The sequence below is a fragment of the Arachis stenosperma genome, chromosome 8 (assembly GCF_014773155.1).
Source record: "Arachis stenosperma cultivar V10309 chromosome 8, arast.V10309.gnm1.PFL2, whole genome shotgun sequence".
Classification (NCBI taxonomy): Eukaryota; Viridiplantae; Streptophyta; class Magnoliopsida; order Fabales; family Fabaceae; genus Arachis; species Arachis stenosperma.
In genome coordinates, this window is record NC_080384.1 from 34,126,721 (window position 1) to 34,270,899 (window position 144,179).

At 32.6% G+C, this 144,179-nt stretch overlaps 10 protein-coding genes and 1 non-coding gene across 19 annotated transcripts; 7 read left to right on the plus strand and 4 right to left on the minus strand.

Moving 5' to 3' along the window:
• Positions 1 to 6,529: 6,529 nt before the first annotated feature.
• Positions 6,530 to 8,863, plus strand: LOC130943631 (ethylene-responsive transcription factor ERF054-like). Of its 2 annotated transcripts, none has more exons than XM_057871596.1 (2): positions 6,530 to 6,670; positions 6,833 to 8,863. In XM_057871596.1, the coding sequence occupies exon 2, from the start codon at positions 6,857 to 6,859 to the stop codon at positions 8,102 to 8,104; it is 1,248 nt and encodes a 415-aa protein (XP_057727579.1). In that variant the 5' UTR covers positions 6,530 to 6,670; positions 6,833 to 6,856; the 3' UTR covers positions 8,105 to 8,863. The 2 variants fall into 2 exon arrangements, with proteins under 2 accessions (XP_057727579.1, XP_057727578.1); XM_057871595.1 differs by having other exon boundaries at positions 6,536 to 6,663.
• A 20,736-nt stretch (positions 8,864 to 29,599) lies between these two features.
• Positions 29,600 to 31,647, plus strand: LOC130944904 (probable polyol transporter 4). Its single transcript, XM_057873490.1, has 2 exons — positions 29,600 to 29,971; positions 30,128 to 31,647. The coding sequence occupies exons 1-2, from the start codon at positions 29,755 to 29,757 to the stop codon at positions 31,501 to 31,503; spliced, it is 1,593 nt and encodes a 530-aa protein (XP_057729473.1). The 5' UTR covers positions 29,600 to 29,754; the 3' UTR covers positions 31,504 to 31,647.
• Positions 31,648 to 32,003: 356 nt separating this feature from the next.
• LOC130945854 (clathrin light chain 1-like) lies at positions 32,004 to 33,327 on the plus strand. The gene is made up of 3 exons (XM_057874551.1): positions 32,004 to 32,335; positions 32,621 to 32,774; positions 32,860 to 33,327. The coding sequence occupies exons 1-3, from the start codon at positions 32,004 to 32,006 to the stop codon at positions 33,325 to 33,327; spliced, it is 954 nt and encodes a 317-aa protein (XP_057730534.1).
• A 1,962-nt stretch (positions 33,328 to 35,289) lies between these two features.
• LOC130946345 (expansin-B3-like) lies at positions 35,290 to 37,847 on the minus strand. Its single transcript, XM_057875043.1, has 4 exons — positions 37,582 to 37,847; positions 37,166 to 37,466; positions 36,749 to 36,878; positions 35,290 to 35,860 (listed from the first exon to the last, which is right to left on the minus strand). Exons 1-4 carry the CDS (start codon positions 37,745 to 37,747, stop codon positions 35,666 to 35,668), a joined length of 792 nt encoding a protein of 263 aa, XP_057731026.1. The 5' UTR covers positions 37,748 to 37,847; the 3' UTR covers positions 35,290 to 35,665.
• An 8,123-nt stretch (positions 37,848 to 45,970) lies between these two features.
• Positions 45,971 to 50,277, minus strand: LOC130943853 (pentatricopeptide repeat-containing protein At2g20710, mitochondrial-like). 6 transcript variants are annotated; one of them, XM_057871900.1, is made up of 4 exons: positions 49,930 to 50,277; positions 48,349 to 49,445; positions 47,468 to 47,676; positions 45,971 to 46,727 (listed from the first exon to the last, which is right to left on the minus strand). In XM_057871900.1, the coding sequence occupies exons 1-2, from the start codon at positions 50,191 to 50,193 to the stop codon at positions 48,447 to 48,449; spliced, it is 1,263 nt and encodes a 420-aa protein (XP_057727883.1). In that variant the 5' UTR covers positions 50,194 to 50,277; the 3' UTR covers positions 45,971 to 46,727; positions 47,468 to 47,676; positions 48,349 to 48,446. The 6 variants fall into 6 exon arrangements, with proteins under 6 accessions (XP_057727883.1, XP_057727881.1, XP_057727880.1 ...); XM_057871898.1 differs by having other exon boundaries at positions 47,468 to 48,278; XM_057871897.1 differs by having other exon boundaries at positions 48,233 to 49,445.
• A 10,509-nt stretch (positions 50,278 to 60,786) lies between these two features.
• Positions 60,787 to 63,204, minus strand: LOC130943812 (pentatricopeptide repeat-containing protein At2g20710, mitochondrial-like). 2 transcript variants are annotated; one of them, XM_057871840.1, is made up of 2 exons: positions 62,829 to 63,204; positions 60,787 to 62,286 (listed from the first exon to the last, which is right to left on the minus strand). In XM_057871840.1, exons 1-2 carry the CDS (start codon positions 62,920 to 62,922, stop codon positions 61,067 to 61,069), a joined length of 1,314 nt encoding a protein of 437 aa, XP_057727823.1. In that variant the 5' UTR covers positions 62,923 to 63,204; the 3' UTR covers positions 60,787 to 61,066. The 2 variants fall into 2 exon arrangements, with proteins under 2 accessions (XP_057727823.1, XP_057727822.1); XM_057871839.1 differs by having other exon boundaries at positions 60,789 to 62,293.
• A 7,350-nt stretch (positions 63,205 to 70,554) lies between these two features.
• TRNAV-UAC (transfer RNA valine (anticodon UAC)) lies at positions 70,555 to 70,627 on the plus strand. The gene has a single exon. It is a non-coding gene; the product is annotated as a tRNA-Val (tRNA).
• A 20,131-nt stretch (positions 70,628 to 90,758) lies between these two features.
• Positions 90,759 to 93,989, plus strand: LOC130945081 (uncharacterized). The gene is made up of 5 exons (XM_057873748.1): positions 90,759 to 91,109; positions 91,372 to 92,658; positions 92,813 to 93,073; positions 93,236 to 93,352; positions 93,449 to 93,989. The coding sequence occupies exons 2-5, from the start codon at positions 91,546 to 91,548 to the stop codon at positions 93,527 to 93,529; spliced, it is 1,572 nt and encodes a 523-aa protein (XP_057729731.1). The 5' UTR covers positions 90,759 to 91,109; positions 91,372 to 91,545; the 3' UTR covers positions 93,530 to 93,989.
• A 2,936-nt stretch (positions 93,990 to 96,925) lies between these two features.
• Positions 96,926 to 99,486, plus strand: LOC130943996 (pentatricopeptide repeat-containing protein At2g20710, mitochondrial-like). Of its 2 annotated transcripts, none has more exons than XM_057872108.1 (2): positions 96,926 to 97,287; positions 98,020 to 99,486. In XM_057872108.1, exons 1-2 carry the CDS (start codon positions 96,994 to 96,996, stop codon positions 99,244 to 99,246), a joined length of 1,521 nt encoding a protein of 506 aa, XP_057728091.1. In that variant the 5' UTR covers positions 96,926 to 96,993; the 3' UTR covers positions 99,247 to 99,486. The 2 variants fall into 2 exon arrangements, with proteins under 2 accessions (XP_057728091.1, XP_057728092.1); XM_057872109.1 differs by having other exon boundaries at positions 96,951 to 97,287; positions 98,027 to 99,486.
• A 10,859-nt stretch (positions 99,487 to 110,345) lies between these two features.
• Positions 110,346 to 112,210, plus strand: LOC130946782 (pentatricopeptide repeat-containing protein At2g20710, mitochondrial-like). Its single transcript, XM_057875627.1, has 2 exons — positions 110,346 to 110,658; positions 111,175 to 112,210. Exons 1-2 carry the CDS (start codon positions 110,395 to 110,397, stop codon positions 112,141 to 112,143), a joined length of 1,233 nt encoding a protein of 410 aa, XP_057731610.1. The 5' UTR covers positions 110,346 to 110,394; the 3' UTR covers positions 112,144 to 112,210.
• Positions 112,211 to 117,086: 4,876 nt separating this feature from the next.
• LOC130946748 (E3 ubiquitin-protein ligase RMA1H1-like) lies at positions 117,087 to 119,602 on the minus strand. Its single transcript, XM_057875592.1, has 2 exons — positions 119,397 to 119,602; positions 117,087 to 118,209 (listed from the first exon to the last, which is right to left on the minus strand). Exon 2 carries the CDS (start codon positions 118,165 to 118,167, stop codon positions 117,424 to 117,426), a length of 744 nt encoding a protein of 247 aa, XP_057731575.1. The 5' UTR covers positions 118,168 to 118,209; positions 119,397 to 119,602; the 3' UTR covers positions 117,087 to 117,423.
• Between the last annotated feature and the right edge of the window lie 24,577 nt (positions 119,603 to 144,179).

Consider the following 144,179-nt stretch of genomic DNA (forward strand, 5'->3'; position numbering starts at 1 on the left):
CAGAGACGTAGAGATGACGACAAAATGGTGCGGCGATGAGTCAATGATGGACAGACAGAGTGGTAAGAGACGATCACTATAAGAAAAACGTTGAGTATCGTCGGATTTACAAAAATAAAATCTGCCGGTAATATGTTTACTGTTACTCCAACAGTATAAACCTCGCTGGTGATTGTTTACTGGCATATTTTTCTCCTGATAAATCAAATGGTAATATATTATTAATTAATAATTAAATTAGTAACTATCGGCGGATTTAACTGACGGTTAATCCGACGGTCCACTTAAATTTTAATTTTTTTAAAAACCTTATTTAAAAATTAATATATAATTCATGCATATTAAAAGCTGACTTCGAAACTTAAAGGTAAAATGTTTAATGATAAAATACAAACATAATTCATACATATTATCTGTAGTAAGTAGGATATTGATATTGCTCTGTATTTTATCAGTTTAGGAACCTCTTTTTTCCAAAACCTCAGTTTAGGAACTTTTTTGGTTTGTGCTCAGTCGCAAATGAATTCAATCTAGCTTCCTAGTATCTATAATTTCTAGCCACATAACATTATTTAGTGGTAGTATAATAGAAAAGAATGAAATTATCAATTTCATATATGTTAGACATGACTTCGTAATAAAATATATTCATGAAACACATACTAAGATTTGGATTCACAACTAATAAATATGACTTTGGGTAGCAATGTTTGCATTGCATGCTATACTTGAGAATAATATATATCATCTTCATCAGTTCTCTGAATTGCAGCCTCATATCAAACCATCTCAAATAAATCACATTCAAAACTTACTTCCAAAAGTCCAGTGATAACTACTTAGAACTTATATAAAAACTCGCAAAGCAATACGAAGTTTTTGAATTTAAAATTCAGGATGAGAAAGAGGTCAATATAATGGAATCAGTCTTTTTATGAAGAACACCCTGCCCCTTTGAATTTACATGGTTTATTACCGTTGGTTGTTATCGTGCATAAAATAGTACAGTCTTATATAATTTCTTAGAAAATATTTGGACATGAACCACTTCAAAATGATAGCATGAAATGCCATCGAAAATTTGAACAATTTAGAAAAACACTTGAACATGAACTACTTCAAATGATAGCATATACATCATCAGTCCTAAACTGAAGCTAAACAGAAACAATAATAACCAAAAAGCACCACCTAGGTTTTGAAAAAGTAAAGAAATACTAATAACTAATGGCATTTCTAACTCTTCCTGATATGATCCTCATAATTTTCAAACTGAAAATTCAATTATACAAAGAAACCAACCACACCAACCTCAACCCTAGTCAGAATTCTCAAAACCCCAAAAAATGACTTATACTTTTCAAACATTCAATACATCAGCAACGTTTTTAATGCAAACTCAAGTAATAAACCCTTAATAATACAGAAACAATCACTTTTATTCTTCATGATATGAGAACAATAAACATAAAATCATAATAATAAACACAAAATCATCAAAACAAAATTCAAAATCAGAATTATAAACAAAATTTCAAATACAGAATCATCAAAACAAAATAAAAAAAACCTAAATCAAAATATAATTAAAAAAATTCTAAATCTAAACTAATACATAAACTAAATATGAAAAAATATATAATAGGAAGAAGGAGGAGGACAACATAACATGGAGGGAGGAAGGAGACAGCTCCGACAAAATGGTGGCAACAGAGACGGCAAAGTGGTGGCAGCAGAGACAACAAAGTGGTAGCGACGGTGACCAACCAGCAGGACTGCATTATTAGGATTTTTTAAAAATAAATTAAAAATTAATAGAAAGAAGGACGATGACAACATACCTGAAGGGAGGAAAGAGGCATCTCCGGCACACAAGGAGCAGCAGCGAGAGCGGTGTAGCAGTGGCAGCGGCAACAGTGGCGGGAGCCACGAAATCGGTAGTGATAGAGCAACCAACGTGACGCAAGGAGTCCATGCAGTCTTTGAACGTTGTTGGTGGTGGGCGACGTTGGTGGAGGTGCTTTGTGGGAGAGAGAGAGGGGGGGGAGGAGTAGATTGAAAATGGGGGGAAGAGGGTTCACGGTTCGAATTTAGGGTAAGATTACCGTCGGTTTTACCGACTGATAAATCTTACGGTAATGCTTTGCGAATGACCAAACGCAGCGTTGCACTAATTTGGATTACCAAATCCGCCGGTAAATATGACGATAATAATCGCACTATTTTTTTTCTTTCCAATTATTACCGGCGAATTTACCGTCAAAAAATCAAATCCGACGGTAATCTTTTTATTCGACAAATTTATTGTCAAATCTGCCGGTAAATCCGCTAATAATGTCCGACACTAAATACGATGGTATTCAACATTTTTCTTGTAGTGGTTGATGGAGTGGGCCGTGAGCGAATGGCGAGACTACGAGACTGCGAGAGACGATGAAGGAGTGGTGACAGTATCAGAGTCAACTCAGAGACGATGACGGAGTGGCGACTGACAAGAGATAAAGTGGAACGCAGAAACAAGGAGCAGGCGAGTAGCAGGTTAGGAGACAGCAAGCGAACTATGTTGGTGACACCGCGATATTGACGCGGGGCAGGTCAGAAGGTGGGCGGCGAGCCGACAGCAATAACGCTGGGCTGGAGAGCAGAAACAAAAATTGAATAGGGAGAGAAGGAAAAAGGTTATGGAATAGGGATTTCAGATTTGGGAGTAGGGTCAAAATTATTTTGGGAGTGGGGATAACTAGTAATATATCATATTTAACATTAAGTAGCTATAAATAAATGTATGACATGCATATTTATAATGATGATGTATATATACTACAACAAAAATTATTTTTAGTGACAATAATATAATGATTATTATATATTTTATTTAACTTATATTTTTACAGTAATTATATATTTGTCATTAGTATTATATGTTATAATGGTAATTATATATTTTTTGCGGCCATTAAAATTTTTTTGTCGATAATTGTATGTATAATTGTCGTTAAATTTTTTTAACGATAAAGTATAAAATGACTAATATATAATTATCAGTAAATATATTAGCGGTAATTTTTATTGTTGCTAAAAACAAAATAAATAATTACTAAAAATAATTTTTTTTTAATAATAATATATTCTGGCCTGACCAAAAAAAGGTAAAGAACCCAACTTTATCCGACCCAATCAACAAATTCAGTGTGTTCACCTGTCTAGCTAGCTAGCATTATGATCCTTGCAAAATGCAACTAATACATAATGATACAAACGTAGCAAGAAAAGTAGGAAAGATATGCATGGATGTGTTAACTTGTAGCATATCCCACGTTTTCAGAACGAAGGCAATAATAAAATTATAAAGATAGAGTAGTAGACAACAAGACAAAGACACATTTTCCTTTGTGTTGTAACTAATAAGGGGCATAAGCTGGGGAGAGAGCAAAGTAGAAGTAGCACGCCTCATGCAACTAGTAATATCACTAACCAAATAAATGCTACTAACATAAAAATATCTTTATGTGAATATAATATTTAAGACGTTAATACATATTATATTAAATTTATAAATTTGTTAAACATATTAAATTATTTAATAATTTTTAATTAACATCTTCATATATATAAAATATCTTTATGTGAGTAGACATTACCTTAATTTATTTATTAATGTAATTATTATTATGTTTTATGTACGTAGTTCTTAAATCGATTTTTATAAGTACGGGTTAATACTTAAAATAGTTTTTAAAATTTGATTTTTATTTAATTTAGTCTTCTAATTTTCAATTAGCTCAAATTGTATTTTAAAATTTTAAGTCGTGACTTAAGTTGGCTTCCATCAATTTCCGTCACTGAAAAAATAATATAGCACGATTAAATAATGTCATTTTGCTATTTATACCTAAACGACGTCATTTTATTCCTCCCTTCTGCTTCTTCTTCTTTCTCAATGTGTGAATCTGCCACCACTCCGCTACCGCCACCTTCAATCATACCTTCCCAATCCCACATGGCTCTTTCTCAATGTCTGAGCTTCACATGGCTCATCAAAAACTTATGTATCAGACATTCGATCAATTCATATTATCATAATACATTGCAATCACTAATTAGTTGTTATTTGCAAGCTGTTTAAGTTAGTCATAATAAATTTTGCAGTATATGCAAAGAAACTAGTAACAGGTAAGTTTCTATACATGAAACGATCCTAAATGAATAGCAACATTTCTCATTCAAATCAATTTATGGATGCTTCAACACACGATGAAAATGAGAGATCCCTTCCTACACTACCACAAGTCAAGAACATTCTGCTCCCTCTCTCTTTCCACTTTACATCGAATTTTCCGTTTCCTTCGTCTTTTACAATTGAGAGATTTGATAAGATTTCTTCAAAGACCTGCAGCATCGACTTTCAGAGCTGTTCTTCACTGAAATACGACCGGACTAGGCGAAGTTTCTAAAAAATCATTCGATCTCAACATCACGAACTGCTCTAATTGTACCGATTCGACTATCTACTGCCACAAACACATAGGTAGAGTTTTAATGAAGATAAATAAAGTGAAAATTTTATATTAATCAAGAAATTTGTTATTTGATTTTGCTATACATCTAATTTCAAGCTTCTTGAATTGAGGTTGTTGTATTCGGGTTTTAAGTTCGTTCAATTGAGTTGAATGTTTGACCATTTTTTTTATTGAGGATGGTGGAGTTAGAAAGATATAATTGAAGGTGGTAGCAATGGGATGACAAAAAGTTTAGACATTGAGAAAAAGAAAAAAGAAAAGAAAGAGGAGTAAAACGACGTCGTAGACGCAAACAACAAAACTACATCATTTAATTGTGCCATATTATCTTTTTTAGTGATAAAAATAGATGAAAGAATCAATTTAAATTATATCTTAAAATTTTAAGATATAACTAGATCAATTACAAATTAAAAAATTAAATTAAATAAAAAATTAAATTTTAAGAACCATTTTGAATATTAACGATTATAAATACTTTGTTATATTTTTTTAATAATCTTCTTGATAAAGGCGGAAAGATTAAACAAAGAATTGCTGTGTTCTATTAATATATATATAGCGTACCGATTTCTTTTTTATTAGATATACTTTCCCCAATGAATGAATACTCTATTTGCTACCTTAAGATAATATGTATGGAGAAACAAAATACAACTTGATAGAATATTATCATCACTTTTGCTTATCCTATGAATTTAATTTAATAGGATTCGGTAAGACTAGTAGTTTAATTATTATTGTATGTAACTTTGAGGTTAAGTAGGAGCAAGCCATGATTCAGACGAAATTTCTGTTAACGGCATGCTACTACTAGAATCATCTTTATGATGTGTCCTTCCCTGAAATAAATAAACTTCAGCACATACATGTGCCTTTTCGTTTTTTTTTTTCATTATTCAGATAAAAAAAATCTTAATACAAAAATGATAATTAAAAATTATTTGATAAATTAATATATTTTACTAAAATATTTAACATAATTATCCATATCCTAAATATCATATTTATATAAAAATATTTTTACGTGAATAATTATTTATCATTTTTATTAATGTGCTTAGATGCACATAAAAAATAAATAAATAAAATAGGCACAAGCTTTTCCAAAAATCCTTTTACATTTTATTGTCTTGGGAAAGGCATGAACCGCCACATGGTGTTTTAATGAGAGAAAAGAAAAATGCAAACCTAGTAGTCGAGTAGTGCCTGCATTTCACCAAACCCATGTTGACTACTATTATTCCACATAAGAGAGTTAATTGAGAACCTTAGAAAAATATCTTATCAAACATGATGCCACCCAAAAAAAAATGTTTAATATGTTAAATACTTAAATATGAATTTGAGTATCCAAATACTAATTTTTGTTGATTGTACGGACAGAAGAAAAAGAGAATCGCATTAAGTTGTTTAGGTTCTGACCTCTGAGATTGTAGCATTGACATTAACACATGGCAAGGTTACATGAACCTCAAAGTGAGTGTGAGACCAAAACCGAAGGTGGCTGAGCTTGAAAGAAAGGTAATTGGTAATCAAGCAAAGATCACAACCGTGTGGGCCCCTTCTAGCCTACCAATTAAGAGACTTTCCAATAAGGTTTCTTTTTTCTTTTTATATATAAATTTCTTCAACTTAAGATGAGATAGTGATAGTGACTATTTATTATTATTATTATTGGATTCAATTATGAATTTTATCATCTATTATTTCTGTATTTCCTCAATGTTTTTCTTATTTTTTGCATTTAAAAAATGTTTGAAATGTAAACTAAAAAAATACAAATAATATTATTTTGGATTTCATTTAATTATTTTTTATAGTAAATATAAAAGAATTTAAATTTTAAAAATATTTATTATGTATTTATTAAAATAAAAAATTAAAAAATTCTTACACTTAGAATTAAAGATACATGATAGCCAAAACCCCAAAAAAGAAAAAGAAAAAGATTTATGGTGTGATATAAAAGGTGTTTGCCCCCAACCCCTCCTTGTTTCTCCTCAGCACTGCTTTCAGAATTCACCACCCCAAGTTTCTGACTCAGAAGAAGCCATCTTCATTCTTCACTATTATTCTCCTGCCTCTTATTCCCGCTCGCTCTCTACTCTCTAGATTTTTTTCCAATTCAATCCAGATATGGGTATTGGGTACTTTCAAAGATTATAGCTTTGGTATCCGATCTTGTTTTTGATTTCGATCGGATTCACCTCCCCACACTCCTAAATCTGAATCTCCCTTTTTTTATTTGCTTTTTGCTTCGTTGTGATTTTGATTCCAATTCTTTTTTTTCCTTTTTCTTCTTTTAAAAGAGAGAGCGGAGGGATTAATTGGCCATGGATGAAGCTAGTAATAATAATAATAAGAACAGCAACAGTGGCAGCAGGTTCAGGAACATGGGTGTGGATGATGACAGTGATGCACACAAGGTTTTTGATGAAATGAATGATCCAACCTTCTTTCAGAGGGCTCAATGGAAGCCAGTTTTTGATGAAGCTTCCGTCTTACATAACAGACCTCTCAAGAAGATTCGAAGCCCTCAACGTTCTTCTTCCCTTCAACAACCTCTTCCTTCTCCTTCTCCTTCTTCTTCTTCCTCCTCTGTTCCTCCATCTTCACAATCATCAAGAATAGTGTTTCCTTTTGCGTTTGATCCCTCACAACAGAACCCCATGCAAATGCAGTTCCCTTACCAATACGGAACAAGAACAGATACCCCTTTCATGCACCCACCAATGCAACCAACAACGCACACCAACCAAATGATTTCTTTCGGTTCTCAATCTCATCATCCGCAACAGCAACATAACATGAACATGATGAACACAGTGTATCAACCGCAAATGCTACAACAACAGAATCAGCAGCAGATTCTTCAGTATTGGAGCGAAGCACTGAACCTAAGTCCAAGAGGGAGAATGATGATGATGAACAACAGGTTGAGGCCACCGTCACAGCCGTTGAACACGACGAAGCTTTATAGAGGTGTGAGGCAACGCCATTGGGGGAAATGGGTAGCTGAGATTCGTCTACCTCGAAACAGAACTCGACTCTGGCTCGGCACCTTCGACACTGCAGAAGATGCTGCCATGGCCTATGATCGCGAGGCCTTCAAGCTTAGAGGTGAGAATGCACGCCTCAACTTCCCTGAACTCTTCCTCAACAAAAAGGATGATGATAATAATGATAAGAATCAAGAAGAAGCACCTTCTGATGCTCCTACTACTTCATCTCCTTCCTCTTCTATTACAACAACAAAGCAAGTTGAAGAGGTTTCTGAAGGTGGGAATGCGAATGTGGAGAAGAGTCCAATAGAAGAGGGTAATGATAATTCAAGAAGTGTGAATGAAGGGGTATCTCAAGAACTGGTGTGGGGAGAGATGTCTGCATGGTTCAATGCTATTCCTTCAGGTTGGGGTCCAGGTAGTCCTGTTTGGGATGATTTGGACACTTCCAACAATAGTTTCCTTTTGCAACCTCAGGTTCCTTTTGGTCTCAACAACTCAAATCAGCACCAACAACAAGAACAAGATGGATTCAATGATAATCATGATGCTGCTGATGTTCATATACAACAAGATTGAGGCCTTTCTTCTGGAAGGATCAGGATTCAGAACTCACTTTTTCCCTTTCTCTCCTTCTAAAACTCCTAATTTGCGTGCTTGGAATTTCCATTTCAGTCATTTGTACATTAAAAGTGAACCGTCAAGAGTGGACACTGCTACTGATACAAAAGCAGATTAGGCTTTGTACGTATCAGTAACAACATCCTAATCTTGATGGTACTTTTTGATGTATAAAATCATGGTTTTAAATATTATTATCTCCACTGCTAGCTCAACAAAACTTAGTTTTTGTCCTCTCCCAGGTTGCAGATATTTTCACCAAAACAACCTGTGAACCTTCTTTGATTATTATTCTTGATCATCATTCTTATATACCATAAACTCATCCCTTCTATGAACTTGAAACTCTCAATCATCTGTGATGTAAGGCTCCATGTTTTTCTGGGCCTTCCACCGCCATTTCTGATGATATTATCAATTTTACATATTTTACTTTGATGATACACACACTCTTAGCTTGATTGTTGGTTTCATTATTAATTATATGTTAGAGTGTAGGTTAATTAGGGAAAGAAGAAGGAGACGGTTTTGTGATTTCCTTCTCATGAGTAGGTCCATGCGTTTTATGAGCCATGTTTTTCAGCTCCAACGCTGATGGATTCATCATATGTATTTCATTTCTTTCTATCTTAGTTTATATTTTTGTACATTGTGGGGTTTGTTATATGTATGTATCCTCTCTAGTTGTTCTAGTAATATATCCACCACTTTGTAGTATGCTACGCACTTTCCAATTTCCATATCATATTTTCCTTTTGGACCACCTTTCTATCGTTTTGTCCTTAGTATTCATATTGGTACACCTGCTTTTGACAAAAAAATCACAACAAAAACATATATATTCCATCCACCAATTTGGTGTAATTTTTAATCAATATATTTCAACAGAAAAAAAAAATATATGTATGTGAAATTCATGAGTGGTGAATTATACACTAACAATTGCATATATAGCATCTTTTGCTTTTTGTTTTTTTTACTGTATCTTCTAATCAAAGTTGATTTAGGATCTGTTAGACTGTTACTGGTTAATAATTTGTTATATATGTAATATGAAATTTGAATTTCTGACAGTTACTTAAACAAACGAGAAAACTAACTAATCGACTAGTTTAAAATTAGTTGTATGTTTTGGAGACGTTGTACTTGCTCACATCCTTTATGGAACCAGTGAATTTTCTAATTATCTGAAAAAAAATAAATATAAGCTCAAAATGGAAGATCTGCATTGGTATGTGATTCAATATGAAAGTAAGAGAGAAGTAGGATCTGGTTCTTGTGATATTCAAAGGAGAAAATGTTGACTAAAAGGGAATCTACTATGACAAGGTCACCACTCTCAGCACCGTCCTTGCGAAACACTATGAATTTCTAGTTCCCATATGTTTGACCACGCCCAGCATCATATCTAATGTGTAAACCACGCAATGATTTGTGTTACATATTAAATATATTAAAATATTATTTTTTATCCTTTTAATCAATGCTTTTAGAAACTTTTAGCTAAACTCTCTTCAAGATTAGGCTTATTGAAAAAGATTAGCATAGTTAGAGTGGATATTAAGTTATTAACACTCCATTTTTGTGTCAGAATTTTGTATTATCTAAATGTGAGAAGGATATTGGTGTGAATAAACACGTGATTTATACATATTTATGTTGATATAGTTTATCGTGTAACGTAAATGATCCCTAATTCCCTTCAATATATAAAAAGATTAGCATAAGTTTAATATATCCCAAATTTCACATAGTACAGACTAGAGAGAATTATTATGCTATTGCTATTTAGCCAATAATACAAGAGAAGTGCGTCATTAGGACTTGGTTTAGAAGATAAAAGTGTATTACTTAATTTATAGATGCCATAAAAATTAAAAAATTTCCAAACATGTTAAGAAGAGTATTCTAAATGGAATGTATTTTCTCATACTTATATATTTCAAATAAGTATTCCTTGTTCACCTTTCACTTAGAGCTAGATACATGTAATAATTAACTAAAAACAAGATCAACTAACACTACATCCATTATGAACTCTTGAAAAAAATAAAGCAGCATTAAATACAACAGTTTCTAAGAAAAATAATTAATATCACTTTGAAAAACTATTGAAAATAACATTCAATATATACTAAAATATGAAAATAATATTTCATTGAAAATGGTCCATCCACCATCTATAAGATTCTTAAGTACTTAACAAAACCGCGAAATTATTGAGGCTAATCATGATGAGTTGTGTTGTACTTTTCATGCTTTGGATTAAGAATGCCACCAAAAATATGGTTAGCCTGGAATTGTCTCTTGTTATCTCTAAATACAAATGAAGACAAAGGTAAACACGCCTTTTCCACGTTAATTATTTCACTTAAATATTTTATTTTCAAAGAGTGCTTAACTATGATGGCCCACTTGTGGGCCCACTCACCGGCCCATGAGATCATCTCTCAAATATCTTACTCGTGACGGCACGATAACGATGAGGCTTTACCATTATTATCATTATGATTATCAATCACGATTTTAGTTCATAATCATGCATTATGGTGCTAATTAAAAAAATACTATTCCTACACTAAATACTCTTGATATTCGTGTATAAAATTACGATTGTTTTTAATTAATCGTACATTTAATTTATTTTTTAATTAATAAAACAAAGAGAATCTATGTATAATTATTAAAAAAATACATATTAATGTTAAAACAGTATTTATTATAAAAAATGTAAATATAACGAAATTAATTAAAAAATATGATTATCAATAGCAAGTATCATGAGTTTTTTTAGGACTAATACCTGAAAAAAAGTAAATCAAAAGATTAACACCTGAAAAATGTTTTATAAAACCTTGAATTATTCCACTATAATTGTTAATTGGTTTAATTATACTATCGGTCTTTATAATTTATTAAATTTATAATTAAATTTTTATATTTTAAAAATTTTTAATTGAATTTTTATATTATTTTTAATTTTGTAATTATATTTTTGTTAATATAAAAATTATTAGAGTTAATAGAATATTTTTTATAAATTAAAAAAATTTATAATTAAAGACTTAATTAGACCTTTAATTACATATTTTTGATGATTATATATTTTTAAAGAGGAATATTTTGTTAACTTTAATATTTTTGACATGCGAATTGAATGATCTAAGTACAAAAATAAAAACAATATAAAAATTCAATAAAAATCTTAAAATTTAAAAATTTAATTATAAATTTAGTAAAATTATTAAAATTAATAGAATAATTAACCCTTTGTTAATTTTTATAGGGATGATTTTCTTAAAGTTTTGTAATGCAGTACATTAGGCTTTTTTTTTTAATTTAAAAAAATATTTATCAATATATATCAAAATACAAAAGTTTATCAATTTGTATATTTAATGATATCTTCATAAACATAAAATACGAAAACTAAATTTATAATATTTTATTGGGACTATATCAGTCAAAATATGAAAAATTGAAACTCATATTTTCGCTAATAATATCAGCGAAAATGACATAGCAATTAGGGACTTAGTTACCAAAAAAAATTAGGGACTTAAAATTCAAATCGATTCAAATTAAACCGTTCATTCAATTCAATTCAAACTAAAAATTGATTAAAATCGTATTAATTCGAAATTAATTTGGATTTTATTTTTTTTGCAAACCGTTGGATTGAATTGGATTCCAATCTAAATCGCACAATGTATTATAATATTATTATTTTATTATTATGTTTAAATATACTTATAACATATTCAATTTATTATACATTTTTATATTTTTCATGTATTATTATTATTTAATAGATGTTTTATATTCAAAATGTGATTTATTTATTTATTTTAACTAACCTATAATTTTATTTCTATTATTATGTTATCGTTGATTTTTTAAAGACTTACTATATTATTGTTGGTTATTTGAAATTTAATGTTGAGACTTGTTATATATATTTAATTTTTTTTTAATTTACAAAACTACAAATCCAATCCAATCCAAACGGTTCGAAATTAAATCGGATCAGATCGAATTTTGTAAAAAAATTATCCAATCCAAACCGCACTGCAAGTAAACATAATGTTCGAATCGAATGGATTTTTGACTCAAAACCGATTCAAACTGCACCGTGAATACTCTGATAGCAATTACCAGAAGCTCCAAGCGAAAATGTAAGGGTAATGAGGCTGGGTTTGGTAAAGCTTTTTCAGGAGGTGCTTGTGCTTTTAAAAAGCACAAGCACGTCATTTTGCGTTTGGTAAATTAAAAAGCTCAAGTGCTTGTGCTTGCGGCTTTTAAAAGTTAGGGGTGCTTTTGAAAGCACCTAGGAGGGAGCTTTTCAAAGCTGGCTTATGCTTACCAAATTTTTTTCATTTTTCCGCACATATTTCCCGCTATTATATTGCCATTAAAATCTTCATATATTTCTAACTTCTCTTCCTAACCTTCATAAAATCTAACACAATCTTCATATATTTTTTATTTTTCAACCTAATCTTCACAAATTTCAACACAAATACATCTCTATCACATATTAGGTATGAACTTCTATCTATTTATATTATTTTTTTTGCGTTAATTTTGTATTTTTTCAGTAGATCTATTATCTTTGTTTGTTTTTTTCTGTTCTTTGAAACGGGAAGAGGTTGATGAAAATCAATCATAAAATTTTTTTTGCATGAGCATTAGTCCAAATTATAATAACAACATGTATATACATATGTAAATATAGATATATAAGAGTAGTTTATTTGAGATATGTGTCCCATTTTTTATGATCTGTAAAGGTGAGCCAATATACATAGGTGGGTAATGGACGTACCCAGTACTAACATTGGATTATATACAAATTTTATGATACTTATATAAAATTTTAAAGTTAAAAAATAGAAGAATTTATTTATTATATTTATGTTTATTATGAATTTTTTATTTTAACATTATTTTATTTTAAAATATTATATAAAATTTTAAAGAATTTGAAAAAAAAATTATTTTTTTGTTATGAACATGTTTATTATAATTTTTTCAACTTTTAAAAGCTGTTTTACCAAACACAATTATGGTGCTTGTACTTATTAAAAGCCATTTTTAATTTAATTTTACCAAACGTAAGTGCTGCAGTTTTTAAAAAACTGTCTTTTAAAAGACAGCTTTCATAAACTACTTTTAAAAAGCAAAAGCTTTACCAAACTAAGCCTGAGATTTACCAAATCACAAATGTTCAACCATTTCCAACACTAGTGTTGCTTTCATTCATTTCTATGCAAGATAATAGGATTTTCCTTCAAGTATTTTTTGGAAAGAAATCACCTTTCTTTCCTCTCCGATTAAAAAGAAAAAAAATGCTTAAACGAAGATTTAAGCATTAATTAATCATTACTATATTTGCTTAAAAATAATTCTTTATTTTTAAATATTTACACGATTGAATAATCTGTACTAAAATGAAAATTTTGAACTGAAAAAATTAATAATATCAGTCAAATTAGACTCCTACATGGCCAGTTTCAAACATTTCTAGGAAGTTGTATTTTCAAAAATAAAATTCCATTTCCCTTGCATTTCAACTTTCAGCTTCTGCGTAAATGTTATTGCATTTTCGCTGGTATTATTAGTAAAAATAGAACTTCATATTTTTACTGGTATAGTCATAAAAAATATTATAAATTTGCTTTTCGCATTTTATACTTGCTGCTAAATACACAAATTGATAAATTTTTATATTCTAATATACACTCATAAATAAGAGAATTTTATTTAAATTAAAAAAAAAACAGTACACTAAGCATGTCCAGTAATAGTCAAAATTGTCCCCTTTTTTTAAAGTGATTTCGAGTTTAATTCAGGGAAATTAAAAATACGTGCTAAAAAGTTGGTTATAACAAACCACGATTACGATGATAAATATGTTAAAGGTAATAATTAACGATGAACAAAATATCTGGCACGATGCTAGATTACTAATGACGTAGCCATATAGTTAAGTATGATGCTGATCCTTCTCTAAACCAAACCCAATAATTTTTATGTCACTGTTGAGACTCTGGCTGCTATCAACATTTTCTTCATTTAATTAAAACAAAGTTTGAACCAAACAGGAAATTTGCGTGCAATTTTTCTTCCTAGAACAGTAGATTTGGTAAGCTCTTCTTAATGAATTCCATAACCTTCTTAATTAATTAAGCCGCTACTTCAGCTCAAAGAATTCATAAAAAGCATCTAGATTTAGAAAGAAGAGGGTTCCGTTAATAGTTTATAGTTTATACACGTAATCATTTAATAAAAGAAATACACACGTAATAATTAATGAAAACTGTACATGATATGAACTAGGTATATAAAGTGTTCAACAACATTTATATTAAGGTTGGGAAAATTCTATTGATCTTCTTTTAAAGGGTTTATAAAATTCATCATAATCCTCTCTGTTTTTATTCACAACATAAGTTAGGAGGGGTTAGTATTATCATTTAGTGTGTTTAATATCACATGTAGAAAATATAAAAGTACCAAGGGTATTATTACATAGATTTCATGAAAGGTCAATATATATTTGTGGAGATTAAAAAAATCAAATTAAATTTTATTAATTTTAAAAAAAATATTATAATTTTTGAAAAATAACCAACTGGTGGTCTAAGTTAAGGAGTGGATCTTCCCATATATATATATATTTTTTAAATTATTTGGTAAGGTGTGATCTTTTATTATTTAATATTTTTTTCATATATATTTTTTTGTCCCACTTAAAAAATGTAAAGTGAGAGATCACATTTTACCAAATAATTAAATAAAAAAATTGAGAGGATCTATTTCTTTTAAGATATGATATTATAAGAATTGAATTCAAGCTTGTGAATTAATTAATACCGAGTTCGAATTTTTTTAGTTTATTTGATATTTTTGGTGTAATTTTTAAAATGGATTATCTATAAATATCTCATATAATGCATGATAGGACATAGGAATGTTGTTGTGTAGTTGTGTAGTTGACTCTATCTAATAGAAAAAAAAATTGTTGTTGATCATTAGAAAAGTGTATAAGGATGTAACCCACAAGATTAATGCAAATACATCCCAAAAGGAGGAATGCATTATAATTTATAAGTGTTTATTGAACTTTTAGAAAAATGTCTTGAATATTAGTGGATTATATGATACTGATTACTGAATTTGGCAAAACTTTTTAGTCTTTACAACAAACAAAAGAGGCTGAAGCCGAAGCAAATTTATTATGTTTGTGACATGGCCACATTGATTTGGGTATTCTTTTTGGTCAAGTATTTGGGTTTTTTTTGTTGCTCAGGCTATTTCTTAATCCAATAGGATAATGACTAATTTGTTATGGATTTGAGTTCTATTTAAAGGTCTGTTGTTAATCAATAGGTTGCTGCATGCACAAAGTGAGATTTGAACTCTCGACACTTACTTAAGTGGATGAGTAAGTTAGACCACTCAACTAATTCAAGTTTTGGTAAATTGGATTTTTACTTTTTAGTGAGACAGATGACACCCAACATGGGATATACTAGAAATTGGGTAATGGGCCTCCAATGTGTGTTAGTTAACCATTTATCTTAAGCCCATTCTATTAGCACTAGTTCTACTAAAAGCGCACAAGTCTTTTTAAGACAAAACAAAATGCACATATGCTAGAGACCCAGAGTGCTATTTTATGTTTAGGGTGGCTTTTACTATGTTGTTTATATAATGTGTCCTTTTATATATTTACCAAAAAAAAAGTCTTTATATATATATATATATATATAAGAAAATATAAAATAATTTACATTGTTTATATCATCATATATCATTATTTGTATAACTTTTAAAGCAAGTATTACTAAAGTCAGATATTTTATCCGTGTGACATTACAAAACTGAATAATTGAGAAAACTTATGTGGTGTAAGAGTTGGAAAAAGTGAACGCCCAAGCATGAGTGCACAGTGCACAGTGCACAGTGCACAGTGCACAATGCACAGTGCAGATGAAGAAAAGCAATATGCACAAAAATCTAAACTCTTGCTTCTGAATTTCTCATACCTAGCAAATGAGAAACTACCATACCATATATAAATCGACCATATTAGGTATGTATCAATTAATAAATTAAATAATAAAAATATTATTTATATATTAAAATTAATTATTATATATTTTATATTTTAATATATATTTTATTTTAATAACTGATTTTAATATATAATTTTAATATATATTTAATATAATTATTATATAATATATATTTTGTTCGTATCCTGACCCAACATTAAGGCCTAGATCCAAATAAGCCAAAAAGGCTCAATCCAATGATTGGCCTTCGCTACTCATTGACCTTCACAGAAGAAATCGGACTCAACACAAACTCCACTTTAAGGAAGTCGGGATGAAGGTTAGCTGGCAGATAATCCTTATTCAAATAAGTAACTGCCCCTAAAATCTCTCAACCCACTTCCAGGAGCTATATCTCAACTTTCCTAAGATAAATGGACGGTTATCCACCTTAAAAGGTGGAACTATTTCAACGGTGGTTATTGGTTTACCACTATAAATACACTGACACCCATCAGGTATCTCTAAGGTCCAATACTCTCTAAACTCTAAACCTGTAAAACCATTTGCTAACTTAGGTATCAAAGTGTCTTTGTAGGCACCACCCCCATCCCATCACACATACAAGTTAGACGGCAGCTTCCAGACGCAAGCCAAGTCGGAGACCCTCTCCTCCTGATGCTTGGGCCATCCTTACCAGCCCAATCCATTAATCTCCGGTTACCCTTCGTAACATTGGCGCCGTTGCCAGGGACCCGAGAGATCAACCAGTAATGGTGGACGACTTCAACGAGGATGGAAACACAGTTTCTGATTTGGAGAAAGAGAATTAGGACGCTGATAATAACGATAGAGCGATAGTCACTCACCAAGGGATGACTAACTAGCACAAAGAAGGCACCTCAGGAGTGAAAGACCCAAAGGAAAACTTCTCTGAGGGACGTGAATCAGGAAAGGAGGGGCAACCCCATGCAGCTGACTTCATGGGATTGTTCCACAGCCACCAAGGGGGCCTGGAGCAGTTGGAACAAGAGCTGGAACGACAGCGAGAAGCAAAAAGAAATTTGAGAAGCGAGATTGAGCGACGAAAGGAGCTTGAAGAAAAGCTCCTAAGACTAGAGTCCGCTCTCCAGGTCGAAACTCTCGCAGTGACCGAGAAGACTCTCTCTTGGGAGGAGAAGACCCGTTCAGCGAGGACATAATGCAGGCAAAAGTTCCAAGAAACTTAAAAAGCTCTGATATGGACCTCTACGATGGAATTACTGACCCAAAGCATCATTTAAGCAATTTTAAAAGCCGGATGTATTTGGCCGACGCTTCTGATGCTACTCGCTGCAAGGCTTTCCTGACGACCTTGACGAAAGCAGCGATGAAGTGGTTCGATAGCCTTCCCCCAAGGTCGGTCACCAGCTTCGACGATCTCTCGCGGAAGTTCCTAATGCAATTCTCTATTCAAAATGACAAAGTAAAGCACGCACCGAGCCTCCTGAGAGTAAAACAGGAGGTCGAAAAACCTTTGAGAGACTACATGAAAAAGTTCAACAAAGCGTGTTTGAAAATTCAAGACCTACCCACAAAGGCGGTGATTATGGGCCTAGTAAATGGACTCCGAGAATGCCCCTTCTCCCGGTCCATCTCGAAAAGGCATCCGACCTCTCTAAGTGATGTACAGAAGAGAGCTGAAAAGTACATCAACATGGAGAAAAATGCAGACTACGAAAGCCGAGCTGGCGACCTGGGCACTCTCACTCATCAAAAGAGAAAGAGTGGGAGCCCAAGAAAAAGGAGGAAATCGACCCCGAAAGACCTAGGAGGTATCACTCCTATACTCCTCTACGTGTTTCCCTAGTTGATGTCTACAGGAAAATTTGCCATACTGAAAGATTACCTCCCCCTAGGCCCATCAAAAATAAAAAGGGGGGAAGTCGTGGCGACTATTGTGAGTACCATAAACTATATGGACACTCAACAAATGATTGTTATGACCTGAAAAATGTGATAGAAAAGATGGCCAGAGAAGGTCGGCTCGACAGATATCTCATGGAAAGGTTGGACCATCATGGCAAGAGAAAGCGAGATGACGAGGATTGAAGAGACCCGCCACCACAGACCCCGGAAAGACATATACATATGATCTCATGAGGGTTTGCTGGAGGTGGTATCACAAAGTCATCTCGCAAAAGGCACCTGAAGGAAGTCTACCAAGTCGGGGGTGAGGTCCCCGACCTCCCTACTATCTCTTTTACCAAAGAGATGGGCAAGGCATCATTCCTGGACATGACGATCCAGTGGTGATAACCATGATCCTAGCCAATGTCCATCTACATAGAACCCTGGTGGATCAGGGAAGCTCGGCCGATATCTTGTTCAAACCAACGTTTGATAAATTGGGATTAGATGAAAAGGAGTTAAGAGCTTACCCCGATACCCTATATGGGTTAGGGGATACACCAATAAAGCCACTAGGATTCATACCACTACACACAACTTTTGAAAAGGGGGAAAAATCTAAAACTCTGAGCATCGACTTCATAATCGTCGATGTGGGTTCAGCCTACAATGCCCTAATAGGCAGAACAACCCTAAATCGGCTCGGAGCAGTGGTGTCCACCCCCCATCTCTGCATGAAATTTCCAACGCCAGAGGGAATCGCAACTATCAGGGGAGATCAGAAGTTGGCAAGAAAATGCTACATGAAAGCCTAAACCTGAGAGAAAAAGGCAAGGAGGTTCACATAATTGAGCTCGGAGGGGTCAGAGCTAAAGAAGAGTTGCCACCACAACCTGGAGAAAAAAATGAAGAGGTACAGGTCGAAAAAGAGGAAGAAAAAATACCAACATAGGAGCCAATCTGAAAGAAGATATGAAGTAAAAGCTTATAAGGCTCCTGCAAGAGAATTCCGACCTCTTTGCTTGAAAAGCCTCCGACATGCCAGGGATAGATCTCGAACTCATGTCGCATAAGTTTTCAGTATACCTCGGATCACGACGTGTTCAGCAAAGAAGACGGAAGCTCAAACCTGAACAGGAACAAGTGGTGGAAGAGCAAGTACAAGTCCTCCTGGAAGCCGGCTTCATCAAAGAGGTCAAATATTCGGTGTGGCTGGCAAATGTGGTGCTAGTCAAAAAGCAAAATGGTAAGTGGAGGATGTGCGTCGACTACACTGACCTGAACAGGGCCTGTCTTAAAGACCCATATCCACTTCCAAACATTGATACTTTAGTAGACTCCAGCTCAGGGTATCAATACCTATTGTTCATGGACGCGTACTCGAGATATAATCAAATTCCAATGTACAAGCCGGATCAAGAAAACATATCTTTCATCATGCCAAGAGCAAACTATTGCTATGTGGTCATGCCTTTTGGGTTAAAAAATGCAGGAGTCACATATCAAAGGCTGATGAATAAGGTGTTTGCACCCCACCTTAGAAGACTAATGGAAGTCTATGTAGGCGACATGTTAGTAAAAACCAAGGATGAGGCCGACCTCTTAACTGACCTCTCGCAAGTCTTCAACGCCATTAGGATGCATGGGATGAGATTGAATCTCGCAAAGTGCACCTTCGCAGTGGAGGCAGAAAATTTTTTAGGATTTATGCTAACACAAAGGGGGATTGAAGCCAACCCCGACAAGTGCAAAGCAGTCCTATAAATGAAAAGCCCGGCTTGCTTAAGGAAAATCCAGTAGTTGAATGGCCAACTTGCAACCCTCTCCAGGTTCTTGGCAGGATCAGCGTTAAGATCCCTCCCACTCTTCTCCTTACTAAGGAAAGGATGCCAGTTCGAATGGACTCCTGAGTGCGAAGAAGCATTCCAGGAGTTCAAAAGGTTTTTAAGCCAACCTCCCATCCTGACCCGACCTAAAGATGGGGAAGAACTCGTCCTGTATTTATTTGTAGCCGACAAAGCTGTAACATCAGCTCTAATATGGGAAGACGAGGTCGGGCAGCATCCTGTGTACTTCACCAGTAAAGTCCTACAAGGCCCTTAATTAAGGTATCAAAAACTTGAGAAGTTTGTGTATGCCTTAATAGTAGCCTTTCGAAGACTACGGCCTTATTTTCAATCTCACACCATAAGAGTTCGAACGAACCAGCCCATGAAGCAAATCCTTTAGAAGACGGATATTGTAAGGAGAATGGTTCAATGGGCCATAGAGCTATCCGAGTTCGACCTTAAGTACGAAACTCGAACAGCAATTAAAGCCCAATGCCTCACCGACTTCGTGGCAGAATATGCAGGGGGTCAAGAGGAAGCCTTCTCTACATGGGAGTTATACGTGGATGGATCCTCCAACAAAGTCGGAAGCGGTGCGGGCATAATATTAGTCAATCAAGAGGGAACCCAAGTAGAAGTCCCACTCAAATTTGAATTTTCAGCTTCCAACAATCAGGCAGAATATGAAGCCTTGATTGCAGGATTAAAATTGGCTGAGGAAGTCAGAGCAATAAAAGTAGTCGTATTCAGTGACTCTCAGGTGGTGACTTCTCAAATAAATGGGGAGTATCAGACCAAAGACCCCAATATGAAAAGGTACTTAGATAAAACCTTGGAGTACCTTAGACATTTTGCAGAAACTGAGGTCAAACACATAACTCGGGACCTCAACAGCAGAGCAGATGCCCTCTCCAAACTATGAAGTATCAAGCCAGGAGGGAATAATAGAAGACTGATCCAAGAAACTCTCTAAGATCCCTCAGTCACAAAGACAGAGGGCAGACAAGACGTCCTTGAAATATCCGGATTGGACCTCGGATGGATGAACCCACTAATCGAATACATTAAGTTCGACATCCTACCAAAAGAGAAAAAAGGGGCCAAGAAAATTTGGAGGAAAGCACAAAACTACACTTTGGTAAAAAAACATCCTCTATAAAAGAGGGATATCTGCACCATTGTTAAAATGCATCCCGACTTCAAATACAACAGAAGTCTTGGAAGAGGTCCATAATGGTATCTGTGGAAACCATCTCGTAGCAAGGTCCTTGGCTAGAAAAGTCGTATGAGCTGGGTTCTACTGGCCGACCTTGCAAAAAGATGCCACCGAATTCGTAAAGAAGTGTCAGCCATGCCAAATGCATGCCAACTTCCATGTCACTCCCCCCGAGGAGCTCATTAGCATAACTTCTCCATGGCCCTTTGCAAAATGGGGATTGGACCTATTGAGACCCTTTTCCCAAGCGCCTGGACAAGTAAAGTACCTAATAGTGGGAGTAGACTACTTCACAAAGTGGATAGAAGCAGAACCACTAGCCACCATTACAGCTCAGAGAAGTTGGAGATTCCTCTACAAAAACATCATCACAAGGTATGGAGTCCCCTACTCCATCACGACTGATAATAGCACTCAGTTCACCGACCCTACCTTTAGAAACCTGGTAGCCAGTATGAAGATCAAGCATCAGTTCACCTCGGTAGAGCACCCACATGTAAAAGGGAATGCTGGGGCAACTAACAAAGTCATACTGGCTGGGTTGAAGAAAAAGTTACAAGATGCAAAGGGAGCATGGGCTGAAGAACTCCCTCAAGTACTTTGGGCTTATCGAACTACACCTTAGTCTGCCACAGGAGAAACACCCTTTCCGACTTGCTTATGGCATAAAAGCCATGATACCAGTTGAAATCAACAAGCAAAGTCCAAGGGTAAGCTTCTACGACGAGGATGGCAATATACAGGGGTACAAAGAGGAGCTCGAGTTACTCCCTGATGTCCGGGAACGAGCCCAGATAAGAGAAGCAGCGATGAAGTAAAGGATGACAAACAGATACAAGAAAGTCATTCAAAGAAGCTTCATTATAGACGACTTAGTCTTGATAAGAAATTACATTGGAGTCAACAAGTCTGGGAATGGAAAGCTCGCTAATAATTGGAAAGAGCCATATAGGATAAGTGAAGTCTTAGGAAAGGGATACTATAAGGTAACCAACTTGCTCGATACCGAGCTACCTAGGTCGTGGCATGCTTGTAATATGAAAAGGTACTATAGTTAAAAGCGAACTCCACTCCCTGGTGTACTCTTTTTCCCGACTTCATAGTTTTTTCCCAAAAGAAGGGTTTTCTTGAAGGGAGTTTTAACGAGGCATCAAAGTGGAGGCTAAGGGGGAATAATTTTTTAATCCCTTAGTAGCAAAAGAGTACCTTCATCAATAAATAAAGATCTTTTTCTACATCTCTTTAAATTCCGTTAGTTATCATTTTCTTACGAAACACACCGACTTAAGTTTGACAAAACGTAAAAATTTCATGATCGATCTAAGTGGTTGTCAGGATAAAATGACGAGGTACAAGTCGGGGTAAAGAGGTTATAAAAGCAGATTATGATAACTCGGGAATGTCACAACCAACAAGTCAGAAAAACTGAGAAAGAATTGAAATGCATCGCGAAAATAACCTAAGTTATGAACAATTCAAATAAGAAAATTTGAATTTAGAGGAATACAGAAAAGAGATGAAGGAAATCAATAAAAAAGGAAGGCAGAGACTATTTTCAAGTCTTTTGAAAATAACCTATACAAAAACACAGCCTGCCAAGACAGAAGGTTTTTCCAAAACAAAAAGATCAAAAAGGTTTTTTCTATAAAAAACCTAAGGAAAAATGGCAGAAAGCATGCACGCACCAAATATATCTTAAAAATCCTTATCCAAAAAAGGACAATTTTGATAAAGCAAAAATTAAATTTTTTGTTTACGGCCAGAAGGCCAGAAGAGTCAGCAGCAAACCACAACAACAATAGAAAAATTATTCAAAGGGGCCCACAAGCCGGTCCCCAAAGAGCTCAAATCAAACAGAAAAAGGATTGACATCACCAGAAGGAAGAGAGTTCGAATCATCGGCAGGACGGGATGGAGCAGTGTCTTCAGCGGCAGGAGTCGGAGCATTTGAAGATGTCGCTGGGATCCCTCTTGTTGATCCTCGCGAGGAGGAGATTCTACAATTCTTTGGCCATGGGTCTTCAGCTCAGAATCCGTCTCAAGTCAGGGGGAGAAACAATAGTACCATTTACAACGATCTTATCAGGATCAAGAGGGAAAAGGTCTAGGTCAGGAGCGATAACTCCGACCTGATCCTTAAAGATCCTCCAAGCCTCCTCCGAGCTCTCCGCCACAGAGTCCTCCAGATCCTGATAAGTCTCCCGACCTTTCTCCAACTCCCGCTGAAGGTCAATATTTTTGGTGAAGACCCTAACGTAATTCTGCTCCGCCTTCTCCTTCAGGCCCTCCGCCATGGCACATTGGGCCATCAACTTCTTCTCCCTCTCCTAAAGTCGGGGCCTCTCCTCCTTCAACCATATAACTTCCTCCTGGAGCCTCTTCTCTTCCCCTTAATAGAGGAAAATTCTCCCTTCCAACTCCTCAACCTTTTGGGTAGAGCCCAAAGAGGTAAGGGGAGTATTGTCCAAAATATCAAGAAGTCTTGTGCACACCTCAGCAGTCCGAACACTTCCCTGAACCATGAAATTAAGATGGTTTTGAACGGAAGCATCATCCATATTAATTCGAGTATATGGGAAGATGTGATTCCGAACGAACTTGGGACCATCAAAATTAGCCTCCCCAGAAAAAGAAGAACCAGACTCTGAAGTCTTGCTCTTCTTCTTCTCGGGTTCAAGGGAAGGTCAGGTGGGGGGAGGAAGAGAAGAAGCAGGGGCAGAAGTTACCATAATGGGGTGAGAAGAGGTCCCCAGATCACAAGGAGGAGGAACACTGGCAGCCTTCACGGCATCAACCCGAGCCCGCGACCTTCTCTTGGCATCCTGGACCTTCTGGTAGGAGGCGTGACGGAGTGCCGAAGTGGGTTTAGGAATTTTCCTAAAAATAGAATTGGCGTTGCAAGTATAGTCCCAAACCCACAATCAACTCTCAATCAAAGTTTGAATTCGAAAGATGTCACTATTCAAAACTAATTCAATTCCGGGAGTGTTTAGTTTCCGGGTCGTCTCCCGAGGACACTTGAGACCAATGAGTGTACAATTCCAGTTGTGATGATCAATGGGTTTTCAATGAAGAGATAAACATATAAAGAAATAAAAGAACATTCAAAATTGCAATAAATGAACTAATAAAGGAATTAAAGAACTAACTATATAATATAGACAAGTAAGGTATAAATAAAAAAGACTAATATAAATGTGTGTGAAAGATTTAAAGCATAAAAAGCATCTTGGCTTGGAATGAGCTAAGGGTCCTTTCTTTGTTGGAACCACAACTATGATAATTAAAATGGATTAATCTCACTTGATTAACCCTCACGTCAGAGCGTATGTTAAACGAGTATAAGTGTTCTTAACCCACAAATCCTAAATTGCTTGCTAATTGCCTTAGCAACAAATTAGCGTTAGTGGGAACAAGAACAATTAACAATCCAAGAATTGACATTAAATGTTGGACATTCCAACTCTAGGAACCCAATGACTCACTTTTCTCAAGTCAAGAGATAGAAAACTAGCCCAAAATCATAATTGACATTTTGTCAAACACTTGGTGGGCAAAAACATTAAACATGGGAGAAATGAGAAAATACTTGAGACTAAAAGTAACAAATGATCTCAATCAATAATAATAACTCAAGAAAGCATATAACAAACATCAACCATCAAATTCATCAACAAGAAATTAAATTTGAAAAAGAGAAGTAAAATTGAACTATAACTTGAAATATAAGAAAGAGTAAGAACAATGTAGCTATAAAGAGTAGTAACAAAGAGATACTTACAATGGAAGCAAGCAAAATCCAAGATAAAAAATGGAAATGGAACTTGAATGTAAAACCCTAGTATAAACCCTAATGGAGGTGATGAAAAACTTAGAGAAAAACTATACTAAAGCTTCCTACTACTACTCCTAAGCTACCCTAATGTTATTCTATGCTATCGTCTTCCTTTTCCCTTTATTATGAGCTAAATGACTTCAGAAATGGGCCTCCAATCCACTAAAATTGCAGGTCACGTGCAATTTTAATGAAGGCATGTGCGGGCACCTGTGTGTACGCACAGACGTGTGCGCACACACACTCTGCTAAAATATCTTCCTGTACGTACGCACAAGTAGCTGTGTGCAAGCACACTACCCGATACTCTGAATGGATGCGCGACGCGTACGATGCAGCTCACACGCACGCGTGGCTCTGTTTTGATGTCTGTGCATACGCATGCAGGTCTGTGCGTACGCACACATCGCTGTGATCTTCTCCTTTGATTCTTCATGCTTCCTCCTCTTTGCATGCTCTTCTTCTATTCTCTCTAAGCCATTCCTACCTTATACATCTGAAATCACTCACCAACAGCATCAAGGCATCAAATGGAAGGCAAATGGAATAAAATAGGCTAATTTAGGCACAAAAGAGCATATTTTCATAATCAAGCACAAATTAGGAGGAAAGTTCAAAAGCATGCTATTTAAGAGAGTAAGTGCGAGTTTATATGATGAAATCCATTCAATTTCAACCAAAAATCATCATCAAATATGGATTCATCAAGGCGCTGGAACCTTTCTTCACCATCTCTGAAAAAAGGAAAACATAAAGATTAAACCACAAGTCGGAAGACTACAAGTCGGAAAATTACCAAAATCAACACAAAGAAAAAACGAAAAGCTACCTAATTGGGTCCGTACAAATCTCGGAGATCTCAAAAGGAATTTCTTGGTATCCAAGTATGTGGCCCTCCCCCAAACATCTCGGAAAAATCCCACGATAGCCTCCTCTACTTCATCTAAATCCTCCAGGTCATTTTTCTCCACTGGAGAGGCCTCTAGCCAATAAAGAGAAAATCGGAGGTTGGAGTTCTCAACGAGAAAAAATGGATGGTATCCCTCTACAGTTTGGACTTTGAAAAAGAAATTCTTGAAATCGTGAAAAGATTCGTCAAACATAGAAAAGACTTTCCGACCTTTAATGGCCCAGAAAGAAATCCACTGTTACTTGTTGTTTTGCCCACTAAAGGGCTTGGTCATATGGAAAAGATAGAAAAAGATCCTTAAAGAAGTTGAAAAATCCAGCTCTCTACTAACCAACTGATAAATTTTCATGAAACCCCAAGAGTTGGGGTGAAGTTGGGTAGGAGTAACTCGGCAATGACATAGCACGCTTAGTTCGAAGTCGGAGAAAGGCAGGAGGACCCCTAGGCGGGTAAAAAAGGTAGTCATACATAAAGAAAAAATGGGGATTAGAACCAGAAATTCTCCCAAAATAAACCCGATCTTTATGACCCGGGGCAACCAACTCATACTTGGGCTCATCATCATCAGAATCACAGATCTTATGGTGAGTGCGGAGGTCGGTGATGTAGTCTGTGTCTACTAAAGGTTTCTCCCCAAGAACAGTGTCATCTACCCATTCAGACACATGAGAAGACATCTTTTTTGGTAAAAAGAAAGGGGTGGAAAGACGACGAGACCTACAAAGAAAAACAAAAAAAGATAAAAAAAAGGGGTCCTTAAACGCAATGGCAAAACCGAATTACTAGGCCTACTAATTGCGAGCGCGTAAAAACTCTTCCAAACATACAAAATAAAACATTCAATAATGACAGGGAGAAAGAAAAAGCTAACCTTTGTTGACATGGGAAGCAGAGGCAATAGCAATCGCAGCGCTCCAAGAGGGAAGGTAAAAAAGCTTTCTCTTTTTTGAAAGGTAAGGATTGCAAGTAAGAGAATTCAGAAGATGAAAGAAAATAGAAGAAAGAGAGGAAAAAGTATTTATAAACACACCAAGGGTAAAATTGACGAGATCATTAAAAACGCGCCGTTACCAATGTAACTGCTTTCACGTGTAAATGCGAAACTCCTAAATGGACGCGACGTTTAATTAGACGCGGCTGTTGGAAAATTTGAATCACGTCGATATCAAAAAATCACGTCGGTTTTCACATCACATCGGCTACAAGCCTGAGTTTAAATACTCGAGCCCAACTTATAAGTGAAAGAGATCGGACTCGAGTAAGGGCACTGTTCATACCCTGACCCAACATTAAGGCCCAGGTCCAAATAAGCCAAAAAGGCTCAATCCAATGATTGGCCTTCGCTACTCACCGACCTCCTCAAAAGAGGTCGGACTCGACACAAACTTCACTTTAAGGAAGTCGGGATCGAAGGTTAGCTGGCAGATAACCCTTATTCAAATAAGTAACTGCCCCTAAAATCTCTCAACCCACTTCCAAGAGCCATATCTCAACTTTTCTAAGATAAAGGGACGGTTATCCACCTTAAAAGGTGGAACTACTCCAACGGTGGTTATTGGTTCACCACTATAAATACATTGACACCCCTCAGGTATCTCTAAAGTCCAATACTCTCTAAACCTGTAAAACCCTTTGCTAACTTAGGTATCGGAGTGTCTTTGCAGGTACCACCTCCATCCCATCACACATACAAGTCGGACGGCAGCTTCCAGGTGCAAGCCAAGTCGGAGACCCTCTCCTCCTGACGCTTAAACTATTTTTACCAGCTCAGTTCATTAATCTTTGGTTATTCTTCGTAACATATTTATACATAATAATTAATTTTGATAATTAATTTTACTTTATACATATCATTTTTATATATAAATATGGCAACATTACAGGTGCAAATAGTGCGAATGATATTTGTAATTAACAGCAATCCATGTGCTACTGTCAAAATAATTGAAATCAATAGTTCAATACTGATATTTGTACATGTGTGGTTGTGATGGGTAATAGATTTTTTCCCCTTAAAAAGTTATATTAAAACAAGTAAACGATCACGTTTGTCAGAAATTAGTTTTAATTTTTTTTTGACTAAATTAGTTTTAATATGGAAATAAAGATGATGTTCTGATTGAATATTAATATTTAAAATGTATTACAGTATAATGAAAGTATAAAAAAAGTATTCAACACGCACTCTGTGTATTGTCAAAATGATGACACATGTCTAACAGGCATCCTGTGTGTCGCTAGAATAATGATACGTGTCTGACACACATTTTACATGTTGCCAGAATAATGATATGTGTCCAACACGAATCTTGCATATTGCAACACACATCCTATGTGTTAGGAGTGGATTCTCTCCAATGAAAAAAAAAATAGATGGTGTCTAATGTTTAATCTCACCTTTTATTTCTCTCTCTCCTATTTAATTTTAATTCCACTTATAGAATTAAAGGTGAAAGATCACACTTTATTCTCTCAAGTGTTAGAAAAAATATAGAAGATTCATTTTCTTATTTTTAACTCTCTATCTATAAAATCTACTTACATGTAATTATATTAAATAATCTTATTTTAAAAAAAATACCAATATATTTTACATATAAAAAAAATTAGCCCACGTTTGTTGTTAATATTATATTTCAAAAGAGAAAAAAAAAATACACAAAGGCCTAGGTACAAGCCAAAAAGTTCCGTCGGTTCCTATTGATGCCTAAGGAATATTATGTGATCTACGAAAGATCAGAAATTGCAAAAACGAGAAAAAAATAAATAATAAATAAAAAGATTCCATGACCATAGATTATCATCAAAATATATAAACAACAAAAACACACAAACTAGCATCAATTAAGATTAATTTACTTAGAACCAAGCAAGAATAAAAATGTTTACTATGTGATAAGGTAGAATTCACAGTAGCATATTATCACAAATTGGTCAAAGCTTGAAGCCAAAATTAAAACCTAGTATAAAAGCCATGTTATTCATGATGATATTTTGCCCCACCGTAGTTGTTGTCATGAAAGCAACATTTAAGCATGATGATAATAAGTGAGAGTTCAAACTTCAAATCTCTCCAATGCTTCCCCACATACTACTTACATGCATCTTTGCAGGCACGTATTATACGAGTAATAAACTAATAATGTAATCCAAAACAAAAATATTACATGTTAAAATTTTCTCTTTTTGAAATTAATAAAGATCAAATTAAACTTTGTAATTGTAAAAATTCTAATGTTATATTATACAACAATATTAAATATATATCAAAATCAGTTATCGAAATTAATTATTATATATTTATTTATAAATATATATATTATTTAATTTATTTTAAATATTTATTTTATATTAATAACTAAATTTGATAATTAATTTTAATATACAAATAATATTTTTATATATTATAAAATTATTTATTTTTTAAAAATTTAAATCAATAAAAAAGATACAAGTAATTATTTTTCAATCCTCTCCATATATGTATATTATATGTTATAATAATAAATATTCATAAACAGTTGTCTTTATCTAAAATTAATAGTTAAAAATAATTAGATGATAATTTATTTAAATTTATTAAATTATTTAACTATTCTCAAATATGAATTTAAAAAAAAAAATTCCAGGTGAGTTTTCACCTACAACATATCACAAGATTAGAATTAATATAAAATTATACAAATGGGGCAGCAAGTTGGCGATGAGTGTTGTCCATGTACAACAGTACAAGATCTTCATTCTCTTGAGATCTAATAGCAAAAGCACAAACCGTATATGAACTTAGTAGTCTCGATCATAACTGTCATAGGAGTGTCTCCAACCAGAGACACAGAAGGGTTACTACTACAACTCAAAGTAGTGAAACATGGGGTTCCAACAACATGGGGATAATGGAGATATGGGGTTGTCTGGAATCCCATTGGGATCAAAGAACAAGTACAAGAGAATGAATTCAGAGCTTGCAGAAGACTTTGATGATGCCTTGAACCAACAACACATAGAAGAAAGGAGGAACAGTACTAGGAAATATGTTCTAGCCTGTGCCATCTTTGCTTCCCTCAACAATGTTCTTCTTGGCTATGGTATATATTATCATCTAATCTCTTTTACTTTCTGTGATTCTTGATTTATGTTTCTTTACATTCCTAAGAGAAGAATAAATTCCAAAATCTGGTAGAGGCTATCAACCTTGGTGCTATTTTAGAATGATTAAAAACGTTGACTTTTTGTTTCCCCAGATGTTGGTGTAATGAGTGGAGCAGTTATATTCATCAAAGAGGATCTAAAGATATCTGAGGTGAAGGAAGAGTTTCTGGTTGGCATTCTGAGCGTTGTTTCTCTATTGGGAAGTTTAGGAGGTGGAAGAACATCAGATATGATTGGTAGAAAATGGACTATGGCTGTAGCAGCAGTGGTGTTCCAATCTGGTGCACTCACAATGACTCTTGCTCCTTCATTTTCAGTTCTAATGATTGGAAGACTCTTAGCAGGTGTTGGAATAGGATTTGGAGTTGTCATAGCTCCTATTTACATTGCAGAGATTTCACCAAACATCTCTAGAGGCACCCTCACTTCCTTCCCTGAGATTTTCATAAACATTGGAATCTTACTTGGCTATGTATCAAACTATGCCTTCTCAGGCTTCTCAGCACACATTAATTGGAGGATAATGCTCGCTGTGGGAATTCTTCCTTCTGTTTTCATTGGTTTCGCCCTTTTCGTTATCCCTGAGTCCCCGAGGTGGTTAGTAATGCAGAACAGAATTGAAGAAGCCAGACAAGTTCTCTTGAAAACAATTGAGAATGAGAAAGAAGTAGATGAGAGACTGGCAGAAATTCAGCAGGCTGCTGGAGTTCCTTCCAAGGAGGACAAACCGGTGTGGCGCGAATTGATCTTCCCTTCTCCTTCGCTTCGCCGGATGCTAATCACAGGATGTGGTATCCAATGTTTTCAGCAGATTACTGGAATTGATGCAACAGTGTATTACAGTCCTGAGATATTCAAAGCTGCTGGGATCAAGGACAATTCAAAGCTTCTAGCAGCAACAGTTGCTGTTGGAATATCAAAAACTATTTTCATATTGGTTGCCATAGTTCTTGTTGATAAACTAGGTAGGAAGCCTCTTCTTTACATAAGCACAATTGGGATGACTATTTGTTTGTTCAGCATAGGAGCTACTCTTTCTATATTTGGACAAGGATCCTTTGTGATTGCATTGGCTATTCTCTTTGTCTGTGGCAATGTTGCATTCTTTTCGGTAGGACTAGGACCGATTTGCTGGGTTGTTACATCTGAAATCTTCCCTTTAAGGCTTCGAGCTCAGGCCTCGTCGCTTGGATTCGTTGGCAATAGACTCTGCAGTGGCCTTGTTGCCATGTCTTTTCTTTCTGTTGGTCGTGCAATCACAGTTGCTGGAACATTCTTTGTGTTTGCTGCTATTTCTGGTCTTGCTGTTTTGTTTGTCTACTTTCTGGTTCCTGAGACCAAAGGGAAGTCATTGGAGCAGATAGAGATGGTTTTTCAGAATGAACTTGCTATGCAAGGAAGCCAAATAGAGCTTGGAGATGTTGAAGTTGAACAACTTGTGCAGAACAAAACCATTTTAACAAATTGATTCTAGCATTATTCTTTCTCTTTTGGTTTTACCTTTAAGAATTCATTAGCAGAGTTTTAGGCAGAGAGCTGGTCTGATAAAAAATTTTATTAACTAGCATGTATGATAGTTGAGAATTGCTAAATGAATTGATATGTTTGACTAAATCGCTTAATTAAACACTTGTTAATATCTTATCTTTTTTTAGAGTGGTGCCACCTTTCATTATAGGACTAAAAATTTTATTCAAATTAACTATATGTTAGTTAAATGATAGTTTATTTCTTAAAATATTTAAAACTTTGATACGTATTAAGAATATAAGCTATAACAAACCATGCATTTCAATCTCCAAAATTGTCTCACTTTGATGCTCTTTCATCGGTGAGGTGAGAGAGAAGAAACTAACACACATTCTCGTGATCCGAACGCAACGTAGCAGATCCATCCAACAAGCTTAGAGAGACACACACACACAAAAAACCAAGAAGAAGAAGAAAGGAGTGGTAGTATAGTTAATAATGGCGTCGTCGTTCGACTCGTTTGAGGATGACCAGCCACGTACTCATCCATCGCCCGGTCCGGGGGTGGAAACGGGTGGTTTCTTCGACGACGATGACACCAACGACATCGATAACGATTCCCAATACGGCAACAACCTCACCGTTGATACAAACACCAATCCTCAATCTCCTGATGTTTATGGCTTTGGAGTTTCAACACCCTTCAATGGCAACCATGATGATGATGATGACGACGACGGAACCTTCGCTTCCGCCGGCGGAGGAGGACCCTTGCTCCCTGATCACACCCAAATGCAGGAGGAAGGTTTTGCCAGGCGCGAATGGCGACGGTTAGATTCATATATATCATTTTTTTTCACGTGTTTTAATGCAAGTTATGCGTTCCGTACGATAGTTCTTATACTTCCTCTTTCTTATATGCTGCATTGATTTTGTTATGAACTGATGAAGTTATGATAATTTTTGAATTGGATTGATTGAAAGAGTGGATGTAAATGTTAGAGTGATTTGTTTTCCAATTAAGGCAATGTTTATGTATTTTTAGTGTCTAATGATGATGAAACATTACTCGTTTGCTATTTCTTCTGATTGCATAATAATTTCCATGGCTTCAGTCAAAACGCAATCCATCTTGAGGAAAAGGAGAAAAAGGAGAAGGAGATGCGTAATCAAATCATAAAGGAAGCTGAAGAGTACAAGAAAGCTTTCTATGAGAAGAGGAAACTCAGTTGTGAAACAACCAAAGCTAACAACAGAGACAAAGAAAAGGTATATATATATATATACATATACATGCCATGCCTTATAACTTGTAATATGAAGGGAATGAGTATGTATGTATGAATATGTGCAGCTGTTCTTGTCTAACCAAGAGAAATTCCACAAAGAAGCTGACAAACATTACTGGAAAGCAATAGCTGAGATCATCCCTCGGGAGGTTCCGAACATTGAGAAGAGGAGAGGGAAGAAGGAAGCTGAGAATAAGCAGCCTGCAGTGCATGTAATTCAGGGTCCAAAGCCAGGGAAGCCTACTGATCTTTCAAGAATGCGCCAAATGATCTTGAAGCTCAAACAGAACCCTCCATCTCACATGATGCCACCAAAAGAAGACAAGGATTCCAAAGCCAAAGAAGGCAAAGATGGTAAGGATGCTAAGGAAGGGAAGGATGATAAGAGTGAAAAGAACAAAACACCAACATCGGCTGCAGCAAACAAACCTGCTACCCCAGCAAAAGGTGCTCCTGCTAGTGGGGAACCAAAATCCCCTGCTGTAGTTGAGGGTGACAAAGTGGTTAGTTCTGAACCAGCAGCTGCTAAGTGATGAAGACAATTTTGTGTTATGTTAGTAATCATGTTTTTTTTTTCATATACACACACATAATTCTTTGTATTCTTTTTGGTCTTGCTATATTCTGTTCTAACATTCATGGAGAATAAGTGATGCCTCTATGAAGATACTTTAGGCTTTGCAGTATGGACTGTGTGGAGAGAATCAGTCCAAACTACTGTCCTAGACTTTTTAGGCTTTAGATGCAATTTTTTTTAATATCCTCTTATTTTTGAATTTCTTGTCAAACTATATTTTTTTGCACTATTATATTTGAATGAAGCCTTCATCTTAGTTAAAAAGATATTTTGTTAGTTCAGAACATATCCAATACATCTAAGATACCCTATTCTACTTAATTCTCTTTCTGTGTATGATAGTTTCAGCCATTGAGTTGCAGTCTTCAATTCACAGATGTAAAATATTTAGCTAAAAGTGCCATTTGATTCAATTAGTGGAATTTTTGGTTCAAAGCAGGGACATGAGATCAGTAACTGATTGACTGGGAAAAAGATAATTTACACTGGTAATCAGAACTGCAAAGTGATAATTTACTGATTATGAATTGTAGGCCACCACTTACTTTTACATTTTAGTGGTTATTGGATTGAGTTATGTTTTGATAAACAATGCAGAACAAAAAAGCAACCAGAAGCATTTTTCTTACAATGCAAAAGACCCTTTTTTTATCTCTTTGCCAAAGAAGAGAGAAACAACTTTGACATTTTCAACGCATGTATCCTTAGGGTCAAATTTATAGTTCAAGAAAGGTATCCAAAATCCAAACAAATGCTTCAGAGGATGAAAATCATGTAGTTTGTGTCACAAAGGGCTAGCCCACTTGGCCAAACTAATTTCAGCATTTACCATATATAAAAGAAAAACTATAGTGCAACAAAAAGAAATCATTAATAATAGTTAATAATAATAAAAAGCCAGAGGTTACTATACACATTTAGGAATTGAATATGTGAAAAGAAAATAATGATTTTGCTGAACTCTACACATATCAGCATTTTTATTGCTACAAAAAAACATTGTTTAAGAATTCTACAAGATTCAATTAACCTACACAAACAATTTCTGACTCCTTTTTCTGATAGAATGTGTGGTGCATTAACATATATACCCAATGTGTTAGAAGATTAACCAGAGTATGGTTTCTCATGTGATAGTAACAATATATACAACTATCTCCAAAGTGACAAGAATCAAACATGCATGGCCACCGCACACGGCATACCCTATCCCCACATGTGAATTACTCAGATCACACAACCTTTCATTTCACCAGTCACAAGTCACACCAGAATCACCAACTTGATTCCCTTGTGATATTCTCAAAACCTCACCATGTGCTTGATCTTGATGATGATGTGGTCAACACTCTTAACAGTTCTCTGAGCCTGTAAAGCCATCATCAGTTCATCATGCACTCACTCATTCACAGTCTGTACCTAACATTAACTAACTTACTCAAAGGGAACTCAAGAACAACACTCATAAATTCCCCAATAAAGTTGTCTCCATTCATATCTCATATATAGGATACCCCTACCAACTTAATTTTCCACTTTTTGTTTGCCTTAACCTATAACTAAGGTATTGTAGCTAGGGAGCCCATTGGCTTTGATCTTCTTTCATCACATCAACTAGATTTGCCAGTAATAATTACGAAAATTGATGTGTCATTAATGTTCTATTTAGTTGGAAGTATCAATTATTTTTCTATAGAAAGTTAGACAAATGCTTATAATTATGCCATCGAATTAATGGTTTTCCCTAGACTCAGCATCAAATGCAGTTCATCAGTTTTGGTTTATAAAGATCAGACTGGACATAGTTTATTGTCCATATGAAAATAAAATTTATCAAAATGGTCAGGACCACAATACATTCATATCAAAATTATGCATTTATTTAATAACTTTATTTAATAATGCCAAAGGGGGCCAGTACAAACAATGAAGGACACTATACACTACAAGCTCTCTCTCCTCTTTGGAGATGGCTACATAACACAACATCTGTTACAATTAAACAATATGCACACCACAAAAGGATGTATACAAAAACAAAAGGAAAAATGCATATAAAAATGCCATTGTGCATTCAACGGCTACTTAATTTCTATCAAGAAAACAGAGAGACAAAGGGTAAGGGTAAGGGTAACACTGTCAACATATCTATCTATATATCTATATATAGTATAATAACCCACGGAAGTTTTCCCTTGTGGAACTTGACCAACTTTAACTGGGAAAAAAAAGGCATTCTTTAATGTTACTAGTCCCTTTGGTCTTGTAAAGTTGCAAATGAAGCATGCATGAACCTAAGGAATGAAATTCAAGCGAGAGGTATAAGTGGCTTTTGGTGACCAGTTGCTTGGAATAACATCCCTGGCAGTGAGGCTTCTCCCTGACGATGTGCTTAGTTTAACAGAGAAAGGTCCTCTTAAAGGACCCGCAATGATGCACCAATTTGCACCCCACAGATGTTTCATTTCCAGCCACTCACTTGACCCTACCTGCCAATATATGATCAATCACAACACATAGTATAAGAAAATTAGTATCATTATTTAATCTTGTGGATTTGCCATAGACTAATGTTATATTCTCCTACAAAATTTGGTAAAGGAACAATAAATTTACTTTGCCCCCTCCCCTCCCCTCGTAATTTTCACTTCTTCAGCCTTATTAATAGTATAACGAACTCATGAAATTTCGTAGGGTCATGTAACTATTAATATAACTCAGAAATTCAGTTTGAGCTATATAAAGCATAATTCTTCTTGAAAAGATCTAGTTAAAGAGTTAAGAATTATTTTTTGCTACTTTTTTGCTATATAAGAAACTCGAGTTAAGTGATCTTGGACCCCATATATAAGATATTTTATATAGTGGGGGAGAAGTGAGGAATGAAGTTTGGTTAGAGAGGTCCCATATATCACATGCTTAGAAAACAGAATATAGAGGGAAAAGGGCACCACCGAGAATTAACAACACTATGGATAGCAATTTTTAATAGGATAGAAAGAGGGTCCAATCTAAAGTACCAAAAAAGATGGAAGTGGTGGCATTAGGCTAGCACGTGATCTAGGGAGACACATCCACAACATTTGGAACCTAGCCATGCTGTTTTGCTTTTTAATTGGTACCCTAAAAATAATTAATGACCCTAAAAGCTTTAGCGCACGTTTAGCCGGTTGCTTTCAACTCCAATTGGCACTTTTCACATAACATTGTTCAAACAACAGACGTAAAGTATAATGGTAAATTAAATATGTGTTAAATCAATATAACACATTAATAAGAATCACATCACTTTCTTATATATTCATATCAATTAAAGATTTGGTAATTCGGTAAAAGATTATGCAAACAAATATTAAGAGGAGAAGCAAAATGCATACTTCTTGTATTTGCATGGAGCTGATGTCTCCATCTCCATCCTCCCACTCTGCCAAGAGTGATAGCCAAAAGGGTGTAGAACCTTCATTGACACGGAAGGCAATGTTTTTGCCTGGATATGTACAAGGTGTTCTGCAAATATTGCAATCACATAGAACAAAATATAGGTCATTCATTCAGTAGTATATAATATGTTTTTTTCCTTTTAATCCACAAAACTAAGGATAGCTTCAACATGTTTTTTCAAGTTTCTAGTTTCAACCCAAATATAGAAACACAGTAAGGCCTTGGAGGGGACCACGGCCTCTGGCAAGAATCTCGTTCAGTTTCTATCTACCAGTGCAATTAAAAGGTCAAATTAAAAAACAAAACAGAAAGAGTCTTCTGCATGTACATATATGATGCATATTCGTGCGTACCTTTGGTATATGACTGGGATTTCACCTCGGTTCCTGAGCTGACCATTCTCGCCGGAAACCGCCATTCGGCCAAATGCGGCACCGCTGAGGTCAAAGTGGGTTCGATCAGAGGGACAACCAGGGCACTCGTCCGTGATGATAACCGTCACCGCTCGCTTGGAGCATATGGTTGGGTCCAAGCACTTCACCTTGTAGCATTCTCCGCACCCTTCCCCGTTCTTGTACAGCACCGGCCCCACCGCACCCACCCTCGCCTTCAACGGCTTCACATCCACCATCGTTCCATATCCACACGCCCCTCCTACAATTCACAACCATCACTAACAAATTTAAATTCATGCCGCTAAAATATTTAAGCCGTTAGTTAGTTATTAGTACACTCAAGGAGTGAACATGGAGAATGAGCCTTTAATTACCGGTGCTACCGTCTCCTTCGGGATCGCCGTACCACGTGGCGGTGCCAGCATGCCAATGTGGATCGAGGATGCGGTGCTGTGGCCGTTGTTTCTGGCCGCAAACTAACATCATTCCGAAGCAAAATATCAAAACTGACACGGCGGTGACACGGTGGTAGAGCTGCATTGTGGTGACTGACTACGAAATGAAAGCTCCGGCGAGCTCGGATCCCGAGGGAAAAAATGCGGCGGAAGTGAAGTGTCGCCGGCGGAAGTTTTTTCGGGGTTTGGTGTGGTATGTATGAATGAAGACCGTTGGGGAGGTTTTGGGTCTTCTTTATAGTGCAACAGAATGGTGGGGTCAACCTCCAACGGAATCAGTATTTTGACCTTATTACCCTTATTGTCTCTAGTTTATTTACTGAAGATGCCATTGGGATGGGTCCTAGCGGGTCCCACCGGCGGTTAAGGCGTTAATTCCGCATGTGCGTGCGAAATGAATAAGTTCTTGCAATAAAGTCTTTAAAAAATGTTCAGTTTTTAGTAAATTTTTTAATTTAAAGAATATTATTTAATTAATTTAAATATTTATTTTTTATGAAAAGTTATTTGCTTTTTAATTTCTCTTTCTTCTAAATAATATATAATAAACAATTTTTAAACAATACATAGTTGCATCGAAAGTCTTATGGGTTTACTAGTCATTTTTAGTAAGAACAATGTATTCTGTTACTTGATTAGTGATTCGCTGATTCTAGTTTATTATGTACTTGTTGCCGTTAATCCGTTTGTTCGTTTGAGCTACAAGCTTCAGCTAACCAAAACGGTCGAATGATGGAGAAAGTTAGGTCGTAAATGCTCCATGAAAACGACGTTATTTTGGCTACTCAAGCTGCCGTTTGGTCAAAACGGGGTCTATGAGAATCATTTTGTGCTCTCTTCTCTCACCTTTGTCGGTGTGAAATCGTGAGTGGATAATCTTGACTTATTTGTGAGGTAATGTGGTTAGTTATTTTTGGTTCGATTAAATAATACTGACTTTACATTACATGATAATAATAATCAATAATAATTCATTGGCATTTGCATTATTGCCTGTTTTTTATTTTTGCAATAGACAATTATGAAAAGAAAACATGCAGAAATTAAAAGTGGTCATACACAATTAGATGTATTAACGTCTCTTGTATCATTTTTGAAAAAATATGGTCCCTTCTTTTTAATAATTCCTCCAATTTCGGGTGAGTAGTTCTAAATAGTTATAAGTATGACAAAATAGAAAAGGTTTGGTTGGTATATTTCAGATCTGATAGAGTGGAAACCACGTATATATCCACGGTTTAGAAAATCGCGAGTAGATTTAATTTTAGATTTGAGAATGATAATTGTTATTTGTGGGCCTTGTGGATCATATCAATGCAATTATTATATTGTTATTATTGCCTTTGGTTTTGTTATATACGTGAGAAATCTTTTACTCCATGAAAAGAAAATAAGAAAAAAATATTATTATTTCTCCAAATTATATATATGCAGCTTAGCTTATGCATAATTCAGGTTGAAATATGACACTGGAGTCAGTTAAAACTTAATATAAAGCAACATAATGAAAACTATATCAATTTGTTACAGCTGCTTGGAACACCAGAGCAACTTCATTTTCCTTGATTCTTGAAGGTAACGTAATGGACTTAGGAGAAGTTTTTAAGTAGTTAGTTAGCACTAATTAATTACCACTGATGTCAATTATGTTTCCTTTTGCGTTAACTTAAATCGTTGGACATCACTAATTGACATTCAAAAAAACTGATGAAAATCAGATCAGAATGTTCTTATAATTATGCTGCTTTGAGCGGATAAATCCATGAATGTTTTCTATACATATACGTTGTGATTGGTCGTCCAATTAATGTCAGCAATTCTGGATGCTGGTGCCGACTAGCAAGGTAGCAAGATTAATTAAATGATGAATTATAATTGATCAGTAGCACTACAAATTAAAATATATGATACTCACGTATAGTTGTTTTTATGTGAAGTTAATATTTGAGAACTCTCAGATAATTTGATAAATTTGAGGAAGAAGAAAGCAAGATTTCTGAGAAAAACTGCACCTTAATTACGATTTAAATTTAAGAAAAAGATAAACTGCATAACAAAATTTTGACTGAGTTGGAGGGAATGACCAAATTAAGCGCGGAATTGAAAGTGAATATCGTTTAATTTTTGTCACGGTAATAATTGGGTCTGTGGCAAATTTTAAAATTCATCACAAATTGGTCACAGACAAACGAAAACGTGAAAAAATTCCGTAAAATTTGGCCACAGACATATAATACATTGCCATTACATACCATGGTCCATAAACTTTGCCACTGATTATCGTTAGTGAGTTCCTTTCCGTTGGTAACTCCCGTGTTTTTGGTAGTGTAAGACATAAGCATATTTCCGCATTTCTCAACAAATTAAAAGCTTGAATATATAGAACCACACATGGGACAACTTGGCGGCAGGTTCACACCTTACGAATCAACAGTTTCAATGGTGGTTGTTATTTCGCTCTAACCGCTACTAATAATAATATCGCTCAATACTCGTGTATTCAATATCTTCATGATAAATTAAAGTTGAATAATTGCATACTATCAATTATATTATCTAGTTTAATGTTGAATCATTTTAAATTATATCATCTTCATTTCGACATCTTCAAATAATTTTAAGTTTGAATCTAGTGAATGAAAAGTAAAGAAAAAAAAATGTATTAAGGAGAAACAATTAAAGTCTGAATCAAATTCTTAATTGATAATAACCAATATGCAAATTAGTTCGGACAAGTAATTTCAACCAGCAGTGACAGTTATATATATAGGTTCCCTTAATAATCGGAGTATGAGTATCAATTATATAATAAATGCAACGATCAACTAATCCAGTTGGTTAATTAATTTAGATAGATTGGTTGAGTAGTTATTTACTCATCTATTAAAGCAAATGTTGAGTTAGAATTCTGTCTTAATATATATTATCATGCAATTATAAACTTTTAAATAAAACTTAAATTTACAATAAATTAATCTTTGATCTACGTACTGAATCAGGAGTTACTGTTAAAAAAAAAAAAAAACTAATCAAGTTAGTGTCCTGAGTGGGAATTATTTTAATCTTAGAAACAAAGTATCAAATCAAGGAAATATATGGGGGAGAAAGCTTCTAGAAAAGGATTTCATAAGAAAATAATCGGAGTAGTAGTTAAGCTTTTTTGGTTTTTTCAATCCATTTAGTTAAGCTAAATAAACACAATCACAAAATGGATTGAAAAACAATGTTTTGACAGTCTTCCTGCTTGGACAAAATCAAAGGGTTCTCACTTGTAATCTTGAAAATTGAGATTGAATAAACGACAAATAATAATAAAAAAATAACAATAAAAAGTCATACCCATGAATCACGATGTCTCTCCAAAATACTATCCTAAATCCTAATACAACAAGATGGTTCTGGCCACGTTTAATAAAGTATACGAGTTTGATTAATTGGTAGTTAAAGACTTAAAGCACCCCTAAATTTAGGGCTTCATATGATGTATGTATACCATTTAGTACAGCAATAATGCACATCCTTTAAATTTCTGATATCATTAGTTATTAATGTCACACTATATTATGCATAATTAATGATGTCTTAAGTAACATATAAGACTAATTGATTATTAACTAAGCACAATATATACAGACCAAGGTAACATGATTAGTTCCTGAGAATTGATGAGTACTTGAACAAGTTAAGAACCATGCTTTGAGAAAAAGCAAAATCAGAAGACAAAAAGGGAAAAAGAGGTATATTTACATATGCATGGTGCAAATGAGCAAATGCTTATGACCCTTTTTTCCATGTTTCTGATCCAATAATATTTGATAGAGTACGGCATCAGAAGCTGTATCAATAGACTTTACGGGTTGTCCAAACTTCATTCCACGTGCATGGTAGGATGTATGTCACATTATCTTAGCTTCATTCTCGATCTAATGGTTGGTTATATTACTAAAATGGATTCTCTATACATTTTGTAATTAAAAATGTGAGTGTACATATAAAAAAAATAAGTTATTCTATATGTGTGTATATTTATATAAATAATTTACATAATTTTTTAATTAAATAATTAATTATTAGAATAATTAAATTTAAAATAATTAAATAATTAAATCTTTTTGTAGTAAATATAATAAAAAAATTTATAAAATATCAAATACGTATTTATATACGTGGTAATTTATTAGTAATTATATACACACGTAAGATGATTAACCATATAATCATCATTTATATAATTTCTTTCAATTCTCTTAATAAGAGGAACAACATGCACTTGAATATATATAACTTATTATAGGATAATATAATGCTACTTGCATTTCTTAAAATATAAATAGTAGCTAGATAGTCTACTAGTTCATCACATATTCACATGCATGCTATAGTAGTCTATTAAATCATCATCCATATTATATATGATATATTAATGATGATGATAACAATATTTCGAAATTTGTCAACATAACTAAAAATATTTAATAATAATTTCATCTCGTATTCTCCATATGCATATGTACAATGAGATTGATGGAGATTGAATTTATATATTTTTTTAAATTTTAACATGAATTTTATCATATTTTGTCGTTTTTAATTTTAATATAGATTTAATTTTATATTTTATGTTTTATTAGTATGTTTATAAAATAATTAAATATTATGTTTGATTAAAAAGATAATTTATTGCGAGTAATGTCAGATAGGATCGAATAATAAATTTTAAAGTGCAAATAAGATTAGTATTGAGAGATTTTTAACCAAGAATAAGGTAGGATTTATTTTTAGAAAAAATTTAAATCCACGGATAGGGTTAAAGTGGAGTTTAAAGTTTAAACCTTACTTTGTCCTATGCATTATTGTCCTCCTAATTTTAGAATTTGGATCTTTTAAAGTGAAAAAGTTGGTAAAATAATAAAGTAAAAGGTTAATCACAATGGATTTTGTAATTTTTATGAAATGTATATTCTACTATTTTAATTTAAGAGTGATTAATTTTTCACTTTACTACTTTACCAACTTTGTTACTTTAGCGGATCTTGATCCTAATTTTGATAACGTGGACGGTTGAAAAATTAAAGCTTTTAATAGGTATAAATTGAATTAAATTTCAATTCATTATCATCTTTTATATTTATTCGTTGTTATATCTATTATATAAATTAATATTCACATTACACATTTTCTTTATCTTTTTTACATAATAATCTCATATCTCTTTTTATTTATGCGATGGAGGACGGCGACGTAAGGGAACACGCGAGGGTTGAAGTGCGGTGTGATGGAGGACGACGACATGAGGGAGGAACGACGGAAAGGAAGACAACGATTGCAAACAGGATGACCGACAACGACGTCTTTGACGATGCTACGTATACCATGGACGGCGCGAGCGTGAACAGCGAGAGCGACGACGTGCTCGACGACATTGGTGTGGATGGGAAGGGTATGGACGCCGCTAGTTGTTCTCTCGCGGACTAGCATCAATGGAATGTCGAATGGTGAGCGGCGGCAAGGTGGTGGTTGTCTTCTGTCATGAGCTCTCTTGCGATGAATGACGATGTGGACATGCGGCGACTGGTTCAAGGACAAGGCACAAAGTTGCAATGGAAGACGCGCAGTGGAGAGTTGGCGAGTGGGAAAGCTGACCGCACACGAGAAATGGTGACTGATGGTGGCGCACCAAAGATAAGATAGTGGCGCAACGTGTGGGAGGAGAACGGAAGGTGGATATACGGAGTGGTTTGTGGCTTAGGGTTGTATGACGAGCATATAAAAAAGGGACAAAACTAAATTTTTCAAATCAATTCCCTAAATAACCAATAGGGGTCTAGCTAACAACAAGCCAACAAGTATTTTTTAAATTGCACTTCATATATACTAATTAATTGTCATTAATTAATGATTATTTAAATTTTATTTTTAAAAAAATACAAAATTAATTATTATTAATTATAGTTGTTTAAGGTGGGTTGGCTAAAAGTTATTTATCTATACTTCTCCTTTTCGAATTTCAAATTTAGAATTAAGATGGAGTTGGCTAAGTTGGCTTATATCATATAGTTAGTTTTCTATATTTTTTCTTTCTATTTTTGTAATAGAAAAATTGAATCTTTTTCTTCGCAACAAAACAGTTTCTATATATATGATATTGTATCATGAAAAAAACTCAATTATCTATTTCGGTGACAGATCCAAAAAATTTATGTACTAATGAAGGCAAAAATAGTATAAAAAAATAATTAAAAAAATTAACATAAAAATATGTACATCTCTATAACTTAATGTATATTAATAAAATTTTTAATAATCAAATTAACACATCAAAAGTATATTAATTTAATTTTTTTTGTTTTAATGTTTGACAATATTACACAATATATTTATTATTAATACTGGTACTTTATCAAAGACTGTGTCATCAAATCACATTTTATTAAATTTTTTATATAATACAAAAAAATATTATAGCACAAGAATAAAAGAATTTATTAAAAAAACTGAATAGATCAACTTCTATTCTTGATTATAATTACATAAGAAAGAAAAAAAGTGAGAAAGAAATATTTTTAAATTAATCCGTTATAATTCTCTTTATATATAAGTATAAATAATATTTTTTATTAAAAATTATTCAATAATTTTTTACTATTTAATTACAAAATTGACACATTCGGTAAAAATTTTTTATGAAAATAATTATTATTATCTGCAAAATCAAAACTAAATTAAATAAAATAATAATCAAATTTTTAAAAAAATTACTAAATACTAAGTCTTATTTATATTAAAAAGTTGTGATTGATTTTGAAATTATTTGTTTATTTTTTGTTTGAGCAGACTTTATTTTTTTTAATTTCAATAAATTAAAATTATATAATACAATAACTCTTATCATTGTATTAATATATAATAAGATAATTTTTTATCATGTATAAATAATTTTTTTAAGAATTTAGCTAATATGTATTTTAAAGATATATAAAAAAATTATTATTAATAAGATATTTTAAATATTTTTATTTAATAAATAAAAAATAAATTTTTTTAAATTTAATTTATTAGCTTAACGCATGTTCTTACAATACAAATTAGATAAACTCTCTTTTATGAATATGAAAGCAATGTATTATTATAATAGGAGCATTATATACAGATATATATATATGGTAAATTATAGAATAAAGATGTAAGTTTATAGATTTTTTTTAAGGGATGAAAGAGAAATAAAAAAAATGGAACTCACATTTTGAATAGTAATAAAATAATTAAAAATAACTATAAAAGAAATTTATTCTCTCTCTATACTACTTCGATCTGTACAATAGAGTGTTGCATATAATTATCTTTTTTCAAAATCCAACGGGGCACATGCCCCAACACCTTACTAAGCAGGAGCGTCCCTGCTGGTAAGAAATTGATCCTCTCCATTTTTTTGTCATTGGAGAGAATAAAGTGTAATCTCCCACCTTTAATTCTACAAGTGGAACTAAAAATAAATAAGAGAGAGAATGCAATCAAGGATGAGATCTTTCATTGGATACCATCCAGTTTTTTTTCTACTGGAGAGGATCCACTCCCCTGCTGGTATCAACTGTTATGCATCAAAGATCAAACCATCAATGCCAGTATATCACCAATGGGATAGCCACATAGAAAGAATTTCTTCTTAATTGCAATTAAAGAGTGATATAGTAATCCATTTAGTTTAAAAACAATTATTCTAATAAAGATGTTAAAAATATCTTTTTATGATGATCTTAATTTAAAAAAATGTGACTTATTGTTGGTTTTGTCATTTTAAATAAAGATAAATTTTTTATAACATATAAAAATTAAACCTTAAAATTTAGGTTTAATTATTCTGCAGGTCCCTATAATTTTACTAAATTTTTAATTAGGTTCTTATATTTTTTTCTTTTTAATTGGTTCCTTATACATTATTTTTTTTTCAATATAATCCCTGTTAACGTTAAACGTTAAAAAATTGTTAGTGAATTATGAAATTACTTGTATACCCTTAAGGACCCAATTGAAAAAAAAAATATAAGGATCTAATTGAAAATTCGATGAAATTATAAATATTCAATGAAATATATTTCTATAATCCTTATTCAATGATTCTACGACATAATCCTTATTTATATACAAATTGTACCAAAAATACCTTTTTTTTACTTTCAAAATACTTTATCTTAAGAACGTACAAAAAAATGGATAAAATGAAACAAAAATAATAGTAATAAGTATATATAAAATTCAATTTCCATCATTCAAGTATTTATTATGATTATATAACATTTTACATGTGAATTCATGAAATATAATTTGTGTCTTTATCATATTATAGTACACCAATAAAATTTGAAATCTAAAAATGAAAACTATAGAAAATATAATCTCAGTATAATACAGTTAATCTCGAATTTCAGTTCTTGTGTTGGAGTCTCTCAATTTCTGAACCAGCATAGGATCAACAATAAAGAGCAGACTTGAGTTTATCAATTTCCATATTGTCTTGGTCAGGATTTCCAGTATTCAAATCTTCACAAACAACAGATTGTTCAGTGACGGAGCCAGGACAATTAGCTTCCTTGTAACCATCCTCAGGAAAACAAGGCAAATCCATTTCAAACTCATTTGGTCAAGTTTTACATCATTATCCAAATTTTCTTTTCCATTTGTTGTGGAAACATTTGGTTCATCAAAATGTCCAGAAATTGGATCAGCACTTGAAGGGTTTACTAGATCATCAACTTCATCACTTTCTGACTCTTCTCTTTCAACATCATCAGCATCTTCACCAGCTGGAAACCCATTTTCAAATATCTGAATTTTCTTTCTTGGTGCGGAAAGGATGGACTCAGCATCAGCAGGATCCTTTTTAAATGCAGTACGCACTCGAAAAATTCTCCTTTTTCTCCTTAATCCATTGACTCCCCAGGGACATCCTCATGCTTAGAAGGCTTCTCCTTCCCACCCACCAACCTCCACGGGTTCCCAACTGCGGTAGTCCGTGGTGGCAATCACTGCAGTCTCTCCAACCACCAAATTTGAACACAAGCAGAAAACTGGAATATAAATATATATACCAAATTTGAATAATTGATGATAAAAATGGAAAACTCTAAAAGAAAAGCAGAAATGAAGAACAAATTCACAATTTGAGAAACAAACAGAAGTTACAAACAATTAAGCAAAACTGAACTACAAATTCACACAACTTAAGAATTCACAACTTGAGAGACAGGAGCTGAAAACAACTAAAAAAAACTGAAAAAACAACACAATACGAATAGAACACCCCTTAAACATTCAGCTTCCCCTTATTCCCAATCTCAGTCAATCAATTCTCCCTCAAATTCAACTCTCTTCATCACAAGTTCAACTCTCTTCATCACATTCTGTTTTATGTTTTTCTTGGAGTAAATAAATTTGCCAAAGTTTATTTTGTCACAACAAGCTCATGGATAAGATGGATGTTATAGAAACTAGTGGTTCAAAAAGTTCAATACGTTCAATAATGGTAAGATTAAAATGTTTAGCAGAAAAAGCTCAAAACTATATATGCATGCAAAATTGACATATAAACTCATTTCGCACAACCTCACAAACTGTCCCCTTTCAAAAACCAAATGGGACGCCAAGATGAAGAAGCAAGGTTGGAATATCATCATATCTAGAATATCATTAACTATGTTGATCAATTAACTGGCCACACAAAAGATAAGAAAATATAACAAGCACCACAAGTAATCAGCAATTACAGCTAATTCTTAAATACTTGATATTAGTCCTTTGAAGATCTCACCTGTTCTCTGACCCATTAGCCAAATAAGCTTCATAGCTCCCCACTAAACCTGAGATTATAATAGGGCGTTTTTCTTGAAGATTCTACCATCAGCATCGATACAAGAAGAGCAGAAGAGCAAGGTGAGGTGTGGCCAGGCGAGGCGATCCACGGCGAGGGAACGCGACGGAAGCGATGGCTAGGGACGACAACAAGCGCGGGCTAGGGTTCTTCAATTTTGGGACAAAATGCTAAGGGTTAGTTTTGGTATTTTAAAAAAATGGGGGTGGATTTAATTAGTAATTCTAATATAATTAGGAGAATATTCGATTTTTAAACAGAATATTCTGTTATCTCAAACGTTTTTGTCACGGCAGGGACTAAATTGAAAAAAAAAATTAACGTTTAAGGACCCAATTGAAAAGAAAAAAAGTATAGGGACCTAATTAAAAATTCGATGAAATTATAGGGACCTACAGAGTAATTAAACCTAAAATTTATTATCCAATAATTAAAATGAGATATCTTTACATGATGATAATTATGAAATTTTCATTGGAGTATCCACCTAGATTAAATGTTAACATATATGATAGTGAAAAAATTAGATCGATGATTTAATGGCACATAATGATGAAAAACTTCAACTTTAGTCTCTACTTAATTAAACAAAGGTGGACAAAAAGAAATCACTTATCTGTCAGCTATGACTACAGAATCTACTCTTTCTTGGCCACATTTTGAGACAGGCTTCACATGTAACTTAGTTCTGCAACTAAAATTTACCTTCAAATATCATTTGTATCCTCATCAAGATGTTCAGTGCCTTCATCTAATTGATTTTCCACTCTAATCAGATCAATGGCTTTTGCATCAGGGATTTCAACATGAACATAACTTACTAGTTTATCATAGGTTGCAACAGAGAGATAACCGCCATCACTATAGAACTTGAGAATCTGAAGCACTGATTCCAAATCTCCTTTTTCCTTCAGGTACTCTAAAGATTCAGCCAAAATCCAAAAACAAAGGGTTTATGCATCCAACTAGTTCTTTCTGCAGAGGGCACAGTGTTCATTGCTTGAACTGCTTTCTCCATATTATTATCCGCGCAGTCGTGTTCTGCCGCATGCAATTGCTGGCCGCTATCCAAAAGGCTCTTGATATAAGCCTCAGCCTTATCCAACATACCCAATTTACAATAAATATGGATCATAGGATGTGGAATTCTGATGTCGAAAACTTTGTAATTGGACTCCCATTCTTCCAAGATCTTCTCAGCTCCAACAATGTCACCTAGCTTCACCAAAGACCTTAACATTAAGAAGTGACCTTGGTTGTAAAATCGCTTACTGAGTTTGCACTTCCCCCAAATTCGATAAACCTCATCCTTATTACCGATACCAGCGTATATAGTTAGAATAGATAAATAGGCAACAGGGTTGCCTAAAGCTAGCTGCTCTGATTTCTTCAGTGCTGACAAGGCCTTCTGGACATTGCCACCTTTCAGATAACCATTTGCTGCGATAGCATAAGTATGCCAACGAACAGTTGCAAGAGGATCAACTTCCATCCTGATTAGTAACTTGTCTATCCCTTGTATGTCTGCAGCAACAACATATGCATTCAAGAGAATAGTATATGTACCAGGGTCGCGTATGTCCTTCTCCATCATTTCTTGCATTAGGCTATCCAATTTGTCATATTTGCCTAACTCTGCATATAGTTTCAACATCTTATTGTAACGCATGGGGGAGTTCATGGGATAAATCTTCCTCATTTTCTTCAGCAGAGCCTCCGCTTTCTCCAAAGATTTATGCTCTGCATAGCATTCCGCGAGCGCAACATTTATCTTGAATTTCATTCGGGAATTAGGAATGTATTCGTAGAAGTTCTCAGTTTGTTCAAGGCCACGAACTATCGATAGCAATTTGAGATGTTTAGCAATATCTGCTGGGGTCAAGTCATATTTTTTTGACTCACGCATCCATTCTGATAACTAACAAAAGCAATGTTCCATCAACTCTCGATGTTAGGAGGCATTAGTCAAGCACAGCAATACTATAAAGCATCGTTCAAAAAATTGAACTAACTAGTAAAACATCGCTATCAATTATCATGATTCAATTGACTTACCCGGTTGAAATTATAATCGAATCAATGGTTAGGCAATACAAAAATATCAAAACACAACTATAAGTAAACCTTATCCTTGTCCCGTTAGATGTGAATAGATTAATAAAACAAACACCACCATAGTATCTTGTCGTATACCATAAACTAACTAAACAAACTAGCATCAAAGTAACATAGAACAGAACATTGCACAAACTTTGCCTAAATAAATGAAACAAAACAATGATCCGATTATAACTTATATTGTCAGTCACTAAAAGACGAACATGAATCCCAATCAGAAACCAGCTGCATTTAGTGTTGTAGATGAAACTATGAAAGGGTATATCGTAAAAGAAAAGTAAAACCTCAAGGGCGTGCGTATAGCAACGTCTCCGACAGAGGCATGCGATGAGATATTGGATGTTTAAGTGAGTGATGGATCCGCCATCTTGAACCCATTGGTTGAGAATGGGGGTCACCGGGGTTGTCGGGTCCCGATTATCCCAGACTATTTTAGCTTCGAGTTCATCGAAAGAATGAAAAGAAGAAATCAGAGGTTTTGTTGAGTAAAATTGATAGGCAGAAACACGGGAGGTATTGAAAAGTTTGCAAATTGATCGAAACAACATCGTCACTTCCACTCTCAACTCTCGAATCTGCGTTTCTCTCCTTCCTCAGAAGAAGTGCGAATATACGATTACGAATGAAAGAACGTGAACATGCCCAACTACAAATCCAAATGAAGTAACGGGCCCGTATAGTGGCAACATTTTTTTTTTTCACACGCTGTCCTCTAGTCCGGCAGATTTGAGATTTATTTAAAAATTTGTCAATAAAAAATAATTTTTTGTTTTATCCAAAAAATATAATTTAATTAGTATATTTATCTATAATAATATTATGAATTATAAATTTTTTAAAATAAATTAAATTTCAATATTTACTTTTTTTTATATATTCTTAAAAATTAATAATAACAAATATGAAAGATTTTATCAATGAAAAAAAAAGAAATATAAAATTTGTATTCTGCTTTGACACCTCAACTAAAAATATTTGATAACAAAAAAATATTAGTAAAAAATAATCAAAATTTGTTTTATTTGATATTTGTTAATTATTGTAATAATTAATAAATATTAAATAAAACAAATTTTGATTGTTATTTTTTATCTTCCTAACATTATCGATAGTAGACAATGTATAGGTTAGCATTTTTTTGTTAGAAACACTCATTTAATAAACGTTTTTGAAAAAAAATATATACTATGGTGAAAAAATGACTGAATAAATAATTTAAAAAGAGTGATATTTTAGCAATAAATTTTAGAAATTATGGTATTCTAAGTAAAAAAGTTAAGAGAAATAGGCCGAATGGAGAAAAGAGAAAAAATTCTTTAAAAAAAAATTATTTCAATTGCAATGAGACAGACTAAAAGAGTATTATGTGGCATATTTTTATTATTAATTTGATAATATTAATAGATTTTAATTTCAGTTACAATAAAAAATATTAAGTGATACATTTTAGTTGTCTAATTAGTAATTAGTGATAATATAAGAAAGACGGAGTGGGTAAAGGTGAAACATAAAAAACGAAGAGAAGAAAAGAAAGACCGCTTTGATTTTGAAAGGAAATATTTCAATTCAATTATGTTCGGTTCCTCGGGGTTCATTTGGGTGAAAGGTTATGTAGGATGGAGATCGGATCCTAAACGTAAGCTCTGAACAGTGAAAAGTTGGTGGTCTCGTTGGTGGATCGGCAGGTGTAGCCACTTGCAAGGACACTTTGATACTAAAGTTAAAAGGACAACTAATTAGGGTAAGTATGTGACATATCTGGAAGAGGGTAAGTCCCTCCCTTTTATCCGTGCTTATCTGGTGGGCCATTTCATTTGGGCCCCTATGTTTGGAAGTTTCTACCAATTGTCTATACCTTCACTTAAAGTGTAAAACCTGAAGAAAAGTGCTTCTATTGACTATAATTAATAGAAGCTTCTTATATGAAAAAAGTATATTTTAGTGCTTTATAGACCAAAATTCCTTATAAATTATAGCCATTGAAAATTTGAATTGATGGCTAAAATTTAATACATTTTAAAATTATATAATAATTAATATTTATATATAAATATTTCAAACACAGTTGCATTATGAAATTTTATTTTTGTCCTCCTCTCTTTCCTTTTTTTTCTTCCCTCTCATACAACCACTACCACCACCATTAAAATACCTTCCTTGTTCATCAACATTCTTCACTATATCACTGTTGCTAATCACCAACAACTCATTATATACGAGGAATGCTTAAAGAACCACGTTGTCGCTATCAACGCCACGCTCTCGACAGTTGCGGAGAGATCATGTCAACGCCCATCACTAATGCCAGAGACCATGAACCCATCAAGCGTCGCCTGTTGCTATCACCATAACTTCCACTGACGCGCCAGAAGACCCACTCATCTCTGCCTTCGAGTTTCATTCTCAAAATTGACCACCCTCCTCCACGCCTAACCGGAGCCATAACTCGGCGTCTCCAGTGGCGGTCTCTCCTGCTTGCTATCACCACCCTCAGCAGCATCTCACATGCTTCTTGACCTCTCCAACTCTAACATTGCGATATTGCCGGGGATCAGAGCATCGCGACATCAATTTCTGCCGCCGTCGCAACTTAAGATTCTCCAAGAAAGAAGATACAGAAGAGAGATGATGATTTGGTAATTTTGTAGTGAGGTTGGTGTTGATAATGGTGTTCTTAAAATTTGGATGCATAACAATAAGAGAGTAATGATAGTGATGGTGCTGCCATTAATGGTATTTTTGGTGTAGTGGTTGTAGAAGTATTATCATAGAAAAAAGGATAAAAAATAATTTTTCTATAAGATTATTTTATATTTTTTTATATTGAGTTATAGACCATTAAGATCTGACATTCTATTTGGTGTATTTAAAACATTTTCTGATGAACAATATATAAGTTAGGAAATGTTTCAGGTACTCCAGTATACTTTATTGGAGTATTGGTATGTCATATACTTTTAGATTTTCAGTTATATATTTGTCTTGTAGTGAAGCGTTAAAAGACTATATTAACCTCTCAAATTGATTTAAAATTACCCAATTGATCAGCTAAAAATTTTTCAGAGCTTGCTTCTTGAATTTAAATCTTTGCAGCTTAGAAAGCAAGATGCCAAGAAACTTTATTGGCTTATAATGTTGCCTGAGTTGGAAGAATGAACTCCCTAACCATTTTCGTGAGAACTCTATCTCCTCACCTCTCCTCTGCTGCCCGCCATTGATACAGCGAAATCGATGAGAGTTGTTCTGATCTACTGCTACAACTGTTTGGGGTTCTTGGCCTTTTCGACATTCTCGTTACTATCTGATTCGTTGTTCTGCACTTGGGATTTTTCTCTGTAGTTGCGAGAAAAGGTGAAAAGCGCGATTCAGCAGTCGGTAATGTGCGGGTTGCATAAGTTTTTGCCATTGAATGGCTTATCAAAAGGTATGTTCCTTATTTTTTGCATTAATTTTTGTAGCAGGTGAATTTTTTAGGGCTAGATTTAAGGTATTGGAGCTGACCCAGGGAGATTAAATGTGTTGGCAGTGTTATATTAGATTATTGACATGGTGTGTATCCGAAAAAATTGAGTATGATCCTTTTAGATACATTAATTGACTCACGTTAAAGAATTATACTGGTGTGCAGTGGAGGATAGACTTTGGCATTTAGTTAGAGTAGTCATGTTCTGTAGAAAAGCAATGGTAGAAATTTTTTAGTTATTCAACAAATAAATGTAATTTTTTTAATTTTTTATAATTGTTTTATTTTTATAAACTTAATTAAAGTGTTAGTTAATTTATTTATTCAGCACATCACTCTTTTTTAATTGCTAGGTTGAAAAGATTAAGAATAGCTGCATGTGATTTTAATGGCATCAAGTTATTTACCATCCATCCAGTCACCACTTTAAAAAGAAAAAGTGTTAACTTTTATCTTTCCAAATTTCAATCCCAATTGGTTGGTTAATATGCTTTACCGGTCTTCTGGTCTATGTGTTATTGGAAAATAGAATTGTCTTGTTTTACATTTGTTTTGGAATTGGCTACATTTCTATTTCTCAAGCCTTCATGCCAGTTTAGTTGTTTAAACTTACAAAAAATTTTGGTTTCACAATTACTATCAGTGAAGTTGAAGCACTTTTTGAGCTATTTAAGTGCATAAGCAATTTGGTTGTTGATAAAGGACTAATAAGCAATGAATTATATAGCAAATTCGTTTTCCTCCTACTATCAAACATAGTTGTATTTATGACATTTATTTTGTGATCTTCATTTTATTAAGATATATTAGACGTGCCTTTTTATTTGTTGATATGAATGATCAAGGTGGGGTAGTTGTTTGTATAGGATGGATTTTTTCGATGATGATGTAGTGAGTGTAAAGTATTCCTGGAAGTATTGAAATTGGGGTAGAAGCTCTGCGTTTCCTATGTTAACATGTTACAATAAGTTGCTTTGTTAATAGGGTTGCATCAATTGGCCAGATTGTGACAGCGAGACTGGATATTATTGTTGGCTATGCAATTGTTGAAGTTCCTAGGAACCACAAGTGAGGCGATCCTCTAGAATAAGCAGCTGCTACCTATTCGGAAACATATGAACAACATAAATCAGGAGCCGATATCGACATCAACCAATCATGAATCAGCGATGTCAGACCCGGAGGACGGGCTTTTGAATGAGGTATATGATAGGGGAGAACTTGCATATTCGGATTATATTAGTTTTTTGTCATTCTGAAGATGAATAGTATAAGTTAATGTAAAATTAGGTGATCATAGCATTGTTAATTGTTGTGCAGGAGACACTTTTTGACATGAGCATCTTACGGGACTTCAACTACTTGAAAGCAAAGATGCTAGAGAGGGCCAACAATGCACTTTCTGAAGAGGTTCAACGCCTTGAGGATAAATATCGTCTTTGTAAGGTCCCATATCGATTGGGGAGGGGAACAAAGCATGCCTTATAAGGGTGTAGATACCTCTCCCTAGCATGACGCGTTTTGACGAGTGAGTGTGGGGGACTTCGGCTATCATCCCTATCGTCAAAGGCAAAACCGTGAGGCCTTATATGCCAAAGTGGACAATATCGTGCTAGCGGGTGGTCTGGGCTGTTACAGATGGTATCAGAGCCGGAGCCCGGATCGATGTGTCAGCGAGGGTGCTGGGCTCCCTTAGGGGGTAGATTGTAAGGTCCCACATCAGTTGGGGAGGGGAACGAAACATGCCTTATAAGGGTGTGGATACCTCTCCCTAGCATGACGCGTTATGACGAGTGAGTGTGGAGGGTTTCGGCTATCATCCCTATCGTCAAAGACAAAACCGTGAGGCCTTGTGTGCCAAAGCGGACAATATCGTGCTAGCGGGCGTTTTGACGAGTGAGTGTGGAGGGTTTCGGCTATCATCCCTATCGTCAAAGACAAAACCGTGAGACCTTGTGTGCCAAAGCGGACAATATCGTGCTAGCGGGTGGTCTGGACTGTTACAGACTCCACGGCTACGACAGCAGTCTGGACAATGTATCGTAGTAACGTTACCTGAAATATATTTCTATATTGCATACTGATGTCACTAATTGTTATGCTAAGCTTCCATGATCAATCCAACTTGTGTAATCTACTTTGTTGTGAATGAATTCTATTATGATCTAAACACTAATTTGCTCAACACTCAAAATCAAGTTATAAAAATTCCACCCCACATGATACATCGATAATGACCTATGCCGAAGTTCATGTCTCAATTCGCTACACAACCAAAAACTTTTATTTACAATTCCAACTTTTAACATCTTCTGTATTGAGCTATCACCTGTAATTTCAACCACTAAATCTCATGCTATCTTTTATTTTAATTTTACAACTATTTTTAGTATGAAATTGGCACAACCCCAAACCGCGAATCGAAAACTTTGAGGTAAAAAAATAACACAATAACGTTTATTCATTTATTTAAAAAATATCACTTTACATTTTTTCAAATTACCTTAAGTTCAATTAACAACGAAAAAGCCATAACAGAAATTCAAAACGAACCAATTTGTATCAAACTTTTTTTTTTTTGAAACAATTACATTAATGAATAAATCTTTTTATAGTATTTATAATATTTAAAAAAAATCAAATCTTTTTATAAAGAGAGAAATATATTTTTAATTATTTTTTTATATTTTTTATTTCGTCTAAAATTTTAATAATTTTAATTAATTATTTATTTTTTTATTTATTCTTAATTTTTGTGATCTTTTATCTTTTTTTTGTCAACGGATAAACATCACAAAAATAAAAAAAATAAATGAAATTAAACAAATAATAAAAAATTCCTAAAATTTTAGAAAAAATATAAATTATCAACATCAAGATTATAAAATATAAATAAAAGATAAGTAAGGATATTTCGTTTTTACTAATATTTTTGATATTACTTAAATATTCTTTTTAATAATTAATTCTTTTTAACCTTCTTTTAGAATTTTTTTTGGCCATACATCAAACTCTACTTAAATATGTTCACCCACAATAATAAAAATAGTATTCTTTAATTGTGTTTTTTCATATGTACCTACTCTTCTTTTAATTGGCATTTAAATAAATTCTCAGTTCACCTCCATCACTCCAAAAAAATACACAGTTTAAGCGAAAATTTGGATGAACTAAATTTCACTCATGAACATAAGTTTTGTTTTTCTTTTTCATTCATACAGATAATTTTTTTTTCTGCTACTCATGGTCATAGGGTTGGAAGTGAGTCAAGCCAGCTCATGAGTTAGCTCAAACTCGACTCGTTAATAGCTTGATAAGCTAAGATCGTGAGCTAGTGAGCCAAGCTTGAGCTTGGATAAGCTCAGCTCATTAGCTCGTGAGCTGACTCGATATATATATATATATATATATATATATATATATATATATATAATTATTAATACACATATCTTATATGTATTTAATCTATATTTTTAATATTATATATATACATAGGAAATAGTACTATATAATTATATATATTAATGATCTTAATTATTTAAAATTTAATATTTATTTTTTATATATAATTTTGATGTAGAACATAAATAAAAAATTTATAATTTTTTTATAGATAACAATATATAAAATTGATCTTTTTAAATATTTTTTAAAATATATAAATTATAATTTATTGATATAGAATTATAGATTATGTATTTATGTTTCTATTATTTGAGCCAGCTCGTGAGCTTTCGGCGAATCAATCTTGAGCTTAAGAAATAGGCTCGATTGTTAACGAGTCAAGTCGTGAGCCAAGCTTAATTTTTATGAGCCAAGCTTGAGCTTGGTTTAGCTCGACTCAGCTCGACTCACTTCCAACCCTACTCATGGACATAATTAATTAGCCCATTTCTTACGGTTTCAACCCAAAACTTTACACATGGCCATTGACTCGGCTTGGCTCCCCCTCTCTTCGTTCAACCACGCTCGAAGCCATTGTGCAATGTCCCTTCTTTTTCCATTGTTACCCACAATGGGTATTTTCACAATACATTTACTCTGCAATGTCCTAGCCGGTGGAAGATGCAACATGCACCCTCCTACTTTAATATTCACAACAACCACCTTACTTAGGATCTGAACCCTTCAAATATTTAACAATAAATCTCCATGTTGAAAGCCACCGGAGAACTGAAATGCCAATAAAGTACACAGACATACCTGAAATGCTTCCTATAAGTTAATGTTTTCTTTTAAAAGTACTTTCCTCATAAATACTTTTGAAAAAAATAATATGTACTACAATGAAAAAACGTCAACATCTGAATAAATAATTTGAAAAAAAGGGATATTATGATAATAAGTTTTAGAAATCATGGTATCTTAGGTAAAAAGGTAAGAGAGATAAAGTGAGTAAAAAAAAGAATTTTTTAATTTTAGAGAAAAAAAAATTTAGTTTTAAATTTTAATTGCGATAAGAAAATATTAAGTGATACATTTTAGTTGTTAAAGTGGAGTTTAAACCCTACTTTGTTCTATGTATTTCCGCCCTAATTCTAGAATTCGGATCTTTTAAATTGAGAAAATTGGTAGAGTGGTAAAATAAAATGCTAATTACTATTGATTTTGTACATAAAATTTATATCCCACTATTTTAATTTAAGAGTGATTAATTCTTTACTTTATCACTTTACCAACATTTTCATTTTAGAGAATCTTGGTCTTAATTCGTGGACGGTTGAAAAATGAAAGCTTTTAATAAGTATAAATTGAATTAAATTCTAATTTATTATCACCTTTTATATTTATTCGTTGTTATATCTATTATATAAATTAACATTTACCTTGCACATTTTTTTTATCCTCTTTTATATAATCTCATATCTCTCTTTTTATTTACATGATGGAGGACGACGACGTAAGGGTACAAGGACAAGGCGCGCAACTGCAACGGAGGATACGCGGTGGAAAGTTGGAGAGTAAAAGTGCAGAAAGCTTACTGCATGCGAGGAAGGGTGACTAATGGTGGCGCACCAGAGATAAGACAGTGGCGCGACGAGTGGGAGGAAGAGCGTGAGAGAGAGGACCGAAGGTGGATATACGGAGTGGTTTGTGGATTGGGACGGAAATGGATCCTCTCCATTTTTTTGGTCACTGGAGAGAATAAAGTGTAATCTCCCACCTTTAATTCTACAAGTGGGACCAGAAATAAATAAGAGAGAGAATACAATGAAGGGTGAGATCTTCCACTGGATACCATCCAGTTTTTTTTCCACTGGAGAGGATCCACTCCCGAATTGGGACTGTATGACGCATATATAAAAAGGGGACAAAACTAAATTTTTTGAATCAATCCCGCTAGATAACCAACAAAAGTCTAGTTAACAACAAACTAACAAGTATTTTTGAATTGCTTTTCGTACTAATTAATTGTCATTAATTAGTGATTATTTAAATTTTATTTTTAAAAAATACAAAATTAATTATTCTTAATTATAGTTATTTAAAGTTAGCCCACTAGAAGTTATTTATCTATACTTCTCCTTTTCGAATTTCAAATTTAGGATTAAAATGGAGTTGGTTGAGTTGGCTTATATCATAATTGGTTTTCTATACCTTTTTTTTTATTTTTGTAATAGAAAAATTAAATCTTTTTCTTCGTAAAAAACAATTTCTATATATATGATTTTGTATTTTGAGAGAAACTCAATTACCTAATTCAGTGACGGATCCAAAAATTTTATATAATAAAAATAAAAATAATACAAAAAAATAATAAAAATTTTAATAATCAAATTAACACATCAAAGATTAACACATTTTTAATATGTAGATATTTATAATTCAATGAATATTAATAAAATTTTTAATAATCAAATTAACACATCAAAGATTTATAATTTAAAAATATTTTTTTTCTATTTTAATGTTTGACAACATTGCATAATATATGTATTATTAATTCTAGTACTTTATCAAGCACTTTGTGTCATCAAATCACATTTTTATTGATTTTTTTATATAATACAAAAAAATTATAACACAACAATAACAAAAATTTATTAAAAAAAACTGAATAAACCAGCTTCTATTCTTGACTATAATTACAAAAGAAAGAAAAAAAGGATGCGAAAGACAAAATTTTAAATTAATTCGTTATAATTCTCTTTATATATAAGTATAAATAATATTTTAGTTAAAAATTATTTAATAATTTTCTACTATTTAATTACAAAATTGACACATTATAATATTTACGGTAAAATTTTTTTATGAAAATAATTATTATTATGTGTAAAATTAAAATTATAACTACAATAACAACAATAAAGACTTATCCCATATATGGATCAAATAATATCATTCATCTCTATTATGTATTTTGTCTACAGATTTCTTTACATGTAAATCTCGTTTGACCGCCTTATGGATGATCTTCTTAGGTCTTCTTCTGTTTTTATCCTTTATCCATCTTCTATCTCATTCACAATATGAGTGCTCTGTCGGACTTCTTCTCACATTTCAAAATTATTTGAGACGCGATTTCACCATCTTTTCCACAATAGGTACTATTCCAACACTCTCTCTTATATCTTTGTTCCTTATTCTATCCAATTGCATATGACCACTCATCCATCTCAACATCTTTATGTCTGCCACACTTAATTTATGTCCGTGTTCTTCTTTGACCGTCCAACACTCTATACCATAAAGTATAGCCGATCTGATAGCAGTCTGATAAAATTTACTTTTAAGTTTTAAATACACTTTTTTATCACATATAAATTCAGATGCACTCTACCATTTTGACCAACCTGCTTAGATCTTATAATTTACACTAAATTAAATAAAATAATAATCAAATTTTAAAAAAATTAATAAATACTAAGTCTCATTTATATTCGAAAAGTTATGATTGATTTTGAATGATTATTTAATTGAATTATTATTTGTTTTTTTGTTTGAGCAGACTTTATTTTTTTTAATTTCAATAAATTAAAGTTATATAATACAATAACTCTTATCATTGTATTAATATATAATTTCATAATTTTTTACCACATATAAATAAAATTTTTTAAGAATTTAGCTAATATGTGTATTAAAGACATATAATAAGATTACTATTAATAAAATATTTTAAATATTTTTATTTAGTAACTAAAAAATAAATATATTAAAAATTTAAATTTTTATATTTAAAAAAATAATTTATTATGCTCTTAGCACATAAATTAAATATTTTTTTTTAAATATGAGAGCAATGTATTATTAATTTATTATAATAGGAACATTATATGGTGGTATCAACTGTTATGCATCAAAGATCAAATCATCAATGCCAGTATATCACCAATGGGATAGCACATCAGAAAGAATTTTTTCTTAATTACAATTAAAGAGTGTTATAGTAATCCAGTTAGTTAAAGGTACTGCATTTAATTAACTTACTTTATACTTAAAATAATCTATGATAAAAACAAATAATACTTAAAAAAATATCTTGTGGACGCTCAAAATCATATAGTGTGAAATAAAACCATGCATTTCCTAAACATTGTTTAATGGCAATTACTCTAATGAAGATGTTAAAAACATTTTCTCATAATGATCTTAGGTTAAAAAGTATGACTTATTGGTTTTGTCATTTTAAACAAAGATAACATTTTTATAACATATAAAAATCAAATCCTAAAATTTATCGTCCAATAGTCAAAATGTCTTTACATGATGACAATTATAAAATCTTCATTAGAGTATCCACCTTGTTTAAATGTTATCATATATGATAGTGAAAAAATTAGTTCGATGATTTAATGGCACATCTTGATGAAAACTTCAACTCTAGTCTCTACTTAATTAAACAAAGGTGGACAAAAAGAAATCATTTATCTGTCAGCTATGACTACATAATCTATTCTTTCTTGGCCACATTTTGAGAGATGTAATTTAGTTCTGCTAACTAAACTTTACCTTCAAACATCATTTGTATCCTCATCAAGATGTTCAGTGTCTTCATCTAATTGATTTTCCACTCTAATCAGATCAATGGCTTTTGCATCAGGGATTTCACCATGAACATAACTTACTAGTTTATCATAGGTTACAACAGAGAGATAGCCGCCATCACTATAGAACTTGAGAATCTGAAGCACTGATTCCAAATCTCCTTTTTCCTTCAGGTACTCTAAAAATGCAGCCAAAACAAAGGGTTTAGGCCTCCGTCTAGATCTTTCTGCAGAGAGAGCAGTCTTCATTGCTTGAACTGCTTTCTCCATATTATTATCCACGCAGTAGTGTTCTGCCAAACTTTCCCATGTAGACGCATGCAATTGCTTGCCGCTATCCAAAAGCCTCTTGATATAAGCCTCAGCCTTATCCAACATACCCAATTTACAATAAGTATGGATCATAAGATGTGGAATTCTGGTGTCGAAAATTTTGTAATTGGATTCCCATTCTTCCGAGATCTTCTCAGCTCCAACAATGTCACCTAGCTTCACCAAAGAGCTTAACATACAGAGGTAATCTTTGTTCCAAAATCCATTCAAGGTTTTGCACTTATCCCAAATTCGATAAACCTCATCCTTATTACCAATAGCAGCATATATAGTTTGAATAGATGCAAAGGCAAGCTTCTTGCTCCTGCCTACAGCTAACCGCTCTGATTTCTTCAGTGCTGACAAGGCCTTCTCGACATTGCCACCTTTCAGATAACCATTTGCTGCAGTCGTGTAAATATACCAATCAACAGTTGCAAGAGGATCAACTTCCATCCTCATTAGTAACTTCTCCATCCCTTCTATGTCTGCAGCAACTACATACGCATTCAACCGAATAGTAAACATAGCACCATTGCGTATGTCCTTCTCCATCATTTCTCGCATTAGACTATCTAATTTGTCATATTTGCCTAACTGCGCATAGAGTTTCAACATCATATTGTAACACGCGGGGGAGTTCACGGGATGAACCTTCTTAATTTTCTTCATGATAGCCTCCGCTTTCTCCAAAGATTTATGCTCTGCATAGCATTTCAAGAGGGCAGCATTTACCTTGAATCCAATTAGGGCATCAGGAATGCCTCTGTAGAAGCTCTCGGTTTGTTCAAGGCCACGAACTTTCGATATTAAGTTGAGGTGTTTAGCAATGTCTCCTGGTGTCAAGTTATATTTACTTGACTCACTCATCCATTCTGATATCTAACAAAAGCAATGTTTCATCAACTCCCGATATTAGGTGTTATTAGTCAAGCACAACAATACTATAAACATCGTTTAAAAATTTGAACTAGTAAAACCTCGCTATCAATTATCATTATTCAAGTGATTTATCCGGTTGAAATTATAATCGAATCAATGATTAGGCAACACAAAAGTATCAATAACAGCAACTATCATTAAACCTTATCCTTATCCTTATTATTATCCCTTTAGAAGTGATAAGATTAATGAAACAAACGCCACCATAGTATCTTATCGTATACATAAACTAACTAAACAAACTAGCATCAAAGTAATATAGAACGAACATCATTTTCAACTTGCACAAACTTTGCCTAAATAAATGAAACAAAACAATGATCCGACTGTAATTTACATTGTCAGCCACCAAAAAGGAACATGAATCCGAATCAGAAACCAGCTGCATTCAGTGTGTTAGATTAAAGGGGTACCATTGAATAAGCTTTACTATGTGCTAAAAGAAAAGTAAAGGTTGGAACTTGAAGTGTAAAACCTGAAGGGCGTGCGTGTAGCGACGCGAATAAGAGAGGGTTGCGATGAGATATTGGATTTGATTGTGAGTGAGGGATCCGCCATGTTGAAGCCATTGGTTGAGAACGGGGGTCACAGGGATTCTGGGGTCCCCATTACCCCCAATTATTTGATGTCGGAGTTCTGAGAAAGAAGAAGAAGAAGAAGAAGAAGAAGAAAGCAGTGCTTCTGTTGAGTATAATTGATAGGCAGAAATACGGGAGGTATTGAAAAGTTTGAAACTTGATCGAAACAACATCGTCACTTTCACTCAACTCTCAACTCTGCGTTTCTCTCCTTCCTCAGAACTCAGAAGAAGGGCGACTACGAATGAACCAACGCTAACAGGCCCTACTACAATTAATTATTTTTTTTCTTTCTTACCACATCCTCAAAGCTTTATTTAAGTATTTGTTGTTGTCTAATAATTGCTATATTTATAAAACTTAAATCAAACTTTAATACTTACTTGAATAGATTAGAAAAATAATAATTAAACTAACTAAAGTTAGTTATATTGACAACATATTTAATTAAAAAAAAAGTTGTTTGAACTAAAAAAATAGAATTTAACTAATATTTTTATCTATAATAATATTATAAAATTACAAATTTTTTAAAATAAATTATATTTTAATATTTAATTATAGTTTTTATTATTATTTAATTTATATAATAAAATTTAATAATTTAAAAATTAATTTATAAAATTATTGATTAAATCTTAATATTTTAATATAATTTTTTTAAAATAATTACTATATTTATCTAGTAAGATCTAAAAGATTAAAATATTTAAAATAATTATTATATTTATTTATTGAAATTCAAAATATTAAAACTAGTTATATACTAAAAGTTATTGGATTTTTTATGTATATAACTAATTTTAATATTTTAAATTTTACTAAATAAATATAATAGTTGTTTTAAATATTTTAATCTTTTAAATGTCACTAAATAAATATAGTAGTTATTTTAAAAAAAATTATAGTAAAATATTAAGATTTAACAAGTGATCTTACAAATCGATTGTTTAATTATTGAGTTCTACCATATAAATTAAATAATAATAAAAATTATAATTTTAAAAATTTAAAAGATTTAAATTTTTAAATAACTATAGTGAGATTTAAAATATTAAATTTTTAAATATATAATCAACAATAATTTGATGAACTCGTTTAAATAAAAAAAATTATAATTTGAAAATGTAAAATTTTAAAATATAAATGACAAAATAACTTTATAATAATTTAATTATTTTTATTATTTTATGTAAAGAGAATTTTGTTTATTAAAGTCTAAAAAATAATATTCAAATTACTACTGAAAAAATTTAAATTTAATATTATGAAGAAAAAATAAAAAAAACAATATAAGGACTAACTTGATTAATTTTTAAAATTTTAGGGATAAAAATGATTTACATCTAAACTTTCAAAGATTATTTTGATTATAAATAACTTTTTTACATGTCAAGTGGCACATGATATGACGTGTTAAGTATCATTGACTTGACACGTCAACCAATTATCTTGTGACACATGATATTAACCTACTACGTTATTATGTCATATGACACTATCTAACGAAATGAGCATTTGAATTATATTTTATCTTTTAAAGACTAATATGACCAAAAAAATCATTTGAAAACTAATTTAAATAATTTAGTAGGTGATCTTTCAAGTATTAATCTAATAAAATAATCAGTTTTGGAGTAGACTTGACCTGTTGACCAAGTTAAGGAACAAAAAACTAAGCTGTGTAGCACCAAAAAAAAAAACTAAGGATGCACCCTTTTCTTTTCTGTGGATATTGGTATACTGGGGCTTCTTCTGTCAAATTATAAAAATTACTTCTCTCTAAAATCTGCACAAAATTATAAACACATACCGAACCCATTTTTTAATTACCCAGATCCCTTTTTGCGGAGCTAACTCACGCTGGGCTGAACAACAAATCAACAACTCATTATATTAGATGGGTCTATGCTACAACATTTGGCATATCAACTATTAATCAGCTATAAAGCTAAATCTCACGGATCAATTTATATGTATTATCTCACTGAATGTTACAATTTACATGCTAGTATAGACATAAGACAAGACAATCCTCAACTCCCAAGTATGACATGATCTTGTTATCATTGAATTCAAACATAAACAACTATCTTGGTTCAATCTTTCCATGCAGCCCAACGTTTTTCACTTTTCTCAGCAGTTATACGAAGAAACAAGAAAGTACTATACAAACTTTGGAATCAAGGCTATGTAAAAGCATCAATAATTCAAAAAACTCATAACACACAATACAATGATGACTCTAAGCAACCTCATCAACCTGAAATTGTTACAACCTCAATCACCACATGTAAAAATAAAACTGAAATCACAAAAGTGTTATACAATGTATTCCGGCCCCCAAGAAGAAAGGGTAACTTGGCAAAAGGCATGGAAATGTTCTCCATGAGGTAAGCCAAGAATCCATGCATATAGCATGAAACTCTGCAAATAATACGTTAGAAAAAATGGAACTAGACCTAAATGCAATAAGCATCATATAAGCAATGTCAAAGCAGAATGCTGAAATTAATCTTCTTAAACATTATCTGTTTAGTTAGCTGCCATGGTACCGGGACCTTAGTCTCAAGCTAATTTCTACTTTCTCCAGATCTGATTCAACTAATTACTACTTAGCACTATCCGAGTGCTCAGCTTTTTCTTCGCGTGGCAGGTTCTCTTTGGATTAGGCTATTTGATATCTAAGATAGGGCTTACATCAGTTTCTCCTCACTAAGTTCAGAAGTTTTAGCTTATGAAAAAGGAACAAAGGTTTTACAGTGCTTTAGTGTATTTGGTTGGAAAGGAATTATAGAGTTTTAAAGCTTTGTCATTCTTGAATTTATTTTGAGACTGGATTACTAATTTGGCACCACTTTAAAGCTACTATTCAGAGGGACTATCATAGTTCCTACATGGTTTATCACTTTATCTTTCCAATAGGTCTATGAATTTTTCTGAAAATACAATATTTTATTATATACTTTTCAACTTCTTTGTGTTGTAAAGCTTCTCTTTTTGGATGTTCGGCTCAATTCTAGTAGGTTAATGTATGTTAAATGCAGAATGACATTGGATTCGATAGTCAACATCAGATAATAACCACTAAACCCAACATAACAGAATATCCATTTTCTGTTTTTGGGCAAATAGAAAACAATTTTTTGAATGGATTGCATCTGAAAAAGAAATGAGATTTGGTATTAGAAGACATACTGTGACAACAAGGGAGTTTCCAGAGCTTCTATCCAACACAATAATCTTCAAGACATACGGCACATGTTCTTGAGATACAGTTGTCTTCTAAGTAAATATCAAACTACACAATCCTTTCACAAGGTGACTACTCATACAATCCCTTCTTATGAACATGTTTGAAACAATGACTAAAATAGGTCTAAATGTGTTTTGCATTGCACAAGCTTCGGTATCCATCAGAGATGCCACCACTCATCAATTACAGTTAAGGTCCATTATCATAATTGATTTCAAAAGGAAATGTGGAAAAAACAAATGAGAGATAACTACAAAATTCTAACTATGCTGAAACTGTCACTCTAAGCGCAATCAGAAATACTGATTAAGAGGCCACATGATAAGCAAAAATTGAAGAAGTTCAATTGTCAACACAAATGGACCACTTTACACTTCACAGAGTAATCCTGAGTTCCAATGCAAAACAAAAGATATCCCAACCGTAAATAGTGCCCCTTTCTTTAAACCAAACCCCAAACCCTAAACGTTCAGCCAACACACATGTGGTTCATTCAACTTCAAAAAATCAAAACATAAAGGAGATATATTTTTCATAGACACTAAAAAAAAAAACTAAATACGTTCAAGCAACACACAGATGGTTCAAGCAATATCATGACCACCCTGACCTATTCAAGAAAAAAAAAATTTCTTTAACACGAGACTATTTTCTTTAGAAGAACAAAAAAAACTAGTGGAAAAACAACTCTGGGTAATTTAATGATTTTTAAAATTTTATATTCAAATAAAGATAATTATATAGAGTAGTCAATGACAACAAAAAAATGATAAAAATAAAAGAAACATGTAGTACCTATTGATACGGAAAAATTTTACCATGATTTCTCCGGCAAGTATATCGGGTCGTAATCAAGTAATAACTCATTTTAAATGAGGTAGATCCCACAGAAATTGATGGATCAAGCAGCTTTAGTTAAGTGGATACTCTAGTTAAACAGATATTTTATGAATTTTTTGGTATTGAATAAGCAAATTAACAGGGAAGTAAAGTGCATTAAAGTAAAGAGCAATGAATTTAAATGATGAAAGTAAGGGCAGAAAGTAAATAGCTAAAATGTAAAGAGCGAAAACTTAAATTGCAAGAAACTAAAAACAGAAAGATAGATGACAGAGAAATATAAATTGCATGAATGTAAAGGAATTTGAGAAATGGGTATTGAAACTAAAGTGACAATTCCGAAAGAAAACTAAGACAAGTGAAATGAACAATGAATTAAAACGAGAATTGATGAATGGGTAAGATCATTAGGGATTGGAGATAATTGATTCTTCCTAAATCAATGGATCTCATCTCCTTTTCAATCATGTGAAGTAGATCTATGGCAGATTATAAGTAATTGGATCCCAATCTCTTGGTGATCTAATTTCTCTTAACATAAACAATTATCAATCTCTTGATCTAATTACTCATGAGAAGATGTGAAGTGCATTTGCTAATCTCAATGTCATACAACCTCTAGAATTTCAATTCAAAGAGATTATATCTCACGTATCTGCTAAGAAGGTATCAATTAAGAAGGTCATGAGAGGAAAGCCTCAATCTGAATTTCATAACTCTTTTCTCAAGTTCATCATGAAATTCAAGTAGATCCAATCTCTCTCTCGATAATAATTGGATCTATAAAGTTCAAAGACTTCCTCTTAGATAAATACACTTGAATTGAGAAGAAGAAGAAGTGTTAATTCATTGAAATCAAACAGAGCTCCTCCCCCTAATGAAGTGGGATTTAGTGATTTGTAGCTCAATTACAAGAAACAATTCAAAACTAGAAATTAAACTAAGTACTAAAAAGGAAGAAAAGAGAAGTACAAGCAAAAGAGATGAAAGTAAAAGTGATCTAGAGTATGGTATTCAGAGTGTACCAAAAAGTCCTTTTCTATTTCAAAGTACCACCTATTTATACAAATTTTCTAGCTCGTGAGGTGCACCTTCAAATCTCTGGAAGTGGGCCTTTCAAATCTTCAGTCGTAGCCCCTTTTTGTGTACTTGGCATTGGTCACTTGGAGTTAGCGTTAGTAGGTTGAAGTTAGCGTTGCTAACACTACAATCATGTAGCGTTTCCCCAACTTTAGCTTTACCAACGCTATTCTCTATCTATGCGTAAGCACCTCTTCACGTGCGTACTCACCATTGTAAAACTTATCCTTGTGCATAAGCATTATGTCCCATGCATATACATGCCTGCCATATCTCCCTTTTGTTTGTACACACACTAGGTCGTGCGTACGCACCATGGCCAATTTCTCCAATCTCATTTTCGAAAACTATTGCAGGAGTTATTGGGCATAGCGTTAGCGTTAATAACGCTGAAGCATGCATGCAAGTTAGACCTTGACTTTGCTGGAGTGGCGCTAGCGCTACTAACGCTGTGCCTAACTAAACAGAAGCTAGCGTTAGCGCTAGTAACGCTACATTGCATGGTGCTTGTTGAGCTTGGGCGTTGTTGGGACAGCGTTGGCCTTGCCAACGCTCCCATCTCTTCGAGTCTGGTGTTATTGGGCGAACGTTAGCGCTGCTAATGCCCTTTGATATCTTACATGGCGTTTTTGAGGGTCAAGTTAGCGTCAATAACGCTGCCAACATCTCTCTTTGCTGGCGTTTGTGAGGCTAGCGTTAGTACCAATAACGCTCTCCCCTGGCATTGCTGGCATGCAACGTTAGCGTTGCTAATGCTCTCCCCTGGTGTTTGTGACATGCAACGTTAGCGTTGCTAACGCTCTGCTTCATGCCTTCTCCTGTTTCTTCTCTGCTTCACCTGTCATCAACCACAACAATTGCATCAAAGTTTTGTCATTCCATGAATAATCATAAGATATTTCATTGATTTAAAAAAAAATATCATCTTCTTGTATATATTAAGTTCATGAAATTGACCACAATTCAACTAGTACTTGATGCATTAATACATGAAGAAATAAGTCATCCAAATGCTTGTTTATTACAAGGAAAATACATGAAACTAAGCTAAAACTAACTAAATTAGCTCACTAATCTATCTCAGATGCATATGCATTACAACACCAAACTTAAAATGTTGCTTATTCTCAAGTAAAGAGAAAAAGAATTCTAACAAAAATAGAATATAGGAATTGAAATAATTAATTAAGAGTGAATCTTTATTTAGAGGTATATCATTATCCTACTTAATGGAGTCACTATGCCTCATGAATTTAGTCATGGCTTCTCTCTATATGAGCTTACATAAGTTCCTAGAATAAGACACTTATTTGAACACTAACTTAGTTGACTTTGTGAGACTTCCTTCTTATTGTATTATTGTATAATCCTTAACTTGTTTTCTCATTTCTTTCAGGGATTCCTTGCTTTATTTAGGTTAAGTATCCTGTTTTAAGGCGGCTTTTTAACATAAGCTTTCAATCAACACTCTCAAACCAATTGGTTTAAGGTGTTAGATGTTTAAGTATCCCTTCGAAAATACTTGCTCAAGCTTCATTCCCTAACACATCCATACCACAGTCATATAACTTGAAAAAAATCTCTAGATAGTGGTGTCCAGCACCTCTTTAGGTTGCTAAGTATTTTGTCACAAGGTAACTTTTGATTATGAATTTTCAATTGATAATCTCAAATTAATTAACTCAAGTTATCAATCACCTCTAATATTTACTTGTTTAAGTACATCCTTCCACATAAACACCACAGACACATATCCAAAATTTTGTCATTGTTGCCTAGCCTTATTATTTGTCATTGACACAATACAATTAAAGAGAGATCGTTGAAATATAGACTCAAAAAAATAGAATACAAAAAATGAGGTGGAAAACGGTAACATACTGTCGCTGGAAGGAGAAGGAACAGAGGATGGCTTATGGGTTTGAATAGAAACTTGGGAAGGAAAGGGCGACAATAAGAGTGGCAAGCATGAGACCCGAAGAAGAAGAGAGAAACAGAAATAAATAATGAGAAAAAAATTGAAGAGGAAAGAAATAGAAGTGGTGGAATTGAAGAAGAAGAAGAAAGAAGTGTCGAAGAGAAAAATAAAAACAAAAACAGAAATAATTGATGTAATATTATTTTTTTCTAATTTTTAACTTTAAATTCAAAATTTGAAATTTGAAATGTGGGGCACTGATAATGTTACATTATGTACATGAATGAATAGTGATTTGTAGGCTTGTAGCATTATGCACATATGAATGGTGATATATCCATGAGACAGAATATGACAAGAAGGATATAAATATATGAATTTATGAATATGATTATATGGATATAATATTTGAAGAAAGTGTTAGAAGAGTTATGGAGAAGGACAGTCAGAATTCCATTATCTGCATAACCCTCTTTTCAAGGATAGTTACTATGTCTATGATCCTTAACAGAAAGATATTAAAATATGAGTTGCTGTGGTGTAGTGGTTATCACGTTAGTCTTACACACTAAAGGTCCCCAGTTCGATCCTGGGCAGCAACACTATTTTCTTTTATTTTAAATCTTTGCTGTCCAACGGACGCTTATACTAAACCGGGAAGATTATTGAATTCACATGGCATATGTAACTTTTCTTTTCAGATTCTAAAGTTTTTAAGGAACACAAAATAAAATGATGACAGATGTTATAATTATGCTTATTCCCGTTGTTTAAATTCAAATGACAGGAATACTGTGTAGACAGGCACAAACAATTTTCTGCTTTTGATTCGAAACCATTCCTTCACTCGTACTACAAATACAGCTGGAATATACCAACTTGACAACCTTTCCTTTACTCGTTATTATTTTCTTATGTAACTTACATATATAGAAAAGTTAGTAAAAATAATAGACATCTAATCTAACCTAAGTAGTGAAATGCTGAAACCACTTACAGAGTAGTTAGTGGTCCCTCCCTGCAACGGAATAATAAGCCAGCTACCCTCACTTCGCTTTTCCATTGTTCTGTTCCTAGGACTAACTACCACACCAATTTCTTACTAGCTAATTAGTATTAATCAATCATTTATAGTATAATTAATTAATTAATTACACTATTAAGCTGGACTGCTGTTTATTATGATAGTAGTTTTCAATCAAGAAAGATGCTTGTGCAGTTGTGCTAAATTCCAGCGAACGTGGCTCATTTAAGTAACACCACGTGTCAGTGCTGAGTTGGATCCCACGATGTTTCCTTGTTTTAAAAGAGTTTTTTGTTGTTGCAGTTCTACCATATCTATATCCCACTCCTTTTCTAGCACCTTCTGGCTCTGGTTCTGGTTCTGGTTCTAGTTCTAGCTAGCACCATATATATATATATCTATCTATTTATCGATCTCTTCAACCGATTTGTGAGAAGAATTATGGGTGAGTTTGAAGAGCAGGTGAAGGAGAGAGCCAAGGAGCTGAAGCATCTGTTTCAAAAGGGAGTCAAGTTTGTGGGAGATTCATGCAAGAAAGGCTGGAACAAAGTCAAGCATATCAAACGCTGATTCAGTCTCATCTCCTCATGTGAATCCCAAAAGTAGTCTTACATTATTATTTGATTTGGTTTGGTTTGTTTTGTTTTGTTTTGTTTCCATCCCCTGTTGGAGGATATAATTTTGGGCTATCTGATTTGTTTCTTTTCCTCTCATATTTGTTGTTATATATAAATAGATAGATACCTTTCTTTTTGTATTGTTTCTGTATGTAGAACTTGTTTCAAAGATCTTGCTGTTTCTGTTTGTTTAGTTTAATTCTGTACACACTCAAATCTCCACATTCCAACTTTATTGAGCATCATATTATGCAATTTTAGCCTTTACCCACATTAAGGTAGTAGATAGTCTTCTAACTCATGCAAAGTGATTACCTTCAGAAATTGATCCGTTTTAATTTGTCAATCATAGAAATAATAATAAAGAATAAGAAGAAGAAATAGATGAATTTGCTACCTGTGTCCAAAAGTAGTGTTAGATCATATATCCTAATTCCTGGATATATTGCTCATTATTGTTGCTAGTCGAACACTCTTCATTCTTGATGACAAGGGATGCTGACTATATATCATTACAAAAAATGCTATGTTAACAACCTATAAATTTGTCCAATAATTTTGGGTGACTAACTGATATGATAAAATTAATATGGATTAATTGCATATATATATTTCTTCTGATCCAGATCTTGCATATATAAGTCACCAAAAAAGATCTTGCATATATATTACAATGATATGGATGATCGACAATTGTGATAGCGATGGGTGGTTTGGGAAGGATGAGAGTGCTTGAAATTTTAATGCTGGTTAGGATAGGTAAGAGCGCATAGTTCAATACCCCAGTTCAGTAGTAATCCAACTTCAAATAAATGGTTGATTTTATATAATATCTATAACCGTGACCAACAAATATCATATTTTTTTTTGTCAATATTTAATCAATAATCATTTATATTCATATTTACAAATATTTATACATAAAAATAAATTTATATTTATATTTATAAAAATTTATACACATAAACAATATAATTTACATCCACATATTTTAAAATTTATATACATAAATTAATAAAATTTATAATTTAGTATTTATACAAATAAAAAAATGACCAGAATTACTACAAACTCTTGATCCCTAAAGTTTCTGTTTATATAATTGATCTTAAATTTACAACGAAGGAAGAATTTATATATTTTTATGCTCAAAAATAGACACATCATGTTATGCATCTTATTATAGGTATACTAAAAATTAGTCATTAACCAAACATAGCATGTAAAAATACATACTTGATCTTTTATAAAATTAATTTATTATATTAACCCAAAATAAAATCAGGGTCGACTGATATATTATTGGAATAAATAATTTTATTAACCCAGATCATTCATATTGAATCACCAAAAGTATAATATAATACAAAAGTGTACCTTTACTCATAAGAGTTAGAAATTGATGGAATGATTTGGATCTTGTGATTCTTTTGATATTCCTCAACCAAACCCTTCTGTATCCCTAGGCGACTAAATTGCAACTCTTTTCATGGAGAAAGAGTAAGAAAAGCAGCTTTGGTATATTGGGGACCGAAACCCTGAAGGCATTATTTATATTTAAGCATGGCACCCATTAAACCCTAAAACCCAAATAAAATAGTATCTAAAGTCCAAAAGATAATATATTTAAAATCCAAAAAATAATATATGGTTTTATTCTCATTTAATTCCAAATAAAAAGTAATTATGACTTATTCAATTTAGCATTTATAACAATAAATGAGATCACCTTTATATAAGTCATTTAATTTGAAATAGTGTAATTTGCGATTATAATTAATATATGTATTACCCATAAACAGAATTTCCTAACAATCTCCCACTTGGGTTATTGATATGGGAATGGAGAAGGTTCAGATAGAGATAGATTCTACCTGTGCAGTGAATCTGTTGCAGCATGCATCTACGGGCCTCCATGATAACACCTCCCTCATCCGAGCAATTAAAGAGCTCCAGGCAAATCCAGGTGACTTCCGAGTGACACACGTCTTGAGAGAAGCCAATTTCAGCGCCGATGTTCTTGCCAAGCACGCGCATAATCTTCCGGCAGGGCTCCACTGTTTTGCTTTGCCTCCCCCCTTTCTACTTCCAATAATTGAAGCTGATAGAAGGCAAAGAATGTTTGCGAGAATAGGAAATGCCTGATTAGTGTGTTTGTTTTTGGGCCTCTGGCCCCTTCACAATAAAAAAAAAAAAAATAATCACATCTTATAAATTTTATGCGCACATATGAATGCTATTTCCCTTATTACTTTAACAATCTGGTCCGTCTCATACATTAGATATGAAACTACCGCAGCTTTCATTACATTAATATCGTGATTGAACCACGACAATCACCATCCTAACATACTTAACGACATAGATTAAATTTGGATGAGTAATATGAAAATTACATGCCAAGTGATCTCATGCATGTCTATTTCCAACTGGTTCAACTTTAAAACTTTATTGAGATCAAACGCAAAACAAATTTTGCAAAATGAACATTTCACATAACATGAAATAAACCATCAACTTAATTCTGTAGAAAATAATCCAATATCTGTCATAGGATATATAGTATAAAATAAACTCCTACTAAACCAAGACATCACAAATATTAACACACATTCAAGCAGTGTGCTCATGAAAAAACTTTAAGGATCAGTTCCTTGGTTAATGAGTCTGCTAGCATATACTCGGTTCCTGTATGTCCTATGAAAAATCTATTTTTTTTCTTAAACTTTCTCCTTGACAACTAAGAACTTGATGTCTATATGCTTCGATTTTGTCAAGCTCTTATTGTTGACTTATTGTCACAAAATATCTTTAATGACCTTTCAATGTCATCTACTATATGAAGCTCAGTGACAAAGTTTCGCAATCATATGTCTTGAAATCGGAATCAGAGAACCTAATGATCTCCAAATTTTCTGATCTCCGATAAGTAAGCATGTAATCTTTTGTTCTCTTTAGATAACGCATTACGTATTTAACAGCAATCCAATGATCCATACCCAGATTGCTCAAGTATCTACCCAATACTCCCACTATAAATGATATATTGGGACGTGTGCAAACTTGAGCATACATTAAGCTCCCTAGTACTGATGCATAAGGTTTATCATGCATTGCTGTCCTCTCAAGATCATTTTTAGGGCATTGCTTGAGACTGAACTTGTCTCCTTTAGTTACGGGTGTGTCCATTTGTCTACATCTTTTCATGCTATATCTACTTAAAATCTTTTCGATATAGTTCTTTTGTGATAATCCAAGAATACCTTGAGAACGATCTCTTAGTATCCGATTCCTAATACAAAAGAGGCATCACTAAGATCTTTCATTTAGAATTTGTTCGATAGAAATTTGTTAGTTTCATGCAGCAAGCCTATATCGTTACTGGCAAGTAGAACGTCATTAACATATAAGACCAAAAAAGTATTTACTCCTACTGAACTTGTGGTATACACATTCATCTATAATATTAACCTCAAAATCATATGAAGTAATGACTTGATTAAACTTGTGATACCATTGAAGGAAAGCTTGTTTGAGATTATATATGAATTTTCTCCTTTTTTTTCTGTTGGATCTCCTTAATGACACTTCTTGAGGTTGTTAAACTTGTTGTATGGGTTGGGATTAAAGAGGATTCTCATTATTTTCCTGTATTGTAGCAGTATCTTGAGCAACAATAATATTCTCATTGTTCTTTTCTACTGTAACTGGATCTACAGTAGGATTCTCATTGTGATCTTGTACTATAACTGTATCTTGAACAATAATAGGCACAAAGACATCATCACTATCAGTTACAGAGTTCTCATCAAAAGCAACATTTCTAATATTTTCTCCCCCCCAAACTCAACATCCTCAAGAAATCTCGCATTTCTCGTTTCAAAAAATGGAACTTGATGCAGGATTGTAAAACTTGTACACCCATAAACGCTCAGCATAACCAACAAAGTAGCAACTAATTGTGCTTGAGTTCAATTTTCTTTCATGCGGCTTATAAGGTCGCACCTCAGTTGGACATCCCCAAATATGCAGATGCTTTATACTGGGCCTTTTCCCAGTCCAAATTTCATAAGGAATTTTGTTAACTGCTTTGCTTGGCACCCTATTAAGGATGTACACTGCGGTCTTTAAGCCTTCTCCCAAGAGTGATTCAGGCAAAGAAAAATAACTAATCATACTTCTCACCATGTCCTTAAGAGTTTGGTTCCTTCGCTTTGCAACACCATTCATACTAGGTTTGCCTGGCATGGTGTATTGCGGAACAATACCACACTCCTCTAGAAAAAGAGGAAAAGGCCCGGGACGTTGCTCACCTGAACCGTCATATCTTTCGTAGTATTCACTACCACGATCAGATTTGACAACTTTAATTTTCTTCCCAAGTTCAACTTCAACTTTGAAAGACTTGAAAACATCCAAGACTCGAGACTTTTCATGAATTAAATATAGATACCCATAACGAGAGTAATCATCTATTAATGTAATAAAATACCGTTGTCCATTTCATGAGATAGTAGGGAATGAGCCACATATATCGGTATGTATCAGTTCTAAGACATCTTTAACTCTCTCGGCACCTAATTTCCTTTCGTTTGTCCTTTTTTCCTTTATGCAATCAATGCAGACTTCAAAGTTCGCCAAATTTAGGGGTCCAAGAATTTCATCCGACACGAGCCTCAGAATTCTCTGTTTAGATATGTGACCTAGGCGTTTGTGCCATAATGATGCCGAACTCTCATTTTGTTTTGTTTTGTACCTATTTGCAGTATTTCATTATTATAGAAATTCAAATCAAACATATATAGATCATCTACCAAACACCCAGAGTAAATATTATTCGAATTATGAAAGAGACTGACTTTATTGTTTCCGAATGAATAAAAAATAACCTGATTTGTCCAAACGAAAAAAGAAACTAAATTCCATCTAAATGACGGTGCATAAAATGTCTCTAATAAATCAAAGTACAATCCACTCGTGGAACATAATCTAAAGGTTCCTATAACTTCAACTGCAACTATATTATCGTCTGCCACATAGATGTATCTTTTAACATCACTTGGCGGTCGGCTCCACAGGCAACCCTGCATAGTAACACTTACATGAGTAGTAGCAGCAGAATCTACCCACCAAACATCAACAGGTGCATAACTTAAACTAGCCTCAGAACAAACGAAAATAAGAATTATACCCTTCTTTACACGCCAAGTGGCATATTTGGTACAATCCTTCTTCATGTGTCCCACCTTCTTACAAAAGAAACAGGTTGAAACTTGATCCTGTTTCTTAACCTTTTCTGCTGAGAAGGCACATCTGCAGTAGTATCACGCTTTCTTTTATACTGAGAAGATGAAGCCATGTGAGCACTTTCAGTCTTATCTTGTTGTAGCCTCTCTTCTTCTTGCACACAGTGAGATATAAGTTCATTTAAGGACCAAGTATCTTTCAGAGTGTTATAACTCACTTTGAATTGCCCAAAGTGTGCAGGAAGGAAAATCAAAATGAAATGCACGATTAAATCTTCAGACAACTCTAACTTTAGTGCTTTTCATTTTGAAGCAAGATGAGAAGTTTCCATAATGTATTCCCTTATATTTTCTTTACCTTGGTACCTCATGGAGACAAGTTTAATCAAAAGGCTACTTGCCTCTGCCTTTTTATTCTTAGTAAAGAATTTTTTAACATCTTTTAGAAATTATTTGTCATCTTTATCCTCAATAATTGAGTCCCAAAACGCCTCAGAAATTGAGCGCTTCATGATCATAATGCTCATTCGATTGGATCTCTCCCACTTCTCTATTTTAATCTCATTGAGATTTTCTGGAGTGGAAGTGGGTTTTTCCTCTCGAAGAGCTATATCCAGATCCATACAACCGAGGACAATCTTCACAGTATCTTTCCAAACTTTAAAGTTTGAACCATTCAGTATAGGAAGACTGCTAATTTGTGCAGAAACATTGGTAGCTGAAGCATAGTTTTTGGATTAGAACAAAAAAAATATGCAGTAAATATTAGTTAAATAATGGAAAAAATCCATATTGAGATATCTAGAACAACATTCATTTTCAATCTTTGGATAAAAAATTAACTGTAAGTGATACTCTCATTGCAGTAATCAAATATTATCAAAATTCCTGTCACACATTAAGCCTTTCTTTGGACCGACTTAATGCGCATATGGAAACTTAAACTTTGCAACCTATTTATTACCGCATATATTTTCTATTAATTGGCCAAACAATAACCTTCTTTTGAGCCGATTATTGACCACATAATTAATAGAAAATAAACAAAAGTGTGTAATGCTTATTATTTGGCCAAACAATAAACTTCCTTTAGGCCGATTATTGTCCACATAAATAATAAGCATTACTTTATTCTTAATTAGTTACCCAAACATATATTTACCATCAATATGTGTATGTAATTCGACTAAATATAAACCTTCCTTTGGGTTGACCAATATTCGCAAGAATTACATATCACCATATTTCTAATATTTTGAATAAATCAATTTTCACAAAAGAGGCTACTTTGACAGCATAATATTCAATCAATTTATTCCAAAACTAAATTTTTATAAAGTTGGTGGATATAATAATTCTTACATTCCAAAAGGATAATCCCTTAATCTTATACTAAATTAAAGGCATACACATAACTAAAAAAAACGAGAGAATTATAATTTAATAATATTCTATCAATATTTTAAAATAAATCATCAATATTTATTTATCAAAACAATTTTACAAACATCATCTCAAAAAGAAAAGGAATAACCGAAAACACCATGTATCCATCACAAATATATAGCAATGTGTATAGCCAAAAAATAACATGATGATGTCTCCGAATTTACACACATAATATATAGTACGTGTATAGTAAAATTATATATATGCAGTAGAAATAAACCGAACCTATATATAATTTTACAACAGAAATTCCAAATGTATACGACGCACGCATATACATATATTAATTCAAAAGGAATAATAAACTGAATATTTTGATTACACACATAATATATAGTACGTGTATAGTAAAATTATATATATGCAGTAGAAATAAACCGAACCTATATATAATTTTACAACACAGAAATTCCAAATGTATACGACGCACGCATATACATATATTAATTCAAAAGGAATAATAAACTGAATATTTTGATGACTAAATTATGGATGGTTCTGATATTATTTATTGGAATAAATAATTTTATTAACTCAGATCATTCATATTGAATAACCAAAAATATAATATAATACGAAAGTGTATTTTTATTCATAAGAGTCAGAAATTGATGGAAGGACTTAGATCTTGTGGTTCTTTCGATCTTTCTCAACTAAAACCTTCTGTATTTTTAGGTGACTGAATTACAACTCTTTTGATGGATAAAGAGCAACAAAGACGGTTTTGGTATATTGGGACCGAAACCCAAGGTACTATTTATATTTGAGCATGACACCCATTAAACCCTAAAACCAAAATAAAATAGTATCTAAAGTCCAAAAGATAATATATTTAAAATCCAAAAGATAATTATCTAAAGAACAAAAGATAATATTTGATTTTATTTTCATTTAATTCCAAATCAAAAGTAATTATGACTTATTCAATTTAGCATTTATAACAATAAATGAAATCACCTTTATATAAGTTATTTAATTTGAAATAGCGTAATTTGTTATTATAATTAATATATGTATTGCCCATAAACAGAATTTTCTAACAATAATTACTATATATAATTTTATAAATTTTCTATAACAAATTAATAAAGTATCATGAAATAGTTTTCGATTCTGCTGGTTCAGAGGATCTTCATGAAAAGGCTAAAACCTTTTTTGATCTTCTTGAGGCAGCTCAAAAGCCTTTGTAAGAAGGTGGTGTGCACTCTCAACTATCGATAGCTGTTAGAATGCTATGCATTAAGGTCGAGAGAAACCAATCACATGAGTCATTTAAGTAGGGGGCCACCTTAATTAGGGAAATTGCTCCTAAGGGTAGTGCCATACCTAGGGATTACTATGAGGCTAAGAAGTTAGTGCAAAAGCTTAGATTGAAGACAATCAAAATAGATTGTTGATCAAACAATTGCATATTGTATCAAAAAGACGATGCTGCTCTAACTAGTTGCAAGTTTTGTGAAGCACCTAGATTCAAGCCTATTTCCGATGGTGGTTGTAAGTCCAAGAGAGTTCTTGTCAGACGGACGCACTACTTACCCTTAATCTCTAGACTTCGAAGGCTTTATGCGTCAATGAGTTCAGCTCCGCACATGATGTGGCACATAAAAAACCAACATGATGATGGCGTGATGACCCATCCGTCACATGGGGAGGCATGAAAAAGCTTTGACCGTATCCATTCTGATTTTGCTTTGGAGCCTAGAAACATTAGGTTAGGTCTTTGCTTTGATGGATTTATCCCAAATATCCAATTTAGCAAGCCTTATTCTTGTTGGCCCATAATTGTTATTCCATACAATCTACCTCGTGGAATGTGTATGAAAGATACTTATTTGTTCTTGACTTGCTTAATACCTGGTCCTAATAACCCTAAAGCCAATATTGATGTATTCTTGGGATCCTTGATTGACGAATTAAATGAGTTGTGGAATCCTGGTATTTTGACGTATGATATTGTAGAAAAGAAGAATTTCGTCTTAAAGGCAGCACTGATGTGGACTATCAATAATTTTTCGGCTTATGGGATCTGAGTGGATGACACAAGGAAGATTATCATGTCCTATTTGTATGATCCTGGTTTGCAATCACTTTTTTGGAATCCTTCAAATAAAGCAACAAGTTATCCAATTTATAAAGTAAATAGATATACATTTCATACTCTTGCAAGGGCAAAAGGAAAAAAAACCGTTAACACCGATGTCTATTAAAGGTAGCGGTGAAAAAAGGTCAGGCGGCCTGCCAGGGGCCTGTAGCCTGGCCTGCTCTGTTATAAAATAGGCACAGACTCAGACTCTTATAAGAGCCTTATTATATTAATAGGCAAGGCCTAGGCTTACTAATTAGTCTTATAGGCCTGTCAGGCCTACCTGGACCTCTTAATACATAATTACATATATGAATAATTTATTTATTATTAAAAAAATTATGAGATATTTTAAAATTATTATATTTAATTATAAATAGTTTTATATATTTTAAATACTTTAAAATTTAATTTTTTTTATAAATATTAAATATCACATATTACATATAAATATGTTTATTAAAAAATAATTCTTTTAAATAATATTTTTATTTTTGTAAAAAAAAATAGTAGGCCTTTTAACAGGCTTCAGGCCAGGTCAGATTTAGTACTTTAAAAAAAAGCCTATAGCAGGCTGCAGGCCAAGCTCAGGCTAATTGACTACATGATAGGTCAGGCCTGTTAAGAACAAAGCCTGGCCTGACCTGACCTGTTTCTACCCCTAGTTAAAGGTGATATAGGCATTAGAAAAAATAATTGGTTTGGAGTATTAAAAGATATACTCGAGCTTGAATACACTGGTAGTGACTCTAATCGAGTTGTTTTGTTCAAATGTGAATGGTATAATTCAAGTCATCCAAATGGAACACGTATTCATAATGACTACAAAATAACTGAAGTCAGTCATAATAAAAGATATCGCCAATATGATCCTTTCATTGTCGCCCAAAAAGCTAAACAAGTTTACTTTTTACCTTATTCTGGAAATTGCAAGTCTATGTGGCGCGTTGTTGTAAATACTAAACTAAGAGGTCGAATTGAAATTAATCATGTACATGTAGAAGAGGATGAGGAAGAGAATGATGTAGCTTATCAAGCGGATGAGAGCAATTCTTCTATAAGTCTCCATTTGGAAAGGACCGCATTGTCGAATTGTCCATCGGCTCTAGTTTTGGGGCTAGCTAATAAAAATGAATATGATAATGTTGCAGACTTTGATGATGATATTGATTTTTAATAGGGTAATTATTTTTAGCTTGTATTATTTTAGCTTATATTGTTCTTTACATATTGGATTATGGCTACTGTTTTAAATTTTATAATTTATATCTGGGTCACCTTTTTCAGGTTTATTCCATCTGCAACCGCTGTGGTGGTTCTTGTATAGAGTGCAAGATTATTAATTGTTTGGTCAAGTTTTATCTTTGGTATGCTCATCAAAAGGTATCTCTTGTATAGAGAACCACCAAATTTATTTATTTGTCTACGAAATGTAGATCCAACTAATGATTATCTGATCTTACGCATAGAAACATGTCATTGACTACTAAATTTATCAACAGATGTCTAAACATTTAAAATTGACACATGATCACGTCTTTGAATAACTTCATACATAATAGCCATTAATATTTTGATATGAAAAAAAATCAAAATAAAGTGCATAGCCTTTCTAAAAAAATACGGAGATCATACCTATAATCCATTATGCGAACAACAGGAGAATCTGCATCTGGGGACACTATTACCTGCATAAAATAAGTTTCACTCACGTCACAAGTATAACATTTTAACCAACTCCCATTAAAAAATTAAATGGTCCCTGAATCAAATCAAATATTATAAACCATTTGTATATTATTTTAGCTTGTATTGTTTTAATATTGTCTTTAATATATATGTAGGTCATGACTCTTCGGGTCAAGGGTAAAGGTGTCAAGGGTCATAGAGGTTCTCGCACCACTGTCGCAGCCGCTATTTCAACCACCTCCACCTCTTCTGGGACTTCAGTTGTGCCAGATTTTCAGTCAGGACCACTTAGCCAGCAACTGTATTTGATGGTACCTAATCCAGGCTACACGGGTCTTTCTCCACCAAGTTGGCCTACTCCAGGATGTATGGGTCCCCCTCCTCCACCCCTTCCTCCAATTTCGATTCCTCCCCCGCCTCGCAATTCCAGTCTATTAGTTGATTTAGAGACACCTGAAAGCTCTAGTACATCTCCTCCATCAGAAACTGCACGGTTCCTAATAATGTCACAAAAGAAATATTGGTTTCTGATGGAAAAACAAGGTAAAATTTAGATCTCTCCATAACTAAAATTTGGATCTCTCAATAACAAAATACAAGTTTATTAAACAAGGTAATTATTAATTTTGTTTGTATATATTTTCACTAGTTATATGCTTTCTAATTGTGATTAAAGTGCTAATAGACTAAAGAGATGTGTTTACTACTATATTTTAATTTCAGATTAAAGTGCTAATAGTTTACTTTCTTTTTTACTTTGCTATAAGACAGAGCTCTATAAATGATTTACTGTTTAAACTGAAACAGAAACTTAGAGACATAAATTATCTTTAATCATATCCAAAATTTCCAGATTTAATTATTTTATTGGATTGAATTTAAAATTATTTATGATGGTGGATATGCTGGTACTGGACCTAGCTTAAGTGAATGCAAGTGGGCACTGATTATATTTTTATGTAAGCGGTAATTGAAGTGTAAACTTAGATTCTCTCTTATCCCATTTCTATTGTAATTATACATTTTCTGTTTTCTTTTGCCCTTATTTATTTATCAAATTTCTCTTATGTCTTATTATTTTTACTCTCTTTATACTGTTATCAAAATATGTCCTAACTTTTAGGCATTTTTCTTTTTACTAAGCGTGCGTTTGGTTAGTGGGTGTGTCTACCCAAGACATAGACACGGAAGCACACGTTCTCCGTTTGGTTAGTTAGACACAAAATTTTGATAGACACGGAAATACACAAAGGCACACAAAGACACAAAATTTGTGTATAGCAGAGAGGGGTGGAACACTAAACTTGAGACATAGACACACTACTTTTAACATTTAATTTTCATAATTACCCTTCAAATTCTTCTCCTTCTTCGGTTCCTTTCATCCATTTTCCCTTCCACTTCCAAAATACAGACTACCATATTTTTTTTGTCACTCTGACCACCACTACCTCTCCGCCCGTCGTACCACTAGTCTGCTGCCGCGTCTCTTCCTCCTTTCCTTCCATCAAAATCACTGCCGCCTCCTTCCTCCTTTCCTTCCACCGCCTCTCTTCCACCCAAATCACCGCCTCTCCTCCCTTTCTTCCACCCAAACCACCGCTACCACCCTATCCCTTCTTCCCTTTTCTCCTCCCTCACTTTTTTTTGTCTCTTCACGATTGTCTCTTCGCCGCCGTCACCTTTTGCGATTGTTGCCTCTGCTTCACTTTTCGTCGAGGATCCAAATATGCGCACTGTTCTCTCGTCTTTCACCATTTTTTCATATCGTTCTCCGTTCTTCCTCGCACTGTGTTTCTAGATCCGTATTTTATTACCATGTTCTAGATCTGTTCTTCCTTCTGGCACTATTTTTTGTATAATTTAATTTTTTTGTTTGAATTTTTGTTAAATTTTGATAAAATAATCTTATATTAATTTTGTTAGATTGAATTTTTTGTTGATATTTGTTGTATTAAATTTGTTATTTAGTTTTAGATTGTTATTGGTAATTATTTTTTATTGAGATGGTGGCTGATTGTTAATGGTTTGGTTGAGATAGTAGTTATGTATTGATGGTACTGGTAACAGATTGCAATAAGGGTAATATTGAAATTTAATAAGATTGTGATTTGTGTCTTGTGTTTTGTATTTGTATACCAAACAAGTTTAAAAAATTTGTGTCATATTGTGTCTGTGTCTTCAATGTCTATGTCTCTATGTCTATGTATTAAAGGATACACTAAACAAACGCAGCCTAATGTAAACTTAGATTCTCTCTTATCCCATTTTATTGGATATAAATCTGTTCATTGCCATGTTTTGGTGTCGTATCTAGATTGCTTGTGCTATAGGAGACCTGTTATATTATACTTTATGGCCTCTATATGTTGATTGAAAACTTGATTGAATATTGTTCGTGTGATTTGAATCTTATAAGTAGCAACTTGATGAGTATGTGCAGAGTCACTTTTTTATTGATGATGATGATGGTGAATTTTTTTGGAGGGCTTTCAAGTATAGGACAAGTAAGCGATTTAGCCAAATGATGTCAGATATCTGTGAGGGTGTGGATACAACCCATGAATGGTTAATTCCTGCTTACAAAAAGGTGTTGGAAAGGTACTGGAAAACATATGAGAAATGAAAAAATATAAGGAAAAAAGCAAGGGAGAATCGAGCGTCACTCTTAGGTGGTTCTATCCATTGCGGTGGTTCTATTCTATTGAGCTCAACTATAAAGAGTATGGTAACATAATTTAAGTGGCTTTAGATCTTATTTAATAGACATCTATTTATGTAAAATTTTTCTTATTTTGTATTTTATGTGAAACAGAAGAAGCAGTTGGGCCGTACGCCAATTCACGAGGAGGTCTTTAAAGAAACCCACACACTTAAAAGTGACAAGTCTAAATGGATGGACAAACGCTCTCAAAATATTTATATGAGATATAGCATAAATGTTAAATTAATGTACATGCTGCCACTTAAATATTTATATATACATATGCATGTATATATGCAACTAGAAATGCTTAATTAGTTTAGGGTGTGATTAAGTGAAAGATGTGTTGTTAAATTAATAGTTCAATGAGTAGATTAATTTGAGAGTGAAGAGAAAGAGGAAAAGGATCCAACGGTTTCGGCGGACACCATGATCAAAATCAAACCAATCAGCAATCATAATAATGCATTCTCATAGTAAATCTCTTTTGAAATTCAATTTCATATTTTGAATTAAATTTCAAGGTTCATAAAATGAATAGATATTAGATTATTAACATGTAGTTAGTTAGATCCAAATCTGATGATTTTTCATTATTTTCCAAGTGCTGTGTGTAAAATACAAAATAAAGAGATCACACATGTAATGATTTGACATTTTTAAATCTTGTAACGAAGGTTAAAAACATTTTTTGGTAGACATAATCAAGTCATAAGTACTATATTATTGTTAAATAGTGTACTATATTATTTGAAACTTGATTTATATAATTGATATAATCATTGTGCAACAGAAAAAGTTTATAAAAAGGTTGGCAAAAATTCAGGCCTAACATGTCGAGGCTCAAACACAGGGAATAGAGCTATTACCAATTGATGAAGACTTGATTTGGGAGGAAGTATGTGGTGGGTAAAAGAAGAATCGAGTTTACGGAAAAGGGTCATTCTTTTCTAGCTCTATCAATTCTGGAACCACTTCTGCCAATTCTGTATCTGGAAGAGTACCTAGAAATCAAAATTATGTTCCTGATTTGCGAGAACAGATTCATAATCTCAATGAAGAGCTTTTTCAGCGTGTTACTCAACAAACAGATGAGCATATTAGTAAGTTGTTAGATATACGCTTGGCTCCTTTGAAAAAGACTCAAAAGAAGTTAGAAAAGTTGGAACGGGCAATTGAAAAGACTAAGAAGGAAAAGCTGAAATAGAAGAGATAGAATGAGGCTTATGTTAGCTATTATGAGAAGGTTAGAGCATCAAGTAGTTCTAGTGTAGTTCCACTACCGCCGCCACCGCCGCCACCCTCAATTTCTTCGGATGAGGACTATGATGATGATGAGGATGTAGATGACACTGAAGACTATAGCTGATAGTTTTAGTATGGTTGAACAATATACTGGAAATTATAGATGATGATCAATACACTTTGTTTATGTTTTGAATTATATTGGCTTGCTTGTTTATAGTACTTTTTTTTTAGTTTGATAATACGATGAATTTGTTTATTTTTTGAAATATTATAAATATTCGAATACAAATTAGATAAAAATTTGTATTAAATTTATATATATTTTGTATGAAAACAAGTTTATTTTGTAATTAGAAAAATCTAAAAAAAATTCTATTTTACCTTACCGACGGATTTACAGGCGAATTTTCTGTCTGTATTCAGAGTGTGAAATGATTTTCTAAAGTTCAAATTACAGACGAAAAATCTGTCAGAAAATCTGTTGCCAATTATCGACGAAAAATTCGTCTGTAATTACCGATGAAAAATCTGTCAGAAAATTCGTCGAAAAATCCGTCGAAAATTTCGACACTTCAGGAAAAATGGATGGAGAATTTACCGAGAAAAAATCCGTCGGTAACTAATAAAAATCCGTCGGTAAATAATTTCCGACGAGACTTTTACAGAGGGACAAAATTCGTCGGTAATTTTGTCGGTAACCAAAAATCCGTCTGTAATAAAGACTAAATCTGTCTGTATTAATCCATTTTCTAGTTGTGTGTTAATATCCTGTATCTACTATTCTTTCAAAGAATAAAACTGTTTTAAAATAAATAAATAAGGAAGATGAATTAAATATAAAATAAAAAAGTATAAATAGATAATTCTAGTAATAATTTATCATAATTAATATCTCAATATAAAAGAAATGATTCATATATATATATATATATATATATATAGAGAGAGAGAGAGAGAGAGTTTTTTTTATTGTTGTTTATATTGCCTCAGATCATGCTCCTACTTATACATGCATGGAGTGCTTATTTTCAATCTTCATTTAATATGATTTCTCTTGGTAACATGAGCATTTTACTATGAAAAAGTTGAGCCGCCCATCGACATCTATATCACAACACTCCTCCTTGAATATCTATTTAGGATTATACCTCATTAAAATCTTACTAAAGAAAAATCCAACGGAAAAAAAAATTTTAGTAAAGAAAAAAGAGTACAATATCCTTTGTCATGAGGACTGCCTCATTAAAAGCCTTGTCAAGAAAAATCCAATAGGGAGAAAAACCTAACAAAGGAAAAAAGAGTATAGTCTCCTCCTCTTGCCGACATTATTTTATATATCGAAGTCGGCGCATCCCAATCTGATGTACCAATCTTTTAAAGGAGGATTTTGGAAGTGACTTTGTAAATAAATCTGCCAGATTATCGTTTGAGCGGATCTGTTGGATATCAATTATTCCTTGATTTTGAAGGTCATGAGTAAAGAAGAATTTGGGAGAAATATGCTTTGTTCTATCACCTTTGATGTATCTACCTTTAAGTTGAGCAATGCATGCTGTATTATCTTCAAACAGAACAGTTGGAGCTATCTTATGATCAATCAGTCCACATGATGACAGAATATATTGGATCAAACTCTTGAGCTAAAAACACTTGCGACTATCTTCATATATCGCTAGTATTTCAGCATGATTAGAGGATGTTGCTGCAATCGTCTGTTTTGTGGACCTCCATGATATAGTTGTACCACCATATTTGAATATGTATCCTGTTTGAGATCTTTTTTGTGTGGATCAGACAAGTATCTTGCATATGCATAGCCAACTAATTACGACTTGGATCCATATGGATAAAACAATTACATATCAATCATTTCATGAAGATATCGAAAGATTTGTTTGATTCCATTCTAATGTCTTCTGGTTGGAGAGGAAATATACCTTGATAGTAAACTCACAACAAATGATATATCGAGTCATGTATTATTAACAAGTTATCTTAGTGCCCAAATGACACTAAGATATGATAGTTCAGAACCAAGAATATCTTCGTTTTCTTCTTTAGGACGGAATTGATCATTTTCCACATCTAAAGACCTTAGGATCATTGGGGTACTTAATGGATGCGACTTATCCATATAAAATATTTTCAAGATCTTTTCTGTGTATGTTGTTTGATGAATGAAGATCCTATTTTTTGTATGCTCGATCTGCAGGTCTAGACAAAATTTAGTCTTTCCAAAATCTTTCATCTCAAACTCTTCTTTTAGAGTTTTTATAACTGTTGAAATCTATTCAGGAATTTCAATGATATTTAAATCATCAACGTACATAACAATTATAATGAATCTAGATGCAAGTTTTTTTATGAAAAAACACATGGACAGATATCATCATTCTTAAATCCGTTTTTTGTTAGATACTCAGTAAGACGATTATACCACATTCGTCCATATTTTTTTAGACCATATAAAGATCTTTGCAATTTGACTGAGTATAATCCCTGTGAATATCCATTAGATGGTTTAGATATTTTTAGTCTTTCAGGGACGTTTATATAGATATCATGATCTAATGATCCATATAAATAGGCTGTTACCACATCCATTATATGCATATAGTTTATGGTATGCAGATAAACTGACCAAATAATGCAAAGTTATTGCATATACTATAGGAGAATATGTTTCTTCATAATCTATAACGGGCCTTTGTGAAAAATCTTGCGCCACAAGTCGAGCTTTGTAGCGTACAACTTCATTTTTCTCATTTCGTTTTCTCATAGATATCCATCTGTATCCAACAGGTTTTACATCTTCTGGTGTATGGACTATAGGTCCAAAGACTTTACGTTTTGCAAGTGAGTCTAACTCAGCTTTTATAGCTTTTTCCCATTTCGGCCAATCATTTTTTTGTCGACATTTTTCGACTATTCTTGGCTCAAGATCCTTACTTTCATGCATGATGTTTAATGCCATATTATATACAAATATTTTATTCATAATTATTTTATTTCGATTCTATTTTTCTCTTGTAAAGAGATAATTTATTGAGATCTCATTATTTTTAGAATTTTTAGATTTTCAGATACCTGAACGTCTTTTATCATCAAATTTATATCAGAATTTTGGACGACTGTAAGTATCTTTAATATGTCTTTATTATTTTCAACAGGAATAGTATTTACCTCTTTTTTTTTCGATGATTTTTATTTTTGGAACCAACAAGTCTACAACGCTTCTGACGTGAATTTGTTTCGGTGGCCATTAGAAGAGTGTTTTTTTACTACTGTGTATATTGCCTCAAATCATACACCCATTTATACATACATGAAGGGCTTATTTTCAACCTTCATTTAATATTATTTCTCTTAATAACATGAATATTTTACTATAAAAAAATTGAGCTGTCCATGAACATCCATATCACAACAAAAACTATATTATGAGTCAAATTTGTGCATTATAAATTTTTTTAAAATTTAAAATGATAAATCTTTTAAGATTTGTTTGGGTGAGCTTTTAAAAAAAGATTTTTTTTAGTTATCTTTTTTTAAAAGATCTTATAGAGAAGTAAAAGTAATTTTATGTTTGAATATCTCATGTAAAACGGTCTTTTTATCTATCAATTATGTTTGGGTATAACAATATAAACGTACTTTTTTGTTTATTTATTACATGAAAAACATATTTTTTTTAAAGAAAAAAGATCTTTTAAAAAAAGATGTAAATTACAGCTTCTCACAAAAAATCTTTTTTTATTTTACTAGTGTTTTTACTTTTATTACTAGAAATTTGTCAAACACGTTAAAAAATTTAAAAAAAATCTTTTTTCATTAAAAAAAAGATTTTTTTTAACAAAATAATAGCATCCAAACATGCACTTAGTCTCATTTGCATAATTTATAGTCCACACTCTAGTTAAACACATTATTATCTAATATCACTGTAAATATTTGTAAAAAGTAATCATTCAGTTACGATTTTTTAAATTTTAGAGTCTTATTTGAACATTGAATAAAATTGAAGAAACTTGCATATCAATTAACCAAAAATATGAAGACGTCTAAAACGCTTGATTCTCATGATCTACGATTCTATGTAAATGCAGATCACTATATTTTTGTGTCACTGTTAGTGTTAAGTCATGCCCTTTTGATTGAAATGGAATATTCACTCTTATTATGCGTTCCTTGATATGATTAAGATAGGAAATAGATAAATAAAATATGAGATCCAGATTTATAACAGCTCAATAATGAAGAAAACTATACCATCTAAATATACCTGTTTATGATATATTGTGCTCAATTATTCAACAAACTAAAATAATGTGATATGTGTATCATATCTATCTATGATAGATCATTAGAGCTAAATGCTAATAATAATTAGGTTAGTTTTAGAAATTATGAAATTGTTTGAGACTAAGATCGTGAAAAAGTAAATGTCGTAAAGCATCTAAATTCAAAATTCGAATCTGCTTCAACTCCCCGAAATCTGGTAGTCCCTTATCCAAAAAACTTCAACGGCACTCAACCACCGTTAGATCGAAAAGAATCAAACGGCCAAAAACGAATCCGGCACAGATCACCAAACTCCTCACACCCACCGATGCGGGGCACTATTTAATCCACCACGAGAATCGTGCTACTACCATCACATTTTCATAGCCATAAGTCCATCACAAATACTCTTCATTTCTCCAATTGAAATTTCAGTTACGATTAGTTTTCCCTTTTTTTCTTTTCTCTCTCTCTCGTTTCTTTTTTATTTTCTTGGTTTATTTTCTTTCTTTCCCTCTCAATTTTCCCTCACTTTATCGCGCTTTCTCTCTGTCCAAACACCTTCCCCTTCTCCGTTTCTCTGCGGCAGATGGAGATGCCAATGGAGGATTCGCGCTCCTGTGAAGTTCTCTCACTGCTCCTCGACGCCTTCCTCAGACACGCTCGATCTCCGCAATTACCTAACACTTCTTCTATACGTCCCAGGCAACGAATATCTGGTTTTACGACGCCGTTTTGAAAAGGTTCTTCCTCCTCTTCGATTTAGCTGTTTTACTCTCCTCGCTTTTTCAGTGTTCGTCTTTTGTTCTTCGCTGTTTAGCTCGAAATTCCAGGAATTAGGATAGTTGACTTGCGGCTTCTTGCCATGCGTTTCGAATTCTTGCTGTTATTGTTGGTCAATGCTTGTGCGGGAGCTGAATTTTAGTCAAATTTCCTGTCGATTGAAACTGTTGTCACTATGAAAAATCTTTTCTGTCTTGGTGTTGTGGAAATTGGAATCCCTAGGATTTGGAGCTGAGCTAGCAAGAGTTTTTGTCGAATCTTGATCTGGAAGAAGCGTTAGAAGCATGTGTTTTTTGTAATTTCGGAGCAATTCTCGTTGTATCTGAGTGTTTGTGGTGGTTCTTGAAGTCTGTGGTGTTGAATCTTTGGTTTGGTTGCTTTTGGAGGAAATTCGAAATGAGAGGGAAGAAAAAAGGGCTTTCGAAGGCTACTGTTGCTGAGCTGAAAGAACAATTGGCAAAGAAAATACTGAGAAATGTTAGAGCCCAAGGGCATCCCTACGTTGAGCTACGTAAGCTTGGAAAGAAGAACAACATTTTTTTCTGCATTCTGTGTCTTAAGACGTGTTTCACTGATGATGTTCTGTATCAACATTTGAGAGGCAATTTGCATACGCTGAGACTGTCTACTGCTAAGATCACTCTTCTGAAACCAAATCCCTGGCCTTTTAATGATGGTCTTGTTTTCTTTCATAATTCAAGTGAAACGGATAAAGACTTGGAAACAACAGATGCTTGTCGGATAAAGCTGTTGAAGCTTACAGACATTGACAGTGACAAGGATCTCTCTCTTGTGAAGATTGATGAACCCATTCAGTCAGATGTTCAACCAAGTTCAGCTGATGATACACTGGATGATGGTCATACTTTGGTGATTCGGAAGTTGCAATTTGGGGACGAAAATGTTGATATAAAGGTCAGGAATATAGGCTGGGGAAAGATTGCTGCCAGGTTCCTTGAGAAGGATCATCGGGTCAGCGGGGTTAGAAGAATATGGTGTGAATGGTTAGGACAAGAGAAGAATGTTGAACAAGATTATGGCAAGGTTACAAAGCATGATTTTGCTCTTGTTATTTTCTCCTATAATGGTGACTTGGGGCGGATTTTTGAAGAAGACAAGTCATCTCTGCCATCTGCTAGTATGTCAGAGTCAGAAAGTGAGAGAGATGGTGGCCGAAAGAGAAAGAAAATATCGTCATCTGCTAGTGTGTCAGACTCAGAAAGTGAGGGAGATGGAGGCCGAAAGAGAAAGAAAAGATCACATGATTCATCTACAGAAACCTCAAAGGATTCCACCACAAGATTGCCTATTGATCAAAATGACAAGCAGCTTCTTGCTCAAATAATTTCGAGCAAGGCTGCAAGAAAAGAATTGAGACGGCGAAAACGGATAGCAGCAGAGAAACTATGTAATGTATGTCATCAAAAAATGTTTCCTGGTAAAGATGTAGCAGCACTTCTGAATTTGGAGACTGGAAAACTAGCATGCAGTACTCGGAATAAGATTGGGGTAAGGACATTTTTTTTTATCTTGAGTCGGTTATTGGTTTTGGGTAATACAACTTGAAAAAGAATCTTGTGATATTGAATTTGAAATTATATTTCAAAACACGTGTTACATTTATCAGATTAAAACAATACTGACACATGACATTTACTTGCAGTTATTTCATGTGTTTCATGCGTCCTGCATTATACACTGGATACTCATGTGTGAATCTATCATAATAAAAAATCGACTAGTACTTCCAACTAGACGAGTAGCAAAGAAGAAGGCTGTAGTTAGCGATAACCAAACTGTGAAAAGAGATGACCCTGAAAAACGAATTAAATGTGTATTCTGCCCAGAGTGCCAGGGTACTGGTATGGCCACCACTGATGTTGATGAGCACAGCCTTGAGCGTACACCCTTTACATTGGATGAGGTTTGATAATTACTTGGATAATCCTTGCTTTGTCTTTCAACTTTTATTAAACATGCTTTAGCCCAATTTTTTAAGAAAAAGAACAAATAAGTTGTTTCAGTATGAATATTTCCTTTTGTAAATATTTGATGTGTCTCAATAAGATTATTCGGAAATCTTCAGAAATTCAAGTTCCAAATGCTGACAGTTCATGGACGCCTGAATTGGATAAAAAATCCTGAAGTGGTGCAGAATTGCTCAATTGGTCTTGACTTCCCTCCATCGGAGGAGGTATTTCAGGTACCCAAATTTTTTTCATGCATTAGTTTCATATAAATTTGGGCAATGTTGCGTTTTTCATCTTATGGTAATGTATTGCGTTTGCTGTGCTTGTAGGAAAAAGTTGAATCCATAAAATTGCTGCCTTTTTATCGTGCTGATCTTGAGTGTGGTGACGGTGCTCAGAGTGGGGCATAGGATTTTTGCTTTACCCTGGAATTGATTCTCACATAACAATTAGATAATCTTTTTATATATTGCCGTCTGTTAATAATTGTAAGAACTATGAGTAATTGTGTAGCTTTTCAGGTTAAGGTAGGTTTGCCAGATTTGGATATATAAACCTCGTAGATTAAAGACCTGATTGAGCATTGGGATTGTACATTGATGACATACGTTTACAATGTAAGTAGTACATAATTCGAAAAGTAAATCACAGTGAATTCAGTGTTGCTACTCTAAATCAAACATATAATAGCTTAGTTGCGTATGAAATACGAATACTCTTATCGGAGAGTTGAACAAAACATAGGGAGAACGAGGTCTCATGAGTGAGCAGGCAAACGAAAGAAATAGCCACTCAATTGCAACTCAACACAAAATAAATCAGCATATTTGCACCAAAGCAAACTAATTTAGAAACTTAAAAGATGGCTCAACCGTCTTAAGTATCTCGGGTAAATTGATTAATTAATTCTCTTATCTATGATTCTACCGTCATTTGTACGTCCAAATACCATCCATTTGCACCTTTGTGTATTGTGGATATACAAGTCAAATTAATAGTTTAATACAAATTTAGTTCAGAAGTGATTTTAGTGTTCTAAAAATACTCGTTAAAAAAGATGTTTTTTTTTGTTATTTTTTGTGTATTTAATCCATAAATAGTCTTTTGAATAATTTTTAATATTTTTATCTTTTATAGTTTTTTAATTAATATTTAAATCACTTGTTAAAAAAATCTTAATAAAAATAATTTAGCTGGCATAATTGTATTGACAATATATAGATAATTATAGTAATATCAGTGTTTAAATTTCTAAAAATAGTTGTCCGATGAAGTCTAATTTTATGTGAATTATTATATGCATTTTAGGAATTTTATGCAATTTTTCTATACTTTTTATGCTTAAGTGACTAGATTCCTAACTCTTGATTCTAAATGTGATTAATGATAAATTTGTATGATTTTTTGTCATAAATTAAATAGGTTTGAATATTTAATCATCTATTTGGTATCTTAATATGTTTATTAGTGCTTCAGGTTAATTTAGATTTAAGGGGGAGCAGGGTATATGACTAAAAGAGAAAAGAATCACAAAACAAGAAGTTTAGCATTTTTGGTCTCGTCCAAGCAAAAAAGTATCGCCCAAATGAAAAAATTTAGCTTAGGCGAAATTTTTCACTTAAGCGACAGTGCTGTCACATATATGAATTAATGAACATGTGGACTCGCGATTTGGGCCTCAAAATGGCCCCAAATATCAGACTTTTGAATAGTCTTATGTTTAGTTTTAGGATGTTTTAGTTAAAATTCTAGAGACAGAAGTTCCAACTTCTCTCTAGAATTTTAGGATTTCTAGTTAATTTTCTCAAATTTTAGGTTTTAGTTTTGTTTACTTGTAATTTTAAACTTATAATTTTTTATTTTGCTACTTTAGTTTCTTAGAGGTTCTTGTTACTTTCTCTATTTTGCTATTTTTAATTTATGAATCATTGTTGAATTCTAATTTTTCTTTAATGCAATTTAATGTTTTATGTTTTATTCATACTTAATTGAGTTGTTATTATTGCTTTCTTGCATTAGTTAATTATAGTATTTATTAATTTTAGTAATTTATGATGTTTTTTTATGCACACAAAGTGTTTTCAAAATGTTTGAATTAGTTATAGAGTATATTTTTCATTTTTGACTTGGATTGGGAACTTGCGTGATCTTGAGTTACTAATGTCCAAGTTGATTGATAATTTAGAAATTTTAATTAATCTTGTTTTCATTGACGCTAATCTTTTACACTAATTAAGTTTGCTCTTTGTAATTATTATGTTATGGTTAGTGACAAAGATGGTGATCCTTAACCCTCAACTCTTATCAAGATCTTTTTAGCATTTGAATTTGCTTTTATTTTCTAGTTAATTTTCTTAATTGCTTTTAGTCTAATTTTCCTTACTGTTTAGATATTTCATTGCACTTTAATTTTTTGTTATTTCAATTCTTATTAATTGTGAACAAATTCTCTTTTTTTTCATAAGCAATAATTGAGCACTCTATTGTGATTTTTAGGGAAAATGACCCAAGATTAAACTCCTGGTTATTGATTTAAATTTGTGACATCTTTTACTAAACTTTGAAGAGCGTTGAATTTTAATATAGAGCTACTAGGAATCTTGAACTTTAAACTTGTGAATTTCTAAACCGGTGTTTAGCGCTTGTTCATCGTTATAAGAGTTAATACTCACAATGACTCCTGAATTTTGATCTCCGACTCAATTTAGTCCTTTAATTTCCAATTGACCCAAATTGTACCTTGAAATTTTAAGGCATGACTCAAGTTGGCCTTCCGTCCATTTCCATCAGTGGAAAGATGATGTGGCATGATTAAATGACGTCGCGTTGCTGTTCACGCCTAAACGACGTTATTTTAGTTCTTTTGTTACACAAACTTGATCCCTTTCTTCTTCCTATTCCTAATTCGAACAGTAAACCTCCAACTCTCTCCATTTCATCTCAGTTCACGTTGTCGCGTCTCTCGTCAAATCTACCACATCTTGTGCTCACGAGTCGCGTCTTGCCTTTTTTTTCCATCTTGCCTCCTGCTCACTCTCTTACACACTCACACACTCACACTCACAAATCTGTTGCTGCCCACCGCACAGTTGCTTCCATGCCACCGTCTTCTCTACATCTTGTCCCGATTTCTGTGCATCTCCGGCACTACATCATCGTCTCCATCCGTAGTTCACTTTCATTATGTTGTCGTGTCTCTTTGTTTCTGTGTCACTGTGTGTCTCTCATCGTCATCGTCGTGTCCTCATCCGGTGGGACTCGCATTCCTGCTCGTGTCGTTGCTGCCTCCTCCTCATCAATCTTTGCATTACCATGCTTGGTCTCCCTCTTCTTCTTCCACGTTCTGCCTTCACATTATCAAGTAAGTTTTTTAATTTTTTTTAGTTCCAATTATTAGATGAATTGAGATGTTGCTTTTATATTATTACGATAAATTGAGCTTAATTCTTTTGTTTGATTTTTTTAATTTTATTGTCAGACAATCAAAAATAATATTAAAGACGAAAAAGAAGAATAGTCAATTGAAGTATTTTTAAATATTAGAGACAAAATTAAATCAAAATAAATGTTAAAAATATTTTTAAAAATAATGAAAATGTTAAAAATAAAAGATATATTTTATCCAAAAATTAAAAATGATATATTTTTAGAATTTAATTTTCACATTTTGTTGATGAAAAAATAATTTAGGATTTTACACAAATATAATTGTTACATCAATAAAAATATTTAACTTTTAAATACACTGTTTAAAAACTCATTTAAAAGCACGAATCATCAGTCAGTGTTCGTTGGGCATTCGTATACTCGCCCTACTTGTGACTTGTGAGGAAGGAGAGAAACGCAGACTTGAGAGTTGAGAGTGAAAGTGACGATGTTGTTTCGATCAAGTTTCAAACTTTTCAATACCTCCCGTGTTTCTGCCTATCAATTATACTCAACAGAAGCACTGCTTTCTTCTTCTTCTTCTTCTTATTCTTCTTCTTCTTCTTCTTCTTCTTTCTCGGAACTCCATCATCAAATAATTGGGGATAATGGGGACCCCACAATCCCACTGACTCCCGTTCTCAACCAATGGCTTCAACATGGCGGATCCCTCACTCACAAGCAAATCCAATATCTCATCTCAACCCTCTCTTATTCACGTCGCTACACGCACGCCCTTCAGGTTTTACACTTCAAGTTCCAATCTTTACTTTTCTTTTAGGACATAGTAAAGCTTATTCAATGGTATCCCTTTAATCTAACACACTGAATGCAGCTGGTTTCTGATTCGGATTCATGTTCGTTTTTGGTGGCTGACAATATAAATTATAGTCGGATCATTGTTTTGTTTCATTTATGAAAAAGTATAGGAAAACAATGAAAATATTAAACAATGTAAACAATAGATATATTGGATGTTCATTTTACTAGTGTACGGATGGTTATTTTAATATTAAAATTTAGAGGGTTAATTTAGAGGTGTGGTGTGTTTTAATTTGATTGGCGGTTGTTCATATTGTTCAACAAAATCATTGTCCCCTAGCATTCCCCTTCATTTATTTAGGCAAAGTTTGTGCAAGTTGAAAATGGTGTTCTGTTCTATGTTACTTTGATGCTAGTTTGTTTAGTTAGTTTATGTATACGATAAGATACTATGGTGGCGTTTGCTTCATTAATCTTATCACTTCTAAAGGGATAAGGATAAGGATAACTTTTAGTTATAGTTGTTATTGATATTTTTGTATTGCCTAATCATTGATTAGATTATAATTTCAACCGGGTAAGTCAATTGAATCGTGATAATTGATAGGGAGGTTTACTAGTTGGTTCAATTTTTAAAACGATGTTTATAGTATTGTTGTGCTTGACTTATGGCACCTAATATCGGGAGTTGATGAAACATTGCTTTTGTTAGATATCAGAATGGATGAGTGAGTCAAGTAAATATAACTTGACCCCAGGAGACGTTGCTAAACATCTCAACTTGATATCGAAGGTTCGTGGCCTTGAACAAACCGAGAGCTTCTACAGAGGCATTCCTGATGCCCTAATTGGATTCAAGGTAAATGCTGCCCTCTTGAAATGCTATGCAGAGCATAAATCTTTGGAGAAAGCGGAGGCTATCATGAAGAAAATTAAGAAGGTTTGTCCCGTTAACTCCCCCACGTGTTACAATATGATGTTGAAACTCTATGCGCAGTTAGGAAAATATGACAAATTGGATAGTCTAATGCGAGAAATGATGGAAAAGGACATATGCAACGGTGCTACCTATACTATTCGGTTGAATGCATATGTTGCTGCTGCAGACATAGAAGGGATGGAGAAGTTACTAATGAGGATGGAAGTTGATCCTCTTGCAACTGTTGATTGGTATACTTACACTACTGCAGCAAATGGTTATCTGAAAGGTGGCAATGTCGAGAAGGCCTTGTCAGCACTGAAGAAATCAGAGCGGTTAGCTGTAGGCAGGAGCAAGAGGCTTGCCTATGAATGTATTCAAACTATATATGCTACTAGTGGTAATAAGGATGAGGTTTATCGAATTTGGGATAAGTGCAAAGCCTTGAATGGATTTCAGAACAAAGATTACCTCTGTATGTTAAGCTCTTTGGTGAAGCTAGCTGACATTGATGGAGCTGAGAAGATCTTGGAAGAATGGGAATCCAATTACAAAGTTTTCGACACCAGAATTCCACATCTTATGATCCGTGCTTATTGTAACTATGGTATGTTGGATAAGGCTGAGGCTTATATCAAGAGGCTTTTGGATAGTGGCAAGCAATTGCATGCGTCTACATGGGATAATTTGGCAGATCACTATTGCACAGATAATGATATGGAGAAAGCAGTTCAAGCAATGAAGAATGTGCTCTCTGCAAAAAGACCAAGATGGAGGCCTAATCCCTTAGTTTTGGCTGCATCTTTAGAGTACCTGAAGGAAAAAGGAGATTTGGAATCAGTGTTTCAGATTCTCAAGTTTTATAGTGAAGGTGGTTATCTCTCTGTTGCAACCTATGATAAACTAGTAAGTTATGTTCATGGTGAAATCCCTGATGCAAAAGCCATTGATCTGATTAGAGTTGAAAATCGATTAGATGAAGACACTGAACATCTTGATGAGGATACAAATGATGTTTGAAGGTAAAGTTTAGTTAGCAGAACTAAATTACATCTCTCAAAATGTGGCCTAGAAAGAGTAGATTATGTAGTCATAGCTGACAGATTAGTGATCAATTTTTGTCCACCTTTGTTTAATGTAGTAGAGACTGAAGTTGAAGCTTTCATCATGATTTGCCATTAAATCAGTGATCTATTTTTTTCACTTCAACTTTTAAACAATGTTTAGGAAATGCATTGTTTTATTTCACACTCCATGATTTTAAGCGTCTATAGATATTTTTATAATTATTATTTGTTTTTATCGTAGATTATTTTAAGTATAAAAAGTAAGTTAATTTAAATGTACTACAACTAATTAACTGGATTACTATATCACTCTTCAATTGTGCAATTAAGAAATTCTTTCTATTGCTGGTTTTGGACAGCATCCCATGGGTGGTTTGATGCATTACAGTTGCTACCACCAGGGTTTTCAGGTAATGGAGTGTCTCTCAAGTTACAAAACCATAGATATAGAAACTTGTTTCGTTATGAAGAAAAAAAATAGGGACACAGTTTTTCTGTTAAAAAAAAAGAAAAAATATGTTTGTCTCTGTCTCTATCTCTTGTCTCTGTTAAATACAAAATTCAAACGTAATCTTGGTCGACTCTTAACTCATCATCATCACTACATCAAACCAAAGCATTCAACTCGTAAGAAGCTGCTGCAAATATTTCCGGTAAATCCTCTTATCCATGGTACTGCCGTCAATTGCAAGTCCAAATACCCCAATTGACACGTGTGGATATACAACTCAAATTAATAGTTTAGTAAAAATTTAGGTAAGAGTGTTTTTAGTGTTCTAAAGATCTACTCGTTAAGAAGATAATGAAATTTTTTTTTATAATTTTTTCTTTTATAATATTTTTAATTAATATTTAAATCACTTTTTAGCAAAAATCTTAATAAAAAACATTTAGCTAGCATAATGTATTGACAAAATGTAGATAGTTATAGTAGTATGACTGTACTACAAACTAACAGTAGTCGCATTACTCTCACTATACTGCAGTAATTAACAATAATGTTACATATTTAAATTTTTTTTGCCAACTAAGCGTAATTAAATTAGTCTAAACTTAATAAATACCATTTTTATTATATGCAGCTTATGATGCATGGATACTGACACGGACACGGGACACGACACGACACGGGACACATTAACACGTGAATTTTAAAATCTTACATGACACGGGGACACGCATATATACAAAATATAAAGTATTTTTTAGATAAACTGTAATAATATTTTAATATTTTATTGATATTAAAATATAAATTAATTTTTTAAATTATTTTTAATGTTTTCTTTTAATTATATCAAGCATTTAAAATATTTTTTTAATAAATAATAATATATACTATATCTAATTTTATTTTAAGAATATATATTAAGAATAAGACCAGACACGCTGAAACATGATGGTATTTAGGTGTGTCCAAATATGTCTGGAGGAGAAATTTTTTTTTGAGACATGGTTTGGACACGCGTGTCGGACGAGTGTCGGTGAGTATCGTGTCCGAAATGTGTCCGACACGCAGACACGGCAACTCAGCAAAGTGTCCGTGCTTCATAGATGCAGCGTGTACATGTGTGCTTCACTAGTGTAAAATATTTTTCTTTGTTTTTGCATTCATTTTTTTTTGCATTCTTCCTTCTTCTTCGCATTCCTCCTTCTTTTTCGTTGCGCTCTTTCTTTTTCTTCGCGTATTTTCTCTCCATCATCATTCTTATATTGTTGTTGTTGCTGCATTTTTTCTTTTCCTCATTTTCTTCCTATGAATTTTACGGCATTGATTTTTCTTTTAATTTTATTTTATTTTTTTTAAAAGAGTGAAACAAAAAGAATTATGAGAAAATGAAATAAGAAGAAGATAAAAAAGAAGCAATAGAATATGAGGAGGAGGAAAAGAAAGAGTTTTGAATTATGCATAACTTATCAGAATAAAAATACACCAAAATTTCTTAACAAATATATATAAATTCTTAGTTTTTTTTTACTAAAACTTTACTACAAAAGAACAAAAATATCTTCTTTAATGCTGCATTTTTTTCTTCTTCTTCTTTTTTTCTTATTTATTTCTTTCTTTTAGTTGAATGAATGTAGGTTCATCATCTTCCTAATAATTTTGCAGCATTATGTATTTCTTCTTCTTTGTTTGATTTTTTTTCATTTTTATTCTTGTTAAGAGAGTAAAACAAGAAGAAACTTGAGAAGGTAAAATAAAAAGAAAAAGATGAACAAGAAGAAAAAGAAGATAATGATGAAAAAGAAGAAAAAGAAGAAGCAGCACAAGAGGAGGAAGAAGAGGAAGAGTTTTGAATTATTTATAACTTATAAGAATAAAAATACACCAAAATTTATTAACAAATACACATAAATCTTTTAGTTTTTGCACCGAAACTTTGCTATATAAGCACAAAAATGTGTTCTTTAATACTGTATTTTTTTATTTCTTTCTTTCTTTTAGTTGAATGAATGTAGGTTTATTGTTTTTATTCTTGTTAAAAGTGTAAAACAAGAAGGAACTTGAGAAGGTAAAACAAAAAAAAATAAAAAAGAAAAAGAAGGTGATGATGAAAAAAAAGAAGAAGAAGAAGCAGTTGCAAGACCTAGAGTAATTTATCATAGCCTAACGCAAGTAGTTATGGAATGATTAACACTTTAGTACTGCGACGTCTCATTAGTAAGTTAATGTGCGAGAATAATTGGATCAATTGTGTGTTTTTTGGTCGGGTTGTAGATAATATTCTCCCTTATCTTGAAGAATGAAGGGTTGGACCCCTCATCATTGTGCTGAGTTTTGTTTTGAATTATGATGAACTTATTAGAATAAAAATACATCAAAATTTCTTAACAAATATACAAAAATTTCTTGGTTTTTACACTGAAATTATTTAATGATTGCGACACGCAAACTCAGTTCGAAAACAAGCATACAAACAAGACTGAATTATGAACAAAAATACATCTAAATTAATTTTAGATCAGCCAACATCGTTAATATGACAAAAATTCAACGATAATGATAATAATAACGACGATAATAATAAAAAAGATAACGATAACGATATAATGATAAGGATGATGATGATGATGGAGAAGTAAGAAGAGAAAAACGAATAAAAAGAAGAAATCAAATGAAAAAATGGAAGAAGAGGAGAAGGTAGTGATGGTAGTGATAACGACAATAACGAAAGAAAAAAAAAAGAAAAAATGAAAGAGAAAAAAAAAACAGCAAATGAAATGTTAGTAACAAGAAGAATAAGAGAAAGAGGTGGAGCAGAAGGAGAAGAAGAAAGAAAAAAAAAAAAAACAGAGAAAGAGAGGGTGCGTAATTTAAAAACTGGTTATAACAACTTGAATAAATTTGATTAAATATTTTACTCGGAGATAAAACTCTATTCTTATATTATTGCGCACTTATACATATCAAAACCTAATTATATACCTAATCAATCCTAGATAATAAAAAAGTCATCTTCGAATCTGACTATTTGTTCAAAAGATAAAATGACTGATACAATTCAAAAATTTCTATTTGATTTTCAACCGTAGTTCGTCTAAATAGTTTTTGACACATCATTAATTACCATTTGCAGAAGCTACTGATATCAATTATTTAGTGTGTATTTGGATTATAGTTTGTAAATGGGAATTTGCATAAAATTAATTTTGCAAACTTGATTTTGATAAAAAGTAAGTTTATGTTAAAGTGATTTATGTTTGGTAATTTTTGTATCAAAATGGATTATAGTAAAATAAATATTGTTTGGCTTATACCATTCAAAATTATTCTTAGATAAAAAATTACTAAAATGGACATCAACTTTAAATAATTTTTTATATTATCCTATCATTTTAATTTAAATATTTAAATAGATCTTATTAGTTAATTTTATAATAAAATTAATATTTACATACTAAAATAAAAATAACATATAAAAATAAACAAAATATATTTTTAAATAAAAATAAAAAATATAAATTTTAGATATATATATTTATATATGTAAAAGAATATTTAATCAAATATGTTATATTTTTTAAATATTAACGTAAAAATATTACTTTAGTATTTTTTTACATCGTACTTTTATTCTAGTACTTTCAATAATCTTATTCTTAATATTAATTTAGAATCCAACGTTTATGATTTTATTATTATCTATGATTAATTTTTTATTTAATTTATCTTTTTTAATAGAATCATAATTTATATTACAAAAAATTACACTAAAACATAGTATATGAGAATTACAATTATAAAAGAAAGTACTAAAAATAATAAAAATTAAATATTTACTTTGTAGTGATTGAAACAAATCTAAAATTTCTTGATGATCTTTTTATATAGTATATTTTTAGTATTTTTAGTATTCTTTTTTAGTATGCTATAATTTTTTACTATTATTATTATTTACAGTTAATTTTTTGTTTAATTTACTTTACCTAATAGAATCAATAAATCATATTATAAAAAGATAATAACAAACATAATACACAAAAATCACAATTATAAAAGTGTGTAATGTCAAATAAACAGTTGAAAAAAATAAAAATAATAAATAATAGAAAAATAGAGCTCATATAAATAGAAATAACAAGAATTCTATAAATAATACAATAACATACATAAAGGATAAAGTTGGTAAAAGATAAATAAATGGTTAGTATCCAGGGCTAAAAGCCCGTTAAGAAAACGCAGAAACTACAAATAGTTGCTTCTTGTAAACGTGGTTTTGGTAGCAAAATCACTTCTGCGATCATGAGAAAAAAAAATTTGCCAAACCAAAAGTTGAAGCTTTCAAGAAGTGTAAACGTGTTTCTTCCCTTCCAATGGGTTTTCCAAACACGCCCTCAATAGTTAAGGACTGTTGAGTTAAGAAACTAACTAATATAATTAATGATGACAAATATTATTTTATTGGGTAAAGTAAATAATTAGTGTTGATTGTTTTATGATTATATGTGGCTAATTATTTATTGATGCAGGCCAAAATCAATACACCAAGGTAGCCCAAACGGAAAGAAATCAAAGACAAGGCTGAAGGGCTACAAAGAAAATAAAAGCCCAAAGAAAAACAAAGCAAGGGATCAGACGGGCCAAGCAAATCAAATTCGATCCAAACTAGTTAGCAACAAATCCCTCCAATTTGATCTCACATCACAAGCAACGAACACTTTTGTGTGTTGGTCAAAAAATCAGGAAGGAGAGAGAGAGAGAGAGAGCTTCTTCCCTAAGTTAATCACCAAAAAAACAAGAAAGAGAAAGATTAAGCAAGAAAAGGTGAAGTCTAATCACCCACATCAATCTAGGTCAAGAAGAGGTCAGAAGCTAAATGTGATTTTATTTTCTTCTACATGCATCTCATTTTATTCTCATCTTCCCAACTTTCTGCTAGTCTGAAAATGGTATTCATGGAAAAGTTTATTTCTGTTCAACTCTGTTGTGTATTTACGGTTGAAAATAAATCTTGGGGACCAAGTAGCTTTTCTATGGCCAAGATCTGGTTTACCATTGAAAATGGTTGTTTCTACTGCTCTGTGGCTTTCGGTCAATATGAGATGGTCAGAACCAAAATTCCTATTTTGAGGATTAATGGGAAAAGTGAGACGGTGGGTTGGAGAAGCACAAAGCTCAAGAAGTTGACCTAGGAAGAAGAACCCAGCAACATGCAAGGAGATAAAAGAAGATTTCTATTCATTCAGAAGCCAAAGAGAGAAAACCAGAGTTTGGTGAGTTGTGTTCTGTGAAGAGTTTCCTGAAGAAGTTTCTCTAGTTGGATAATGTTTTCTTTCAAAGAAACATTCTGCCAATATTGAAGAACCAAATCTGAGGCTTGCAAATCTGGTTTATCACATAGCAAAGAGGCTGTTGATGAAGTCAATCTCCTTCATGTTTTACAGATTGTAATGTACTTTTCTATGTTTATCTTTCTGTAATTTCTTGAGTGAAAATGTATAATGAGAGAGTTCAAGTAAAAGCCAAGAGTGGAAAGAGATTGAGTGATATACTTGAGAGAAAAGGCTAGAGTTATTTTCTGATTTCTTTAGGTATGTCTGTGTCTTGTATCTTGTACCTGTAAGTTATCCCTTTCTTAGTTGGGTTAGCACTAAGAGTAAAGAGTTAGGTATTAGTATAGTCAACGTCAAGTTAGGTTAGAACTTGAGTGTGAAAGAATTGTGTCAATCCTGTGGAATTGGTGTATGTAATACTTTTAACTATAGTGGAAATTTCTCCATTGTTGTGGAGGAGACTGGACGTAGGTTGCATAGCACAAGGCAACCGAACCAGGATACATGCTGATGTTAGCTTTTTTCTTCTCTGCTGTGTTCTGTTTTCTGATATTCATGAGATAAAAATAAATTGTCTCATAAATTTTTCGCTGTTGAGTACAAACAGAATCAGAATTGAAAGTTTGTTTTAAATGATCTTTTCAGTAACTTAAAAGAAAGGTATAGATTCAACCTCCCATTCTCTAAGCCTGCCATAACTTTCAAGAACAATTTAGAATAATAACTTGAATGATTGGGAATCGATTAAAAATTTTCGAACGATAAACAGTTGCTTTGTTCTTTAGACAAATAATAAAAAATCCAAAAAAATATTTTTTCATAAAAAATGACATATTTTTAGAATTTAATTTTCATATTGATGTTAAAGAGTTTAGGTTTTACACAAATATAATTGTCACATAAACAAAAATAATTTATTTTTAGAAACACAATTTAAAAGCCAATTTAAACAAATGAATAATTGCTTAATGTATATCCATTATGTATTAAGATTTTGTTAACTTGTGTCCTAAAGATATAAGTTAAGCATACTATAAAAAGAAATATTTTATAATAGTTATTATAAAAAATATTTTTTAAAATTTTTAATACATTAAATACATCAAAAAATATTAAAAATTTTTTATTATTATATTTTAAAAGTGTATTCTTAAAGTGTATATTAGTTAAATTCTATATCCATTATATTATTAATTTTACAATCAAAATTTATTACATGACAATATGACACTCTTTTATTATGATTGAATTGAAGACTTCTCCTCTAAAATTAAAGAAGTCTCTTATTCTTCCTCTTTTTTTTATATCTCTTCTTTTTTTACATATTTTATTTTTCTTATATATTATTACTAACTACTAATTTAACAATCGAGATGTATTATATAATATTTTTTCATCATAACTAAAATTAAAATATATTAATTTGACAATAAAAATATATCACATTACACTGTATCTCACTATAATTAATTAAAATGATGGATAATTCTATAACAAAGAAGTTTTTGTGTAAAGAGAATGAAAAGGAGTATATGATTTAATTTAAAAAGAGTAAACTACTATTTTTACCCACAAAAGTTGAAAACGCTGACATATCTACCCATAAAAAAAGAAATTATCATTTGTACCATGAAATATGGGTTCCGCACAACAAAATTATCCAAACACTAAAAAACTACTTAAAATCCCAAAATTACTATTATCTTCACCATCACTTTTCTAATTTCCAATCCCACCACCACCCCCCTTCACCTAGCCACCTTTCTAACCCTAACCCTCTTCACCCAGCCACAATCCACTTTCCCTTTCTAATCTCAAATTCCACCACCACCCCATTCACCTGACCACCTTTCTAACCCTAAAGCTCTTCACCCAGCCACCACCCCCCTTTCCCTTTCGAATCTCAAATTCCACCACCACCCCCTTCATTCAGCCACTTTTCTAACCCTAACCCTCTTCACCCAGCCACCACCCCCTTTTCCTCCAAAACTCACACACGAAGACATTACACATACCCCCACCCGAGGAAGAAGAAGAGAAGAGGAGGGAGAGGGAGATCGCACTGGCAATGTGGGGACTCGCCGCCGCTATCGCATCATCGTCGCCGTTGTTGAGGGAGCCCGAAAAGGAAGAAGAACACTTCGTCTTCTCCTTCTCTTGGCATCACTGCTCTCTTCTCCTCCTAGCGATGCGTCTTCATCATCTCCTCCCAATGTCGCCAAAATCAAATTTGTGTTATGTGTTATTTGCAACGAAAATGGTGATCTGAAATCTGAGAAATTGGTAATTTTTTGGGAAGGTTCTAAGAAATTGGTTTTATTTTGAATCTGTGTATGTTATATTCTTCAATTTGATTTGAGTTTGTTCTTTTTTGTGATTTTGAAAAGGACAATGGTTAGGTTATGTTTATGTTCAAGAGGTGAGAGAGAAAAAGTGAGTAAATGAGTGATATATATATATATATATATATATATATATATATATATATATATATATATATATAGAGAGAGAGAGAGAGAGAGAGAGAGAGAGATGCTACAGTAATAGTAGTTTAGGTGCTGCAGATAGTGAGTGAGGGTGGGTGCCTGAGAGAAAAAAAGGGGGTAATTTGAAAATTTTACGTAATTATTTAGGGTTTGGGTAATTTTACTTGCGAAAGTCAATCTTTATGAGTACAAATGGTTATTTTTATCTTTTATAGGTAAATATATCAGCGTTTTCAACTTTTATGTGTAAAAATGGTAGTTTACTCATTTAAAATAAATAAAAAAATAATATCACACATTTTTTTAGATAAATATATAAACCATCTATCCAAAAAAATTATCTCTTTACCATAACATGCACCTTAAAATTATATATTTTCCTCTAAAACTAAAGAATTTTCTCTTCCTCATTTATTCACTTTATCTCTTTTGACTTTTTAAATTATATATTTTAATATGGAGCAATTAAATAAATTTTTTTTTCTAAACTTAAGAGTGTGATTTATATTTTTATTTTCTATTTTTATTTTTAATATTTTTTTGTTTTTAAAATTTTGTAAAAAAAGAGAAAATAAGAGATAAAAAAAATTTATTGTCTTCATTGTTTTTTTTATAAAATTTAAAAAATAAAAAATACTTAAAATAAAAACAAAAATAAAAAATAAAAATACAATTCAAATGCATTTTAAGGAGCGCTCTTTATTTGCGTTTTTCTATTTCTCTCTTTTATCCGTTATATCTCTCTTTTATATTATTACTAATCCATTATATCTATTATATATTATTACTAATCCATGATACTCTCAAAATTATAATTGAATTAAATCTTTTCTTTTAAAATAAAAGAGGTTTCTCTTTTTTTTTTTTATGTTTTACCTTTACTTATTTTATCTCTCTTATATTATTATTAATTGTTAATTTAACCATTAAAATATATCACTTGATATTTTTTTATTGTAATTGAAATTAAAATCTATTAATATTATCAAATTGATAATAAAAACATGTCACATAATACTATTTTAGTCTTTCTCACTATAATTAAAATAATTTTTTTTAAATTAAAGAATTTTCTTTTTTTTTTCACTCACTTTATTTTTCTTATTTTTTTTTACTTAAAATACCGTAATTTCAAAAATTTATTACCAAAATATCACTTTTTTAAATTATTTATTCTAATCTCACTAGTACATATTTTTTTCAAAAGCGTTTATCAAAGAAGTGTTATTAACAAGGAAAATGCTAATCTATATACAAGGAAAAACAATTATTTGTACCCATGAATTTGACGAACACTAACAAAAATATCAATTCAAGAAGGAAACTAACGTTGTATCCATCAAAGATGGATTCCGTACGACAAAAGTATCAAAATCCTAAATTTATGTTGACTTTTTAATAAAATTCCAGAATTACCCTCACCATTATCTTCAACCCCTCCTCTCTTCTTTCCCAAATCTCAAACACCTCCATTGCCTAAAAACCCTAATCTCAATACCTAAAAATTCAAAATTATCATTTTTCTAATCCTAATCTCAATACCCCTTTCAGTAAATTTCAACCTTCTCTTTATTCTTTTCATCAATTTTACCATCTCCTTCACCAACATTATCATCACCGCCACCGTCACCAACCGTCAACCTCATCTTCCTCCTTCTCCACTGTCATAGCCATAAACAACAACAATTTCACTCTAACTTTTAATTTTACTTCTCATCATCACTTCTCCAATCTCAAATCCTATCAACACTCTATTACCGCCATTACCATCACCACCATTCCTCCATCACTTTCAATACAATGACAGAAGGAGAAGCACCTTTGGATGCTAAAAATTGAAACTTTGGTAAGATCGCTTTGGTGGGGTCGCATGTAAGTAACACAGGAATCTTGCACATGATGGTGGTAATTTGGGAGAGTGAGAAAGTTCAACTTCGTTAATTATATAATAAATTTGTAATTTGTACTGTTGTAAATATAGGATCTTTTTTCATGGAGTCTATGAGCTTGAAGTGGACCTAGGAGGAGTTAAATCGCACCACAGGACCTTGCGCGCTGGATCTCGGTTCAGTCTCACTTAGGAAGTTTTTCCATCTAGCGTTGCGTGGGAACGGATGGATTGCCTGGTTGTCTTGTTGTCGTCTTTGTCATCGTCAGCGTGGAAAGATGGCGGCAGTGGTGGTTAGTAGAGTAGTAGAGAATAGAAGGTGGTTAAGGTTTAGACAATGGAGGTGTTTGGAAAAGAAGAGATGAGAGGTTGAAGATAATGATGGGGTAATTCTGAAATTTTATTAAAAAGTCAACATAAATTTAGGATTTGGGTATTTTTGTCGTACAGAATTAATCTTTGATGGATACAACGTTAGTTTTCTTCTTTAATGAGTACTTTTGTCAGCATTGATCAAATTCATAGGTACAAATAGTTATTTTTCCTATTGTCCACTATACAGGAGGTGTCAAAGCAGAATACGAATCTTATGTATTTATGTTCCTTTCTTTCTCTTATTTTATAAAATTTTTTATATTTGTTATTATTAATTTTTAAAGTTATGAAAAGGATAAATATTGAGATCTAATTTATTTTAAAAAACTTATAATTTCATAATATTATTATAGATAAATATATTAGTTAAATTCTTTTTTTTTTTGGATAAAACAAGAATTATTTTTTATTGACAAACTCTTATAATTTCATAATATTATTTTTTAATTATTTTTTTAATATAATTTTTTATGTTTTTGGGCCTGTTCACGTTCTCTCGTTCGTAATCGTATATTCGCCCTTCTTCTGAGGAAGGGGAGAAACGCAGAGTCGAGAGTTGAGAGTGGAAGTGACAATGTTGTTTCGATCAATTTGCAAACTTTTCAATATCTCCCGTGTTTCTTCCTATCAATTATACTCAACAAAATCACTGATTTCTTCTTTTCATTCTTTCGATGAACTCGAAGCTAAAATAGTCCAGGATAATCGGGACCCCACAACCCCGGTGACCCCCATTCTCAACCAATGGGTTCAAGATGGCGGATCCATCACTCACGAAAAAATCCGATATCTCATCGCATGCCTCTGTCAGAGACGTTGCTATACGCACGCCCTTGAGGTTTTACACTTCAAGTTCCAACCTTTACTTTTCTTTTACGATATAGTGAAGCTTATTCTATGGTACCCTTTCATCTAAAACACTGAATGCAGCTGGTTTCTGATCGGGATTCATGTTCGTCTTTTAGTGACTGACAATATAAGTTATAATCGGATCATTGTTTTGTTTCATTTATTTAGGCAAAGTTTGTGCAATGCTCTGTTCTATGTTACTTTGATGCTAGTTTGTTTAGTTAGTTTATGGTATACGACAAGATATTATGGTGGTGTTTGTTTTATTAATCTATTCACATCTAACGGGATAAGGATAAGGTTTACTTATAGTTGTGTTTTGATATTTTTGTATTGCCTAACCATTGATTCAATCATAATTTCAACCGGGTAAGTCAATTGGATCATGATAATTGATAGCAAGGTTTCACTAGTTAGTTCAATTTTTTAAACGATGCTTATAGTATTGCTGTGCTTGACTAATGACTCCTAATATGGAGAGTTGATGGAACATTGCTTTTGTTAGTTATCAGAATGGATGCGTGAGTCAGAAAAATATGACTTGACCACAGGAGACATTGCTGATCATCTCAAATTGCTATCGATAGTTCGTGGCCTTGAACAAACTGAGAACTTCTACGAAGACATTCCTAATTCCCGAATTAAATTCAAGATAAATGTCGCGCTCGCGGAATGCTATGCAGAGCATAAATCTTTGGAGAAAGCGGAGGCTTTGATGAAGAAAATCAGGGAGATTTATCCCTTGACCACCCCCATGCGTTACAATAAGATGTTGAAACTGTATGCAGAGTTAGGCAAATATGACAAATTGGATAGCCTAATGCAAGAAATGATGGAGAAGGACATACGCGACCCTGGTACATATACTATTCTCTTGAATGCATATGTTGTTGCTGCAGACATACAAGGGATAGACAAGTTACTAATGAGGATGGAAGCTGATCCTCTGGTAACTGTTCGTTGGCGTACCTACGCTATCGCAGCAAACGGTTATCTGAAAGGTGGCAATGTCGAGAAGGCCTTGTCAGCACTGAAGAAATCAGAGCAGCTAGCTTTAGGCAACCCTGTTGCCTGTTTATCTATTCTAACTATATATGCTGGTATTGGTAATAAGGCTAAGGTTTATGGAATTTGGGGGAAGTGCAAACTCAGGAAGCGATTTTACAACCAAGGTCACTTCTTAATGTTAAGCTCTTTGGTGAAGCTAGGTGACATTTTTGGAGCTGAGAAGATCATGGAAGAATGGGAGTCCAATTACAAAGTTTTCGATGCCAGAATTCCACATCTTATGATCCATACTTATTGTAAATTGGGTATGTTGGATAAGGCTGAGGCTTGTATCAAGAGGCATTTGGATAGCGGCAAGCAATTGCATGCGTCTACATGGGAAAATTTGGCAGAACACTACTGCGCGGATAATAATATGGAGAAAGCAGTTCAAGCAATGAAGACTATTTTTGATGTGTTAATTTGATTATTAAAAATTTATTAATATATTTTGAAATATAGATATTAATTTTTTTTATCTTTTTATTGTACTATTTTTGTTTCCACTACAAATTTTTTTTGAATCCGTCAGTGAATACCACCAAGATTCTCAGGTAATTGAGTCTCTCAAGAAACAAAATCGTATATATAAAATCTGTTTTGTTATGAAAAAAAGATACAGCTTTTTTGTTATAAAAACAGAAAATATATGTCTCTGTCTCTATCTCTTCATTTGTGTGTTAAATACAAATTTCAAACATAATCTTAGTCGAGTTTTAACTCATCATCATGACTACATCAACCATTTTCTCTCAAACCATTAGATTCAGCTCAGAAAAAGCTAGGGCTGTTAAAATAAATGAAGCTCTGGAACCCGTTTAACCACTTTTAAAAGTATAAATGAGTAATTTTTGTCTAAGAAAGAGATCCGTAAAATAAGACATTTAACAAATTCAATCTAATCCATGAATTAAACGGACTTGCTGTGTGAAATAAACGGGATAATTTTGTTTAGTCCGTTTAATTTTTTTTTCTCATTTTTTTAAAATATTTTTGTAACAATCCAACACAAATAACTCATGATTTGATCAAAACATCTCAAATTTTAAGTCAATAACTTATTAAAAAGGTAAAAAAAATCGACAAAAAATTTTTAACCTAAAAATAGATTTTTTTTTTTGTTAAAAGTTATTCCTTTAGACAAAAAAAAACGGATTAATTCATTTAGTTCAACGAATTTCCTTTAAATGGGGGAATTTTTATTTTGGATATTTATATATGATGAAAATTCAGGTACAGTCGACTTCACGTGAACTTGATAGTTGAGAGCTATTAGATGAAAATTTAGTCAAATCAGTTAAACCATCTAATAACTTTCAACTATCAACTTCACGTGAAGTCGACTACACCTGAGTTCCACCTTCATGTATACTTCATTTGATATATAATTGAACCGTCCGGCTTAAACATACTGAAACGGACGAAGGGATGGCAATGGGTGAGGGTGGATCCTCTCCAGTGAAGAAAAAATTGGATGGTGTCAATTATGATCTCTCACCCTTCATTACTTTCTCTCTCATATTTAATTTTAGTTCCACTTATAAAGTTAATGGTAAGAGATCACACTTCATTTCCTCAAGTGTTAAAAAAACTGGAGAAGATCTATTTCCGCAATAGGTAGGGTAGGGTAGGGTTTGGAGTCAACCCTAACCCTACCCGCGGGTAGAGATTTTTATATAAACTCAACCCTACTCTATCCGCAGGTTGAGAATATCTCAACCCTAACCCTACTCGCTCTTAACCCACGGGTACCCGATCCTATCCGCGGGTTACAAAAAAAGATGCAATATTACTAGATAATTTGATGATAATTTAAAATAGAACTGACTTTTATGTAAAAAAAGTTTATTAAATTATCAATTAATGATATTCATTTAATAACTAAGGATCTTTTGCATTTAGTGAGAGGTTTTTGGTTCAACATCCACTTAGAATATATTTTTATATAAGTATATAATATATACATATATAGGGTGCGGGTTGGTCGAGTAGAGTTGAGGCTCAACCCGCACCCTATCCGACCCGCACGAAAACTCTACTCGCATCCTACTCGCTGCGAATCGAGTTTGCAACTCTACTCGACCGGATGGGATCGAATTGAGTATCCGCGGGTAGGGTACATATTGCCACCCCTAAACAGACGTGGTCGAACAAATTGAACCAATCCGCTTGACTTCTAGAAGACTCATCCAGATGGGTGAACCAGATTTTTATATGTGCCTAACTCATGATAATAAAAGTTTGTTTGTATAAGGACATAAAAATTGCAAAGACATGACTAACAATAAACATAACAAAACACGGTAAATGTGGCTAGTCACATGGAAAATGGCTCATAGCAATCTCTCACTAATATAAGTTTATGCATCATCGTTGATCCATAAAATATCATGTAGCGTAATACTGATCAATAAATAGAACTTTAGTTTATATTTTAATTGTTTTTCAATGAAGTAAAAAAAATAAAGCATCAGCAAGCTGTTGCATTTCAGAATCTAGCAAATGAAGACAAAAATCATGTCCAAGTTGCTTCTTTCAAGGCAGTCCCACTAATCTTATCCTTTATCTCATCTATAAATTCTAAGAGTAAAGCAACGCATCCAAATTTTTTTTATGAAGAATCGAATCAATTTAAATAATAAAATTTAAAATAATATTAATCATGATTAATTTTTGTTATATTAAATTAATTTAATTAGATTTGATTAAAAAAATTTTAAATGTATAATATTATTCAAATCGTGATACACAGCTTATAAGCAAAAGTTTGAAAAAAAAGACGCATTTCCCAGCTAAATTATGTAACTTTCTAGAATATAGTTTAAGGTTAAAATCTCTCTCGGTGCAATGCTTTCTCCAATTTAGGCAATGAAATTGATAGAGGAGCAGAATTGGTCTTTTTGTGAAATATATCATATATAGCAGTTATTATGCTTCAACCAACTCACAATAATTTGGCTGAGGAGTCACTTTCATGTAATAAAAAGAAAACCAGCGTTATATAATTATAAGTCTTGTCCTCACTCATCATACATAAACTTGTAATTCATATGCAATGCGTGAGAATAAAGTTAGCTGTGGCATTACCTCTACAAAAGATATTGCTTCAATGATATGGCAATTAATTTCCTTTTAGTCTTTTCATACTAAATAGTTTATTGAAAATGATAGCCAATGTTATGGTTGAAACTAGACTATGTTGGGTCTTTTATTTTTTTTATATGGTTTGTGGATATTATTAATAATATAAAAGTAGGTTTAAGGAGTGGTTAAACTAAGCCTAATAAAATTGTTAAATTGAAACTTTATTTTTAAAATAAGGGTCAGTTACACGTTCAAGTATTTTTTTTATTTAACTTTATTTAAGTAGGTTCAATACCAACAAAAACTATTATTATTAAAGGAGCGTGATTACACGCACTGCTGTTTCTTCTTCTCCTCATTCTTCTCCTCCTTCTTCTTACACTTGTTTCTTATTTTTCTTCTGTTTCTCACGCTCGTTTATGCGACTTCTTCTTCTTCGCGTTCCTCCTCTTCCTCCTCATTCTCTCTCGCGTTCCTTTTTTTCATGTGTTTACTCCTTATCGTTATTCTTTGATTGTTGTTGTTGCTGCTGTATTTTTTTTTTCTTTCTTCGCTTCCTGGTGAAGAAGCAATAGAAGGTAAGGAAAAAGAGTTTTGAATTGTGCAGAACAAAAATGAACCGAAATTATATTCAGAAATAAACTGAAATTATATTTAGAATGAACCGAAAATTAAATTCAAAATGTAAACTCATTTCAAAACAAGCACAGATTAAATGCACCTTCTTTAAATCCAGAATAAAATTGAATCATAAACAAAAACACATCCAAATCTATCAAGTGATTTTGCAGCATTATGTGTTTCTTCTTCTTTATTTGATTAGATGAGTAAGACAAGAAAAGAAGAACATGATAAGAAGTTTTGAAGAATTTTGTTTTCTTCTCTTTTTTTTGGTTATATTCCTCTCAATGTAGTGAAACAAAAGAATCAGAACAAATTAATTCACTCAGAAATGAATCGAAATTATATTTAGAAATGAACCGAAATTATATTCAGACGTTCTAAATATAATTGCAGTTCATTTCTAAATATAATTTCGGTTTATTTCTGTTCTACACAATTCAAATATCTACCTCCTCTTCTTTTACTGCTTCTCCACCAGGAAAAGAATAAGGAAAAGAAAAAAAGATATAACAGCAACAACAACAACAAAAATGACAATAAAAAAAACACGTGAAGAAAGAGGCTAATTTTTTTTTACATTGGTTAAATATATGTGTAATACATTAATATTGGAAGATTAGGTGTTTTTTTTAATATGGTGTTTTATTTAAATCGGACGGTCTGATTTGTTTAAAGAAAAAAATAAACTACAAATCGAAGGGTCCAATTTGTTTGAAGAGAAAAAAAATTACAAATCGCATGGTCCGTTTTGTATTTTATATATTTTTTATTTTTTAAAATAAAAATCGGACGGTCCGATTTCAATATTAAAATTTTTTTATTTTCGAAATCACAGATCGGACCGTCCGATTTGTGATTATTTGGGAAAAAAATAAAACAAATCGGAGGCACCAATTTGTAGCTCCCATAGCAAAGTTAAACACTTCTCTTCTCACACTATTGGGAGATACACTCTTCTCTCTCCCACACGAAAAAGAAAAAGTGGAAGAAAGAACGCGAAAAAGAGAGGAGATTAAGAAAGAGGAGGAACGCGAAGAAGAAAAAGCAGCTCCGCGCATACGTGAATTTGAAACAAGAAGAAGAAGGAGAAGAAAAAGAAAAAACGCGAGGGAGAAGATTGGATAAACTTGGATACCGAAATTACTTGGATATAGAAAATAATTCTTCTAAAATATATTATAAAAAAAAAATAATTTTGATTCACTAATGGCATAAATTATTTTACTCAATCATTTAATTTTATTTAATTTTTAAAATAATTATTTACAGCGTTTAAAGTATTAAAAAACCTCGTGAAGATGGATTTCTTTTAATTCAAAGATTATTCTCAATTTCATTCTCTTGACAAGCATTCAAATCTTAACGGGGGAAAAGTGAAAAACACGTTTGGTAAGGCAAATTATTTGCGTTTGGAGAAAATCTTACCCCTCAGATCGTTATAGCTTTAGTTGCTGATCGAACTCTTCCTTTGCTTCTTATGTGTCTTACAGTTATTATCATCAGAAAAGAGGACCACTACCAGAACCAAGAAAAAGAAACGCAACCCAAACAAGTTTCTATGTCGTTATCAACACTTATGCTGTAGGCAACTTGTTATTTTTAATTTAACTAGTAAAAGAACACAACTATTTAATCATTAATTAAGATATCTTGTGCCTAACCTTAACCAAAAGCAAAGCCATCTTATCTTGAATCAGTGAATTACAAGTAAAATATGCAAACCACATACATTACTTTCCTATATCATTTATAATAAATTCTTAACTATATGACATAGTTCAGTATACAACAAGCTGAGAACCAAAATTGAACGCAACAGCAAATTTATGCAGACTTCTATTTCATATATATCTGGGAGATCGGTAACATACTAATTACACATATCTCATAGCTGAATATGCAACTTCTCTAACCTATGATACATATGGCAGGACCCTCACAAGGCTTGTAATCTATACAGGAATGTATTGGATAAAAAAAAAAAAGAATGCAATAGTGATCAGAATAAGAGAAGACACAAAACCGTGCAACAAAAGAGAAAGAAACATATTCTGCTCAGTGATCTATCAGCTTCCATTAGATACCTTCTAATCCTTGGATTATTGTTCCCAGCAAGATGGTATGAATTGGGGTATGTGTATATGTTGGTCACCTGGTTTCCAAATACCCTTGCATATATTGTTTCGCCAATGATTCCATATGTGGTGTTAAAGGAGTTTGTTAGCGGCGAAGAGTAACTACCTGGAATGGAGTTGAATTGTTGAGAAGGATCGGGATAATGGGAATGATAAACTCGAGATGAAGGTTGGGAAACGTTTGCAGTACTTGATGATCCTGGACCAAGGGGTCGCCGTGGTATGACAACTCCGGCTTGGTGAGCCTTGTCTTCTGAGGCTGAGCTAGCTTGGCCACGGCCGTATAGGGGAACAAGGGAGGATTGAGAAATTTCTGACTTGCATACTGGACATTGTGGCTTCCTCTTCTCTCCGGTTTCGGAAGAGATGTTTCGGAAATTAAGCCACTTGTAAATGCAGGGCCAGCAGTAGAGATGACCACAAAGAGTGACTACCGGATCTTGCACGCATTCGAGGCAGATGTTGCATTCAAAGCCACCAGAGGCATTTCCATCTGAATCTGCAATGGCATCACTATCACTAGCACATTTCCACATTTCCAGAGATGAATTATCTTCAAAGTAATCCATTTGGGGCATACCCCCTTCAAAATACTGATGTAAATCCATTCTTTTTGCGTTTCTACAATGTATTATAGCAGTGCCTGAAATCTGAAAAGGGAATGCAAATATATAAAAATTAATAAAGATCAAACAGATTGACCCAAAAAAGAAAAAAGAGGGGACATAATATTGCACTCAAATTAACAAATTTATATAGAATTCATACTATGCCACTAAATAATCAGTATGAAATCTGATTTAACAGATCCATCTGTTAACTCCACTTGTATTTATGATGGAAACTGTAACCTCTCCGCTAGTTTTCTAATGGATAAACATGACCTTACCTAACCAATTTTGTTAACTTTTAATAGTTAATACAAAGATTATGTTAAAACTTATTTCAGCACGCAATAAGAGGGTAACAACCAAATGGTTAATTTTCTAATTTTCTTGAAAAAGGGATAGAGATTACAGATAACCTAACAGATTAAATCTCTTACATTAAGAGAGATAAAGGATAAGAAAAAATAAAATAGAACCTTCCGAGCAAATACTAAGAGGTTGGTTAGCTAGACATAATTTTCATAATTTGAGTGTCAGAAATCATTGCTCACCTAACCACCTAACTAAAATAATAAAATCAAATATCTAGGAAGAAACTAATAAGAGAAACTCTAAAGAATTAAATTACTATGTACTATATGGCAGAAAATTCAGGAGTTAAAGTCAAAATCTTGCCAACCTAGAAAGAAAAAAAGGGGGAAATATTTTGGCAAATGCCAAATAAACTGATCTGAAGCTTAACCAATAATAATTAAATATATAAAGAAAAGAAGGTCCGAAATTCCACGAGTTTGAACAAGAACGGGTCAGAAAATTAATTAAAAATAATAGAAAATGCGGATCAACAAACAAACGGGGAAGGAAAGAAAAGAAGAAAAGGTATAAACAATTTGTTTGTAGCTTTGGACGCAAATCTCTGCAAACTTTAACCAATAGAGAAGATGATTGAACATATATCAGGAAAAGACGCAAAGTATCACAATCTATTGCAAAATTGTTCCAAAATCCGCAAAGCAAATGATCAATTCAGTAGCATTAGACAAAAAAAAAAGAGGCCTTTTTCTTTGGAAATATAAACAGCAGCTGAACTCAACAACAACCTAAGCAAACAAATCAAGCAGAAATCACAAAGAAACTTTGAATTGCATGCTGCTAACGCGAGAGAGCGATAGAGAAGAAGAGGAAGAAGAAGAAGAAGAATTAAAAGAGAAGGGTATTAGAGAACTTACAGCGATAAGATAAGGAGCGAAGTGAAGAAGAAGTAGTGGTTGAAGAAGGAGAGAAAAAGGTTGGGTTTTGGATTTAGAATTGGGAATTTGGAAGGTAAAGAATGAGAGAGAGAAACAAAGAGGATACGAGAAAGCCTTTGATTTTGATTTTATAGGGGAGAGAGAGAGTGTGTGTGTGTGTGTATAAAGTAGTAACAAAATCTTAAAGAAGCTTCAAATGTGGCTTCCTTATTTGACTCTTTGAGAGGCCACCAAATATGAATATCAGAGAAATAAATTAACTCCAAATATAATTTAAAATTTTAATTGTTATGTTAATTTTTATAGTTTTATTTTTTTTTTACTTAAATTTTATACTTAATTTGTAATTAAAATTTTATTAATTTTTACTTTAAAAAAAACAATCATCCTAGAATATTTTAAAATAATTTATAGTTTATTCTACATTAAACACCAAAATAAATACTCCAAAAAATATGTGTATTCTTTAAAATTTTTATCTGATATAAAAATTTAATTATAAATTTTTACATTATAAGAATTTGAAAAAAAATTGTAAAACTATAAAGATAAATATAATAATTAAATCTAATTTATTGTAAAATTATTTCATTTAGTGAAATTTTAGATTAAAATTTTAAAAATTAAAATTTTATTTGCTTTATACCCACATACAAAGTATCCGTGAATTTACATAAAATAATCTTTCATAAAAAAAAGATAAAATAGATAAATCATTAAAATTTTAAATACTAAAATAACGCAAAAAAAATTGAATGTTCGAGATTTAAAATGAAGATGGTAGATAATTGTTTAAGAAAATCATTTTAGAATTAAACGGACCTTTTCACAGCTAAGCAACTTTCGTTTTGATGATTTAGTAATTTCTTTATTGGATTAAATTGGATTTGACTCCTTCTAACTCATAATTCTTAATGTAGAAAACATTTAACACAGCATTAAAATAGAAAATAATAATAATAAAAAATATTCGCAGCACTGAAGGGAGTCATACCATACTCAATAGTCAATATGCCGCCAATTATAGCAACTTACGCGCCACCTTGTAATTAGTGAATTTTTTTAAATCTAACTATTATTTTAAGAAATTAAAAAGTGAAAATTTAGAAAACATTAAATTCTAATATATTCATATAGAAATAAGCATCGATTTCATATTTGAATTTTTTTTTTCTCTCTAATTAATTTAATGAATAAAAGCTCAAAAGGCAAATTAGTTGTTATGTGATGTCTATTAACGTAAATTGATTGAGTGTCTTGAGGCACAGGATGATCTTTTGCCAAGTGCACCACAACTATAGCTAATAGCTAATATCTCAATTTTATAAGTAGTGTTATGCATTTTATTGAAAATTTTAAAAATTGATTAGAAATAATTGAAAATATTATCTAAATTCTATACTTATAAATATATAATTCAAGTATTCAACTTGCGCTAAAGCTATATAAATTATATTATCAACCAAAGCCGACATGCGATATTAATAAAATGAGTCATTATTGTTTGTTTCTAATTGTTATTATCACAAAGCCAATGAATCTTATTTCAACTTTAAAGGCACCTGAAGATACTAAGATATAGAGGGGAGTGAGAAGAACTTGATTAATTTCTCTATTATTTTGTCTGGATATATTTTAGTAATAGAAGGAGATAATATTGTAATTTATTTGGTGGTTAAAATGCATTCCAATTAAATGAAATGATGATGATTTTTCTATAATATCTTCGTATCAGTAGACATATAAAATAGTTGATCAAATATTTTAGAATGTTTTTGTAAATAACTAATTATTTTTAGGATTTAGTTACTATGTATTTTTAGGACACATAATAAAATTATTATTAGTAAAAGTTTGAGTTAGTTAAACCCTTATTTTTATTAATATATGAATTTCCATTCCCATTGATTCCTTGATTGAAAGGGAACCGAGAGTAAAAGGAGTTTTAATAAAATATTAAATTATATACTAGCTATTTCAATCATAATCCCAAACAACAGAAAAATCATATTACATTTTATTATATTTCATTACTCAACCACTTATTACCATTAACCCACTTATTTCCAATTATACAATGATAATTTATTTATCTATTTGTTTTAATTTCATCATCATCAAGTCGTCATCATTATCATCATCATCTTTTTCATCTACTATCTACTGTTATATATAATGGAATTTAGAAAATTTTGGTATATATATATATATTAAATTGCCTTTCTATGTGGTATTTATTAAAATATTTTATTATTTCTAATACTTAATTTAAACTAATTTAATTAAATATAAGATATTTATCATTTTAGTTAATACTGTACTGATTATTAGTTTATATATTTAAGTAAAAAAAAGTAGATTAATAGATATATTTTGTGTCTAATAATACACATACACATATATATAGATTAGTTTTTAGCTGTGTTTGGTTTTGAGTAAAAATACAAAAGATAATATTTTTGTATTTTATTTGAAAATAAAATAAAATAAATTATAAAATTAAAATTTAATTTATTTTATTTTTTATTTAAAAAATTTAAAATGAATAATATAATAATAAAAAATTAATAAAAATAATAAAAAATAAAAAAATAAATTATAAAAATTATTAATATTTTTGTACTTTCTATTAAGATAAATATAAAATATACTATTTAATATCTTTAGATATAATATTTTTATTTATATTTTATCTATTAAATATAATTTTATATCTTTATATTTTTATTTCAATATCTCATATTTAAATAAATGCAGTCTTACATAGTTACATATTTACTGACCCCAGATTAAACCTTTTAAACAGTTGGCTATGCAACGGATACTTTGATAGATGGAAGTTTTGTTGTTCAATGCCTACCCACTGTTTTCATTAATTTTGTAGGGGATGATATTCTGGGTGCCCTTATTTTGTAAGATAATATAAGATAAGACATTCAAAACAAGACGTAAAAAATAAATATATAAAATTTTTTATATTTTTATATTTTATTTAATAATAAATTAAAATAAAATATAAAAATTTATTTTATTTTTATTTTTTTATTAAAAATAAAAAATATAATAATAAAATATATAATTATAAAAAATAATAAAAATAATATAAAAAATAAAAAATAAAAAATAAAAATATATTTTTTATTAATATTTTTATTTTTTTTATTAAAATAAATATAAAATATACTAATTTAATATATTTAAATATAATATTTTATTCATATTTTGTTTATTAAATATAATTTTATTTCTCAACATTTCTATTTAAGTAGTATCCTATCAGAATAAACAACGGCAACCTTCTTCCACCACGGCACCACCCATAGTTTACTATAGAGTATAGAAGGTTAATTAATTTTTCCATGCATAAAGAAATTTCAATACAATGGGCCAAATGGTAATAAATGCTGATAATGATTAATGAATGTGTGATGCAACATGTGTTCAGTGTTCTTAGTTATTAATAAAAGTTTTAATTTTTTTAATAAAATAAAAATATTAAAAATTTAAATATTTGGTTTTTTTATAAAAATATTTAATTAATAAATTTAATATATATTTTTAAGATATATATTAAAATTTAATTTTAATACATTAACAATATAAAATTTTTTATATAATTATATAATTATATTTATTTTTTAAATGATTATTTACGTAATTAATATAAAAAATAAATTTTTTATTAGTATAATATTAAATAATTAAATATCTATATAAAATTATTTTATATTAAATATTAAAATTAAATTTTATACATTAACTAAACTAATAGGATGATTAATCTAGAGTACGTATGTCGTCCAAAATACTTGAGATTCTAACTGTAACAGTAAGGTATGTTTGTTTTGAAATATTGAAACGAGGATTGAAAAATTGAAATTTAGTATTATGTTTATTGATTTAGAGATTGATAGTAAAATTTTAGTCTATATTTTCAAAATTTCAGTATTCAATATTTTTAAAAAGTAGAAACATAGAACACTGAAATTTTTAGAAATGAGAACTGAAATTTTAATAATATTTTATACTTAAAAAATTCTCATTTTAATTAATTAATTTCAACTTTATTATTTGTACAAATTAAATTAGAACTTCATTTTTATTTCAGTATCTATCATCTATTTTATATTAAATATAATACTGAGATTTATTTCAGTCTCTATCTCTCAATTTTTGACTCTCAATCTTTTTTTCAAATACTATCTAATAAACAGTGTTGTGTATAGTAATTCTATTTTCGTCTCTATAACTTAATTAAGGTAAGATCTTTTTGTATTTAATAACAATCTTATGCAATAATTAAATTATTATTGCCCATCAAATTTAGAAAGTGAAGTGATTACTAAGTACCAATTTTGTTGCTTCTTGCTCCTTTTTTTTCTCATTCATTAAGAGTGGTAACATGTATTTTGTCTGTGGGTATTTAATTCAATCCCATAATGTAGGTTGTCAACTCAATCCGTGATGGGTAGAATTTTTGTGCGAATTGAATAAGGTGCAGATTGAGCTTTTATATAAAAATATATTTTAAGTAGACGTTGAATTAAAAATTTCTCACTAAATATAAAAGATCCTTAGTAACTAAAAGAAGATTATTAATGGATAATTTAATATTTTTTTATATAAATGCCAATTCTATTTTAAATTATCATTAAGTTAAATAGTAATGTTGCATCTTTTTTGTAACCCACAGATAGGGTCGGGTACCCATAGGTAAGGTCAGGTACCCGCGCATTAAGAACGGGTAGAGTTAGGATTGCGATATTCTCAACTCGCGGGTAGAATAAAATTAGGTTTATGTAAAAATTTCAACCCGCGAATGGGGTTAGGATTGACTCCAAACCCTATCCTACCCTACCCATTACTATCCTTTACTCTCACTCCTTTTGGTGTATTGAGTGTTGGCACTTGAACCTTTGTTTTTAGGTTCAACTAACATGTATTCAGTGATAGATCTAGAAAATTTTAATAATAAAAACTATATATATAATATAATAATAATTTTTATAATAAAAATATTACGTATATATAAAAATTAGTTATCAAATATTATATATTTGTATATAAATACATGTGTTGTTTAATTTAATTTTAATATATATTTTATATTTTAATATATATTTTATATGGATGATTATTTTTTATCTACATATAACATGATTATTATTATAATTATATTTTGTTATTATAAAATATGTTTAATTTTCAAAATATTTAATTTTTAAATTAAAATACTAAAATAATAATTTAAATAATAACATATAATATAGAATTCTATTTTTTAGGTTTTATATTTTAAAAAAGTTAGAGTAATTTTTTTCTTAATAATACAATTAAAATATCTCTTTATATATATATATATATATATATATATATATATATATATATATATTAATAACAATTATTTAAAAATTTATTTTTTATACAATTAGAAGCAAACTTTGATTGATATTTATAATCGAATAAGTTCTTTCAATTAATATAGTTATTATCGAAAAATTAAAGTTAATTTTAAAAGTAGATAAATAATACTCTTTTAAATTTTATTTAAATTAAAAATTGATCATTCTAATAAACATCTAATATAAAATTTTTAAATTGACTATTAAATACTAAAAATTAAATAAAAAATTATTATAAAATCAAATTTAACAATTTAATAAAAATAAATCAAATTTAATAATTTAATAAAAATAAATAAATATTATTATCATACACTACTAAAAAAAATTTAAATTAGAATGTGGGCACTTGCCCCACAAATAGTATTTTTATTGGTAGCTTAATTAATTACTTTAGCGAAAATTGAGTTTCCTGCAGCTCTGCTATATAAGCAGAACACCTAACATACACTGAGTGAGGTTTATCATTCTCACTTCTTGATTGTAACCAAGCCCTCCCTCATTTTCTCATTAATCTCGATCTCTCTTTTCCTCGCTCATCTCTTTGATCTTGATCACAATTTTTTTGGAATTTAACAATAGATCTATTTCTTGTGTGTACTTAAAATATATAATAAATTTATTATTAATAAAAAATTTTAAATATTTTTATTTAATAAATATAAAATAAATATATTAAAATTAAAATCTTTTATTTTTAATAAAAACTTTTTAATTTTATAATTTTAATATATGTTTTAAAAATAGATAAAAAAATTTTCTATAACACTTGAGAGATTATAAAATATACACAATAAAATCCAAATAAAAAAAATAAAAAATTCGTCTTTTTCCTTAAATTTAGTCCCTTCTTTTTCCCAAAAAAAAAAAACTCAAAATAGGGATAAGTAAAACACAATAAAAAAAGAAAAAACTGTACCATTGTTATATAACTTCTGATTTCTGAATAAAGAATGATTATGTAAGGACAATATTTGGTGAAGGTGGTAGACATAAGTATTAATGCATGATCATTTAAACTTTTCTATAAGACTAATGATGGTTGAGAATAAAAAAAAAGGCAATAAACATTCCAGAATGGTAGCAGATATAATATGCATATATATTTTAATTAGGTTTAATTATTTTATTAATTTTTATAGTTTAATTAAATTTATAAATAAATTTTTATTTTTTTATTTTTTTAATTGTATTTTTATATTATTTTTTATTTTATAATTAGATTATTTTTGTGTCAAAAATATTAAAATTAAAAAATATTATTTTTAAAAAATATATTATCAAATATTTAATTAAATTTTTAACTGTGAATACTTTTAATTTACGTAAAAATATTTTATCAATTTTAATATTAAAAGGTATCAAATCCTAATAGAGAGAAAGAGAGAAAGAGATGAAGAGAATGCTTCTGATATAAGAGTATATAATTATATTGATTAACTAATTATAATTATAGACTTAATGTATTTATATACACACTTTACTAATTATGACTGATTATTGGCTATACAAGTTATTAGTAGCTAATTATAAGTTATCTATATTTTACTTCTTTCATCTCTCTTCAAATTTAGGGTGTTAAAATTCTGCAGTCTAAGTTTGTTATGAAACTCCAAAAATTTAGTGGAGGAGACAGCTTTTATCATAATGTCTGCCACCTGAGCATTACTAGGAATGTGAGTTACTTACAATCTTTCTTTTGCAACATGGTCCCTGAGCAAATGAAAATCAAGCTCAAAGCAAGTGTTTAAACTGTGAGTGTTGCATTGGATTGGCTGCCATGAGCACTGCTCCTTGATTATCACAGTATATCATAGGAACAGATAATGTAATATGAATTTCAAACAAAAACTTTTTGATAACAAGTAGTTTAGTGGCTAAGTTGCACACTCCTCTGTACTCAACTTCTGTGTTGTTGCGAGAGACTGAGCTTGCTTCCGAGAGGACCAAGAAATTAAGTTCAATCTAAAACAGACACAAAAACTAGAGGTGGACTTTTGATCTTCAATGTCCGAGGCCCAATCCGAATCAGTGTAGCCGATAAGCTTGAAAGAAGGTGATGGTTAAAGATGCAAGTCCAAAGTAACTGACCCTTGAATGTACCGAAGAATACACTTTACGGCTTTTCAATGTGGTTCTTGAGGCTGCTGCATGAACTGATAGACTTTATTAACTTGATAAGCTAATTCAGGTCTGGTCACAGTAAGATACTGGGGGCTATCCACAATAAAACGGTAAAGACTTGGGTTCTCAAATAGTTCACTGATGCGTGAGCATCTTTCTTATTTTTTCTTAGTGAATTTGCATGTGAAATTATTGAATTAAATCAAGATTTAGGTGTTTTAAGCCACCATGAATGCTACTTTGAGTTATTTTGTAATTTGATTTATTATAGGTGGCATTCAAGCGAGTTTAATAGAGTTTGTGTAGAAGAAAAGGAAGAAAGTGAATGATGCTGTCAACCCTGACCTCCTCACAATCCAACGAGCATAATTTGAGCTACAGAGGTCTAATTGACGTGGTTTTAGCGGCATTGAAAAGCCAAGAGATTTCCAACGATATATAATAGTCTATACTTTTCTTCTGAAATCATGGCGCCAAATGCCACAAGGTGTTGCCAAACTTCATCCAACCCAAGTTTGGTGCTAGGATTTATAATATGCCACATTTGATGCGGCCTTGGTGGCACCAAACTTGATCCAGCTCAAGTTTGGTGCCAAAAACTCATAAATCTCTTATTGGATGCACTCATAGTGGCACCAAAAACTTGGAATTCTCAAGTTTGGTGCCAGACTCCTGAGCAACTAAACCTCCCCTGTTAAGGTTAGGAGCTCTGTTTACTCTATGGATTAATACTATTGTTATTCTACTTTTAATTAATGTACTGATTTAGTTTCAAGAATTACTTTCATTCTTTATCCTAGAAATTAGAGTATATTAGAAAATAACTCTTTTTCTACTTGAATTCTTGTTGAATCTTGGAAAATTTAACTTATTGAATAACAGCTTGAAAATAATTTCTTATAATTCTCTGGTTATCTGGACTTAACGTGATATGTGACATATAATCACCTTATCTTTGGATAATTAGGATTTGTGTGGCTAATAAACTATAATTAGACTTAAGTCTTTAATCTAAATTAAGTGACCAAGGAATTGGTGGTTGATTAGGTTAAAGGAGATTAAATCACTAAGAAATTAGGGTTTAATCAACCACAGTTTTCCATAAATTGAATCTTGCTTGATTAAAGTAGTTGGTAAGAATTGTTAATCCAGAAAAGTAAATATCTCCAAAACCTTAACTGTTTCTCATATATTTTTCACACCCAAGTTATTATTTGTTTTCTTAATTCCTGAATTACTGTTTAATGCTAATTGAACTCAAAACACCTCTTTTTGCTTGTCTGACTAAGTGAATCACTCAATTATTATTGCTTGGTCCATCAATCCTCGTGGGATCGACCCTCACTCACCTGAGGTATTACTTGGTACGACCTAGTGCACTTGCCGGTTCAGTTGTGGTTTTCGAAATTCCGCACCATTCACCATCAGTGGATGTTAACTTCAAATTAGACGTCATATGTGTGGAAAGTGGCTTGCAATTTTCTAAACCAGCTTTCTTTAAAGCATCCAAAATATATTTGGATTGGGTAAGTAAAAGGCCATTATTAATCGGTCTAACTTCAACCCCTAGAAAGAAATGCAAATCACCCATGTCTTTAAGAGAAAACCTAGCATTAAGCTACTGAATAAGAGTAGAAATAGCAGTGGCTAATGTCCTTGTAACAATAATATCATCCACATAGAATAAAATGAAGATGGTGCCTGAAGATGTATCCATGTAAAGAAGAGAGACATCAGATTTTATTATAAAACCAAGCTTTTGTAATGCACCTATCAACTTTTCAAACCAAACCTGCAACGCTTGTTTTAAATCGTAGAGAGAGCGGGTCAGCTTGCACACTAATTTTGAATCACCAACTTCATAACCATAGGATTTTTGTATATAAACTTCTTCACATAGCTCTCCATTAAGAAAAGCATTATTAACATCTAACTGTTTGATAGGCCAGCCATGAGTAAGTGCAATAGTGAGCAGAATTCTTATAGTGGTAGGGCGAATAACCGGGCTAAAGGTCTTTTTAAAATCAATTCCTAGTCTTTGGTGAATACCTTGAGCTACAAGTCGTGCCTTGTATTTGTTTATAGAGCCATCTGGGTGATATTTTACACGAAATACCCACTTATTACCAATGGGTTTTCAGTTTATAGGTAACTCAACAACATCTCAAGTATAATTTCTCATTAACACAGCATATTCTTAATCTATGGCTTGCTTTCAATGAGGTATGGAAAGGGCTTCTTTTGCTATTTTTAGTGCAAGCTGCTTGAGTTCAGCTAAAAATAATATGGGCCTGACTTTACCACTTATAGCTCTCGTGACCATAGGATGAATGTTTAAGGTAGGACAAGGTCGAGGCAGAGAAGAGGGAGGGTTGGGTTGAGTTAAATGTGGTTCAAGTTGAGGGGGGTAATAGAGATGGAGACTGTGGAGTGATATTTGTGGGAATTAGTGTTGGGATAATTGGAATTGCTGGTACAGGTTGAGGTATGGGGACAGGATCGGTGGTGGTGGTAAAGAAGCCACAACCGGGATCCTTGAATGGGAACACTTTCTCTTCAAATATCACATTCCAGGTCATGAGTATTTTGCCAGATTTTGTGAGGCACTTGAAGCCTTTGTATTGTGGTGCCAAACCTAAATAAAGACAGGCCTCTGATCGAAACTGTAGCTTAGTTTTGTTATAGGGCCAAGTGTTGGAAAAACACAAGCACCCGAAGACTTTTAGTATGTCCACGGACTGAGTTTTACCAAAAAAAATTTTGTTTGGGGAGCTAAAATTTAGAACAGCAATGGACAATAAATTGATGAGGTGGGTCGCAGTAGCAAATGCTTCTCTCCAGAATTTCATTGGCAAGCCAACTTCAACAAGAAGAGTGAGTCCCATTGTAGTAATGTGCCGATGTTTTTGCTCCGCACTACCGTTCTGTTGGTGGACACAAGGACAAGAGAACCTGTGTTGTATACCTTCATCATTAAGAAATTTCGTTAGAGCAACAAATTTTTTAGCATTATCAGATTGAAAAAATTTGTTTAATCTTCACACCTAGTTGAAGCTCTACCATTTTCTTAAAATGCTGCATAAAGACATCATGTACTTGAGATTTATGATGCAACAGATATATCGTCCCTAAATATCAGTGTAAACAATCTCTAATGGACTAGTAAATTTTGTACTTGAAATATTGAAAGGAAGTTGCTAGGACTTTCTAAGACTGCAAGAACTACAAATCAAATCAGGGACTTTGAAGAGAATATTGCACGACTTCAAGACTCTTACTAAAACATTAGTGGAAAGGTGACCTAATCTCAAGTGCCAAAGACGAAAATTTACATTTTTTTAACAGTGGTGACATTTGTAGCTAGTGAAATCAAGGTTTTATTGTCCGGTCCAAAGGAATAAAGGCCATGATCAACTGTTCCTCGGAGAAGCGTCTCCTTGGAATCCTGACATTTCACGTAACAAGTATCAGCATGAAATTCAATCCAAACATTATTATCACAAACAAATTTGTGGACATTGAGAAGATTCTTTGTTAAATCAGGTACATGCATTAAATCAGGTACATGCATCAATCTTTGCAATTTAAAAGTTATTGAAGCTGAAAATGGTTTAAGTAAAGAGCTACCATCATTAGAGATGTGTAAAGAGTTACTATTCCCCACTTGCACTTGCTCATTGCCTTTATATGGATAATATTATGTTAATTGCGAAGCATCTAGTGTCATATGATGAGTCGCTCCTGAGTCCGAGTACCAATTCAGATCAAAGATAGTGGATGATAAAGCGTGTGTGTTCGTGGTGGTGAGATTGGCTTGTGCTTTAAACTCTCCACCAGAAAATTTTTATTAAACCTGTGCCAACAGTCTGATGAGTCCATATTTGACGGTAAATTTTGTCTTAATTTGGATAGATTTCATCATATAAACTCACACTTAATCACTAAAATAGCATACTTTTGTGTTTTATCCCTAAATTAGACTTAAATGTGAAAACATGAGTTTTTGTGCTTAAATTGAGCAATTTAATCCCACTTTCATGCCATTCAATGCGTTGATGTTTTTGATGAGTGATTTCAAGTGTAATGGGTAGGAATGATTTGATAAAAGTGGAAGAAAAGCATGCAATTGGGAGAAAACATGAAAAAAACAAAAAAGAAAAGCATTTCAGAGTGTGCCTATGCACAACTTCTATGCGTACGGACAAGAAGAAAATCAGCAAGTGTGCATATGCACACATCTGTGCGTAGGCACAGGTACCAGCGCGTGACTTCATTAATGAAGTACGTGGCTCGCGATTTTTGGGGGCTTTTGGCCCATTTTTGAGTGTGCTGAAGCTAAATTCCAAGGCTATATGAAGGAGACAACATCACATATCAAGGCATTAGGTTTTATTAGGTTTTCATTAGGTTAGATTAGGTAGAAAATGCATTAGGAGTAGGAGTAGTGTAGATAGAAAATTCTCTCTTAGGGTTTACTTCAATTTCATGGTAGCATTTTATAGTTTCAAGTTTTCATCTTGGATTTTGCTCATCTTTATTGTAAGTACTTTTTAATTTCCTCTTTAATTTCATTACTTTTACTTTATTTTCTTATGATTCAAGTTACTTTGTTAATATTTGCAATTTTGGTTTCTTAAAGTTTTGTTTGATGCATTTAATGTTTCATGCTTTATATTTGCTTAATTGAGTTTCTATTGTTGATTTTGTGAATAGTTGGTTATAGTTTTCTATTTTCCTTTACAATTTTTCATGTTTTGCTTTTATGCCCACCAAGTGTTTGTGAAAATACCACTTGGTAATTTTGAGTAGATTTTCACACCTTGGATTGGGATTTGAGTTCCTAGGATACTAGAGTTATAATGTTTGACATTTAGTGGTAATTCTTGGGTAGTTAGTTGACTCTTATTTCTATTGATGCTAGTTTTTTACCAATTAATTTGGTAAGTTAGCTAGGACTTATGGATTAAGGTCAATAATGCTTGCTTGACTTACTCCTCGATGTTAGGGGTAGACGAAGTGAGATTGACTCATCATAATTATTATAGTTGTGGTTATGGCGATGATAGGATTCCTTGGATCCTCATTCCCAAGTCAAGGCTCTTTATTGCGTTTCTAGCATTTTCACTAAGTTTTGATCTAACTTCCTTTTTACTTGCATTAATTTCAATTTTGATCATTTTTTAGTTCTTTTATTTCTTAGTTCCTTTAATCTTTCATTCTTTGATTTCAAAAACTCATTTTCCTCACAACCAAGAGTGTGACACCTTAATTGCATTCCTAAGGAGAATGACCCGAGGTTGAATTACTCTCATTTTAAGTGGAAAAATTCAAATTGGCACAAATTCTCAAATCATCAAGTTTTTAGCACTGTTGCCGGGGATGCAATGGGTGTTATATTTTTTATTGTTGTGATATGTCCATAGTATAAATAGTTTACTTTTTTGTTATTTGGTTATTTTTGTTAATATTTAGGCTCTTGTTTTTCTTGTTTATTGATGTCTTTTGCTTTTATTTTCTACTTTCTTTATGAGTTATCACCCTTGTTGCTTGGAGCTTGGTTGTGATTGGATTGTAGGGTATAATGAATTCAAATTGAGATTGCATCATGGAGTGGGAGAATCAATTAAGGGAGGAGCAATCTTCCCCATACAACAAGTCAAACCTCCCCCAATGTGCATACCAAATCAAAAGATATGAAAGATACCCTGATAAACCCCAATTTGACGGTTTATCTTGTATTGAATTTAGAGTATTTTGATGACCTTTACCCACATTTATTCAATGAAATAGCATGGTTTTATAACTTCTCCTTTAATTGTGCTTAAGAGTGAAAACATGCTTTTTAGTTCTTAGAGTAAAGTATTGTTTTTGTCCCTAACGTTTGGGGTAAATCTCAAAATTGTCCCTAACGTTTCAATCGTCTTATTTACGTCCTTAACGTTTTAAAATTGACTCAATGTTGTCCTGACGTTAGGGATCCATTAATAAAATTAACGGCGGGATAAAATTGAGACGATTTTGAAACGTTAAGGATGTAAATAGGACTAAAACGTTGGGGACAAAAACGATACATAAAAATAAATTTTAATTTTATTCTTTAATAATATCAATTTTTTACTGTACATAGTATTCAATTATTTTTAATCATATTTACACTTAATCACCTTATTTTCATTCTAAATAAATTTATTTTTTTAATTTTACACTTAAAGTAATGTATTTTTTTATAAATAAATAAATTTTACACTTTTATTCTAAATAAATAATGTAATGTGATTAGAATGAAAGTGTAAAACTATAAAAAAAAATATAAGTAATGTAATTAAGTAATGAAAGTAAAATTACATTATTTATTTAGAATGAAAGTATAAAATTTATTTATTTATAAAAAAATTATATTACTTTAAGCGTAAAATTATAAAAAAATTAATTTATTTAGAATGAAAATAAGGTGATTAAGTGTAAATATGATTAAAAATAATTGAATACTATGTACAGTAAAAAATTGATATTATTGAAGAATAAAACTAAAATTTATTTCTATGTATCGTTTTTGTCCCCAACGTTTTAGTCCTATTTACGTCCCTAACGTTTCAAAATCGTCTCAATTTTGTCCCGCCGTTAATTTTATTAACGGATTCCTAACGGCAGGACAACATTGAGTCAATTTTAAAACGTTAGGGACGTAAATATGACGATTGAAACGTTAGGGACAATTTTGAGATTTACCCCAAACGTTGGGGACAAAAACAATACTTTACTCTAGTTCTTAAAATAGTTAAATTTAATTCACCTTGATTCCATTAGATGCCTTGATATGTTTGTTAAGTGATTTAAGGTTTAGGAGGCAAAGATTGGATCAAGGGAATGAAGAAAGAAAGCATGAAAAGTTGGAGAACTCATGAAGAAATGAAAGAACCGGAAAGTTGTCAAGCCGACCTCTACACACTTAAACGACCATAACTTGAGCTACAGAGGTCCAAATGATGCGGTTCCAGTTGGGTTAGAAAGATAACATCCGGGGCTTCGAAACGATATAAGATTTTCCACATTTGCCACACGTATGGTGGCGCGCACGCGCCGTTGCTGCCACCTGGTTCACTTAAAGTAAAACGTGGCCAGCGAATTCTAAAGCCTTGTGGGCCCAATCCAACTCATTTCTGATACTATTTAACCCAAGGAGTGAAGAGGGAAACATAAGTTAGTTACCATTAGTTTAGTTTATCTTAGTTTTAGTAGTTAGAGTTAATTTCTAGAGAGAGAAGCTATCTCTTCTCTCTAGAATTAGGATTAGGATTAGGTCTAGTTCTTAGATCTAGGTTTTAATCTTTGCTTTCTTCTACTTCTACCTTTCAATTCTTTGTTGTTACATTCATCTTCCTCTATTCTTTTGTTGTAAATTCCTTTATATTGTTCTTATGCTTTGTTGTGGATCTACTTTTGTTCCTCCTATTCTCTTTCAATTCAATTAGAGGTAATTCATAATAATTGTGTTCGTTTGATTTGTTGTTGTTTAATTCCTTGCAATTGAGTATTGTAGATTTACTTTTCTTGCAATTTTACTATGCTTTCCTTTTGTGCCTTCCAAGTGTTTGATGAAATGCTTGGTTGGATTTTAGAGTAGAATTTTATACTCTTGCTTGGAAAGGTAACTTAGGAACTCTTGAGTTACTAATGTCCAAGTAATTGATGATTGTGAGCCATTTACTCCAGTTCTCACTAATTGAATTAGTGGAGAGTTAGGACTTATGGACTAGGATTTATATAGCTCATTTGACTTTCCTTTACTACTAGTTAGAGGATGATTTAATGAGATTAATCCTTGCCAATTTTCATATTGTGGTTAGTGATTAGGATAGAGATCCTTGACCACCAACCCTTGCCAAGATCTTTTTAGGCCTTAGTTTACTTTCTTGTCATTTATCTTTCATGCTTCTTATCAAAACCCCAAAATAACTCACAACCAATAACAAGACACTTTATTGTAATTCCTAGGGAGAACGACCCGAGGTTTGAATACTTCGGTTTATAAATTTAGGGGTTTGTTTTAGTGACAAACAACTTTTTGTATGAAAAGATTATTGCTTGGTTTAGGAGCTATACTTGCAACGAGAATTCATTTGTGAAATTCTAAACCATGAAAAATCCAATCATCAAAATGGCGCCGTTGCTGGGGAATTGCAATGGTGTTGTGTTATTGGTTATTGTATATATGTGAATATTGTGAATATGTTTGCTTTTTGCTTCTTTGTTAGTTTTTAGTTTGTTCTCTTTATTTGTTACTATTTTTTGTTTTTGCCCTCTCTTGCTATCATGAATTCTCATTTTGGCTATGAGTGTGATTACAATTATGTTGTAGGTGATGAGAGCTACAATGAAGAAATGTATCAAGGATGGGATAACAAAAGGTGGGAGGAGCCATATACATATGATCAATTTTCATGGCAACAACCTCCACCAATGCACTATGAAGAAGAGCCATTCTAAGATGCATATCAATCCAATGGCTATGGTGAATCTCCTTGTGATTTTCAAGAACCACCACCATATGCCTATGAATCATATCCTCAACATGGCCTCCAACCACACTCACAAGCCTCTTTTCACCAACCACCTTCATATGACCCTAACCCATATCCATCATACCAATAACCATATGAGCCATATGAACCACACATAGAGCCACTACCACTCCAACATCAATATTTTCAAGAGCCACTCCTTCCATATTATTACCAAGATGAACCACCTCCAATATATGAAAATTTTCAACCACAAGATGAATACTACTTTCCACCACAACCTCCCATGGAAGAATACTTATGTCCTTCAATCCAAGAGCCCTATGATCCTACTCATGACATGCAAGAGGAACAAGAGTCAAGGGATCATCTCAAGGAATCATTGGATCAATTTCAAGCAACCATGGAGTGTGTTGTGCAACAAGTGGAAAGAGTGGAAAATATTGAACCACCACAACTCTACCAAGAAGAACTACCTTCCTACTATGAACCCTTTCCCCAAAATGATGAACCCTTCCACCCACCCCAATCTCTAATGGATGAAACCCTTGGTGTTTTTGTTCAAGGGCAAGAAGAGATGAAAAGGGACGTGCAAAATTTCATGGTCGCCTTGGATGCGGTAACAAATCAATTAGCCTCCCAATGCTTGAACACTCAAGGAACTCCCATGGCTACATGTGGAGAATCAAATGAAGAACATAGCATGAAGGAGAGATTGGAAACTCCGGTGGGAAATGAGGAAAGTTGCTTTGTATTGGAACAATTGGAGGAAGCTTTAATTGTTGAAGACAAGGAAGAAGTGGTAAAAGACTTAGGAGATGCGGAGCCTCCATGGGAACATAGAGTTGAAGAAAACCCCTCCAAGATGATTGAAATTGATGCTAGGGAGGAAAATGCACACTTTCCAAGGCATATCCCATATGAAGACTTGGATGGGATAGAGCAAGGATTGAGTTCCCTTGGTGATGAAGATCAAGCATCAAGTCTTAGTGGTGAAGAATCCTTTGAGCATGAAGAACCTTCTCCGGTTGGATTTGAAAGCGTTGAGGAGGTAAATTTTTCTCACCCTCCCTATTATGATTTGAGTAAAGGAAAAGGTTTAGATAAAATTGTTGAACAAAGGATTGAGATCAAGAGATCTTGTGAAGAGGTGGAAGTCCCTAGAAATAGAAGAACGAGGATTGGCTATGCTTTGTCAAGATCTTTGGAAGCATCTTTGCCTAGGTTGCCATCTATACCTTCATTTGAGTGGGTGAAATTCATTTCTATTAGCTTTATTGTCCCACTTGAATATGGTTTGCTTGAAACGGATGGCCAACTTAGGGAAGTTTGTGGGATGAAGCGTAAGCGAAAAAGGTTTTGTGGTGGGCGTTGCAAATCAAGGCTCATTATGGTTGATGCATCAAACATGAGATATAAAGGTTGGAGTAGTGCTCAAATAGATGGGTCTAAGAGAATTATTGGCCACTATATAGAGAATTCACCTTACTTACCACCCGGATGGACTAATAATTATGATCAACTTCAAGACGGGTGTGAAAATAAAGTGTGGGATCCCGGATTAGAAAAAGAGGATCAACATTGGGAGCCCCAAGCTTGTGAAGAACTCCATCAACACTTGACTCAACCCATAGGAAATCTTGGGGCACAATGGAGAACCAAGCATTGGTGGGAGTTCCAAGATGAGTACAAGCACAAGCCACCTTGATGAGGAGCTCCCCATAAGTCCAACTTAAGGACAATAAACAAAAGTGCTAGGTGGGAGACACCCCACCATGGTAAAATCTTTTCATTTTCTCTTTTGTACATATTGGTAAAACTAGTTTAATTTCATGTTTAGATTAGTTGGTTGAGTTTAATTAGTATTTTAACATGTTAAATAAGGTTTTAGGGTGTTTTGGTAGTAGCTTGGAGGTTTGGAATGCTTGGATTGGTGCAAAAACATAGCAAAAATTTTTGAAAAACAGAACACCATCCACGCGTTCGCGCACATGACACGTACGCGCACCTGAGCATTTTTCGACCACCCACGCGGACGCGCACTGTACGCGTACGCGTGGATGCAAAAATTCTACCCCAGCCAAAAACCCGAGAGTTAGGCCTGCGCTATGCGAACATTGGGCCTAAGGCACAAGTCTATGCACGCGTGCGCGCACCTGGCGCGTACGCGCACATGATCTTAAATTCGCAATGCACGCGCACGCACACTTTGCGCGCGCGCGTCGATTGCACGATCCACACTCCTGGTACTTTTACCAGAGAGTTGTGCCACTTTTGGGCCAACACTAAGCCTCTCGCCTAACTCGACGCACGCGTGCGTGCACTTCGCACGTACGCGTCCTTCGACCAATATACCCATCGACGCATAAACGTGCATGACGCGCACGCGTCGGTAAAAAAAAATAAAAAAAGAGTTTTTTTCTCATCTTCCATTTTTTTTTTGTTCACTGCATTCGCATACTTCTACTCTTTCCATTTTCATTTTGTTTCTATAGCATGTTTTCAGTTTTTTTTCTAAGTGTCATTTCAATAATGGTGTTGGATTCTTACACTCAATTGTTGAGAAATTCTTGCATTATTTTGGTGCTTCTTGACTTGTTTGATATTGTTGGGTGATGACACTTTTAAATCAATGCTTCATCTTGTATGACTCTTATGTCTTTGTGCATTGATATGACCTCATATTGTCTTTCATGACCCACTTCTTCTTATGTGAACTTGATGTGCCATATGCTCTTCATGCTTCGATTTTACTCTTGCATCAAGTATTAGTTAATATGCCATTAGCTTATATTGTTTTCTCACCTACATGCGTAGGTAACATGTAGTGAGAACCTTACTCTTATTTGGCATTAGCCCCGGCCTACGTTATACTTGTTTTGATATCTTTGTTGTAGGCCTAATTGTCGTTCTTCTTTCCTCCCCTTTTAGGTTGGCCACCAAGAAGGGAGAAATGAATACCTTTATATGGGGCAACAAACAGGTCACCCGCACTACCATTTGAGGAGCTCATCAATTGTAGCAACCCATCCACTCTGCTCTTCTTTGCGTGCACCGAGGACGGTGCAATCTTCAAGTCTGGGGAGGTCGTTCGACCGATCTCCATGGGTAACAATTTTTTTTTTCAACACCAATGTTAGTTAGTTATTGCATTTGCATGATAGGTTGCATGTTAGATAGAATTTGTACATATTTTACTACCTTCTTCTTATTAGGACTACTTGGTTAGGGTGATGATTTCTTTCCCAAGAAACCGTTTTAGGGCACCCTACCAATTTAAAAATTTTTTGTTGAACTTGCTTGAAAGAATGTATTTTGGAACATGGTTTTTGAGCTAAGAACACAAGCTTGCGAGATTCGAGCCTAATGGTGTGGTTACATCTTATAACCACTTATTCTTCCTTCTTGTGTGCGTTATTCTCTTCCTATGATTGTAATCTTTGAATTGTTTGATTCTTTATGTCCATTATTTTGTGTATTCATGCATTTATATGATTGAGGCCATCATTTCATTTAGCTCACTTACCCAAATAGCCTTACCTTTTATCTTCCATTGTTAGCAAATTTGAGCCTACACTTAACCCACTTGTTCTTTAATTTAGCACATTACAAGCCTTAAAGCGGAAAACAATAAAAGTCCTTATTTGGATCTTTGATTAGCTTAGGCTAGTGTGTGTGAGTATCATTCAAGTGTGGGAACCTTGGGACATTGGGTGAATAAAATGGTAGTTTTGTATTATTATTAGAAATATTGGGAATTGGGTACATACTCATGTATTGATCGAATGTAAAACCTTATGCATTGATGCTCTTATAAAAAAAATGAGAAAAGAAAAGAAAAAAAAAACAATATGGAAAAGAAAAAATATATAGAAAAAGAAAGAAAAAAAAAAGAAGAAAAAGAAAGAAATAAAAAAGGGGACAAAATGCCCCAAAGTAATGCTCAAATAAAAGTCAATGCATATGTGTTGTGAAATGAAAAGGGAATGCATGAGTATGTGGAAAGGTGAAGAATGGGTAGTTAGGTTAGAACTTAATTGTATAGGATGTCATAGGTTAGGTGGGAAGTCTAAGCCTATCAAAGATTCAAACTTCAAGCTCACTTGACCAAATATGCATCCTACCTTAACCCTAGCCCCATTACAACCTAAAGAAAAGACCTCATGATAATTGTATGCGTGCATTGAATAATTGTTGATTATTAGAAGAAAAACAAATCTTGTAAAGCATGATTAGGGGAGAATTGAGTGAATCAACCCCAAACACCGAGTGACTAGAGTGCAAACACTTCAGGTGAGGGTTCGATGCTCAATTCCTTGATTCCCGGCTTTCACGAGCGTTCTTCTTGCAAGTCTATGTGAACTTCATGTTTATACTTCAATTGGTAGGACTCATGAATCGTTTTATGATCTTAAACCCTACTTATGCATGTATGTCTTGGAGATCGATTTATTTTTATTCAAGTAGGTAGAATCATTTTGCATATAGTTTCTTTGCTTTGAATAAGTGTCATATCCCTTATTTCATTCTTGGTTTAGCATGAGGACATGCTAAGGTTTAAGTGTGGGGAGGTTGATAAACCCCAATTTGACGGTTTATCTTGTATTGAATTTAGAGTATTTTGATGACCTTTACCCACATTTATTCAATGAAATAGCATGGTTTTATAACTTCTCCTTTAATTGTGCTTAAGAGTGAAAACATGCTTTTTAGGTCTTAAAATAGTTAAATTTAATTCACCTTGATTCCATTAGATGTCTTGATATGTTTGTTAAGTGATTTAAGGTTTAGGAGGCAAAGATTGGATCAAGGGAATGAAGAAAGAAAGCATGAAAAGTTGGAGAACTCATGAAGAAATGAAAGAACCGGAAAGCTGTCAAGCCGACCTCTTCACACTTAAACGACCATAACTTGAGCTACAGAGGTCCAAATGATGCGGTTCCAGTTGGGTTAGAAAGCTAACATCCGGGGCTTTGAAACGATATAAGATTTGCCACAGTTGCTATATGTATGGTGGCGCGCACGTGCATAGTACGCGCACACGCTATTGCTGCCACCTGGTTCACTTAAAGTAAAACGTGGCCAGCGAATTCTAAAGCCTTGTGGGCCCAATCCAACTCATTTCTGATGCTATTTAACCCAAGGAGTGAAGAGGGAAACATAAGTTAGTTTCCATTAGTTTAGTTTAGCTTAGTTTTAGTAGTTAGAGTTAATTTCTAGAGAGAGAAGCTCTCTCTTCTCTCTAGAATTAGGATTAGGATTAGGTCTAGTTCTTAGATCTAGGTTTTAATCTTTGCTTTCTTCTACTTCTACCTTTCAATTCTTTGTTGTTACATTCATCTTCCTCTATTCTTTTGTTGTAAATTTCTTTATATTGTTCTTATGCTTTGTTATGGATCTACTTTTGTTCCTCCTATTCTCTTTCAATTCAATTAGAGGTAATTCATAATAATTGTGTTCGTTTGATTTGTTGTTGTTTAATTCCTTGCAATTGAGTAGTGTAGATTTACTTTTCTTGCAATTTTACTATGCTTTCCTTTTGTGCCTTCCAAGTGTTTGATGAAATGCTTGGTTGGATTTTAGAGTAGAATTTTATACTCTTGCTTGGAAAGGTAACTTAGGAACTCTTGAGTTACTAATGTCCAAGTAATTGATGATTGTGAGCCATTTACTCCAGTTCTCACTAATTGAATTAGTGGAGAGTTAGGACTTATGGACTAGGATTGATATAGCTCATTTGACTTTCCTTTACTACTAGTTAGAGGATGATTTAATGAGATTAATCCTTGCCAATTTTCATATTATGGTTAGTGATTAGGATAGAGATCCTTGACCACCAACCCTTGCCAAGATCTTTTTAGCCCTTAGTTTACTTTCTTGTCATTTATCTTTTATGCTTCTTATCAAAACCCCAAAATAACTCACAACCAATAACAAGACACTTTATTGTAATTCCTAGGGAGAACGACCCGAGGTTTGAATACTTCGGTTTATAAATTTAGGGGTTTGTTTTAGTGACAAACAACTTTTTGTATGAAAAGATTATTGCTTGGTTTAGGAACTATACTTGCAACGAGAATTCATTTGTGAAATTCTAAACCATGAAAAATCCAATCATCATACCCCATACACAACCCTCAACCACCAAACCTTCAAGCACCACACCCTCCACCCCCATGAAATTCTAATGTTTATACACCTTACCACCAACCATATGAACCACCACATCCTCATACACCACCTCAATACACTCACCTACATAACACATTTCCTAACTATACAACCTTTCTCCCAACCATTGAACTTTCTTTTTCACCAAAATATGAAGTTCTACAACCCTTGCCCCAAGAACAACAAGACCTTCAAGCATTCTTTCAAGAGCAAGAAGGATTCCGAAAGAAGCAAAGGGAGTTCATGGCAACTATAGCCAAAGCGGTGAACCGCTTAGCCCTACTACGCTCAAGCAATCAAGACATTCCCCTTGAAAAATATAGAGGATCAACTCAAGAGCGTAGTGAAGAGGAGAACATGGAGTCTCAAGTGGAAGAAGAGGAGTCAAGGTTTGAGTCACAAAAGGAGAAAGATAAAACAATTGAACCACAAGAGGTAAATGAAGAATTGAAGGAGTTTGATCAAGAAGTGAATTCCATCATCAATGATTTTTTGTCCACCTTGGTCAATCCCCTCAATGATCTTGACGAACCTTCCCCTCTTGAGTTTGAGAGAGATAGGGAAGAGCTTCAAAAAGGGTGGTGACGAAGAGGTGGTCACCCAAGAAGTGGAGGCATTCATGCAAGATTCCAATAGGGTAATTTCAATACAAGGGCAATTTGAGTGGGTAACAATTTCCTCCATGAGCTTCATAGGCCCATACCAATATGCTCTCTTGGAAACAGATCACCAACTTAAGGTGCTTCTTGGAGTGTTAAATGGTGAAGGATTGGATGTTGGTTACCAAAGGAATTCAAAGCATAAGTGGTGCAAGGCTCAACTAGGAGAATTCCAAGGTTTATTTGGGTGCTTCAAGAAAAATTTGGGAGGTTGTTCATCCAAGTGCAAGAGCAAGAATCAACAAAAGGATGATAGAGAAACCAAAGTATGGGATCCGGGCATACATTTCTACAACCATCAATCTTGGGTCCCAATTGCTTGCTTGAGGTTACTTGAGAGCTTAATATACTTCGTATGGGATCCCAGAGGAACTTTGAAGAGCAAACATGAGTGGCGACTCAAGGATGAGTGGAAGCATAAGCCATCATGACACAAGCTTCACTCAAAAAGTCTAACTTAAAGACTATAAACCAAAGTGCTAGGTGGGAGACACCCCACCATGGTAATATCCTTTCAACCTTTCTCTTCTTTTAGCTTTTTGCTTTTTGCTTATTGAATTTTGTCTCTTTCATTAGCTTAGTTTGATCGAATTCTAGGCTTAATTTAGTTTCATGTTAGTATTGATCACTTGTTTTTAATAGAAAAATATGTTTTGGGGGTTTTAATATGTTTTGGGGCTTGAAAAAACTGTTTTAGAAGTCATTTTGGTGTCTTAGAGGCATTAAAATTTTTGCAGAAATAGGGTAGTGTGCGTAGGCACATCCCTGTGCCCACGCACACTTTCCCCAGATTTTAACTTCTGTGCGTACACACACTTATCAGCACCCCTTCTTTTGGGAGCATTCGCACACCTTGTGCGCGCGCAGACCAAATTTTTGCCCTTGTGCGTACGCACACATGAACCTTTTGCCCTGTTAAAAAAGGTCTTGTGTGCGTATGCACAGCTCTGAGCGTACACACACTTAGTAACACCCTTCCTGCCAGGAGCGCTCGCACACCTGTGCGTTCGCATCCCCTTTGTTCTTCCCTTTTTGTGCGTGCGCACACTTGCTTGTGCGTACATACAGGTCGCGTTCTGGGCGTTAATCACGAAGGATGCCCTGGTGCACTACCCAACCCAACAACCCAGACCCACCCCTCCCATCCTTTCGGCGACCCCGCCGCTGCCGGAGCCACTACCACCGCCACCCCTCATTCCTTCAACTTTCCCTCTTCTTTCTTCTTCTTTCTTCCTCTTCTACTCTCTTTACTCTTTTTTGTTTTGTTTATTTGCTTACTTAATTTTTATTTTCTTTATTTAACTTTGGTAATCCAGCTTATGTTTTGCTTAATTAGCTGTTGATGATTACAAGTGTTCAATTTTTTATTTATGGGTTGTTGATGCTTGAATTTTTGCTTGAATTTGATGAATATGTGCACTGCATACCATGTGTTTGATATAATGCCTGAATGAATTCTTTGTTTAATGCATATGTTGTAGCTACCATATGTCTTAGAGTATATCCTTGTTTGGCATTCTAATAAAGAATTGTGCACTTTTGAATGATTATGATGTTATTTTGGATTAGAATTTCAATAATGGACTTGTTTATTGCTTTGAATTGCTAGCACCAAATGACATGAAAATTGACATTTAATTTCTTGTTTGGTGAAATTTGGAACAAGTGCATATTGAATTTAGTGAATTAAATTTAATTGCTTGTTCTTCATGGTTTTTAAATCAAAATAATCATATCACAAGGTCCTTGTTTCTTGTTAATGCTTTGCATTTGTTTGAGTTGACTTGACTTGATTCTTATCAAGACTTGTTACTTTTGTAACAAGCACCTTGACTATGTGATTATTTCATTATTCCTAAGGATGAGTAAGTAGATTTCTTTTCA

Bases quoted from the DNA above. Each gene is read 5' to 3' on its own strand.
- LOC130943631 (XM_057871596.1), top strand. From the start codon at position 6,857: ATGGATGAAGCTAGTAATAATAATAATAAGAACAGCAACAGTGGCAGC.
- LOC130944904 (XM_057873490.1), top strand. From the start codon at position 29,755: ATGGGGTTCCAACAACATGGGGATAATGGAGATATGGGGTTGTCTGGA. The intron at 29,972-30,127 runs GTATATATTATC...TTGTTTCCCCAG, and splicing joins CAATGTTCTTCTTGGCTATG to ATGTTGGTGTAATGAGTGGA.
- LOC130945854 (XM_057874551.1), top strand. From the start codon at position 32,004: ATGGCGTCGTCGTTCGACTCGTTTGAGGATGACCAGCCACGTACTCAT. The intron at 32,336-32,620 runs GTTAGATTCATA...CCATGGCTTCAG, and splicing joins GCCAGGCGCGAATGGCGACG to TCAAAACGCAATCCATCTTG. The intron at 32,775-32,859 runs GTATATATATAT...GAATATGTGCAG, and splicing joins ACAACAGAGACAAAGAAAAG to CTGTTCTTGTCTAACCAAGA.
- LOC130946345 (XM_057875043.1), bottom strand. From the start codon at position 37,747: ATGCAGCTCTACCACCGTGTCACCGCCGTGTCAGTTTTGATATTTTGC. The intron at 37,467-37,581 runs GTAATTAAAGGC...TGTGAATTGTAG, and splicing joins CGAAGGAGACGGTAGCACCG to GAGGGGCGTGTGGATATGGA. The intron at 35,861-36,748 runs GTATGCATTTTG...ATATATTGGCAG, and splicing joins GCTCCATGCAAATACAAGAA to GTAGGGTCAAGTGAGTGGCT.
- LOC130943853 (XM_057871900.1), bottom strand. From the start codon at position 50,193: ATGTTGTTTCGATCAATTTGCAAACTTTTCAATACCTCCCGTGTTTCT. The intron at 49,446-49,929 runs GTTTTACTTTTC...TGCTTTTGTTAG, and splicing joins GCTATACGCACGCCCTTGAG to TTATCAGAATGGATGCGTGA.
- LOC130943812 (XM_057871839.1), bottom strand. From the start codon at position 63,104: ATGTTGTTTCGATCAAGTTTCAAACTTTTCAATACCTCCCGTATTTCT. The intron at 62,294-62,828 runs GTTTTACACTTC...TGCTTTTGTTAG, and splicing joins GCTACACGCACGCCCTTCAG to ATATCAGAATGGATGAGTGA.
- LOC130945081 (XM_057873748.1), top strand. From the start codon at position 91,546: ATGAGAGGGAAGAAAAAAGGGCTTTCGAAGGCTACTGTTGCTGAGCTG. The intron at 92,659-92,812 runs GTAAGGACATTT...ATTTACTTGCAG, and splicing joins GTACTCGGAATAAGATTGGG to TTATTTCATGTGTTTCATGC. The intron at 93,074-93,235 runs GTTTGATAATTA...GGAAATCTTCAG, and splicing joins CACCCTTTACATTGGATGAG to AAATTCAAGTTCCAAATGCT.
- LOC130943996 (XM_057872108.1), top strand. From the start codon at position 96,994: ATGTTGTTTCGATCAAGTTTCAAACTTTTCAATACCTCCCGTGTTTCT. The intron at 97,288-98,019 runs GTTTTACACTTC...TGCTTTTGTTAG, and splicing joins GCTACACGCACGCCCTTCAG to ATATCAGAATGGATGAGTGA.
- LOC130946782 (XM_057875627.1), top strand. From the start codon at position 110,395: ATGTTGTTTCGATCAATTTGCAAACTTTTCAATATCTCCCGTGTTTCT. The intron at 110,659-111,174 runs GTTTTACACTTC...TGCTTTTGTTAG, and splicing joins GCTATACGCACGCCCTTGAG to TTATCAGAATGGATGCGTGA.
- LOC130946748 (XM_057875592.1), bottom strand. From the start codon at position 118,167: ATGGATTTACATCAGTATTTTGAAGGGGGTATGCCCCAAATGGATTAC.